Below are 121,896 nucleotides of genomic sequence, written 5' to 3'. Positions count from 1 at the left end.
GCAGTTTTTGTAAGCTTTGAAAAGACATGGATCATGTGAGCAAGAACCTACTAATGTGGAAATTCTAAAACAGAATCCAAAAAAGATGCAGGCCCGAGGAGGCAGTTGTCTAGGCTGACTGCTAAACATTTCAGAGGCAGGAGGTCTGGTGAGGTCAGATATATGTGTATTCAAAAGCTGATGAAGCAGACTGAGACCACCAGAGTTATCTATTGATATAACTCTATTAATGAGTCTCCTCTGAGCCCTCTGTCAGGTAGAGAAAGGGGGCCTATATCCCTACTTCTATACGCTGACTAATGTTCCTCCTAGACAACTCTGATTTGTTGATGGTCTATATCTTCAAAAATTCGAGGTATACTGTGCTGGAGACACAGTAACTTCTTAACACGCTGTAAAGGAAGCTACCCCTTTGCCAACATCTACTCAGATGACTGCATTAATAGTTCTAATGTGAGGATCTTTGCTAAAGATTTAGGAGGTAACATCTATACTGAGAGTACATATAATCTCGGCTTTTTGTGAGTTTGAAATGCTATAATATAGAAACATGGAGATTTTTATTTGTCTTGGCAACCTCAATTAAAAATTGGAAAATATTGAGAGTTCCCTGGCTGTCTAGTGGTTAGGATTCTAGACTTTCACTGCCATGGCCTGGATTCAATCCCTGGTCGAGGAACTGAAAGAAGGCATGGCTCTCTCCTCAAGAAAGTAAAATGCTAAAGATTTCTTAGAGGAAAATTAGTTCAGTTATGAATACTGACTGGAGAAGGAAATGTCAACCCACTCCAGTACTCTTGTCTGGAAAATCCCATAGCCGGAGGAGCGTGGTAGGCTACAGTCCATGGGGTCGCAAAGAGTCGGACACGACTGAGCGACTTCACTTCACTTCACTTCATGAATACTGAATCCTACTCTAAAGGCAGAATTTTGAAGCTAAAGAAAAATGCCAAGAAACATGATTTTAAGAATCTAGAAGGACATATTCAAAAACAACAATCTACCATTACAGGGAAATTTTGGCCATCTCAGAACTCTCATACATAGCAACGGATTTTGGTGTCCCCAAGATGACCATTTGGTGGCACCTAAGTCATTCTCCAGAACTCTGATGCTTTCATCATGTACAGGAAAGCATTTACAACGGCAAGGACGAATTCCTCCAAACTCTCAAAGTTATTATTAGGAATACCTACCAATAAGCTCTTTGGGTAGCTGAATCTTTTCTATCTGTATTTATCATACCTCGCCTTCCAAAAAAAGAAAAAAAAAACAAAAAACTGAAGTTATGGCAAGGCTTCAGTCCTTTATCTCAAAAACTGTTTGGATATTTACAAATAAATTTCATTCCGTTGTCCACATTTAAAAAAAATTAAATATGTTTCATATTTCACTTCATCAGGTAAAAAGGGCAGAACTTATTTAACACAATAAGAACTCTATATAGATATGAAGCTTATATTATAATTTAAAAGTTACTCAGGAACAATGAGTTAAAGAAACGCATACAAAATATAAAAACGGAAGGAGGGAGCGGGGAAAGAAGGGGAGGCTGTAATGGGGAAAGAGTGGTAGGGGAAAAGAAAGGAAAGCTTTCCTTCCTCTCAACAAACCTATTCCTTGACCCAGAAACCGCCCAGAAAACGAAGGGATCTAAAGAAAATTTCCTGTGGACTTCACATTCGCTCTTATTTTTTTCTGCTTTCTGTGTTTCTTGCTCTTAGATGATACTGCGAAATGTAACTATTGTAATTGGACTTGTTAATTTGGTACCTCGCTTGTTTTTCGGTTTCCGCAGTCCTAAGCGACTTGGTACTCCCTCAGCCTCTTTAATCATGTCTTTTGCCAGCTGACTCAGCTACCCACTGTGGTTAAGGCCCTAGGGCAAAAATGGGTCCATATTAAAAACAAAACAGTTCTTGTTTTTTGTGTGACTTAAAAGACCTGAAAGAGAACGAAAGAACCAGAAAAGAGGGCAGGCGGTGGACGTTCTTAGCAAACGAGGATGCGTCTAGTGCTGTTACAGCCCAAAGCTAACTCCACACCTCTCGAGAAAACTGGAGGTGCCGGGGATTGAACCCGGGGCCTCGTGCATGCTAAGCACGCGCTCTACCACTGAGCTACACCCCCTCCCGCTCAGTTCCTCTCAGAATTATTCCTATGACCTGTCAATACATCTTCCGCAAAAGAAACTTTTACCTCACGAAATTCAATCTTTGAACTTTCTCTACTGAATACTGTCTTGTAACTAGGCTATAAGAACGAAAACTAAATACTATACCGAAAGTCCCGTCTGGTCCTGAGCTCTCTCACTACGGGTCACCCTCTCGGACAGCAGCTCGACGGCCACCTGCCTGTGGCGAAGGGGGAGCTCCTGACTGCCCGCCCCCAGGGAGAGGTCTGGGATAAGACTTCTGCTTAAATAGGTTGACAGAAAATCGAAAGTATAATGCCGGAGGATAAAAAGAAACCCTAAACGGCGCCGTGGGGATTTAGGTCCAGGTAGGCGAGAAGACTGGGAGGCAAGTGTGACAGGCCCGCGTCGGTCGCTTCCCTCATTCGGGTAAGCTCGCTCGTCAAGACTGAGTCGGGGACAGGCATGGTGGGTGCGTCTCCCGGGCTCTGAATCTCAGGTCTCGAGAACCACCGAGACGTGCGCGAGGAAGAGGAGAGAAAGAAACAGAGCAGCCTTAGAGCGCCCCCTTTCGAAACTGAACTCTACCCAGAAGGAAGGCGTTTTAAGGCGTAGGCTTGATCCGCAAAATGATTCAACTGTATAAACCCTCCAGGCGCCCGCAGTAGGTAGACCCCTTGCCCTCCGAGGGGCAACCCTCAGGCGCTTCCCGCCGTTCTCTGATTTTGGGTACCAGGGTCAACCCAGAAATGAGTATTGGGAGCAAATCCTAAATCATTTTCCATCTAAGCTTTCTTCTGATTCTCACTCCTGTGGACTCTTGGAGACCTGACATCACCACCTTCCTTTCGGCTCCTCCCCAACTCCGGATCTGGCCGTCCTGGCGGATCCGACCCGGCCGAGCCCCAGAGGACTTGCGGGGGTCATCGGATTTTGGTGTTCAGTCGCTCAGTCGTGTCCGACTCTTTGCGACCCAGTGGACTGCAGCACACCAGGCTTCCCTGTCCTTCACCATCTCCCGGAGCTTGCTCAAATGCCTGTCCATCGAGTCTGTGATGCCATCCAACTATCTCGTCTTCCCCTTCTCCTCCTGCCTTTGGGTATACAATGCCTGGGCCACAGGCGACTCTCAGAGAGGCTAAAGGGACATATGAATGCTTTTTAGACAACACTGGGGGAGGGGGGGGGGCGAGCGGAGGAGGTGATTGTCGGGCGGATCCATAAAGATGGAAAATCACCTGGAGGAACTGAATAAAGCTGTGGATTTCTGGGCCCCACTCTCTAGATGCTGAGTGCTCTCAGAATCTTGGGTTCTTATGTTATTCAACTGAAAAAGGGAACCTCCTATACTGTTGGTGGGAATGTAACTTGGTGCAGCCACTATGGAAAACAGTATGTTGGTTCCTCAAAAACCTAAAACAGAGTTGTCATTGGATCCAGCAATTCCACTTCTGAGCATATACCCAGACAAAACTATGTTTCAAAAAGATACATGCACCCCTAGGTTCATTGCATCCCTATTTACAATAGCCAAGACATGGAAGCATTCTAAATGTCCATGGACAGATGAATGGGTAAAGAAGATATGGTGCATATATACAATGGAATCTCTCTCAGCCATAAAAGAGAAATAAAGAAAGCCATTTGCAGCAGCATGGATGGACCTAGAGGTTATCATGTTAATTGAAGTAAGTAAGAGAGTGAAGGACAAATATCATATGATATCACCTATATATGGAAACTAAAATATGACACACAAACGTATCCATGAAACAGAAACAGACTCACAGAAATAGAGAAGAGACTTATGGGGGAGCGGGGAGGGACTGGGAGTTTGAGATCTGCACATGCAGATTTGAAGAAGAAAATGGCAACCCACTCCAGTATTCTTGCCTGGAAAATTCCATGGACAGATGAGCCTGACTATAGTCCATGGGGTCTCAAGAATCGGACATGGCTTAGCAACTAAACCACCACCACCAGGTGCAGACTATTCTATATAGAATGGGTAAACATCAAGGTCCTACTGTACAGCACAGGAAACTATATTCAGTGTTCTGTAGTAAACCATAATGGAGAAGAATATAAAAAAAGAATGTGTATATATATGTATAAATGAATCATTTTGCTGTACAGGAGAAATTAGCATTGTAAATCAACTGTATACTTCAATAAAGTTTTAAAAATTATAAATGTCCCTCAATTGAATCTGATAAACAAACTTAAACAAACTAGTTTGGGAACAACTGGACCTGAAACTCTAGGAACAGAAACTGACATGAACTAGGATCCTGGAAAAGTTAATACAGGAGGAGGAGAAAAGAAGAAAGGAAAAGAGGGCACCCACTAGCAGGAGACAGAAAGGTGGGAGGAAGACTGCTGAGGAGTGGGTCTTTCAAAGCTATGGTAAACAAAACAGTATGGTAAGGTATTGGCATAAAAAAAGACACACAGGAATCTCCCTGGTGGTCCTCCAGGGAGGACTCCAAGCTTCCTGGGAGGGGAGGGTAGAAGGGAGGGGGAAGGGAGGCATAGCTGGTCAGGGAACTAAAGATTCCTGCTGCAGTGCACCAAAAAGATATAATTCAGTTGCTTTTAATGTTAAGGGCTTCCCTAGCTCAAGGGTAAGGATCTGCCTGCAGTGCAAAAGACCCAGGTTTGATCCCTGGGGGAAGCTCCCTGTAGAAGGGAATGGAGACCCATTCCAGTATTCTTGCCTGGAGAATTCCATGGAGAGAGGAGCCTGGTGGGCTACAGTCCATGAGGTCTCGAAGAGTTGAACAGGACTGAGTGAGTGACACTATGATAAAATATCTAAATTTTAAAAATGAATTAAAGACTTGAACAATGAAGAGAAGGAAGGAATAAAAAGTACCAAAAAAAAAAAGGAACAAAATTGAGTTCGGGAGATCAAATTTTGCTTGCAAATGGAATGGATGCCAAGATGAAAATCCAAGAGATCCACTAAGGAGTTTAGACTTCAAAAGTTTGTTTTCTCCGCTGGAATATAGTCACCTGTTTCCAAAGAGTGCAACTTGTGCAAAACTCGTTTCCAGCTAGCATCAATAGTTTGCCTTTAAATTTCTAAATTTGTTTGTTAGAGAGTATTGAGATTCCTTCAGTCTGTATTTTCACTCTTGGCCAAACGATTATTAATGGAATCACAAACTCTAAATTGCTCTTTTCTTAAAATCATGTCTCAAAATGGTTTTGTTTCTGCAGTATCATCCATAACAGAACTGAAAATGGCATGTCTGTAGCTTGTTGAGCTTTATATCTGCCTCCATTTCTTTTTTTACCTCTCTGAAATGTAAATACTAAGGTTTTAAACTCTAAAGTTCTTTTTATGCAATGCAAATACTGTGATTTCTAAATATGATGAGGGGAAGAAAAATCTGTTAAGCAGTCAAAGTAGTGGAGGCAAAGGAGAGGGACAGAGTTGATTTAGACAGAATGTGTGAAGGTGAAATCTGGAGCAAGTAAGCCTGACCATTACCTAGATCTCTGAAAAAAAAAGATGCATTCCTTCTTCCGCTTCAGTTCAGCTCAATTCAGTCAGTAGAAAGGCCCCCCGCCCACCCCTGTCTACATAACTTTTGTACTTTACGTGAGAAGGGTCTCCCACAGTTGGCCGCGTGGCCTAATGGATAAGGCGTCTGATTCCGGATCAGAAGATTGAGGGTTCGAGTCCCTTCGTGGTCGCTTTTTTCCATTTGCCGGTCTGATTCCCTGCCAGGTTAGAGAGGCTTAAAATCTGATTTGCTTCCTCTCACCTCTTGATGCTGTTGCCCGGTTGTGAGTTCAATCAATTAATCGATCAATTCGTTCTTATTTAACAATTATATACTGGAGGCCTGATGTTTGACGAGTGCTTTACGCATGAACGAAGAGGGAATGGCATGTGTCCTCAAGGAGCTTACTTTCTACTGAACCTGACAAATGAAATAAACAGAAACAAAATAACTGAAACTTTTTTCACGTCCTATGAGAGAAATAATTTAGAGGCTGAAATAAAAAATTAGGGATGGGGGCTTCTTTAGACAGAATTGTATTATTCCTGGCTTAAGGAATAATAGTGCTAACTCGCTGAGAATATGAAGGCACTTGGTCTTTACAAAGTTGAAATACTGAACTTTTGAGGGGGGAGGGATCACTTTAAAAATCAACTAAATGGGGAAATGGTGAGTTAAATTTCTGGAAACAAATATCTGACTAGGATTTCTATCATTGTAGCTCTGAATGGTTTGAAATAGATGTTCTCCAGATTTTCTTTAGCTACCATAAACATAATTGCCTCTACCTCCTCCCTTTAGAAAAGCATAAAGGCAGAAGCCGCCAAAGGCTTTTATTCCAATTGAACTGTCCTCTGGAGCAACTTCTATGTAGTCATGAGACCTTTAGTTTTTAGCAAGAGCGTAAATGCCACAAATGGAACTTAACAGCAGGGAGGGTCTTCAAATAATTTAAAAACAGAACTATGGTATGATCCAGCAAACTCCACTTCTGGGTATATATTCAAAAGATTTGAAAGTAGAGTCTCAAAACAGATATGTGCACCCATGTTCATAGCAGCATTATTCACAATAGCCAAGAGGTAGAATGAACCTAAATATCCTTAGAAGGATAAATGGATGAATAAAATGTAGTATATACCATGGAATATTACTGTCTTAAATAAACAAAAGAAATAGACCTTGAGGACATTATTCAAAGTGAAATAAGCCAGTCGCAAAAAGACAAATATTGTATGATCCCACTGACACAAGTGTTCAGTTCAGTTCAATTCAGTCGCTCAGGTGTGTCCGACTCTTTGCGACCCCATGGACTGCAGCACACCAGGCTTCCCTGTCCATCACCAACTCCCGGAGTTGACTCGAACTCACGTTCATCAAGTTGGTGATGCCATCCAACCATCTCATCCTCTGTCATCCCCTTCTCTTCCCACCTTCAATCTTTCCCAGCATCAGGGTCTTTTCAAATGAGTCAGTTTTTCGCATCAGGTGGTCAAAGTACTGGAGTTTCAGCTTCAGCATCAGTCCTTCCAATGAATATTCAGGACTGATTTCCTTTAGGATAGACTGGTTGGATCTCCTTGCTCCAAGTCTCCAAGTCTCCAAGGGACTCCTAAGAGTCTTCTCCAACACCACAGTTCAAAAGCATCAATTCTTTAGTGCTCAGCTTTCTTTATAGTCCAACTCTCACATCCATACATGACTACTGGGAAAACCATAGCTTTGACCAGATGGACCTTTGTTGGCAAAGTAATGTCTCTGCTTTTTAATAAACTGTCTAGGTTGGTCATAATTTTTCTTCCAAGGAACCAGTGTCTTTTAATTTCATGGCTGCAGTCACCGTCTACAGTGATTTTGGAGCCCCCCAAAATAAAAGGTTGCCACTGTTTCCACTGTTTCTCCATTCTATTTGCCATGAAGTGGTGGGACCGGATGCCATGATCTTAGTTTTCTGAATGTTGAGTTTTAAGCCAACTTTTTCACTCTCCTCTTTCACTTTAACCAAGAGGCTCTTTAGTTTGCCAGAGATACATAGTCCAGATCTATGTGTTTGAAGGAAGCAGCAGGTCTAAGACATTCCTATCTTTGTACAGATGCACATTGTACATTAAAGAGGGCCCTGTCAGACAGGAACTATGTTATGTTCAAATTTTCTTGCAGCCTGAAAAACTTAAATCCTATTCCATCATAGAGTATATGAAATAATCAAATTCATAGAAACAAGTAGAATGGTGATTACCATTTTATGGGAGTGAGGTAAAAATGACAGCTGTTTAATGGGTACAGAATTTCAATTTTGCAAGATAAGGGTTCTAGAGATCTATTCCACAGCAATATGAATATTCCTAAAACTACTGAACAGTACATTTACAATGGTTAAGACTTTTTTTTTGCAATAAATAAATAAATATTCTTTAAAAAACCAGTTGGCTATAAATGTATGGGTTGATTTCTGGATTCTCAATTGCATTATATGTCCATCTTTATGCCACTACCATATTATGTTGGTTACTATCGCTTTATACTGAGTTTTTAATTGAGGAAATCTGAGTTCTCCACCTTTGTTCTTCTTTTTTAAGATTTTTGTTTGTTTGTTCATATTGCAATTTGGTATGAATTTGAAGAATGGCTTTTTCTTTTCTGTAAAAAAAGTTGTTGGAATTTTGATAGAAATGAAATTGAATCTGTAGATCACTTTGGATAGTATTAACATCTTAACAGTATTAAGTCTTCCTATTTAGGAACTTGGAACTTCTTTCCACTTATTTGAGGCTTCTTTAATTTCTGTCAGCAATGTTTTGTAGATTTCGGTGTACAAGTCTTTCATTTCATTGGTTAAATCCATTCGTGGGTATTTTATTCCTTATGTGCTACTATAATTGAAGTTGCTTTCATAATTTTCTTTTCGGTTTGTTCATTGCTGATATAGAAACACAACTGACTTTGTATGCTGATCTTATACTCTGCAACTTTGCTGAATTCATCTATCAGTTGTAGAAGTTTTCTTGTGATCCTGTCATGATATTGCCATCTGTAAATAGAGACAGTATTACTTCTATCTTTTCCATTTGAATGGCTTTGATTATTTTTCTTGTCTAATTCCTTGAGAATGATGTTAGCTGTAGTTTTTTCCATAAACATTCTTTATCATCCTGAAGAAGGGCATGATATTTTAAGTGGTGAAATACAGTTTGCTTCTCACCTCACATTCCATGAAATGGAGATATCTGTAATAAAAATGTATGAAGTTGGGTTAAAATAGGAATACTGTCATTTCAAGTGCTACCTTTTTATATCATTTATAAGAAATTGAAGGATACTAGAGCTGATGAGTTAACTGACTTCTCTAGTAAATTTCATAGAGAAATCAGACTTGTACTATGACATTCCTAGGAACCTCTGACAGTAAACCACAGTTCATCTCATTTACAGTCAGACCTCCATACCTGCAGGTTCTGCAGCCACGGATTATAACAACTCATCAAAAATATTCAGAAAAAATATTCCAGGAAGTTCCAAACAGGAAAACTTGAATTTACCATGCACCACCAACTATTTACATAGCATTTATGCTGTACTAGGTATTTAATCAAGAGATGATTTAAAAGTATACAAGAGAATATGTGTAGGCTATAAGCAAATAACTATGCCATTTTATGGAGACTCAAGTATCCATGGACTTTGGCATCTGCTGGTGGTCCTGGAACATCATGGATACAAAGAGACTGTATATCCACTCATCAATAGGCCTGTGTTGTAGTGGTTATAGTTTGGTCACCTTTGGACCTACTTTCTGTATTGGGTATTCCACATTTTTTTAAAGTATCTTTTTTTTTTTAATTTCAGCTGGAGTTATCTATAATTTAGTTGAACTTTTAACTTCACTTTAAAAATCTTAAACTTGGTTTTATGCTAGTCAATATTGGTTAGGTCAATCATATGAAATCAGTTACTAGGATGAAGTTTATCATTCTAAGTATAGCTTAGTCAAACCTTCACTTATTGATACTTTAACTTTTAATTTCTTGTCAAATTATGGAATGCTTCACAAATTTGCATGTCATCCTTGAGCAAGAGCCATGCTAATCATTTCCAACTTTAGTATGTATGCTGCCAAGGCGAGCACTATTCTGCATTATTTATTCACAGTTTGAATGAACTCTGGGAGTTGGTGATGGACAGGGAGGCCTGGCGTGCTGCGATTCATGGGGTCGCAAAGAGTTAGACACGACTGAGCGACTGAACTGAACTGAACTAAAAGCCGAACAAGTCAGGCACTCATTCCCGATTACCTTGCAAACAATTTTTAGCTAGTACACAATCATGTGTTTTATAAACTTCTTGGATATAACGAGCATCTTTTTCTGAAACAGAAAGCAGGAATCATGAGTAATACAAACAAGTATTTTTATAAGGGAAGTCTCCGAGTAAATTAATACTTCCAATATTTCACCTAAGTTTTCAAAGTTTTCAAATATCTACAGGCTTTAATTTTCAAATAAACCAGCTTTCTTTCACCCGCCTAGTCTCTTACATTTTGACTATTTCAGGATAAAAATCAACGATCAACCAACTAGAGTCATGAGTGGTCATGACAGAAATACATTGCCATGCATATATGAATCTTCATTATCATAGATCTTCATATAGATCATAGTTCATTAGTCTTGGGATCTGGGATATGTATATTCTTCTCCTGAGAGAGAAGGAAATCCTGGAATATGGTGTTCCTGAGGCAGAATCAGTCATTTGGCTGGAATATAAACAACATAGGGTATAAATTTATTTCACTAGTTTAAAAAAAATTAAATTTTAATTTTAATTCTATCCTATTCCATTTTATTCTTATACTTCTACTGCCATGGCTCCAGAACTACATTCCTTGGTACATAAAAAGCACTCATGATATACTCGTTGGAAGAATGGTGATTAAAAATACCCTACATGTCTAGGGGGAAAAAAAGTGGATAAATGAAATAGGATATATCTATCCTGTGGACTGATTTGCCACATTTAATTTCTAAGGAAAAAGATAGTGTTTACACGGAAAGAGCCCAAGATACATTATGTTAAAAAAAAAAAAGTCAGAGAATGGTATACTTTGTATGACTGCATTTCTGTAAAAACAAAATATTTATATATTACATATACATGAATTCAGAGAAAATAGGAGTGTACAAAATATAATAAAATATTGTTGGCGGTTAGATTTGGAGGAGGAAGCTATAACTTTCATGCTTTATTCAGGAGGTAAAACGGCACTCAATTTTGACTAGGAAACAAAACAATAATTATTAGATGCCAGCGAGGGTATGATTTACAAGGAAATGTTTGAGAACTAGTTCATGACTTCTGAACATGGAGAGACCATGTTCAATACAAAATAAATAGATCTATATTAAAATCCATAAATTTATATACATTTATATAAGATTTACAGATCCATAAAATCCATAAATCTATATATCCTTCAATTTCTTATAAATAATATAGATCTATGGATCTATCTATAAAAATCCAATCGACCTATATTAAACATCTATATAAAATATCTTTGCAGACAGCAGTGTGCAGTGGTAAAGAATCGTCCCGCCACCGTAGGAAACTCAAGTGACGCGGATTCCACCCCTGGGCGGGGAAGATCCCCTGGAATAGCAACCAGGGCAGGGCCTCTGTCTGGGAAGAAGCGGAAGAGCAGCCAAGAGAAGCAGGCGGGGCACCGGGCCACGCCCACTTACTCCTGCAGCACCAAGGGAAAGGGGACTATCTGAGTCCCAAAACTCGCTATTTTAACATTTCCTCGCGCTGTTTCAGATAAACCAACCTCTGGTACTCTCCCGTCGTTATCAATCGTTCACCCCAAATCTCGTGACTTCCGAAAATATCGCGATGTTTCAGCTATTACTATTTTCCTTAGCAGTCCCTGTGAGAAATTTTTTAAAGTCCGTTTTTAACACTATGTGTTGGTAAATTGCATATGCATATTGCTCTTCCCAAGATACTTTGTTTTAGAAATTAGGGGGTGGGGAAAAAAGTATGTGTCAGAAGTGGGATTCGAACCCACGCCTCCATACGGAGACCAGAATCCCCAAGGCGGGGAAGCTTCGCTTGAGTCTGGCGCCTTAGACCACTCGGCCATCCTGACACCTCGGGAAAAGCAGAAAGATTTTCCACTAAAATAGATACATAGATCAGCGTCTCTGTGACGTATAGTCTAAGAAGAAGTTAACTTCCGGGTCGAGAATAAAAGGCCACCCGTGGCTTGAAAAGGAAAAAGGTTTATGTTTCTGGAGGGAAGGAAAGAAGAACCGAACGACGCTTAGCCCAAGTCGCTTGGTGGGTTTTCCAACCTCTCATCTTTACCGAAACCTTGAGCGTGGTTTTTGCCCCAGGCTTGTTTATTTTTGAAGACAGTGAGGAACAACAAAAATCCTACAAAAGCCCCAGATTGTATGGCATAGACCATTTTATTGTCTCTTGTTTGATTCCTTTTCGTCCCCAGATCTGTCTTGCCATTGGAGAAGTGTTTGTTTTGGGCTCCGAAAGTGACGGCCGAGGAACAGCCTTGGAAAGTTCTCGTAGGGCGACAGCTCCCGCCGATGCAAGACTTGATGAGACCAGTTTCTACGCAAGAGCTTGACCTGTTTCAGGTCCAGAGAAACTCAGTGACACTCTTGCTTCCCAACCTTCCTGGTCACTCTCAGATATTTCTGACTGAAAGTTTCCATGGCGTCCGTTGCCAGGTAGTAGATAAAATGGCGATTTTTAAGAGGGATGGCTGAGTGAAAATAAGGGGAACGTGCCACACTTCCTGACTCAGACTTTTCCAGCTCTTTCTCAGCTTTGTGCAAAGTAATATGAGCTTTGAGTCTGGAAGGGCACATATTTTAATGAAACCTTGAAGGGTAAACAGTAAGAAATTATTCTTCCAACTAGGCTGAAAGCTAAATATTTTCAGATGGCCATAATTATTACCTTAAATTCTACAAGTGGAATCACTAGATCTTTATCCAGTTTAGTATAGTTGATTTACAATGTTTTGTTAATTTCAGGTGTACAACTTAGTGATTCAGTTACATATATACATATATATATACATATATATATATACATATATAATACATATAGCCATTCTTAAAGTTTGTCCAGTTTTAAAAGCTTTTAATACACGCTGCCCACCTACCTCCCCCAAATTTTGAAGCAACTTAGAGTCATGTCTGACTCTTTGCGACCCCATGGACTGTAGCCCGCCAGGCTCCTCTGTCCATGGTTTTTCAGGCAAGAATACTGAAGTGGGCTGCAATTTCCTTCTCCAGAGGATCTTCTCGACCTAGGGATCGAACCCGAGTCTCCCATATTGCAGAAGATAACCCAAAGATGACCAACAGAATACCATGATTAAACGGTTAACGACAAAACATTTTGCTGGGTGACACAGTTTTATTAGTGAGGTTCAATATTCATGTTTCAAGGATTTTTATATTCTTCTGTAAATTGCTTACCCAACCTTTGAGGTGTTCATCCATCCTTGATTTGTGAAACTTATTTTACAAAAAATAAACTCTTCTGATAGTCTTTATTTACTAAGAAACCAAGAAGAAATTCCTTTTACTAACAACAATCCTATTAAGTCCCTTAAACACTACTTTCCATGTATAGAAACTATAGATATAAAACTCTAGTTTTATAGTGAGCTATAAATTTTACAAGGTTCTCATGTCAATCTTTCAAAACCAAACTGTGGCCCAAATTTAATGTCCTTATAATGTTACCGTGCTAACATTTACTTTTAATCCTGGTCATTTATTAGTTCCATCATTTTCTTCCTTTATGGAATATTAAACTCCTGCTATTTTTATTTTATGCTTTAAATGATTTGAAGTACTTTCTGGAATAGGTGAGGTATAATTAAATATGTAAACAATTTTACAATTTATTAACAATATTTATTGTGCAACATGGAGAAGGCAATGGCAATCCATGGGGTCGCTAAGAGTCAGACACAGCTGAGCGACTTCACTTGCACTTTTCACTTTCATGCATTGGAGAAGGAAATGGCAACCCATTCCAGTGTTCTTGCCTGGAGAATCCCAGGGATGGAGGAGCCTGGTGGGCTGCCATCTATGGGGTCGCACAGAGTCGGACACGACTGAAGTGACTTAGCAGCAGCAGCAGCAGCATTGTGCAACAGTTCCCAGAGGCCAGTGTACATTTTTTGAAAACATCTGCATGAAGGATTTTGAAAGGCCTCAAAATTTAAAAGGGTGGGGCTTCCCTAGTGGTCTAGTAAAGACTGTGCCTCTACTGCGTAGGGCACAGGTTCCATCCCTGACAGGGGAACTAAGATCCCACATGCCTTGGGGCTCAACAACAACAAAAAATTTTTTTAAAGAGTGGAGGGGACTAAAAAAAGATGACTGTGTTTGTTTATACCAATTTAAAAAACAGGATTTAATTTCCAACCTCGAAATTAATCTCTTGACTGTTTTATGTGGAAATGTACTTGAGGCAATACTGTCATATTTAAATACTGTTTACACAATGTGAAATCTAAGCTATTAATGCTTTATTAATATTCTAGTAAAATCAGTTTCCCTAGAATAATCTACACTGGTTTGACTGAACTTTCTCATTATTCTTTGCAAAGACCTCAAAAAGAAATTACTGGGTTAAAGGAGGTGAAAGGGTGTAGTGATTTAATTGCATAATCAAGTCAAAATTTATTGCAGGGCCATGTTAGTTTGTACTAACCTGTCAACCTCAAGAAAAAGTGCACTAAGGAAGAAATGCAGATCTAGACTTTTAGTTTCTCCTGACCACCATGGTCAGCACTGAGGTCTCCTGAAAGCACACAGTGTTTCACTTATCCACAAATGGGTCTTTTGTCTAATCCCACTTATTTCATGTTATTTTTTTCTCTTAATTGACTATTAATTTTTCCAAGGACAGAGTCAGGTTCTCTTGTATTCTCAACAGTCAAGTTCATCTGGGGCACCTAACACTGTTTAACTTTTTTTTTGAATCAGTGAATTGTCGTTATGCGTTTGTGAAGAAGCAACCCACCAATCACTGGTACACTAAGAATCTTTCTAGTTTTATTTTGCTGGGAGATATGTGATTTCCATCCATACTTTGGTTAGGATCACTGATGAAGATGTTAACAAATGGATCTATTTACTATATGCTAGCTCTTGCTCTTACTTAGTGCTTTTAAGTGTTGCCTTTACGGCAACTCTCATCTTGTCAACTGCATATCCTAGATGGCAGTTCCCTTTCATTCTCTGAAACTTTCCCTTCTAGGCCTTGTCTGCTCTTGGGGAAGATGCTCTTCTGTACCCACCACATCAGTATCAGAAAAAACAAGAGCAGCTGAAGACAAACACAATTTTCCTGAGGCAACAAATAAACAAAACAATGAGTGGTTGAAGTACGAAAATGTAATTAACAACTTCAAATGTTCTGAGGAAAGGACCAGAGAGGAGCCAAAAGAACTGGACCCCATGTTTGCCTAAAGGGGTCCATATTGTGACCTGATGAATCCAAATGCTTACCTTTCTGCAGATCATTTGCAGAGTTCATTTAACTTCATTCAAAATGACAGGTTAAAAAAATTTGTTTTTAATACCTCTAAACCCACCACCCATAAGAATCATAAGATAAACAGTATAAAACACGTCAGTTCACACCCTCTTTCTCCACCCTATCCTCCACGTGGCCCACTGGTAACCACAAACCTTTCGTCCATATCATAAAAAGGGTAAAGTATACAGTTTTTTTTAGACTTTTTCCCATTCAGCATTGTTAGTAAGATTCAGTCTTGTAGTATATCCCAGTTCAAATTGGAAGTAGCTTTGCTGAATCCAAAGAGGTTGCTTACCGCTGCTCCAGCTGCTGCTGTTAAAAATTCATTTAGATGCTGCTCCTATTAGCACTGAATCTACTGGAAATAAAGTGGACCCTGTGTGAGACCTTTTGTTAGCCTGGAGACAGCTCCATCAGTCCAGCAGCAAGGATCAGGGAGTCTTTCCTAGGGGCACATTTTCTTGGGACTGGTACCAAGCAAGGTGCCCTCTTTATGGGTTCTTATTCTTCCTCCTTGTCCCAAAGGACTATACTAAGTGAAACTGAAATGCGATTCTGACTGGGTCTCTTCACCCAGTTTTTCAGTTGTGAATTCTTGAATCTAGAGTAGACAGACTTACTGTTAAAGGCAGGTATCCCAGGTCAACAGACTGGCACTCCAAGGCCTCAGCCTCTACCTTTCCATGCAGAAAAGCATAATCCATAGATATTGTGAGGCAGGATATCATGTATGTAGACACGTATTTCACCTCAGTCTAAATCCTGGCCCTGTTGCCTCCTAGCTGTGCACCTTGGATAAACACTACCCCCTCTATGCTTCAATTTTCTTGTGTAAAATAAAGGCAACAGTACCCACTTTATCTTGTAGGGTTGTTAGCATTAAATAAGCCGTTGTACACAAAGCACTTCATACTATGTGCTAAGCACTGCTCTCTGTGTAGTAGTATCTTATATACATAATAATATATATTAGCACATGTATTTATATCTATTGAGACTATTCAGCAAAAGCTAACCTAGCCTCATGGAAGCCCCTCTCTTCAGCTCCTGGTTATTTCTCTTAAAACCTTTTGAATAAATAAATGAATCAAGACATATCACCAATGCATGATCTTCAGCCATGAACCACAATGTTGGGTACAAGACTAAGACCACAAAATCTTGTCGTCTGAGGTCATGTCCAAAAGCAGGAAAGATTGAAAACCTCCTGGGAAAGAGCTGTCCTCTCAGCATATTTTTCCTCCTTAGAATGTGGTGACCTCCATGACCCTAAGGGCTTATGCTGCTGCTTCTGAGGTAGGAAGCAAGCTCTGGGTGCTCTGATCTATACCAAGCATTGCTGCATACCCCACTGTCAGTTATAATAAGGACTTGAGAGAACAGTTTCCCAGAGAAGTGACAGGATTAGCCAATACAAAGCTGTAGGCTGTGGAAGTCCAACACTACTTTCCAAGCACCAGTAGAAAGTAGTGACATGGTATTGTTTTATCATCTAGTTGAAAGTAAAATATTGACCAGAATAAGATTCTCGACCCACAGAGGAAATCAATACCATTAACCATGCCTCTCCTCCTCTAATATCTATGAACCCAATCCTACCAACACCCAGAAAACAACAACAGTGTAAACAACATCCATACTCACTTTATTTTTAAACAGAGGAGCAGGTACCCAAAGAAAGAGAAGACTAAGAACCATCATGGGGGCTTGCACTAAGTGATCTGCCTTGGCCTTCTGACCTCGGAATGCCTCGTGATCCAATGGCCAGAGGGATGGAATAGCCCCTTGATGGTACACACATTGGAAAGGTAAATTCCCCCTTCCCTTGAAATAGAAGGGAGAAATGGAGACAAGTCAATGAATCCCCTGGAATATTGCCCCAGAATCCTTCCAGGGATGGGGTATGACTGACCATCAGTCCACAAATGGAAGTGGAGGGGAGGTAGGAACAATGAGTGGTGCTGAGCAGTAAATAATCCCGGATTATGTGCATCCAGGACCAGGATACACTTTTCATTAGAATGAAGGGAGCTGACAAAGCCCTCAGAAAGACAGAGGCAAAGAGCACATTGATTAGAACATTATCTCATAACAGAGGTGGGGCTATTTCCCACCATTACTGTAAAATAACTGTAACTAATCAAAACACAAACAGGCCTCTTTAATGGAGTTAATAAAACTACAGCAGATTGAGAATCAGGGGTAGAGGTACTAATCCCAGAAGGAAAAACTGGGACAAAGGGATCCATGCTGACAGGACTTTATAGTCCAGCTGTGGGTTCTCAGAAAGAAGCCCTGGTTCAGAAATGACAGCAAATACCCATGATCAGTATATGGGGCTGAGCCCAGGTGTAAATATCTTGAATGGCTCTCCTAACCCAAGATTATCCATATTCTTTATCCCCTCCAGTAATGTGTAAGACCAAGAAGTATGGAACACTGGAGGTGGATATCTGGTTTTTATTTCTGGGCAATCTCGATAACTTATTACATCTCACAATTTTCATGGGAAAGGAGGGGATGGCAGAGAACACAGACATCCTGTCTTGCACTGCAGGGCATGAAAAGTGGTAAGAACATCCAGCTGCGATGGGCAGGAAGTGGCAAGGCAACAAGATGCCTCATGCCTGGGGAGGGAGTACGGCCAGCAGCCCTTCTGGCCCAAGTTCACCTCCTCAAGGGGAGGTCTCCATGGAATGACCATGATTCCCAACATGGCCAGAAAACCCATCGATGCCACTCATGGGGCAGATGATCAGAGGAGCTGCGCTCTTCCCTCCAGAGTAACTCAGACTGAAGTAGGGCCGGACAGGCCCACAGAAGGTAGCATGAGAGAAAGTAAAGGTGTGACACCTCTCTGTCACGTTGTAGAAGGAGACCTCGCCAGCATCATAGTCCAAGAAAATCCCCACCCGTTGGAGAGGGGTCCGCAGGGGGAGGGCAGTCATTGGGGAGGTGAGAGCCCAGTATTCTTTCCCATACCACAAGGACACTGCCCAGAATCCATTCTGGGGGGCCGAGGTTACCCCGCCTTTTCTGCACACCGAGTCTTCACAGACACCTATGGTCCACTTGGCTTTATCGCCCACCTCTACCTCCCAATAGTGTCTCCCAGCGATGAAGCAGGGAGAGCCTAAGACACAGGGAAACAGATTGAACCGCTCAGGGTTGTCGGGCAGGTCCTGCTGGAGGTAACTGTACCGCACTTGCCGCAGGTTATCAGAGAGGATCAGGCTGGGGTAGGCTGTGTCTGGGTCCAGAGTCACATCCACTGCAGAGAAACACAGGGGCAAAGGAGGATTAGCCGAGCACCAGGAGAGCCCACTCTGAACACCCAGCTTTTCTCCTAGCCCTGAGAAGAGAGTAAGAGCTCTCCAGCAAAGACACATTCAATTTTATACATTCAAGTCCACCCTGAAGCTGACATTCCCAAAATTACTGTGTGGATTAGCTAGTTATCTCATTTAGCTAGGATATATTGGAAGTACTGAAATTTTTACTTCCACTTGCTTTTCCACATTTTAAACCACAATATCCATTATAAGCTGAATTTAAGGTTTTCTTATGTGTATGTCCAACCCCTTAATCCGAAAGCCTCAGAGGCCGGAAGTTTCACAGAATACAGTATTTAGATAGGCAGGGTGTGGTGTAGCACTCTACAACCAATATTAACATGCTGTGAAACATACGGATATCCACATTATGTCAGATAAAGACACTAAATAGTGCCACATGCATCTTACAATCAAGTGGTGGTTTCCAGTTTTAAAATCACTGACATATTCTCTCACTTTTCTTCATTTCTTATTCAGAAGGAAGATTCCCTAACATTATCTCTCTGAACCATAGTTCAGGTAGGCTGACTGGCTCCCACAAAAGGCTCATGACAACTGGTGGAGGTGACCAAGAACCTCAGAGGCATGGTTCTTGGTTCAACAATCTGTTCACAACAGTTGCCCATTTATCCCCTCATGTCATGGGTAGACCTCATACCTCCAACCAGACATTTAACTCCAAGGGTAGGGCAGTGCCTTATGCTCTTTGGTTCCCTCTACTGTACCCTGTGCAATATTAGGAAATGCAAGACATAAGCAACATATTCAATCTTGAAAGAATTAAATATGGATCACAACCAGGGGACATTAATAAAAGAAGACCCACTGTTTGTAGAGTCTCTCTGTTCATGATGAAGAAGGAAATAGCAACTTGTTTCAGTATTCTTGCCTGGAGAATCCCGGAAGAGCCCAGCGAGCCCTAGTCCATGGAGTCGCAAAAGAGTCGAACACAACTGAGCAACTAACACACATGTTGTTTGTCCATGAAGAAGATCCCATGAAACAGAAGGTGGTCATGTGAATACAAACCTCAGATGAGTTTTGAGATCATAGATTTACCCAGTCTGTGAACCTCAGGTGAAGGTGATTGTCAAGGGGAGGGAGAGTTTCAACTCTAGATCTGAGACACAGAGAAGGGATGATGCAAGCGTTTTCCTAGACTTTCTCTAGCTCTCAGAATAAGAGGCAAGCTCAATCTTTTCGGAAGGATGCTTTTTGTAAACCACACACTGCCCAAGGCTGGGTGAGCACAGCAGTGGATCAGTGTACTAGCACTGGTAGTGTGCTAATTTTTGGAAACCGTAGTTTCAACTCGATAATCCTTCCTAGCACCTGAATTCAATTTCCTCCTATTTCAAAGGTCCATGGTTTCAGATCTGAGGCATTTTAGGAAGCAAATATTATAAACACATAGAAATAACAAATTTTTTGTGATTATTATCATTTTTTTAAAATAAATGTAACCTAAAGGATTCAAATCAAGGCACTTTCCAAAATCATTCACAATAGTAGTTAGGTTGATAGGGATTTTTACTCCTTTTTCCAAATGGTTTTGTCTCCTATCACCCACCTGAGTATAACTGGGCCTCTCTCAATTCTGAAAAAAACAAAAGAGAAAAGAAGTTATGGAAGTTATCTGAGTATTTCTAGGAAGTACCCAGCAGAAGAAGCTTTAGGAGTCATCATAAAGCCATGGTTTCCATTAGAACCCCTGCTGTCAGTCCTGCATTAATTTCTTCATATAGCGTAAGACTCCATCTTCCAGCCAAGAGCTCAAAGGGAAGAGGGGTTGGGAACTTTGAGCACAAAAATAACACAAGCTCAACACTGGAAGCATATGGCATCAAACTGAGGCAAAATTAAGGATTCCACTCCTCAGTGGGTCAGCTGGCTCTGCAGGGAGAGACATGGTTCTAAGTCCACATGATACCTAACTCTTGGTTTTCATAAGCTACCTGTTCTAGGGGATGTGTGGTTTAAGTGACACCCACTACCAAGCTGGGGCAAACTACACCATTTGCAGCAAAATGCATTTACAGTTGACAAAGCATTTTCACAGGTATGTTCTCAATGGGCTGCTTAAGTGCAGGAGAAGAGCAGGAAAAATAAAGGAGAGACAGATCAAGGAATGTCGTGTCTGAGCTAACCACTTCTGGTATTAAGTGGAGTTTCTCCCTGTTCTGTTTGTGAGCATTCCCTAAATCTATGTTGCCAGACGTGAAAAATGTATGTTACCTGAAAAGATGCCATGCAAATAAAGTTTTAGCACATATAGGAAATTATCAAAATTATGGGGATTTGTAATTTATAATAAATATGAAAAGTGATTATATACATATAAGGGTTTCGATTCTATCAAGCTGCCTAGGAATTTCAGCATTTTGTACACAGCCATATATGCTATGGCTTCCCTGGTGGTTCAGTGGTAAAGAATCCACCTGCAGTGCAGGAGCTGCAGGTTCAATCCCTGGGTGGGGAAGATCCCCGGAGGAGGGCATAGTAACCCACTCTTGTCCTGAGAACCCCAGGGACAGAGGAGCCTGGCGGGCAACAGTCCATCAGATCACAAAGAGTCGGATATGACTGAAGCGACTTAGCACGCACGCATATGTGTTATATGCTTATAAGTTACCACGAGCAGAAGATGTTGTATTTGAAGAGTGCCCCTTAAATACCTAGAACACTTTATTGAATAAATATACATGAAGGCTCCATTCTAGAACACTTCAGAAATTGTAAGTAAACCTCATCCTTACAGCCTTGTGAGGTAAGAGCTATTATCTTCCTCATTTGTAAAATGAGGAAGATACAGTGTAGAATGCTTATCAGGTGGCAGAGGTAGGCCCAGGACCCAGGCAGCCAGACTCCTGAATCCCTGTTCCTACCTAGGTTCTTGCCCTCGAGGTGTTGCCTCAACCAGCGATGTTCAATTCTTCCTCCTCCCGGTCAGTACCAGTGCCCACATGTAGCAGAAACTCAATAAATTATAACTACAAATGGAATATAGCTAGAAGTTTCTCTTGATTCTCCTTCTCAATTAAAAATAATTTTTAAATAATCAAATTAATTCTGCATTAATTGTTGGATTGTATACTTTCCTCCTCCATTAATGTAGATTGAGAAATGAGTGTATTTAGTTAAAAGACTTCAAATTGAAACAAGAGGCTATTAATTGAAAAAACTAACAAAGCCAAAAGAAAGATGTGAAATAATAGGGGAAGCCGGCCACTGAACATCACTCATTTCCCATTTTCCCACACTTTGGTGCAGATGTTTATCTTTCCAGGAAACTGCAACATCAAAAGCCCATTAAGTAGATAAATTTACCTTGGATTTTCTCCATATCTGACTGCATTTTTTCTATGGGGAGAAAAGAAGATATTCAGTTTGCATTCCATTATCTAGCTGGAAAACACTTCCTCTCAAGCAATACAGTTATTCAGAGCATAAACCCTCAGAGATCCCTCTTCTCACATTACCTGTGAACTGCTTCAGACTCTCAGTCAAGAACAGACACTTCTGAGCAAAAATGTGGATCTTCTCTTGCAGATCTGGAGGTGTGATCCAGGGTTCAGGAATCCTGATTCTTTCAGCCCTAAGTTTAAAAAAATCCATGAGTGAATCCCCCACCCCCACCCCCAACTTCTTTCAGGGTCTAGGACAAAGCCTGGGCTAAACTGGCCAGTCAGTGGATTGGTGGACAGTCTTTAATAGCAGCCAGTAGAGCCCTTTTCCTATTCTCTTCCTAGACTGTGATCCTCTGGACCAGAGTAGGGGAGTCATCTTACCTTCATATTCTCCCACAGCATTAGCTTCTGGCTTTTCAAATGGTATATGCCCTCCAAAAGATTCGCTGAATTAAACTGAATATAAGCCTGACTTTGCCAGAAAGCACTAGATTCCATGATCAAGTCCTTGACATTCATGGCGGGCAATGACCCATAACGCTCAGGTTCCCAAATATGGCAAGAATGACATCTTCAGACAGACGGGTACTCTCTGGACAATATCCAGTTACCCACAAACCCCCTCAAAGGGTCTGTGGCAAACACTGACTGCTAATCACACACCCAATATCCCTTCTCTCACCTTCCAAATTTTACTGCATTCATGCCTGCCTGGTCTGAATGTGACCGTGTGACTAAGCTCTGGCCAATGAGAGCTAAGAAGTATCTTGCACTAATTTGAGAAGTCTGCTTAAAAAGGAATGCAATGTGACTGGTTAGCATTCTAGGAGGTTTCTTGGGCTGGAAGAATGAGGACTATAGCTTATGTATGGCAGAAGAGTAAATGGAAAGAAACCTGAGGGTCTGATGATAATCACTGGAGCCACCAAACCAGCCCTGGGCTAGCTATCTGCACATTTCTTTAATGATGGCAAAATGTTTTAGTTATGTTTAAGCCTTAAGTCAAAGATTAAGTCAAAAATTTTTCAGAGTCAAACCCAAACCTTAATGTTCACAAATGCTAGAACCTAAAGGATCTATCTCTCTGTTAGTTCAGAACTAGACTGGCATCAAAAAGTAAAAGCAGCAAGTGAGGGCAGTATTTGTTAGGGCCACTTGGCAGGGACTACTACAAGTTCCAGCTCAATACCATCCCATCTCAGCAGCCCTCAAAAAGCTCAGCTCTATCAACAATTCTATTCACATGGCCCTTCTAGCCCATCTCCTCAAATGCTCTCACACAATCAAGCTGCACTTCCTCTGAAGGGTTTTCACCCTTCAGGGTTTTACTTAGCTTCAAAGTTCAGTTTTCCTCAAAGTCAGGCTTTACCCCAGTAGGCATTCCTACAACAAACATGATATTCCCCAAGGTCTATCCCATCTGTCCTTGCCATCCAACACTGAAAACACAATTTAATCATGGCTTCTTGCCCATTCTGGGCTTTTCCCGCTTGGTCATGTTCCAACTTCCAGGTAGCTCTTCCTCACTGTCCGTCTGATGATACAGTAGAGAAATAATGAAAACAAGAGCCAGAATCCAGGTAACTCATGACTCATTATATAACTCTGAGCTGGTCACACTTTTCTTAGCCTATATTTTCCCCATTACAGAAAAAAGAGAGCCAGAAACAAAGACAGAGATGACAAAAGAGAAAGGATTCTGAAATAAAAACTATCAAATACCCTTGCACTTTGCCCGAGGCCCTGTGAGTCTCCACCCTCTCCATAGAAGTGTCCTCATAAACTACCAGCACCCTCCCCAGTGGGCCCCCCACTTCACTCCTCACCCTCATTATTTGTCAATAACTCCTTAGTTTTACTGAGAAGAGCTGCAGTCCATCTAGTTCTTTGCACAGTAGTGACTCAGTTCGGGGACAGACAGGATATGTGTCAAATTTGTTAAGACGTCCTCAGGCTCTGGGCTCCTTCAAGAGTTTCTAAGTATGAGGGAAAGTCTACTCAGGCTTGATTTTGCACTGGGGAAAGAGAAAACTGTACCTGCTCAATGTGTCCCCGATGTCCTATAAGAGAAAGGAAAATGAAAACCATGAGAAATCATTTATAATGTCAGTTTTCTCTCATAGATGTTTGTTAGAAACTGAACTACAGGCTGGCCCTCCTAGGAGAAGCCACGGAGACAAGGAGCACACTCTGTGTAAAACCTGGGCAGAGCAAACTGGGATACACACTATTTGCTATTCTAGCATCTTCCTGCATTCCCTTCCTGCACACTGGTCAAAGATCTCAAGATTTCAAATTTACTAACTCAAGCATCTCACTCTTGGACCACAACTGCCTACCTGCCTGCCCAGCTTGCTTTCTTTGACCTATTATTGTGTGTGTGTGCGCTAAGTTGCTTCAGTTGTGTCCGACTCTTTGCAACCCTATGGACTGTAGCCTGCCAGGGCCCCTGTCCATGGAATTCTCCATGCAAGAATACTTGAGTGGGTTGCCATTTCCTCCTCCAGGGGATCTTCCCAACCCAGGGATTGAACCCATGTCTCTTGCACAGGCAAGCAGATTCTTTACCGCTGAGCTACCAGGGAAGACCCCAATACTGCCTTAATACAGGCTAATTATTTTAAAAATATCTGTCCACTTGGGTTTCCCAGGTATTGCCCCATGATTAAATTCAAGCTTACATTGTGTATCCTTCTAAAAATAATTGATATTCACTTTCCCTTTATTGGTGGTATGTTATAGCTACTATTTTTCCTTTTATAATTAAAAAGTATCTCAAAGTGACACTTTAGAAATTAATATTCCAGCCCTTATCGAACTCCCCCTCAGATTTAGCATCTGTAGATAATTACTGTCTAAATTACTTTTCACTATGATAGCTGCCCAATGATCATTTTCTTGCCTCAAAATTGCTTGTACATTACTTAGTCAACAGTCTACTGGAAGGAAGAATTTTCCCTTATTTATTATTAGTATGGATCCATCAATTCCTACTTTATTCAATGGGTTATAACTCATCACTATTCTTAATTATTTCGGTGCTCAAAAAATCTGAGACTTGGTCAGAGAATCTGTCACTTTTTTCCTATCTCTTCTCATCCCATTCTCCCCATTATTATCTGGTTTATCATTCCAGTGTTTCCCTTGCAAATACCTGCAGATACATGTATTTTCTAATTATCTCTTCTTTCTTACACAAAAAGCATAATCTGTTTTGCAGTTTGATTTTTTTCACTTCCCAATACATTATAGAAACTCCTCTATATCAGTTATATCATAGGTACCTTCCTTTTCCTTTTTTTATAGTTGCATAACATTCCTCTGTATGTGTGTGTTCATATGTTAAAATACAGTTAGACAACAGTGGCCATCTTGCCCTGTTCCTGACCTTAGTGGGAATGCCCTCATTCTCCACATTAAGATTCAGTTTACTTTTCAAATGACTTCTACCATGACCACTCTCCCCCATGGAGTCCACAACTTGCCCTCTTCTTTCTCTGCTTTTCTTTATCATCCAGTTTTGAATTCATGGTCCATGTGTTCAGAAATATTCTCACAAATACCTTAAAAAAATAAGCAAACCCATGGTTGCCACTGGGTAGAAAAGGATGAGGAGTGACTGTTTAATGGGTACGAGGTCTCCTTCTGAGATGATCAATGTGTTCTGGAACTATACAGCTGTGATGGTTGCATAACATTAAGTTTACTAAATGTACCAAGTAGCACACTTTGAAACAGTTAAAATGGTTAATTTAAGTTATGTATATTTTATCATAATAAAAAAGTCAGAACAGGGGGAGTTCCCTGACCAGTTCAGTGGTTAGGATTTTGTGCTTTCACTGCCATGGGCCCAGGTTCAATCCCTGGTCAAGGAACTTAGATCCTACAAGTAGTGTGGCAAGGCCAAAAACAAAACAAAAAAACCCTCACATCTTGCAAAGCCCTAATCCTGGATGAACCCAACTACCAGCTTTCCCTAGGTCTGGAACCAGAACAGTCACAATCAGAAAAAGCAAAGCCAGGACGGGAAAAAGTCACACAACTGGACAGACAAATTCTGATATAAACTGACATTCACTGACCAAATAACTCGACTACGTCTTGCAAACCAATTTGCTTTCCCATACTCTGAAACAATAATTTCAGAACTTTCCCACAATCCTCAAACTCGTTATTTTCTCCAACCCCTGCTCAATGGCAGCAGATGGTGCCGCTTTCCAACTTCAAAAGAGGACAGAAGCCAAGACGTTTTTGCTACCAAACCTCACAACCTGCTGCATCTACCTGTCCCCACCCTCCTTTCTTCTTATACAACAGAGGATATTTCAAAGCTAAGTCCCACCTACATGCTTCAGTTACCCTTCCTTCTGCCTTTTCAGAAACAGCACATCAGAGATGAGTTCATCCTTAGAGCTTAAGTAAATTTTCTTCACCTGAATCTTTACAACAGACACTCCTCTCCACATTTTTTTAAAAGATATGTTTAACTGGTTTCTTTAAGCATCCTCTCCCCATAAAGCTCCACAATTCTACCTCATCTCCAAGTATTTTCTTTATATCTCTTTCACAGCCTTATTTATTGAAATAGTCATTTACTCTCGCAGCTTCCATTCACCCTGTCACTACAACTTCTCCTCACGTGGCTCCTGCCCAGATTGCCCACTCGGGCAGCTGTACACCAAGTTTATCAAGGATGCTCATGTTTTTAAACCAAATGGACCTCAGCCTTCATATTATTTCCCCTCAACTGCATTAGACTCTGTTGTCCACTCCCTCCTTCCAGAAACATTCTTCCTCCCTGATCACATATTGCCTCTCTGGTAAACTGTTCCCCCTGCAAGCTCTTCCTTCTCTCTCTGGCAATTAAATATTGGTGTTCATTAAGGCTCAAGATTAAGCCTTCTCTTTTTAATCTGAAGTAGGAGTTGATGAACTTTTTCTAAGAAAAAGGCCATACAGTCTCTGGCACAACAGATAATACAAAATAAATAAATGGGCGTGGCTATGTTCCAATAAAAATGCATGGACAATGAAGCTTGAATTTTATGCAATTTCACATATCACAAAATAACAAACATTCTTCTGATTTTTCTTCCCCAACTATTCAAAACTAAAAAGCACAATGAGCTCGCAGGACACACAAACACAGGTGGTGGGCCATAGTTTCTTGACCCTAAACCCATCAGCCCTTTTTTAATGGCAACACTGATGATACTTGTTTGTTCACTTCTTTATCATATGATCTCGACATCAGAATTTAAATTTCAGGAGAGCTTATTTATCCACTTAATTCCAGTGCTTGACGCAGAACAGAAAATTCATATGCACTGAACGAACAAACAACAGACAAATAATCAGATCATTTCCTGTGGTCTTGCTGGGCTGGGTCTACTGCAGCTTTATCACCTGTACAACCAAGATTAAACCCCAAGACTGCTTGGGCTGACCACTTCCTGTGGTACTTGTTACTTTGTGGTTGTCCTGGTGTGCACATACATGTTACAATTATAGGATACTGGGGTGAGGAGAATCTTTAAATGACATGTGGGCCAAATTCCTCATTACATGAGTAACTGAGGCCCAGAGAGGTCAAGAGCCTCGCCTGTGATCAGACCACTTATCAGTGGAGGACAGGCTTGAGTAGGACAGGTCTTCCTTTTGAGCTTTCCACGACATAGTGCAACTGACTGACCCAAGTTGTGCCAACCAGGGCCTCTATTGTACATTTCCCTTCCAACATGCCCTTGCTACAATCAGAGTTTCAACAAGGGAGTAGGGGGCCCTGGACACTGCTTAGCAGAGCAGGAGCTGTCTTGGCAGGGGGCTTTCAGTCTTACCTGCAGGAGCTCCCTGGTGGGTTGCTGCTGTTTCTCTTCCAGCTGGGCGATCAGGTTGCTGAGGTGGGAGATGTTGCAAGAGAACTGAGTGATGGCACCATTGATACTGTTGTAGATGGCCAAGTCTAGTTCCTCGAGACGGGCCAAAAGGCGATACTCATGCTCCTTCAAGGAGTGATACAGCTGCTCAAACTCCCAAACAATCTTCTCCCTCTCCATCTGGGTCAGGCTCTGTGTAGACCACAGGGAAGAGCAGTGAAGAGAGGAAAGGATGCTTCTAGAGCCCTTCACGTTTCTCCCCTGTCTATCTACCCCAAGACCTCATTATTTCATCCCAGTATACCAAAACAAGCATCTTGTTCACTCACTTATTTTTTTCCAGTCTTTATTGACTGGATATACAATGGCAGAGAACTGAATTACCCCAGTGATAATCAAGAGTCTAAAAAAAAAAAAAAAAAAGCCAGTCTCTGCTCTCAAGGAACTCAGTCAAGTGACAGTCAGGTTCATGTGATACATGTCATCATGGCTAGATAAGCAAAAGTAGGGTGACTGCATTCAATAGAAATTGATACAGTTCCCAGAAGCAGTGTTCACAGAGTCTTGTAGGATGAACAGAAGTTCACTTTATGTTCAAAGAACAGGAGAGCTTTCCAGGCAGAAGAAATGCCATGGACCAAGGAGTGGGAAGGCAAATCATGGGGTCTGGCTGGAGCACATGAGTGCTTGTGAAGACGGCAGATAAAGTAAGAGACAAGAAGCCTGGCAGGACTTTACTGCAAGTGGGAGCCATGAAACACTGTCAGAGAAGTCACACGATCAGATGGGTGCCCTGTGCAGGATGGTTTGGAACATACAAGCAAAACTTCTACAACAATCCTCACATAATAACCTTGATTAGTTTCCTTAAACCTTTCACATGTAATCCATACCCTCTATCTGGCCTCCTGTCTCACTGGCTTTGCGCATAATTCTCTACTGGCACAGTTTGTTTGCCAAAGGTTATCTCTCCTTCCTTCTCCACCACTTGTCCCACTGAGGGACTCCATAAAAGCTTGTTTCTGAATAAAAGGTCAGCAAACTCCCGTGTTTTACTCCCTTGGAGTAACATGTTATTGGGAAACAGATCCACTCATTTAAATGTTGTCTTTAGCTGCTTTTCAACTACAACAAGGGAGCTGACTGGTTGTGATAGAGATTTGAGCCACAAAGCCAAAACTATTTACTCTCTAGTCTTTTACAGAAAGCTAAGGGACTACTTTTTCCAGAACCACCACCCTCTCCCCCAAATATCCCTACCACAAAGGCCTTGGGAAACTAGGAGAAGGGAACAAAGAGAAAAGTTCAGAATAGAATCATTGCCAAGAAAAAGAACATTCCAGCAAGAAGCAACAGTTGAGTTATAGAAAGCCACTGTCAGCATCTGTCTGCAGAATGATACAAAAGGCTGCTAACCAATGCCCAAGAATTTCACCTGCATCAACCCTGATCTGCACAAAGCTCGCAGATTAAACTTTTGCTAAGTCAGATCTCCAGGGGTTTTAAAGTCGACTATTCCATCCTTTTCCCCCCAAACGTGGGAATCCCTCGGTTCTCCAGGTGAATTCCCAACTGCCATGTAAGGTTGTTCTACCCGCACATAGAAGTTCTGGGTGATCTGACTGCACAAAGTTAAAGGAAGTTTACAAGTCTTACAATATACGAGAGTGACCAGCAGAACTGATATTATCTGTGAATTCCCAGGAACCTCACCAAGAGTTCAGCTCGCGCCTGCTCTCCTTGTGCCCGTCGCCTCTTCTTTAAGTCTTTCACTCTTTTTAAGTGGTCCAGCTGGTTCTGGATTTGCTCCTGAAAAAGCAAAAACAGGTGTACAGTTCAAGATAAGGCAGGCCTCAGCAGTGTGACTCTTTTGCTTATCATCTGTGCAACCCACATTCGTGATGCCAAGTTCTTGGTGAGAGGCTGTCCTTGGATCACACTGCCATCACCGTGGCACACCTCTCCTTTGGTAGTTTGTATCTTAAATGGTGGGTCACCTACCTGCCTTTGGAAGGATACCGCATGGCTTAGTGGAAAGGTGAATGGACTAGAAGGCTTTAGTTGTCGAGCTTTCAGGGACGTGTATGGAGAAAAGGACTTAACTTTTATTTCCCGCTGGTATGATATGAGCCAACACCACCTTCTCAACCTACTAGAGTGTTATCACCAGTGTGAGTAAAATGATATTTTTGAAAGCACCATAAATGTTCAGTGAATAATTTTGCATGCAAGTACTCACATTTACACATGTACATAATTGTGTGCATGTTCTTGCAGTCCTCAAACACAGATTATGTGCACGCCTTGAATGTTGCCTTACAACTGTTTTATATTTAATACTTTATTTCCATGTTATTGTTGAGCTGTGCCAATCTGTTGGTTCACAAGGGGATCCACACAGTATTTTATTTCACTCAGTCTTCATAAGTCTTATCTCCTATGAGTCTCACAGTGGTTAAACGACTTAGGCAGTAAGGAACTTGTTCTTTTCCGGGAGGTTCTAGAAGAGGACGGAGCACAGGGAAGTGTTGGGGGAAAGGAGAGGTGATGGGCACCTATTTGATGTGAATACAGCCTGGCAACGTTCAAGTGTTTTTTGTCTGAGATCATCTAGGAGCCAAAAGGAATGCGAGCGTCTCTGAAGCTTGTCGCTGCGTATGTGGTTTTACAAATATCTTATATACGGTCAAGAGAGGTCTCCATGGGCCGTCATCTATGATGTGCCCGTGAGAGGGTAAACACAGAGGCACATAAGGCAATGAGGGTGGGGAGACTTCTGGCTTCCTCACCAGCTACAGGTTTTCCTCCCAAATCTGAGTGCCGAGGCTCTGGAGCGGACAGAGGAAATGACGGCTGTGAACCACACGTCCGGCTCAGCCATTTTCTAGGCGGAAAAAAGGAAGCCCCTTTGGCTCTCTCCTCCCTTTGTCCGACTGGCGCTCCGGCCCCTCCCCGGCCCGCGCGCCCGGCCCTCACCTTGAAGCCCTCCACCGCCTCCTCGAGCGGCAGCACGCTGTGGCCGCGGTGCTCGCGGGAGCGGTCGCACACCACGCAGATGGGCATCTGGTCCTCCTCGCAGTACAGCTTCAGGGGCTCGCGGTGTTTCTCGCACACGCCCATCTCGCCTCCCGGCCCCGACGGCCGCTCGGTGCGCAACTGCTTCACCAGCTGGGTCACGTTGGCCAGGTGCCGGTTGGGCCGCATGTGCCGCTGCGGGAAGGTCTCCCGGCACTGCGGACACGACACATTGGTCTCCGCCGCGCCCCAGCAGCGGGCGAGGCAGGCGCAACAGATGTTGTGGCCGCAGTCGAGCATCATGGGCTCCACAAAGTACTGCAGGCACACGGGGCAAGTGGTCTCCTGCTGTAAGCACTCGGCCACGCTCCCGGAGGCCATGGCGCGGGCCCGCGGGGGCGAACGGGCATGGGCCCCGGTGCCCAGCCCAGCGCGGAGCCCAACTCGACTGCGCTCCCTCCCGTCCGCTGTTTCTGGGCGGTGCGGAAAGGCCAGCCGGGCTGACTGAGGGCGACGCCTCCCGGGCCGATCCCAGACGCGCCCGCGCGCTGGAACCGCGGGGTGGCCGGGCCGCTCCCTGAGCCGCTGCGCCTGGCGGAGGGAGTATGGGGATACCGCGGGCCCACCGAGCCCAGCGGCTATGCGAACGGACAGCAGGATCGCCGCCGATCGGACTCCCGGAGCCGGGCGCTCAGAACACGCAGGACAACGTGGCCGCGTCCGAGCGGATCCCGGCGGCCGCGCAGACCCCACCCCTGCGCGAGCGGAAGGGGCGGCTCGGGGGCGGGGCTTGGGCCGGACCTTAGGCGTGAGGCTGGAAATCCCGGCCTCAGGCCTGGACGGTTTCTTTCGCTGGGAACCCGGGAGGCCTCGCCGCCAGGGCGGGGGCGGAACGCGCGGGCGGAAGCTCCTTGGGAACGGGTCCTAGAGGCAGGCAGTCTCCGCGGGTGCGGCTGGGCCAGGGTAACCCCTGCCTGCACGCTCCGGGCGACCCCGCCGAGCCTTGGGCCTTGGGCCTGGATCCCGGGTCTTTTGTTGGGTTTCCTCTCTGCTGCCCAGGCCTCTGCCGCGGCGAGAGAAAGCTAGCTTTGTGTTGGTGCGGGAAGAAGAGACATCTGGCTTCCCCGGTAGGCCGGAGGGCTGAGGGTAGCCGACTGAGCCCCACCCAGTCTGCGAGGAACTCTATCAAACAACCCCATTGACTGGCGCTCACAGTTCTGTTTCGTAAAAGAAAGGCTTAATTATTAGATGAAAACATTTCTGTGACAGAAACAGGCAAGCCCAGTTCTGCTACTTCCTACTGTGCCTAAGCAAAGTGATCTACCATTCTGAGCTTCAGTTTCCTCTCTGGTGAAATGGGAGTGATTATACCCCAGGGCAGAGGGAGACTTCCGTACAACTTTTGCTTTTTTAACCCTAAGGAGGTTTACCATTAAAATAATAAAATACCCACTGCCTCGATCTGTACTGAATAGAACTTAAACATGCTTGCTCATTAATAAAATACCTACTGCATAGAGCTGTATTGAGTAGAACCTAAACAGGGTTGCTCCTTCCAAAAGTATAGGGGGAATGATAATCCTGTGGGTAACACAGGCAGTTTTCATTATCCAACAAACTTACAAAATTTTCACGTTGTTCGCCCGTCCCTACTTTGGTGTTTCCTGTTTTCCTTTGCTATTTTCTCGATATTGTCCTTCATCCTCTAAATTTTATTGAATTTGGACAGCCTTGCCTGTGTTTATTTTAATTTCCATTATTGTATTTTGAACTAAGTGATTTCAACAATGTCAGTTTACAAATCTTTTTTACATGAGTTAGTAACTGATTGAATGTGACCTATTCCACCAGTTTCCCTGTTTATACTTCTTTTTCTCTAACCTATTTACACAATGCTTCAAAGAAACTGAGATCAGATACCTCAGTAACTCTGTGAGGACAAAGACGTCTCTCCAGACCTCCTGGATTGCTGTTATGCCCTGTATATAATTATAATGAGAGGATTTCAATATTTATTGGATTATAGACTAAAAATTAACTTAATGATTCCAGGGTCACATTCTATGCATACTTCTTAACGTTATCACAGTTGTTCAGTTGCTAAGTCATGGACTTAGTTCAATGCCATGGACTTCAGCACACCTGGTTTCCCTTTCCTTCAGTATTTCCTGGAGTTTGCTCAAATTCATGTCCATTGAGTCGGTGATGCCATTCAATCATCTCATCCTCTGTTGCCCCCTTCTCTTGCCCTCAATCTTGCCCAGCATCAGGTCTCTTCCAGTGAGTCAGCTCTTCGAATCAAATGGCCGAAGTATTGGAGCTTCACCTTCACCATCAGTCTTTCCAATGAATATTCAGGATTGATTTCCTTTAGGACTGACTGGTTTGATCTCCTTGCTGTCCAAGGGACTCTCAAGAGTCTTCCCCAGCACCACAGTTCAAAAGCATCAGTTCTTCCTGTAGTTCAGTTCAGTTCAGTTCAGTTGCTCAGTCGTGTGTGACTCTTTGCGACCCCATGGACTGCAGCACACCAGGCCTCCCTTTTCATCACCAACTCCCAGAGTTTACTCAAACTCATGTCCATTGAGTCGGTAAGAGCATTAATAAGTAAACTATTGGGATGGTATTGGCAAACTGTAAGAGAATCTGATTTGGAATGTTTAGGAGTGAATACATGGAAGAAAATTTGGACGGACAGTACTGATAATTTTGGTTAGATAAAGTCATGAAAACAAAACAATGGTGATAAAATTGCTTGTGGAGGACAGACTCTGTGTCTGGGAGGAGGGAGGAGGTTCCATTGATGCTTTGCGAACACAGGAGTGACAAATTGATGGTGCAGGTCATAGTAAGGCAATACCAACTAGGCGGACCCATCTAGAGACTAATGCAATAGTGACACAAGAGGACATTAGTAGAATAAGAGCTGATAGGAACAGAGGAATGGGCAGGTGGGCTAGAAAAGAATCAGGATACGCAGTGCCATTCTCCTGTTATTTCTAAGGAAAATGAAGGTGAAACAGGCAAGGAGGAGAGAGGCATCTTAAGACAGAGCAATAAAGAGGTGTGTAGTAGTGAGGTATGCAGGAAACAGAGAGGAGAGTAAGACATTTGATAAAGGAGAGGGATTTGGGGGTAGAGGATGAATTGGAAGATTGGGATTGACATATATACATCATTGATTCTATGTGGAAAATAGATAATTAGTGAGAACCTACTGTATAGCACAGGGAACTCTGCTCAATACTCTGTGGTGACCTAAATGGGAAGGAAATCAAAAAAAGAGAGGATATATGTACATGTACAGCTGATTCACTTTGCTGTACAGTAGAAACTAACACATTCCATGGATGGAGGAGCCTGGTAGGCTGCAGTCCATGGGGTTGCTAAGAGTCGGACACGACTGAGCGACTTCACTTTCACTTTTCACTTTCATGCATTGGAGAAGGCAACGGGCAACCCACTCCAGTGTTCTTGCCTAGAGAATCCCAGGGACGGGGGAGCCTAGTGGGCTGCCGTCTATGGGGGTCACACAGAGTCGAACACGACTGAAGTGACTTAGCAGCAGCAGCAGAAACTAACACGACATTGTAAAGCAACTATACTCCAATAAAAACTTAGAAAAAAAGAAAAAGGGATTTGCTTGCACTTTGGAAAGAGATATAAGTTCTCCTTTTCAACAGGTGTGGCTTTGTGGTTTTCTGACCATCTCGCAGCAACCCCACCAAAAGAGAACCCACAGGGCAACTCTCAGAGTGGACGACTATGGATCTAAAGGAAGACTGAGAAGAGGAAGGGGGGAAAATTCAGGAAATTTTTAAAGAATAATTGATTTGTACCAGTTCTTCCTCTTATTCTTCCAGGTTGATGGGGAAGGAGGGATGAGTTTTTCATTTAATAAGTACCTATTAAGAAGTTATTATATATTGCACTCTGTTCATTAAAGCACAAAATATTTCTAGATCCTGAAAGGTGATGCTAGTATCATGATCTTCATTTTATGGCTGGGAAAATTGTTAACTAAATTGTCTAAAGTCACAGAGTCAGTGAATGATAAAGCCAGGACTGGAATCTGGGTAGACCAGCTCCAGAGAGTAAGTTCTAACCGTTACAATATGTGTCCTCTCTAGCTGTCCCAGGTATCTGCTAGACAATTAAAAAAATAAAAAATCAAATACCAGTATTGCTGTCATTTAGTTCTTTTAACAACATTCCCTAGTGTTAAGTTATGGCTTTTAACAACCAGTGTGAAGGGTCCTAGATTAAAGAGCAATCTAAGACAAGATATAGGATAGGAGAATTCAAAGCATACCCAGGTAATGCTGATACTGAAAAATGTGATTCCTTTATTATTATTATTTTTTTTTTTTGCCATGCCCTGATGTGCAGCTTGTCGGATCTTGTTTCCCAGACCTGGCATTGAAAACATCAAGTCCTAATCACTGGACCACCAGGGAATTCTCTAAATATGATTTCTTTTTAAGTTGGCAATTAGCTTCCCCAAACTTAACTGTCTTCCATTTCCTGAGGATAAAATCTTTGGAGACATTGGGGAAGAAAGCTAATCTGACCCATTTTTTTCAAAGAGCAGGACTTTAGGGGATTTCATTGAACGACTGGTAAATACCCTCTGCTTCCTGCCCTTATTAAGCTCACAGGCCACTGTGGCTAGGTGGGGGCAGGGATGGTTAGCTACCTCCAAGAGGGTCACCATCAGTTTCTTTCCTCTCCATATGCATATGCATAGTGACATTGTATCATTGAGAGGTACAGTTCTATTCTTCTCTTGAATCTGGACTTGCCTAGAATGCTCTGACCGACCCACAGAGTATGGCAGAATGACTCTACATGATGCTGGGCCTGGCCTACAGAGGACTGACATCCTCTGTCTTGGACCCTTAAGGGTCTTCAGCTACCATGGAAGATGTTTGTATTAGTGTGCTCTGGCTTCTGTAACAAAACATCAGCCTGTGTGGTTCAAACAACAGAAATTAATTTTTTCAGTATATTTTCTGGAGAGTGGAAGTCCAAGGTCAAGGTGTGAGCAAGAGCAATTTCTCCTAAGGTCCCTCTCCTTGACTTGCAAGCAGTCACCTTCTTCTGGTTCTCACACAGCCTTTCCTCTGTGCTCACTTTTCTAATGGTGTGTTTTTTTTTTTTTTATTTTTTGATTGGGTTAAGTGGCTTTATTAGAGAAAGCTAGGATTACAAAGGACTTGAGAGTTGGCCTTGGGGCCTTTCTTCTTGCCAAAGGTGGGCACAATATTGACAAAGCTCTGGTTATACTGCATATACCGCTTGGCCCAGCCCATCTTCTTTTGCTCCTGTTTGGCTGCTTTGGGATTCTGACCCAGCATCAGCCAGGGACCATGGACTTCACCTCTAAGCATGTGGCCGGCTACTTGTTGAGTGCTCAGAGCCTCCACCCCACACTGGCCCAGGGTAGTCTCATCCTCTCGGGGGGCATCCCTGCCAGGGGGCACGACTTGAGTGATGTCCTTGAGGGAGGCTACACGAACTTAGATGGGTGACCGTCTCCTGGCCTGCCAATGCACAAGATGCAAATTCTTGCCTGGAAGATCCCATGGACAGAGGAGGCTGGCAGGCTGGTCTATGTGGTCACAAAGAGTCAGATGTGACTTAGAGACTAAACAACCACAACTCCTGGCCTGTCACCTCCAGTGTGTGTAGCTATTGGCTGAGGACAAAGAACTGAGAGTTGGTGACTGAACCGTGACTACTGCTGCTACCATGAAGATGGAGCCAAGAGAGAGCTTTATGAACAAAAGTTTTTAGGTTTGATGGATTCCACTTTATCAACTTTTTTTTTTTTTTCCTTTTTGGTTACTACTTCCTGTTTTTGGTTACTGCTTTCTGAAACTCACATCCATATCCAGTCTTCATGCTCAAGGTCTGTAAAACCCACTCATCTTGCCCCTTTCTGATCTATACTAACTCACCAGTTTTCTCCCCAGGTCTACACAGGCTCCATCCCTACTTCCCTGTTGAATTCCCGGAAGTTCGGTTGGTTTGCCAGGAACCTTCTCGGGAATAGAGCCGGCGCTCTGTGTCCTTTCTGGGAATGAGGAAAGGGAGTTCGCGCTTGTCCAGTCGGGGATCGGTTCCGGGTCATTAGGATCTTTGAGCTTCAGCATCCTGGGGTTACAGGGGAGGGCAGAGGGAAGGAGAGGGAAGAAACGTCAAACCGTTGAGAGGTTCAGTCAAAGTTGCTGACTCTACTGAGAAAGAAGGTTTAGTTAATTTATAAGGATTCCCATTCTTCCGGATAAACCTTAAACTACTAAAGAATTTAACAGCTCGTGAGGAATGCGTGTCCAGCGAATCTGAAGGTTTTATTTGTTTACCGAGAAACATCAACCTGTCAGGATGGCCGAGTGGTCTAAGGCGCCAGACTCAAGCGCGAACAAGCTTCCTCTGATAGAGGTTTCTGGTCCCCGAATGGGGGCGTGGGTTCGAATCCCACTTCTGACAGAACTTTTTTCTCTCCTGATCACGAACACTTTCTCAGCCATTGCATTCTCTTCTTTCTACTTCCCCCCTTTCAGCCCTAACGACGGACGCCTAATGAGGTCCGACCCCTTTCTTTTCCGTTGCTACTTATCATGGATCCTGTTTTCCTCTGTGCTCTGATTTGTCATCAAAGGCGCTTTTCACCGAATGCTCATTAACCTAGGGGCGTCCTGGGAGGAAAAAGAACCTGATGGGAACGAAAGACATGTACACAGACTCGGTGATTACAAACTGTCCTGAGCTCGCCGGCTATTGAGACCGTACTCTCACGCCCCTTCTCACTGGCCGAACGAACCTATCAAAAATTAAAAGTGCAAAAACTGAAAGTAGCTTGGTTCACTCTGTTAAGGGATTGGAATGTGAAAAAGAAAGAAGGTTCCACCGAGATTTGAACTCGGATCGCTGGATTCAGAGTCCAGAGTGCTAACCATTACACCATGGAACCACTCTTACTGTTGACTTGATACATTGTCCATCTGATATCTCTTTCTTTGTGCTCCTTCCCGCCCCCCACCCCCACCCCCCCATTGAGGTATAGTTGATTTATAATGTTGGTTTCAGGTACACAGCATAGTGATCCAAAATTTTTATAGACTGCACTTCATTTAAAATTATTCTATCTTTGTGCTTTTTATTTACTTATTTTTTTTTTTAACCAACAGAGATGTATAAAAAACAATTTAAAATGAAACGTGCCGCTTTAACCGAAAGCTCTGCTCTTCTTCCTAATTGATTTTTTCTTCTTTTTTAATTTACGGGGGCTTTTTTGTTTTTTTTAAAGAGGGATGGAAAATCTTTGCACTTTTAAGGTGAAGGACGATAGAGAAGCCAAACTCAAGGGTGGGAGGTTGTGGGAGGTTGCTGGTTGTTTCCCCTGAGCCTTCTTCCCATAATTCTTTCCCTTGATGTCTGGGGAAGGGCAGGATCTTGATCTGAGAAAATGGTTACCTCTGGCGGTTTTGATTTTTGCCTTTATTTCCAACACATGCAAAAGCAAACTCGATTTCCATCTTGCCTTCAAAAGGGAAAAAAGAAAAATTAACGTACATGTGTTTTTTCCCCACAGCTTCACTTTTCGTTCTAGGATACCTGCAGATGCCTCCAGAGCAACCTCAGTTTCTTGGTGCTTCCTGCTTAGGTGTAATTATGGGTTTGCCATTTTAAAATTTGTCCTTTCGCTTCGAGATGCCTTAAGTACAGAACAGGCTCTCATTTCTCTTTGACACCGGATGGTTCTGGTACATAGTATTAATAGAAACTTAATCTATGGCTTGTTGCTTGCTGCTGCTGCTGTTGCTAAGTCACTTCAGTCGTGTCCGACTCTGTGTGACCCTATAGACGGCAGCCCACCAGGTTCCTCTGTCCCTGGGATTCTCTAGGCAAGAATACTGGAGTGGGTTGCCATTTCCTTCTCCAATGCATGCATGCGTGCTAAGTCGCTTCAGCCGTGTCCAATTCTGTGTGACCCTATGGACAGCAGCCCACCAGGCTCCTCCATCCACAGGATTCTCTAGGCAAGAATACTGGAATGGGTTGCCATTTCTTTCTCCGCTTGCTGCATGAACACATAGATTAAAGGATCAATCAATGAATGCATGCATGAATTAAAGAAGGAGTGAATAAATGACCCAGAGTCGGACTTTTTTGGAGGGTTTTCTTTTCCCTTCTCTCCATATGCTAAATCTGACAAGTCTAAAGGACATGATTGTGGCTTTTTGCCAAGTGGAGGGTTCCTTTCCAGGTTCTAGCTCCCAGGTACAACATTCCAGTAGCCATAGGGCCCCACAAACGTTTCCTGGAGTGTGGATGGCCAAGAGAGGACGTCATAGTGCTGGGCATGGTCACTTATTTCTCTAAATTTTCATTTTATTGAGATAACATGATTATTTATCTAGTAATTATTAAGAACAACATATAATAAAGAGATCATATATGTAGCATCCCTGGAAAAAATACTCAGTATAAATTACTACTTTAGTCAGTCTAAATATTAATTACTGACCCTACATTCTTCATGGACCTCTGGTAGTCTACCAAGGATGAATTGCTTACGAATTCCTGAATCATTTTTCTGCCATTCATTCTTTTGCCGGCTTTACAACTGAGCAAGGTGCCTGTCACAAAACAGGTGCTCAGTAAATTTGGATTGAAGTGAATATATCTTTGGAGAGGTAGAGAGGGCAACAGTGAAATTCAAAGACTTTGCCCAGGTCACTATACAGTTCTCCTAAGTTCTTCCCTCCATGCGTATCAACTCTCTATTCTATTATATCCATTGGTTTTAAAATTAAACCAGGACCTCAAAAGCCACTCTTCAGCAATAGCCTTTAAATTGTTTTCTGAGGCTAGACAAGGCAAAAAGGGGGCATAAATCAATGTTTTTTCAACCTTAGCACATTTTTTATCTCAGGGAAGGATAGTGGTTATGGAGCTGAAAGATAGGGCATCTGGCCATGCTGCTGCTGCTAAGTCGCTTCAGTCGTGTCCAACTCTGTGCGACCCCAGAGATGGCAGCCCACCAGGCTCCCCCATCCCTGGGATTCTCCAGGCAAGAACACTGGAGTGGGTTGCCATTTCTTTCTCCAATACATGAAAGTGAAAAGTGAAAGTGAAGTCGCTCATTCCTGTCCGACTCTTAGCGACCCCATGGACTGCCTACCAGGCTACCAGGCCAGCCTACCAGGCTCCTCCATCCATGGGATTTTCCAGGCAAGAGTACTGGAGAGGGGTGCCATCGCCTTCTCCAATCTGGCCATGGGTTGGTTTACTTATTCTTGAGTTTGGAGTTCAGAAGATTGCTCCTTTCCCTTGGAATTATCCATGGTTGGGTCACAAGGTGAATGTGAACCTTATATCGCAAGGTGAATGTCAACAAAGACCACTGAGGGGAATGTCGAGGGGAAGAAATGACTGGGTCCAACAATCCAGAAGCAAACTGTTCCCTCATAATCTGAGCAGGAACGGTTTACACTTACCTGGTAGCAGAGCTGAATCCAAAAAGAACAAGTCAGTGTGGCTAAATCAGTGGTCAAGAACCAAGTTCAGCTGGAGTGTCCTGTAGAAATGGGGCTTTAGAACACATGACCCTACCTCAAACTGAAGATCTCAAGGTCTTCCTGGCACCTGAGCTCTATATACCTTACTCACTTCACAAATTAGGAAGATATTCTTTCATGTATTTATTTATTCATTACTACTTACCAGAAATATCTGTTTTGTTTTCATGATGTGGAGAAGTGAGAGAAATACGGTTCTGTACCTGACAAAGTTTATGATGCATAGGGAAAAGCAGACAATTACACAAAATTTTCCACTTCCAAAAGTTATGGTAAATGCTAAAATAAGTGATGGATAGAGTGATAACAGAGCATGGCCAATGCAAAACAACAGGAATACGCCATTAAGGTCAGGTAGCAATGAGGAAAACCTGCCAGAGGAAGGGATGGCTGAGCTGAGGCCTGCTACAAGTTCCCTAGTTTGTTCCATTTCTCCTATGCCATATTTATCAGATTGGGCTTTAAAAAATTTTTAATTTACAGATTTGTGAATTCACCTATTGGACTTATAAAATAAATATCCACTCAGTCTAACAACTCAAACAAGTGTCTAAAGTACAATTTATAACCTCCCTGTCCTCTAACACTGTTACCACTGGAAACAATTTCAACTATGTCCTTCTATACATTGTCCTGACGTAATGTTCTTTATTTTGGTAACTATATATTACAGTGTCATTCATAGTTCCCTTGTTGCATTCTTTACCAGTGGAAACTGTGCCTTCTTGTGGCCATTATGCCTCTACTGCTTGTCTTCTCTCGTAGGCACAAGGGCAGGGACTTCCTTCCTTGTTCCCATCCAGGTGCTCAGGGCCTAATTGTTATTCTGGAGAGAGATCAAGGGAGGCTTCCAGGAGACAGCAACTACCTTGCTGAAGGGTAAGAAACTTTGAGGACAGAGAGAATTGCTTGGAGCAGAGACGGAGGGGCCCAACAGAAGACGCAGGGACACGTGCGGAGTGGGGAAAGCGCCTCTATTTGGTGTGAGGTGAAGGGCAGCTGAGCGTAAGAAGAGCCGCCACACCTCAGATCAACCTAAATAGGATTTAAAATGTGAAATGAAAAAAATAAATAAATAAAATGTGAAATGAGAAGGCAGCAGGGATACTGAGAACTGTGGCCGGGCAGGACCTGTCTCCAATTGCAGATTGGGAGACTGACCGCCGTTCACCAGTCCACCATTTATGGAATAATGCATCCATAATAAGTACTACTGCATTTACAGGGCCTAAGTAAGTACTTAGGAGGTGGTACACAGTAGGAGCTGATTTTTCTTCTTTTTTTTACATAAAAGAATGAATTAAAGAAAGTCTGTCATGTGTTCTATACTGCTGGGTGGTGAAAATACGAGGGAGTAAATACCATGCACAGTAAACGCTCAGTAACTTTTTGTTCATTGGAACAATCAATTGAAGGCTTATCATGAGGTGGACGCTGTTTCGGGGGCAGTGCCTATAGGTGTCATCACTGGTCTCTGGGAAAACAGATGTAGTAGGAGGAGAGGAACCTACCTGAATTTGGAGCCTGTGAGAACTGTTGTGTGCTTTGGACTTGGAATGCCTAGACAAGCTTAAGGTGCAAAAGGACCCTGGCAGCGGTAGGATTCGAACCCACGCCCCCGAAGAGACTGGAGCCTTAATCCAGCGCCTTAGACCGCTCGGCCACGCTACCTCCCACAAATTCTGCTTTTACGTGCATATCATCTGACCCAAACTGTGACCCATTTCGGGTCCTTTTCCTCCCTCCCCCCCGCCCCCACGCCCCCGCCACTCTGCACTGTTCCCCGGGGCCCTTCCTCCAGCGTTCCCCTCCCCACTCCCACCTCAGCCCGAGAACCCCCTGGCCCCTGACACTTTACTTTCTCATGGCTCCCAGGTTCATCTTGAATGGTGACGCCGCAGGTGGCGCGGGAAGAGGCACCTGCCCCATCTGTCACCAATATAGGAAAAAGGAGTCACTCAGACTGAGAGTTCCAGTGGATGCTGTGGGCTCCAGATCCACTTGGAATCCGGAGTAAGCCCCCGGACTGCAGGAGTGAGCAAGTCCGGGAGTTTGGTTTGAGCCTGGAGAAAGGCTGACCAAAAAACGAGGCAAGAATCTCGAGGGTCCCGCCTCTCCCGCCCTCCTTCATCATCTCAAGAGACCAAACTCCTCCACGGAACCTCATGAGGGAGGCAGAGAGTGCAGTCCTTGCTGTTGAAGTCCTGTTTGCTTTTCAGAAGGTAGCGCATCTCCACAGGTCCTGGTTACAGCAAACAGAACTTCTGCGAAGTCCAGATTCAGTTGCCCTCACCGCCCCTAAGTCTTCGCAGGACAGTTTGCAGGGCCAACGAGCTGGACTTGCAGTCGGACCCTTATTTTGTTCTGCATGGCTTTGCCTTCCAAACTGCATATTTTAGACGCGAATTAAACCATAGTTTCATCTTCTTTTGAGGCATTGTGAATCCGAGAATTTTTTTCTTGCTTGGTAGACCTTCTGTTGGGGTGGGCGGTACAGTTGCCTCCTTAGCGCAGTAGGCAGCGCGTCAGTCTCATAATCTGAAGGTCCTGAGTTCGAACCTCAGAGGGGGCAACATACAGTTTTGGTGTTTGTTTGTTTGTTTTCTTCTCCTTCCTCAGGTCTTTAAAAAAAAAAAAAAAAAACGAGGAAATTTGCTTTCATGAAACCGAATGGGTAGTTGTTCTTTTACAGAACCGTGTAATATTCAGACACAAAATAGTAATTTTCAGTAAAATTACTTCAAAATTCTTGTTCCAGTTGTAGACCTTGACTGATAACACAGGGGCTGAGGGATACCACACTGTGTACAACAGAAAATGCTCCTCATCTCATGGAGTTTACTTGCTGTGTTTGAGTGGGACATGACAGACAAGACAAATCTGGATTTTTAACAGCAACCTCAGGAGATCTGATCTGAATGCAATCAGCTGAACAAGTTTTTGGAATCCTTCAGCACGTATCCAGTTACCTCATGTTGACAGTTGTGGAAAAGGTCACTTTGTTCCAACATTCTGTTCACTCAGAGCTTGCCTGCTGCTGATCAGAACCGGTGGCAGAACCTTCAGGTATCCACAAGGCAGATCAAAAGCAGAGCAAACACTCCATGCTTTCCAGAGAATTCGCGAAAGATTCAAAGTGCCCTTTCCTATTCTCTTTTATTTCTGCCTCTCCCAGTAAAGTGCTTATTAGGGCAATGAGTTACAGAGAGAAATGATTTTGACACTTCTTCCTCTCTAGGTCCCAAGGAAGAGTCTGGGCCCAAGTGTTCCCAGTAGTGCCATTCCCCAGCACTGCCACACAGTCAGTCAGCAGGCCAAGTCTATCATCTCTGGTCCCACGCTGCCACGTTCTTTATGTGAAATCAGCATGCTCTATTTGAAATTATCTCTGACCATGTTGTTCCTCCCTGCTTAAAATCCCCAATGACTTTATATTGCTGCAAGAATGAAGTCTATATGATGCATTCCTAGCCATAACCTCTAAGCCTGTCGGTCTGTTTTTTCTCTGTCCTTCTGTTCAACTTGCCCCACTTCTATCAATACCGTCCCAAGAAGAGATCTGCACATAAGTACAACAGGCCTTCATTAAGTTCTCAAAGTGTTCTGTTCTTTGTACTTCCTGGAATGTGGGAGCCACATTTTTGTCTAGTTTATTATTATAAACTTTACAGTACAAAGCCTTTGACTCTCAGTTTAAACATTGTGTTCTGGGAAAATTCTTCTCTGACCGCCTGCAAGAGGTCACCTCCGCTTATAATCCACTGTCTTGGAGATCTGGGGACAGGGGGCACTTTATTGTGCAGACTTTTAATTTTCTACCTCTATCCTTTATCCTAACTTAAGTCTAGTAATGTTTTTCTCTTTATCTTATAACAGTGAAGTTGTGTAAACCACCTCAAATCTATTTTGAATAGTGGCATGAATAAATACATAATTGGAAATGTACCTCCTATTGTTATGTTAAATGCAACTGTTGAGGAAGAAATGTCTGTTGCAGGATTTGAGGGAGGAAAGTGGATGAGAGATTAAGTAATTTGTCTAAGGTAGCATGACCAAACGATTAAATATGATATTCTAATTCATCTAGTTTACAATAAAAGTAATAATGATGATAACACTTACCTTTCGCCGAACCATTAGCAAATGCCAGACACTATTCCAAGAGTTTACTTGTATTGCTTCATTTAATTTGGAAGCTCAGGTCATGAGATTATATGTTTGTTTCCCTACACATCTCAGTAACCTGTACTTTTTCTTAAGCACATTTATCACAGTGACCAAACATTTATTATGTAATTCGTCATTTAAAAGGCTGACTCCCTTCTAAAGAGTGAACTCCACTAGGGCAGAGGTTGTGGCTTTCCACTCTATAAGCCGAGGGCAAAGCTGAGCTGCTTGCTCAAAATACGTTCTTAAAGCCTACTTATTGAGGCCTTTTTTTTGTGCTAGGCATTCGTAAAGGCTAGGGGAAGACTAGGAGCTCAAATTTTGAAGCTGAAGAACAAGATGGTCCAGGTGACATCTCCAGTTATACACAACATTAAGAAGTTGGTTACTATCACTAAGGTATGAGAATTATTTTTTTCTCATGACCTGGGGGCAGTAGTATTGTGAGCCCTATTCAAGGTTGCAAAGATAGATTTAGGAATAAAGAAAAGGAATATGAACAAAATTAAACTTTGTACTTTAAAGTCCGTGTACTTTACTTTTCTTCACGTTAGGATACTTAAGAAACAAGCTATTGCTAAGGGAGCCCGGATAGCTCAGTCGGTAGAGCATCAGACTTTTAATCTGAGGGTCCAGGGTTCAAGTCCCTGTTCGGGCGCATTCCTAGGCTTTTGGTATCCAGCTCTGACTCCACCTCCGCGTGTATTTCCGCGGAGGAAAAGTGTAACTGACTCTTGAGCAAACGCTGAGCTGAATATATGGGATCTCTACATCAGAACGGTCGCAGCTAACGTTTAAGAAGAATCTTAGGAGACTTGGCCTTGTACCAAAACAAAAGAATTTCCTAAAAATGAAGTAAAATTTGGTTGATAATGGGTGGCCGAGAAGGCATTTCGGACTGCAAAACTCCGTAAGGATAAAAAGAATATCTGTCTGATAATGTGGCCCTATTTAGAAAAGTACTAGGATCGGAATACTATTGTTTTGAGGGACTTGGCTTTACTATTTCGGTGGTGAGTGCACTGGACCATCGTTGCCTGATACCATAGTCATTAATATTTTTTACATCCATTACTCTGATTACAGGTGTATAGAGCAATCTTCCAATATTGGCTGCTTTCCACTATAGAGTTTATTTTACATGAAAAAGAATATGCTGATCAAACATCAATATGGCTATAATATGTTCATCCTCTGGCTTGGAATTTCTCTAATATTTGGCTATTGTGATCAGTCCTGCAAGTCTGAAGAAATCTGAGTGAATTAAAAAATAGCTTCTAATTCTATAAAGGAGAGGAACAGATTCAGAATAGTGGTGGCTTCAGTAAGAATCAAGATTCTCTAAGGACCTGCCTAACAGCAAGGCAATCCAGTCCTTTGGTCTCTCTGCAATCCTTAACTGCATTGCTTAACCTGTAGCAGATGTAGGCTCCTGGAATCAAAGACTGAAGCTCAAGAAGACATGGTTAAATGTTCCCCAGTATACACACCTCTTTCATTCTGCACCAGAATGAACTGTTAAAAGAATTGCACTGAAATATAGACTGTCTGAGGTCCAGATAGTTAGCAGGAGAAGCCTAAGTGTTGTGCTCTCTTTTTCCAGCACAGACTAAGCCAGAGAAGTATAACTGTAGGATGAATTTCAGTAGGTAGGACTCCTTGTGGGGATTATTGCAAAAATCCAAATTTGAGGTGTTGATTGCCTGGAGTAATATAGCAGTAGGGAATGTTGGAAATGCTCTTAGGGTCTCAGGAATAAGACACACGATAGAAAATGGCTCGGCAAGGCAATTTACTAGCAAACACACTGAGTGGGAAGTCCACTTGGTTTTTATCCTAAAGACGAAGTTTCCCTCCTTTTGCTCCTCATAGGTTGAGGACCAGAGTTAAAATCCTTCCTGGAGGTCACCTAAGTTTTTATTGGACGATTGGTCTCCATGAGGGCCACGAGTAGCCCTTGTTAAGTTCCTGATTGGAGGATTTATATTAACTACTTTCCCCATTCTTTTAGTGCTCTGCGTATGTCCAGGATAAAGCCGGCAAATTTAGCTTGCCAAAATGTTCTTATGAGGAAGGAGAATCAAGAAGTGAAAAGAACAGAGGATTAGCAACGAGTTACCATTTTAGGAATCTTATTCACAAGCTGGCTATATACCTTTCTGTTCAATTATTCTAAGAATGAATCACTTCCTTATTTTTTATAACTTCTCCTTTGATAGAAAAAAACCTTTCTTACAGGGAATATGGCAAACACACACACACAAAACAAAAACAGTAACATTTAATATGCTAATTAATTCACTCACTGGCTTATTTGACAAGTGTTTATTGCAGAAGGGAAAGGCTACCCACTCCAGTGTTCTGGCCTAGAGAATTCCATGGACTGTACAGTCCATGGGGTTGCAAAGAGTTGAACACAACTGAGCAACTTTCACTTTTCTTGTTTGTCAGATACTGTGCTAGGCACTGGAAATACAAGAGTGGATGAAACACACTTTCCTATAAGGACACCAGCCACTGAATTTAAGGTACTCCCCCCACTCCCCAATCCAGTATGACCTCATGTTAGTTTAATTAATTACATATGCATGCATGTGTGCTAAGTCGCTTCGGTCATGTCCAACTCTGTGCAACCCTATGGATTGTAGCCCGCCAGGCTTCTCTGTATTCTCTCCAGGCAAGATTACTGGAGTGGGTTGCTCTGCCCTCCTCCGGGGAATCTCCCCGACCCAGGGATCCAACCCTCCTTTCTTAGGTCTCTGGCGTTGGCAGGCGGGTTCTCTACCACTAGCTGATTACATCAGGCAAGCCCAATATAACCGCAAAGACTCTAATTTCAATAAAGTCCTTTTCTGAGGTTTTGGGTGGGGATGTTTTTGTGGACCACTATACCGTGGACTTCCCTGGTGGCTCAGTGGTAATGAATCCACCTGCCAAAGTAGGAGAGGCAGGTTGGATTCCTGGGTCAGGGAGATCTCCTGGAGAAGGAAATGGTAACCCAGTCCAGTATTCTTGCCTGGGAAATTCCATGGACAGAGCCTGGCAGGGTACAGGCCATGAGGTCACCAAAGAGTCAGACATGATTTATCTACTAAAGAACAACAACAATTTAGTGTAGTACAGGTGGGAAACCAGTTAGAACCAGATTAGATAGGGAGGCCAGGGCAAGGAGACTGCATGTATATTTGAAGACGAAACAAAAAACTTACTAAGAAAATTGAATATCAGATTTTAATATATCTGTACATTTTTTTTTCCAATATATTAGAGTGCACCAATAAGATACTGCTCCAAGAAGGAATAGTAATCAGAGGAATTTGGATAAGAGGTTGTCCATTTAATTCTAGCAAACAGAATCCAACATATGAAAAAAATCACACATCATGACCAAGTGGGCTTTATCCCAGGAATGCAAGGATTCTTTAATATCTGCAAATCAATCAATATAATACACCACATTAACAAATTGAAAGATAAAAACCATGTGATTATTTCAATAGATGCAGAAAAAGCCTTTGACAAAATTCAACATCCATTTATGATTAAAACTCTCCAGAAAGCAGGAATAGAAGGAACATACCTCAGCATAATAAAAGCTATATATGACAAACCCACAGCAAGCATTACCCTCAATGGTGAAAAATTGAAAGCATTTCCCCTGAAATCAGGAACAAGACAAGGGTGCCCACTCTCACCATTACTATTCAACATAGTTTTGGAAGTTTTGGCCACAGCAAAAAAGAAAAGCAGAAAAAGAAGTAAAAGGAATCCAGATAGGAAAAGAAGAAGTGAAACTCTCGCTGTTTGCAGATGACATGATCCTCTACATAGAAAACCCTAAAGACTCTACCAGAAAGTTACTAGAGCTAATCAACGAATATAGTAAAGTTGCAGGATATAAAATTAACACAGAAATACCTTGCATTCCTATACACTAACAATGAGAAAACAGAAAGAGAAATTAAGGAAACAATACCATTCACCATTGCAACAAAAAGAATAAAATACTTGGGAGTATATCTACCTAAAGAAACAAAAGACCTATACATAGAAAACTATAAAACACTGATGAAAGAAATCAAAGAGGACACAAACAGATGGAGAAATATACCATGTTCATGGATTGGAAGAATCAATATTGTCAAAATGACTATACTACCCAAAGCAATCTATAGATTCAATGCACTCCCTATCAAGCTACCAACGGTATTTTTCACAGAACTAGAACAAATAATTTCACAATTTGTATGGAAATACAAAAAACCTCAAATAGCCAAAGTAATCTTGAGAAAGAAGAATGGAACTGGAGGAATCAACCTGCCTGACTTCAGACTCTACTACAAAGCCACAGTCATCAAGACAGTATGGTACTGGCACAAAGACAGAAATATAGATCAATGGAACAGAATAGAAAGCCCAGAGATAAATCCACGAACCTATGGACACCTTATCTTTGACAAAGGAGGCAAGAATATACAATGGAAAAAGACAACCTCTTTAACAAGTGGTGCTGGGAAAACTGGTCAACCACTTGTAAAAGAATGAAACTAGAACACAAAAATAAACTCCAAATGGATTAAAGATCTAAATGTAAGATCAGAAACTATAAAACTCCTAGAGCAGAACATAGGCAAAACACTCTCTGACATAAACCACAGTAGGATCCTCTATGAACCACCTCCCAGAATATTGGAAATAAAAGCAAAACTAAACAAATGGGACCTAATGAAACTTAAAAGCTTTTGCACAACAAAGGAAACTATAAGTAAGGTGAAAAGACAGCCCTCAGATTGGGAGAAACTAATAGCAAACAAACAACAGACAAAGGGTCAATCTCAAAAATATACAAGCAACTCCTGCAGCTCAACTCCAGAAAAATAAATGACCCAATCAAAAAATGGGCCAAAGAACTAAACAGACATTTCTCCAAAGAAGACATACAGATGGCTAACAAACACATGAAAAGATGCTCAACATCACTCATTATCAGAGAAATGCAAATCAAAACCACAATGAGGTACCATTACACGCCAGTCAGGATGGCTGCTATCCAAAAGTCTACAAGCAATAAATGCTGGAGAGGGTGTGGAGAAAAGGGAACCCTCTTACACTGTTGGTGGGAATGCGAACTAGTACAGCCGCTATGGAGAACAGTGTGGAGATTTCTTAAAAACCTGGAAATAGAACTGCCATATGACCCAGCAATCCCACTTCTGGGCATACACACCGAGGAAACCAGATCTGAAAGAGACACGTGCACCCCAATGTTCATCACAGTGCTGTTTATAATAGCCAGGACATGGAAGCAGCCTAGATGCCCATCAGCAGATGAATGGATAAGGAAGCTGTGGTACATATACACCATGGGATATTACTCAGTCATTAAAAAGAATTCATTTGAATCAGTTCTAATGAGATGGATGAAACTGGAGCCCATTATACAGAGTGAAGTAAGCCAGAAAGATAAAGCCCAATACAGTATACTAACGAATATATATGGAATTTAGAAAGATGGTAATGATAACCCTATATGCAAAACAGAAAAAGAGACACAGATGTACAGAACAGAATTTTGGACTCTGTGGGAGAAGGCGAGGGTGGGATGTTTCGAGAGAACAGCATCGAAACATGTATATTATCTAGGGTGAAACAGATCACCAGCCAAGGTTGGATACATGATACAAGTGCTCGGGCCTGGTGCACTGGGAAGACCCGGAGGGATCGGGTGGAGAGGGAGGTGGGAGGGGGGATTGGGATGGGGAATACACATAAATCCATGGCTGATTCATGTCAATGTATGGCAAAAACCACTACAATATTGTAAAGTAATTAGCCTCCAACTAATAAAAATAAATGGGAAAAAAAAAAAAAAGAGGTTGTCCATTGGAAAGAAATGAAGAAAACAAGTCACTACACATAAAGAGGCATATGTCTGCATATTTTTGTACCTACCAGTTGGGAGGAAGATAAAGTTTAATCCTAACCTCTTCGAGGGCACTTTCAGCTCAATGGCCAGGAGGCAAACTTTGACAACACTGTAACTTTTTGACGCCTGAGTGCAAAAGCTAACTGCCCCCTCTGAGGTTCGAACTCAGGACCTTCAGATTATGAGACTGACGCGCTGCCTACTGCGCTAAGGAGGCAGATGATTACATTTGCTCATTAAATGTATTTAACACTGGATTTTACTTTGCTTAAACTTCGGTCTTCCTCTATATTTCCCTCACTTTAAAATTTGGAAAGGAAAAACTGTCTTGCGCAAGTGCAACAGCTTCTACAACCTGCATCAGATGAGGATTGTCGCTGTTGATCCCGCTCGTTCTGAATTGATGACCTCCACTTCTCACAACCTAAGGAAAATTTCCTTAACGTCTTGCCTATAAACCTGCACTAAAGCTACACTGGTGTCCATCCCTGTGGTCTCTAGGGAAAAGGAAAACTGCCCGCTTCCTCTCTCATGATCCCTCTTCCCTTCAATACTTGATTCTTCTGAATCAGTATTTTGAACGCTTTTCAGTGTTTACTGTCTTAAATAACAAAACACTTCCTTTGACTCGGCGTCTCAGTCTCAAGACGTCGCTCTATTTCGTTTGCTCCTTCGCAGGCAAATTTCCCAGAAAGAGGTTTGTCCTCATTTTTAAACACCACCCCCCGTCCCATCAGTTTTTTTAACCGACTACAATCTTCCCCGACGACGGCTTCGTCCGGAGGAAGTCCAGATGGGGTTCCCGGACTATGCGGCACTTGATGGTTCAGAGTAAGGTGTCCTTGCTGCAAACTCGTGGAAATCTGCTGGTGTAAGAGTTGTAGTTACAGAAATAAGAATAGGTGAAAAGCCTGGTTTACCTACTGTCTTGGAGAGGGAAATGGCAACCCACTCGAGTATTCTTGCCTGAGGACAGAGGAGCCTGACGGGTTACAGTCCATGGGGTCGCACAGAGATGGACACGACTGACGACTAACACTTCCACTTGATTTGCAGGGAAAGTCTCGGGAAAGCCCCACCTCCCGGGAACCCTCTTCCCCAGTTGAGAAAAGTCAGTGTTTTCGGGGTTCAGAGATGGGCTACGGACGGTTGGGGAAAGTACAAAAAATCCTATGACAACTTTATCTCCCCGGGGTTCCCCACCCTGGAAGACTCAAAGGAACACTGATTTACCGTCAAACGGATGCGGCATATCTTTTTCAGCCCTTGCAGTTGCAGTCGCTCTTTCCCCCTGGACGCTGATAAGGGCAATCGTAATTTCTGGTTCGCAACAATGGGCGGTCCAGTGTTGCATCCCTCTGAGTGCTGTGGCTTAAATATACGAAATAAATTGTCCGTAGTCGTGGGCGTCAACAGTTTGGCTGTGCCTGTAGAATAACTGTTGTGCTTTTTGTCCAAATAGTGTTGGCTTTATGTTTAACACTGTGGATATTATGACCATATTTTCTAAGAGTCTAGATAATGAAAGTGGGAACAAACGAACTTCCGTGGGAATTCCAGCATGACCCAGATCACTGAAAAAGTCTAAATGACAGATTGAAGAACACATATAACTGGTTTAGGGAGGTAAATTACCGAAGCAACTACACAGTATGTAGAAAAGGATTTGGATTTGGGCATGGTGAAAAAGGAGATGTGAAAGTACATGGGGATACTGAATCTCCCAAATCTGGGTTTAGACGGACGGGAACTTTCCAATCAGGTTTTCTTAGTCTCCAAATGACACCAGTGCTCATTCAAAAATAGAACTGGGTATAACACTTGAAAAGTCCTGATTCAGAGGTTGCAACCGGGAGGCAAACAAAAAGGTAAATTTCAATACCATGTATTGGTCTCTTGCAAGGTGGAGCTGATTCTGTCTGATGACCTTGCTGTCTACAATATAACAACCTCAAGTGATGTGTCAAAATTTTGCAACCAAAAAATATTTCCCTAGCTCCTACACTTTCACTTGAAACATGGTGTCGAAAATCGCCTTCTTGATTTGTGTGTAGATTTAACAAAACCGCTACATACTTAAATGATTGTTGATATCTTGTGTAACTACAAACTAGGCCTTGTTCATCTATCTGCACAATTTGCAGAGGTGCAAATGTGAATTTTGGCAAATTCTGTTTAACCTTACCAAAGAATATGAAAAGGTCTTATCTGCTAAATGTCTTGCACTCCATGTACAAATAGCATTGCTTTAAAAGATTGTGGCTTGCTTACTCATGATGTTGAGGCTTTCATGGTTTATTGAAGTTTATAGTCTTATTTTCTTCAAAATGTGCAGAAGCACTTACTGAGATTTTTAACCTCATACAAATGTAATGAGATAAACTCTTTGGGCCTCCAAGGTGGCTGTCATTGTTGCTGGCCATAGAAAATACATTGAGTATTGGCATGCTGTAAAATCTTTATTTTCAAATAATGGGATAAGAAGAATGTACTTCTCTAATTTGGAAATGCTTTGAGGATGGGAATGGAAAAAAGTACTATAGTAAAACAGAAATGTATATGCTCTTTCTCCAGTATTGTTTGATGTTATGTTGATCATGACAAAAACTCATACACTGAAAAAATGATTTATTTTGTGGGAAATACGACTACTTAAGAATGAAATAATAATAATAATACCAGAAAGGGGCAGCCAAATAGCAAGAAAAACAGAATTTTCTTATTTGCTAAAAGTACAATATAACTTATTTGGAATCTAAGTTTTATTTCACACATTTTAATTGCTGCTATGATTATTTATCAAGATTAAGAGAACTGGAGAAGTAGCAGGTTTGGGGATGGGTAGGAAATCAAGAAAGGAAAGGCTATCCACTCCAGTATTCTGGCCTGGAAAACTCCATGGACTATATAGTCCCTGGGCTCACAGGTGTCAGACTTGACTCACAAAGGAAGTCAAGAGACCTTTGAACATACCGAGTTTATGACGCCTTTTGAACATTCAGTGGAAATATCAGTCATGTAAATGGACCTGCTTAATGGAGAGGCAGGGTTGAAAATTAAAGTTTGGGAATCATCAGGGTGTAGGTGGTGTTTAAAGTCAGGTGATCAGGTGAGCTCATGAAGGGAGAAGATAAATGAGGACTCAGGTAGGGACCTTAGAGAACTCCACAATTTAGAGACTGGGAATAGGAGGAAATAGAGAAGGAACTTTGAGGTAAAGTTCAAGTCTGTGGCATTGAAGATAAGGCTCACAGTGTGTCCTCATTTTCTACTAATATGTAACACAAACAAAACACAGTGGCTTGTGGTATGCAGAATAACGGCCATTCTAAAGGCGTTCTCTAATCCCTGGAACCTGTGAATGTTACCTTCTATGGTAAGAGGTACTTTTCAGATGTGATTAAGGACCATGAGATGGGGAGATGATCCTAATCACGAGTCCTTAAAAGTGGGGTGGGGGAGCAGAAGAGTAGGTATAGAGATATGATTTTGAGAAGGACTCAATCCATCATTCATGAATTTGAAGAGCCAAGGAATGTAGCAGCCTTTAGAAGCTGGAAGTGTCCATTAGCTTATAGCCAGCAGACAACAGAGACTTCAGTCCTACCACTGCAAAGAAACAAACTCTGTGAAGTAGGAAACAGATTCTCCCCTTGAGCCTCCAGAAGAGAATGCAGGCTGCCAATACCCTGCCCTCAGCATGGTGAGACCAGGTGCATCACTTCTCCTTCTTTTTAAATTGCTTTATTTTATTATTGGACACACAGCATGTGGCATCTTAGTCCCCCAACCAGGTATTGAATCCATGCTCCCTCCATTGGGAGCTCAGAGTCTTAACCACTGGATCACCAGTGAAGTCCCCAAATGTATCACTTCTGACCTGCAAAATTCTAAGATAATAAATTTGTGTTGTTTCAAGCCACTACGTTTGCTGTGATAGCAGTAGAAAACCACTTTATTATCTCTCTTGATTCTGTTGGTTGACTGGGCTCATCTGGGCAACTCTGCTCCATTGATGCAGCAGGATCTTCAATCCTCTGAAGACTTGGTTGGGCTGAGTTGTTCAAGATGGACAGCTCATATGACGGGTGTTGGCAGTTGGTGTTTGTGATCTTCTAGGAGTTTCGTTGAGACTGTTGCCCAGAATGCCTGACTGTGGCCTTTCCATGTGGTTGGGTTCTGAAAGGGAGCTTCTCAGGTTGAGCATTTCAAGAAACCCTGTCAGAAGCTGCTGGGGTTCTTATGACTCAGATGGGCCTGGAATGGGCAAAATGTCATTTTAATGAAATTCTACCAGGTCAGCCAAGAGTCACTGTGAAAATGTGCTACACAAAGGTGTGATTACTGAGAGACCTGCTACATTGGGGTCAGTTTTTCGAGACTAACTACCACACAAGCTAACTCTTTTTTCATCTGCAACATCATCTTAATCTTATTCTCTGGCCTGTGCATTGTTGATGCTCTGCTCAGGTCTACTTGAACTTGGAACTAGGGATTTTGACACCTTTTCAGCTTTGTACCTGTCCGACTCTTTGCGAGCCCATGGACTATCCAGTCCATGGAATTTTCCAGGCCAGAATACTGACCTGTATAGTCCATGGGGTTGCAAAGAGTCGGACATGACAGAGCAGTTTTCATCATTTCATCATCAGCTTTGTACCTGTTGATGCTTCATGGAAAGAATCTTTCCATGCCCTATGGATCTGACATAATTTCAACATGTGTGATATTCCACCACATCACCAAGCAGTTCTTTATACCAGCTGGGTGTCCTACAATTTAACTCAGTTCTAACACTATCTACCCAGAGAGAGCGTCAGATTTTACTAATTAAGGGCTGGGTTCCACAAGACTGCCCTCCACTTCAGATGCCAATCATGAGTCCAGGTTGTCAGCTGTGCATATGATCAGCTGATTATAGATGGGAGTTTTAAAAAATTCCTCTGAGTTTGATTAATTTGCTAGATAAAAGAACTCAGAGAAACATGTTATGTATGAGTTTCAGTTCGGTTGCTCAGTTGTGTCTGACTCTTTGTGACCCCATGGACTGCAGAATGCCAGGCCTCCCTGTCCATCACCAACTACCAGAGTTTACTCAAACTCATGTCCATTGAGTCGGTAATGCCATCCAGCCATCTCATCCTCTGTCGTCCCCTTCTCTTTCCACCTTTAATCTTTCCCAGCATCAGGGTCTTTTCAAATGAGTCTTAACATCAGGCTGCCAAAGTATTGGAGTTTCAGCTTCAGCATCAGTCCTTCCAATGAATATTCAGGACTGATTTCCTTTAAGATGGACTGGTTGGATCTCCTTGCAGTCCAAGGGACTCTCAAGAGTCTTCTCCAACACCACAGTTCAAAAGCATCAGTTCTTCAGTGCTCAGCTTTCTTTATAGTCCAACTCTTACATCCATACATGACTGCTGGGAAAACCGTAGCTTTGACCAGACAGACCTTTGTTGGCAAAGTAATGTCTCTGCTTTTTAATATGCTGTCTAGGGTGGTCTAACTTTTCTTTAATTTCATGGCTGCAGTCACCATCTGCAGTGATTATGGAGCCCCCCAAAATAAAGTCTGTCACTGTTTCCACTGTTTCCTCATCTGTCTGCCAAGAAATGATGGAACCAGATGCCATGATCTTAGTTTTCTGAATGTTGAGCTTGTATGAGTTTACTGGCTTATTATGAGGCTATCACTCTGGAACAATTAGATGGGAGAGTTGCAAAGGGCAAGGTATGGGTAAAGGGAACATGGAACTTCCATGCCTTCTCTGAGCTGGTCACAGTCCTCACATTTCCAAATGTTCACCGGCCCCAAACTCTTCAAACCCTGTCCTTTCCCCCCCCCCCCCTTTTTTAATGGATGCTTCATTATATAGGCACTATTATTAAATCATAGGCCATCAGCAATTTAACTGACTCGATGGACATGATTTTGAGCAAGCTCCAGGAGCTGACGATGGACAGGGAAGCCTGGTGTGCTGCAGTCCATGTGCAAACAGTCAGACACGACTGAACTGAACTGAACTAGCCCCTCTCCCCTCCCTGGAGGTGAAGGTGAGACTCAAGAGTTTCAACCCTTCAATCAGAAGATTAGTTTCCTTGGCAATCTGACCCCTCCAAGTGAGTTGTTCCAAAATCCCCTCATTAACATAACAAAAGGCACCTTTATGGCTCTCATCAATTAGGAAAGTCGTAGGGTTTCAGGAACTGTGTGTCCTGTGAGGAAGACCCAATAATATTTATTATAAATCTTGATCACACCTTCCTTACCTGCCTAATCATAGCTCTTCTTTAAGACACATTTCAGCTATCATCTCCTCCAGTAAACCCTCCCCATCTTTAGGTTAGGTGCCTGGATAGATGATGTCCTCTACACAAAACCCTGCCCTTACAACTGTGGAAGAATACAATTTTTAATTCTTGCTGATTTACTTGTTTCCTTTTTTTTTTTTAATCAGGCCATAAGCTCCTCAGAAGAGTGCATTTTGTACTCTCTGATTCCCCAGATGGACAGCACAAAGAGGGGTCTCAGTAAATGTTGGCTGACAGAGCAGTAATTGAACAGTTCTCAACATTTATTATTATCTCTGTAAAGAATCTGCCTGCAATGCAGGAGACCTCGGTTCGATCCCTGGGTCAGGAAGATCCCCCGGGGAAGGAAATGGCAACCAACTCCAATATTCTTGCCTGGAGAATTCCATGGACAGAGGAGCCTGGCAGGCTACAGTCCATGCGGTCGCAGAGTCGGACACGACTAAGCAACTAACACACATACTGCAATTTTTTTTATTACTTACCACAAAGCAGCAAACAAATGCATCCAACATGGTACTGTACATATGTCAAGGTTTCAACCAGGCAAAAAATTATGCATGCAGGAGGGCGGGAACTAAAAAGGGTGCGGGGTGGCGGGTGGTGGGGTGGATGCCTATGATCGTTTGGGAAGGCACAATTGTGGGTATCTTTTATTTTTCTCTATAATGTTCTAATATAAAGCTGTCACTACTAAATAAGAGTGTAGAACCATCAGGTTCCAAAACGTCAACAACTTTGTCATTTGCCGCACGGGCCGCTGATTGGCCACACCTGGGAGTTCCTTAGAAATGAAGAATCTCAGAGCTCACCCCCAGATCCGCAGCATTAGAACCTGCATTTTGGCGAGATCCCCCTGTGATTTTGTACGCGCATTGAAATTTGCGAAGAACGCTCAACGCTCATCCTTTGGTAAATTTACGGCCGTTTATGCAAAGATTCCCAGGACAACAGGATAAAAGAAGCGTATTCACATCTTTGCCCTTGCTTTCTGAGTCTCTTGAGACCCTTCCAGCAATCTTGAGGGGGTAGTGGGCTGGGAACAGGGGAGTCGCCGCGCGGGTCCCGCCGCGCATCACTGCAGGGCCGCCGGCCGCAGCCTCCAGGCCCGCGGCGCCTCGTCTCCCCGCGCCGGGCTCGGTGGCGCGCGCCTGTAATCCCAGCTTCTTGGGAGGCTGAGGTCGGCGGATCGTGGGTGCCCGGGGGTTCGGGACTCCGGCGCTGTGTAGAGCGGGCGTCCGCACTGGGCCCGGCACCAACATGGGGCTTCCGGGGGAGCCCGGGGGTACCAGGTTGTCTAAGGAGGGGGGGACCCGGCCCAGGCCGGACACGGAGCAGGTCAAACTCCCCGTGCTGGGCGGCGGTGGGACCGCGCCTGCGAGCAGTGCCTGCAGTTCTGCCCGGACATCCGACGAGACCCGGTCTCTTTTGTTCACCTTCCCTTTACAGGATTCTCTCTTTAAAAAAAAAAAAAAAAAAAATCATTTTCCCCCAGCATTATTCTCGCACACAGCCAACCACCTGACTTCAGGGCGGTGCGCACAATGCTGTTAAAAGATAAGCTGAGGCATCTTAAATTTTTAAAAAGACTTTATTTGAGCAAACATCGATGCCAATGGAGCAGCATCCAATCTAGCGGATAGGAAGGAGCTCTGAGGAGCTGTATAAAATGGAAGGCTCTAGTAGACAGAAGTGAGCAGGAACAAGGAAGTTATATTAGGGAAAAAAGATGATTAGTTATTGCTAAATTTTTTTCCTTTAGGGGATGTCAGGAGCTAGATTATCTAACTAATACTGATCAGGTAATTCCTGAATGACTGGTTTTACATTGTATTTCCAGGTGGGCAAAAACGCTAATTATGTCTGGGCTTGGTGACAATGAGGCTTAGCGTAAATGACTCCTTTTTGGGCCTGACTTGACTTTTTTTTTTTTAAACACTACCTGTTTGCTTTATCTTTAAATGTTGCACAGAGGGGTAGGGTGGTACAGTCAGGCAAACTGGAAGAAACTCTTCTTAATGACTTATTATCCTGGGGATTTCTCCACTCTGCAATTGGCCTTCCCCAAAACAGTAAGGCTATATTGCATTTTGTAAATAGTGCTTCATTATAGTGCATTACCTGACAAGTGTATAATCCAAGACAGATGTGCAACAGGTCTGAACTTCAAGTTATTTTCAGGAACTTCTCACTCAAAAACCTGTACACAAAAGTTCTTCCTTGACTGGACAGAAAACCTGAAGAGACATTTCACCAAAGCAGATATATAAATAGCAAATACACACAAGAAAAAGTTTTCAACATCAAATTACATCACAATGAGATGTCACTAGATACCTATCAGAAGAGCTACAATAAAACTAGTAACAATGCTAAAGGTTGATGAGGCTATATATGTTGCTGATAGGAATGTAATATGGTGCAACCACTTTGGGAAACACTTTGTCAGTTTCTGTAAAAACTAAATATGCAAGTACCATGCTACCCAGCAGTTGCACTCCTGAACATATATCCCAGAGAAATGATGACTGATGTTTACATAAAAACTATCCTCAAGTGTTTATAGTATATTTACTCATACTAGTAGAAACCTGGAAACAACCCAAATGTCCTTCAATGGAGAATGTTCAAACTGTGGTGAATAATATACAGAATATTATTCAGTAATAAGAAGGAATGAACTGTGAAAGATTCAACAACTTAGATGAATCTCCAGAATATTACAGTGAGTGCAAAAAGCCAGCCCCGATAGATTATATTGTATATATGGTTCTATTTATATAACATTCTCGAAATTGCAAAGTTGTAGAAATGGAAAGTAGATTAGTGGTTGCCAGATGTTAGGGTGGGGGGAGTAAGAGGTCAGCGGCTATAAAAGGGCAACCTGAGGACCCTGATGGTGATGGAAATGTTGTGTACCTTGACTTTATCAATATCAATACCCTGCTCCTGATATTGCATTATAATTTTGCAATGTGTCACCATTGGGGGCAACTCAGTAAAGCATACATGAGATCTTTCTTCATTATTTCTTATAACTGAATGTGAACTTACAATTATCTAAAAGTTAAAAATGAATTTTAAAAAGACAGAGGTCAGAACACTGAGAAGTAGCCATGTCTAAAAAGAGTCCTTAGAAGTGGGGGAGAGGGAAGATGGAAACAGAGCCGCCAGAGAGCACAGAGAAGAGAAGGTCCAAGGAAGACTGTGCCATGAAGGAAGTGTTGTCAATAGTTTGCATTCTGCACAAAATTAAGTTTGGGGGGGGGGGAAAGCCAAAGCATTAGAAACTTGAGTGGCTGATGGTAATGTTTTCTTAGGATTGGAAGGCAGATGTAAGCTGATGAGCAATTAAGGCAAGGAAGCCGAGGCAAATACTGTTCCTGACACAAGTTTGATGGTGAGTGGAAGGAAAGCCTCTGGGGAAGAAGCCTGAGGGCAAAACAGGAGGGCTTGTGTTCGCTTCTTCTTGTCTAAAGATGAGGATTAGGCATTTTGTAGTCTGAAGAGAGGCAGGTAAGAGGAAGAGAGATCAGACACAAGGGTAGAATGGAATTTAGGAGAAGGTTGTCAAAAGCTCAGATGGAGTGTTAATTAACCTTGGAAATGAGGGAAAACTTTCCCTGAGTAGGAAGAGGTTGGAATATGTGAAGAACCAGAAAATTAGGAGATAGGGAAAAAGGAAACCACTGGAGTATCATGACTCTTCTTTCTTTCAACGCTCTGGCTCAGTTTACCAGGCACCCTGCCCCACACTCTCTTTCAGCCAGGAGCCACCTCTTCAGTTCAACTCAGATGACTTCATTTTCTAGGAAACTTTCTTCAGTTCTCCTGCCTTGCCTCTCTCTTTCTCTTCAGAATTGCATAGGAGTCCACTTATTCAATAAATTTTTATTGAAGGAAAATGACGTCGAGAAAAAAATGTAATTGATATTCCTCATATTAAACTTCTCTTTTTCATATCTACCTGGGAGACTGGTGTCCTTTGCATTAGAACCTGGCAGAGAATAAGATTAGGGGGAAAAGGGGAATCATTAAGTAGAAATCAACGGGGGAAAGTGGAGTCCCCTTGATTTTGGCTTACGGTTGCTGGACTAATTCCATGGGAATGAAGAAGGTGTAGGTTTGAAGAAAGAGGAGCATAGCATAAATAGAACAGAATCCGAACCAAGAAAGAAGATACACACTAAATATTACAAAAAAGAAGGGAAAGTGATTTTTCCTTTAGCACATTTGGATCTACTTCCATTTAGTGAAATGTAGAAGTCCGTCCCTAGGTTTCTCCGACTGGAAGAATCGTCTTATTGCACAACACCCTTGTGTCTTCCTTTATGAATTTGAGAAAAAAAAAAAGTCGCCTGTTTCTTTGGTTCTGTGTGTATTTTGTTTACATTAGTACATTCAGTATTTTAATAAACATTAAAATGGTTCGTTCGTTTGCCGAAACCCGGGATCGAACCAGGGACCTTTAGATCTTCAGTCTAACGCTCTCCCAACTGAGCTATTTCGGCTCCGCCCACACGGTCTTAAAATAATGTGTAATGGCTTTATTCTCTGTCCTTTTAGTCACTACTTATTAAGAATTTGTTTGATAAACATCACGATAAGTACTTTGAGGAAGTCAAAGATAAATTTAAAAAGGACTTTCATCTTCTAATGGCCCACCAATTTATAAGCAGAAAGATAAGACAATTACAAATTAATGTTTTAAGAACTGCTGTAATTATTTCGTTAAATCTTCAATTTATTCCCGAGTAAATCCACAGGTCTGGAGCAGGGAAAGAGACTCTATGAATCTACATGCCCCGATTTCTTCTTCGGCGTTGCCACATCTTCCTCTCTTCCATATTTTATTGGCTGGTGCGGACAGGAGGTCCTTGTAAAAGCGAAAGTGATCCTGTTGCAGTGCCACTTCGTACCTACGAAGCATTAGCCTCGTAGGTTTTTCTTGAGAGCGTTCTAGCACCTTCCCTGGTGGTCTAGTGGTTAGGATTCGGCGCTCTCACCGCCGCGGCCCGGGTTCGATTCCCGGTCAGGGAATAGGTAACCTTTTCTTTTTCTTTAAACTACCGGTGTTCCCGCACAGGGGAAACTTTACAAGTGTATACAAGCTAACTTTTAATTTTCATATGAAACATTTTCGGTTTAGAAGCCCTGCAGTGGTTTTGATATTCCAAGCTCAAAATGACAAATGATGTAAATTTCAGTGGTTTACAAAAAAATGAGTAAATGAGTTAGTTACTTCTCATTGATCAAAAAGCTGTCCACTATTCCTAAATGCTTCAAAATTTTAACTTATTCGATTGGATGATCCAGTGAGAGGGAAATTTTGGAGGCGTTTGGTTAGCTTTAGGAGTTGATCGAGATTAGCATAACAAAGAAAAAACAGTTACGAATGAAGATGAAAGAAATCGAGAAGCTATTTTCTGGACGTTTGTCTTCGCTGGTTGTGGACGAGTTTCTGAATCCGGGAGAGCAGCTGGAATTTTGAAAAGCACTCTCTATGGTGGATTTTCTAGTTTCACTGCTTTGGGAGAAGGGAGATCACCCGAGAAATACTGGAAGGGTAATTGAATTTTGGGCCTAGGCGAGCTCCAGACTGCCTGATTTCCCCAGCGCCTCCACCTCTCTTTAGCTATGAATTTACAGTTTGTCTGGGGTTTGCTAAGAAAGAAAACAGAGGAAGGCTAGATCATTAAAGGAAAACTGTCAAAAACTAAGAAACAGGCAAACAAAGTATTGAACATGTTGGAATGCGCCCCTGAGAAATTTACTGAAAACTACTTGAGGAAAGGCGGATCCTGTTATTCTCCTGACTTTTGACAGTTTCATGCCTTTGCAATAACTGCCTTCTGTCTGAGAGTACTGAGGCACGAATCTTTGTTACTTGGTTTGTCTAAATAACATTCACAGGTGTATTGCTTACTATTTCCTTCTCATTTCTTATAGAAGTTCAGTGTGCATTTGAACTCTTCACAAGTTTCCAAATAGAAATTGTGGTGTCCCTGATCTTACTCTACAAACAGATGGTGTTTTTATGATCATGTTAAATTGAAACAGTAGTACTCTTTCTAGCTAACTGCACATTTCCTGCTTTCCCCCAACCCCCAAATATAAATTCCCAAATTTCAAAACCTCTTTGAGCTGGGACACTCCTTTGTTATTTTGCCAATACTCTTATGTTAATACATTTTAACACCTATGTAATATCAATTTATGTAAGAAATTTTATTTTTCTATAAGCATAAAAGTAGTATTTTGTCAAATTTCTCTGTATACAGAAGCTGTTCTGTGTTTTTTTGCTTAATGTTTCACAGGGAATCAACCTATAGGCCTGATGGCAAACACCTCTTGAACAACATCTTTTAATGATGTCATATTTTGTCTCCTCTCTATGTAGCAAGAATCTTTTGCTTCATTTCTTTTTAATATCTGTTTTTTTAGAGAGGAATCTGGGTAGAACCCTTAAATGTGTTTAATGCTTTTCTAAATATAAAAACTTTTCAACACAAACTTAACTAGATTAGAGACAAAGGACTCTTCTTTGAAAGCTACCTGAATTTTCTTCTCCTGCATGGAGATCATTTCTTCTTCACCTCTTTCTCTCTGCTTCCATTTCTCACTCCTTCATGAATCTCCATCTTCCCTCCAGGAGAGGGCCTGTTGGAGGAAAGGGGTTGCAGGTTCAATCTTGAACCTGGCCCCCTCCACCCAAACTTTCCCTGTTACACTTCTCACCAGGCCTGTCTCACTCCAACATGCATTCCTCAGTGCATTCACAATTTCTTCCAACCAGGCCTTTCCAGATCTATGCTAAGTTAGCTCTTCCAACTAAATGTGAACGCAGCCCTCCTGCATTTACAGCCCTGAGTTATAATTACCTGATGAATGTTTGCCTTCCCTGGTAGTTCTGAGGGTGAGGATAGCACTGGTCAAATGTTTCTACTGAATACTCAGTGTACAGCTTAGTGCCCAGGGGCCCAGGAACAATACTTGTTGAATGAATGAGTGGGCTCCTGATGCCCAATCTTTGATATAGTCAGTTTATCTCAATTTATTTCTTCAATTTTCTTTTTTCCCCTTGATAGCTTACCATGTAGGAATGCAAACCCCGGAAAGAGAAAACTGGTCTCTGAATTGATGGCTTTGATGGATCAGGATGACGCTGATGAAGTATTAAACTAGTTAGTACCTAGCAGGAGGATATCATTGCTCTTTGTCTTTGAGGGTTAAAGTTGTCACAAAGTGGTCAGCTTCCATCAAATTATGTCCATATTGCCATCCAGAACTGGTGGGAGTACATATTAATAATACTGATAGTGGAGGGGAGTCTACTGGTGTTGTGAGGGACCGAGAGGGAGAACGAGGGAGAGGCCTCGGAATGACACAGCAGATGAGAAAAGAGGTTCCTAGCTTGGGATATTGGAGAAGGCAATGGCACCCCACTCCAGTACTCTTGCCTGGAAAATCCCATGGACGGAGGAGCCTGGGAGGCTGCAGTCCATGGGGTTGCTAAGAGTCGGACACGACTGAGCGACTTCACTTTCACTTTTCACTTTAATGCACTGGAGAAGGAAATGGCAACCCACTCCAGTGTTCTTGCCTGGAGAATCCCAGGGATGGGGGAGACTGGTGGGCTGCGGTCTCTGGGGTCGCACAGAGTCGGACACGACTGAAGTGACCTAGCAGCAGCAGCAGCAGCTTGGGATATATGGAGAAACTAGGAAAAAAAGCTTTAGGAAGAGTAGGGGGGTGACTATGTTGCTTTTGCTCTATTGAGAATTCTTTTTCTTAGTGATTTTCCTAAGGTAATCTCCTTAGAAAATAACGCCTGGTAATTGCTAAAGTATTGCAGCTAAGGATAATGCATGTATGCATACTAAGTGACCTCAGTCGTGTCTGACTCTTTGCGACACCATGGACTGTAGCCCACCAGGCTACTCCTCTGTCCATGGGATTCTCCAGGCCTGAATACTGGAGTAGGTTGCCATGCCCTTCTCCAGGGGATCTTCCCGTTCCAGGGATGGAACCCGCGTCTGTTTATAGTTTTGATTGAAACCTTGGCGTTTCAAAATGAACCGCCCAATGCTTTTGGTCCTGGGGGCATTTCTGCGGAGACCGCGTTCGTCCTGAGGACTGGGCTCTCTGCTCCTTTCGTCGGCTTGTCTTTCCCCACTAGCGTCCCCTCATCCAAAACCACTCCTGGACTCTCAGCTGTGTCGCGGCTGCGCGGGACATCACCGTCCACCGCGGACCCGCAACCCATACGACCACCTGCAGTTCTTTCCTCCCGGGTTGGTTACAAACAGGCGGGCGGCTCGGATCCCCTGGTTTCCTTCCCCGCTACTCCCAACTGTGGGGAAGTAGGTTATCAGGGATCAGGCTGGGTGGTGGTTGAACGCCAGGCAGAAATTCTATGGTAGTACTGGTGAGGAAAACACCAGGCAGGCGTCCTAAGCGGGGAGACGTGACGGAACCATAAGGGGAAGACTATCACTCTTACGGAAAATGATGAAAAGCTGCAGACCGGAAGAGGTAGCGTGGCCGAGCGGTCTAAGGCGCTGGATTAAGGCTCCAGTCTCTTCGGGGGCGTGGGTTCGAATCCCACCGCTGCCAGGGCGGTTTTCTTTATTGTGTGAGACTGCCTGATAAACGAATTTTCTTCATGCCCGAAGTGGGCAGTTCTAATATCCTACAAAGTTAGTCCTTATCTCCCCCCGTTTTGACTTCTGTTTTCCCAAGGGCCATAGGTAACTACCTCAGAACAATGCTCAACGGAAAACATGCGCTCGAATAATCTATTTGTCTACACGTTGTTGTTCAGTCTATCTATTTGAGCGGCCAGTATATTTTCGGCATCATTCTACGCCCTGAGGATGCAACAATCAATAACATAAACAAAAAGTGCTTTTATGCATACAATCCTTATTACAAACAAATGAATGGATGTCAGCTTCCTGGGAATGCCCTGCAATTCAATATAGATCCTGCCAGTGCCTCCGAGGGAATAATTTATGCTCAAAATAGTCACTATCCTTTCTCCAGCCTCTCTCAGCTCACTTACTTCGTGTCCTCTAATTTGGAAATACTTATAGTATGGGAATGGAGAAAAGTATCAAAATCGTCTTTTTTCGGGGCCTTGTTTGCAAAATCTTTTCTTGACCCGAGGGCATACAAACATTTCCCGAAATTTACAACGATATAGCAGAGTCGAGTCTATCCTAATTTCCCTGGAAGAGAAAATGACAATCCACTCTACAATTCTTGCTTTTCAAATCCCATGGACAGAGGAGCCTGGTGGGCTACAGTTCCTGGGGTCTAAAATGAGTCAGACACAACTGAGTGACTGAGCATTCACCCCTCTTTGCTGCTGCTGCTGCTAAGTCGGTTCAGTCGTGTCCGACTCTGTGCGACCCCATAGACGGCAGCCCGCCAGGCTCCCCCGTCCCTGGGATTCTCCAGGCAAGAACCCTGGAGTGGGTTGCCATTTCCTTCTCGAATGCATTAAAGTGAAAAGTGCAACTGAAGTCCCTCAGTTGTGTCTGACTCTTAGCGACCCCATGGACTGCAGCCTACCAGGCTCTTCCGTCCATGGGATCTTCCAGGCAAGAGTACTGGAGTGGGGTGCCATTGCCTTCTCTGTCACCCCACTTTAGGATTCTTTGAAAATGTATTGACTTTTCCACAGGTAAAGTATCTGAAACTTTTCCAGCGTTTTTTCATCATGTTCATTTTCAGTGTTAAGGGGATATCAAAAGATTCCTGGAGTTTGAGCTAGTAATTTGGGGATTTTTAACTGCAGGACTGGGAGTCAGTTGGGAGTTTTAAAGGCAGCTGTACTCCTGAAGTGAACAAAATATTGTAAATCAACGATACTTCAATAAAAACAAATAAAACCAGGTGTCACGATCATAGGGCTGTTTTAGGGAGACAACGGTCATGTTGAAAATGGATTCATGAGGATGAAGTCTACTCTATTTGGGGTCAATACAGATGTTGCTCAGCTTTCACAATGGGATGTCAGGCTTGCCACCTCCTTCAGTTAACCAGCGTTTGAAAGATACGACTCTGCAGTCAATAACACAAAACAGCAACACTCCAGGATTGTCCAGAATTTAAACTGGAATTGAAACTTTGCCAGATTCTGTTAAAAGATGGACTAAAGAAGCGACATGAAAGGATGCACTTGAGGGTTCTCATGATGGGCTAAGGACTTTTGAGTCCAAAATCTAAATGCACATCATAATTTGCAGGTAAAATAAACATTCTGAACATGTATATACATTTTACAACAGCCTATATGCTGTTGTAATTAACAAAACCTCAGATTTTCTTGAGAACATGACAACATTTTGCCATCAAGCATTAAAGTACAACTACTTGTAGTATGTGTATGCATGAGGGAGAGGGTGTTGGTGAAAAGTTTTCATCATCAAATAAGGGGTCTTCATGATCAAAAAAGACTAGAAAAGCACTATGAACTCTCCAGACACATCCTGAACTCTGTTCTTAAGTCACATTGTATCATCTGAAAGCCACATATAGGGAGTTTCATCTTGCATAGAAACGATTTTAGAGTTAGAGCCTAAATGTTTTCATCTCAAGTTTTCTTCAACTGAGAAATGCCTATATAAGGAATGTCTATATAAGGCACATGCTCTAATATCCTATAGACACTGAACCTAAAGACCAATGTTTAATCTGTCTATTGTGTAATAAGCCATGTAATTCCCTTTGGAATTTGTTACTAGAAAATTGTATATCTTGGACTCTTTGTCCAATTAGATAAGGTGTAACCATTTCCCAAAATGTTTTCTGTGAAACAAGAGGGCATGAAGGTGCTCCTCCAAACAGGATTCTTTTTGTCCTTCCCTTTGGGAAAGCAATGCTTCTTACAGTTCCTTTGTTTAAGATTTAGAAAGGTCATCAGCATATTATAAACCCTGAGAAGTCTTTAAGGGAATAAAAATCCCCACCTAGCCAGCATTTCTTAAACTTGTTATTTTTAAAAAACATTAGCTTGTAAAACACCTTTGACAAATACTGGGTAACCCACTGCTCATCTCTTTCTTGACCAGTCAGGGAACTGAGAACTAAATTTAATTCTCAGTTATGGTCATTGTGTTAACTGACACACACTTGCATCCTCTTGTGGGATTTTCAATTTCTATCTTAGTAGTCATATTGAATGTGGTGGTTTAGTTGCTCAGTGGTGTGTGACACTTGCGATCCCACAGACTGTAGCCCACCAGGCTCCTCTGTCCATGGGATTTTCCAGGCAAGAATACTGGAGTGGGTTGCCATTTCCTTAGCCTTATAGAATGTGTGTATTTAAATTCTGTCTGCAGTAAGAACCTGTAACATTTGAAAGAGAAAGGGTAGATGTTAAGAGACACTGAAAGACTTGAAAAGATATAAATTTATTAATCCTTGTGAAAGAGCATTTCATATGTCATGCAGATAGATAAAACAAATATTTAAGAAATCAACACCTTGAAGACCTTTTAGTACATTTACAACACAGTGGGGCGGGCTTCATGCTCTTTCCATATGTAAACTTTCACTTGAGCTGTGTACATTTGACTTCTCTCTGTGTACTCAGTCACATCCAACTCTGCAACCCCATGGACTCTAGTCTACCAGGCTCCTCGGTCAATGGAATTTTTCAAGCAAGAATACTGGAGTGGGTTGCCATGTTGTGCTCCAGGGGATCTCCCTGACCCAGGAACTAAACCTGCATCTCTTGTCTTCCTTCCTCTGCTGAATCTCAGAAATTCTGAATCTATATAGGAGAGTGCCATTTAAGTTTTAATTTAAAATTTGCTGGAACTTCCCTGGTGGTCCAGTCGTTAAGACTCCTTACTTCCACTTAAGGGCACAGGGTTGGTTCTTGGTCAGGGAACTGAGAACTGTGGCCAAAAAAAAAAAAAAAGAAATAAAAAACTTACTAAAAGTGACAATGTTTATTAATCAAAAAAATGTTCTGTGCTAAACTGAGGTATAGCCGCACATTCAAGAAATGTGGTACAGGATTACAGAAATTGCTCAGAGAAGTCTGAGCATTCAGCAGGCATTTGTTTAGAATTTACCAGTTACAGGATCCATAACAGGTTTCTTAATTTTTTTATGCCTCAATTTCCTCATCCCACAGGGACCTTGTATGGATTAAATGATTTAAAACTGTAAAGAATAGTGCCTGGCATGTGTAGGGTACTAGTATGTAGTATCACAGTACTATTATTGATAGACAAAACCTTGGAACCGAAGAAACACTGAATGGGAAGGTGAAGGACAAAGACTTGGGGGATCTCACAATTAGAGGGGTCAAGGAACCAGGAAGAACCAACACAGGAGACAAGAGGGATCAGTATAAGAAGTAGAAGGAGAAATGAGAAAGTGTAAACACCAGGATCACTGCTTTCAGGTGTTGGTGGTCAAAATATTGATGAATGAAAAGGTCTGAGAACCAGTTACTAGAGAGAGAGATTTCCCAGTCTCCCCAAGTTTGTGGGTTTCCCACACTCTATGTTTTCTTTTCTTATGTCTAGTAAGATTTGAGCTCACTCTGAAAGCTTTTCCACACTCCTCACATACATAAGGTTTCTCTCCAGTATGAACTCGCTTGTGTCCAATCAGGGCCGAGCTCTGACGGAAAGACGTGCCACACTCGTGGCAGGTAAATGGCTTCTCACCCGTGTGGATTCTTTTGTGTTGTCTCAGGACTGAGCTCTGATGAAAGACCTTTCCACACACCTCACACCTGTAAGGCTTCTCTCCGGTGTGGATTCTTTGATGATTGGTCAAGTTTGATTTCCCACTGAAAGCTCGACCACACTCTGAACATTTATAAGGTTTCTCTCCGGTGTGGACTCGTTGATGGATGGTAAGGCAGTGCTGATCTTGGAAAGTTTTCCCACAATCCCCACATCGATGGGGCTTCTCCCCGGTGTGTCCTCGTTCATGAGCCCGGCATTTACAGTTATGATGAAAGGCTTTCCCACACTCCTTACACTTGTAAGGCTTCTCTTCGATGTGGATTCTTCTATGTTTGGTGAGCTCTGCTTCGTTGCTGAAGGCTTTTCCACACTGAGGGCACCCACAATGTTTCTCCTGAGTGTGGAGTCTTCTGTGTTTGCTTAGGTCTGAGCTCCAGCTGAAGGCCCTCCCACACTCATTGCACTCATAAGGTCGCTCCCCAGTGTGGACTCTTGTGTGTTTGATGAGGTCTGAACTCCCACTGAAAGCCTTCCCGCACTCCTCACACGCATAGGGTTTCTCCCCAGTGTGGCTCCTGCCGTGGATGATGAGGGAATGCTTAAACTGAAAGGCCTTCCCACAGTCACTGCATTCATAAGGCTTCTCTCCTGTGTGGATGATCTGATGCATCCTGAGACAGTACTTGGTCTTGAAGGCCTTCCCACAGTCACCGCACGGGTGTGGCTTCTCCCCACTGTGGGTTTTTTTATGTCGGCAAAGAGCGGATCTACTACTGAAGGCCTTCCCACACTGGGTACAGTTAAAGGGTTTCTCCCCTGTGTGGATTATCTGGTGCATGGAAAGTTGATTTTTGGTCTTGAATGCTTTCCCACACTCATTACACACATAGGGTTTCTCGCCAGAATGAATTCGCTCATGGAGAATTAAGTCAGAATGCCAACTGAAGTTTTTGCCACATCGGGTACATTCATGCTGTTTCTTTTCTGTAAGAACTCCATACAGAATATATTCTGAGTTTGGACTGAAGTGTTTTCTAAGTCCCTTCTGGTTCTTTCCTTTGCTGAAAGTCACTTTCTCACAGCTTTCTTTCTTTTCTCTCCGTTTCTCCCTCACAGGCATTTCCCATTGATTCTCTAATTCGACATCTTGTACACAAACTTCTCCAACCTCTGGATCCTGGGAAACAACTTTTAGGAGACTTCTAAATTTCACCCAGCACGCTTCTCCATTTTCAAAAACCTCCTGTTCTGATCTTGCCTTCTCATTCTCAGGCCACGTCTTGGCAGCTGAAACAAGAAAATAAAAATGTCAGATGTTCAGAGGAAAGGAGATAAGTGAGTTGGAACAGGGGAAGCAATGGTAAATTGTTGGAAGAGTAAATGACTTTCTCATGCTTGAAGAATTGCTAACATTATGGCAAAGGTCAAAGGAGGCTGAAACACTGAAAAGTACGAAGATATTCAAAACTGAGTAAACCTGACAAAAATCCTTCCAAAGTCTACTCATGTTCTAGAATCTCCTAGTTTTGCGAATGATAACTTCATACACCTAAGCCCCTAAACAGGAAACTGGAAATCATTTTCAACCCATTCTAATACTCAGTAGCATTTTACAGATGTTACCAGTGAAGTGAGCTGCAGAGGTGGTGCTCAAGTGCCAGTGTAGCCCCCTTTGTGAGGATCTGTCTGCTTTGTTCCTGACAGTGGACCCTGGAGAGCCATATTTCTGTGGTGTACTTCTGCCCACTTGGGTAGGACAGGGTAGATCTGGGGAAGACCTGATCCAAACCAGGCCAGATTCTCTCCTCATGAACTCTGGAATCATGATATGAAAGCAGGTAAGGCCCGGCTCTGAAGACGGCTGGATCTTTAGCACTTAAATTTGAGTGGTGTTGGGATATGGGTGTTGTATAGGGGATGGAAAGCTCTGTCACCAGGACTGACAAGCAGAGATGAATCTGCCAAGAAAGAAGAATGGAGCAGACCCACAGAGTAGCAGAGAAGACAGCTGGAGAGCAGGGCCTGATGGCATTCCAGCCCTTCTTAAGCCTCCTTAAGTTCCATGACACCCTGAATAATAAGTACATTTGTTTTCTTTTGCTTAAGGTAGCTTGAGTTAATTTTTACTATTGGCAACCACAGGCCAAATCTATCTTATTATCTCCTAACTCTATCCCTTTCTTAATCTCTATTTCGAGTGCATTCTCACTAGCTAACTTCAACACCCCTCAAAAGTCCTTTAGTCTGCTTCCTCTCTAATCCATCCTGTACACTGCTTCCAGATTATTCCTTCTAAAAATCAGATCTGATCACATCACTTTTTAGCTTAAAACACTTCAATGGTGCTCCATAGTTAACCAGACATGAAGTAAAATGTACAGTCAAGAGCCCCAGCTCACTGTGCTAGTTCTGACACCTAATAACTGTGCCAACTTGGGAGGATAATGTAACTTCTCTCTCTGATCCATTGTTTTTATCAATAAAATGGGATCTAGGTTACCCATGATAATGAAATGAGTCAATGTATGTAAAGCACCTGCAACACTGAAATAAGTACTTAATCATCTTACCTGTTAGTATAAGAATAAAGTTCATGGTCTGTAGTTTACCAAAAACTCATTCGGTCATGATCTTGCCCTGTCCACTGCTCCTGTAGTGTCTCCACTGGCTACTGCAAGTCCTTTGCTCTGGTCATACTGAACTATTCACAGTTCACATTCTTATTCCCCTCTGCCTAGAAGGACTTTCCCCTCCTTCAACGAAATGACCTTACTTATTCCACATAACTTAGTTCAATTGTTGTTCCTCCTGCAGTCTTTTGGTCTCCAGGTCAGATTTAGGTGTTTTTCCTCTCTGTTTATGTATACCAGATGCTTATCCTTATCTACATATCTCAGTAAGTCCCATGATACTGGACTGTATAATTACTTCTTTACCTATTTGCTTTCCCCACTAGAAAACAAGCTTCTGGAAGTCAGGGCCCATATCTTATCTGACTGTCTATCTCTAGAACCTTATATAATAGCTGGCACATAACAGTTGCCCAATTATGCTTTTTAGATGGCAGGTAGGACCGAAGAGTAGATATCTGGATAGGGAAGCTGGAGTTGCCCTGCAAGCAAAGGACAATTTTTTTGAATGACAAATGTAGAAAATAGTTTAAATGAAGAGCTGGTAATATTTTATGACTGACTACATAAGAGGTTCAGGGAATGTAAAGAAAAGTAAGAAAGAGGTAGAACCAGATATAGAAATAGGGAGAGCTTAATGAAGAGACAGCCTTGGAGGGAGAGATGAGTTTGACTTTAGATATGTTGCTTCCCAGATGACAATGCAATATTCAAATAAAAATCAGGAGTTAGAAACATGAGACTGCTGCCCAGGAAAGAGGTAAAGGTTACCTCTTCAGATGGCAGGCATCCAACTTCACAATAACAGAGAATAGAAAAAGACAAGGGTCAAAGGCTCAGGACTCCGAATGAGGGAAGGTCCTGAAAAAACAAACAAACAAACAAAATCCCCTAAAATCCAGAGGCAGAAAAGCAATGTTCTCTGAGCATTGTAGTAAATGATACACAGAGGGCAGATAAATTGTCAGAGCCTTTTTGCAAGAAATCGCAAAAAGTCTATTAGATATGTTGCAGAGAGCTGATTAGATCATGACAGAATAATTACCCAAATAGTATGTTTTCTCTGCTTTTAAGATTTCCTAAATAGATTTCCTCTGGGCCCCTGAGGATGGATGGCCCACCACTAAGAACATTCTATAACCATTCTGTCACATGGAACACACAAGGGGACAGACAGCTTCTCTGGCACTCACCTCGATAGGAGCAGCTCAGGAACTCCCAGTCCTGTCGATCCTGAACATAGGGCTCTGTACCTTGCTCCAGACAGGAGATCAAACGAGGTTTAGAAAATGAAAATCCTGGTTGTACAGAAGGAAGAAGGAATAAGTATGTAGAGCAACAAAGAACTGTCCTAACATTTACTTTGATCCCTCTGTTTGGATATGAAAATAGGAAAGAAATGTCTATTTGGGCAGAGAAAAGGGTTTATTCAGGGGTCTGGTAACCTGTAAACGAAACAGGTTGAAGGACTTTCTCAGAAGTCAATACTCAGAAAGGCAAAGAAAGAGTTTCTGGAAAACTGTCGTTGGTGATATTTTCCCTGTTCTTTTTAGGAGAATGGGAGTTTGTAAAGGAAGGCTGATCTGCTTTCAGCCGCTAGGAAGGAGTTCATGACTAGGCGATGGATACAAAGCATTTAATGGAAAATGAGAGGCTTGAGAAGGCAAGAATCTAGGGAGAACAGAAGCTAAGGATTTCCGTTCTATTCAGAGAGACTTTCATTTCAGAGAATCAGAAAACAGCAACTAAGTTAGCCAGGAAATTATCTTGCTATGTAAATAGGGACAACTCAAAACTAATCTGGGAGGAAGAAGCTGATGATAAAGAACGAGGGCTCTGATTTTCAATATGAGACCCCATACACATCAACAACAAAGCAATGAAAAGAAAAAGGAAGGGAGAAAGTACTAAGCCAAGTGCAGGGAAAGTTCTTACCAAGTGACACCATGTTCCCATAATTTTCCAACATCACATCTTTATAGAGGTGCCTTTGAGCGTGGGTCAGACACTGCCACTCCTCATGACTGAAGTTCACAGCTACATCCTCAAATGTCACTGACTCCTGAAACAACATGTTCCTGCTATTGTGGGAGGAAATTTCATAGTTCCCTCAGGAAACAGAGGCAGAAGAAAAGAATTTGTAGGGCGAAGGTTTACAGAAGTGAAAGGCTGTTACTGTTTGGTGTATATCTGGGGACGAGGTGAAAGGGAGCTTAGGCTTTCAGTAGCAAAAAATAACGAAAGAACAAACAATCCACAAGTGGTCTGTCATCCAAAAAAGCATTCCTTAGGAGAGGGAGCACCTGGACTTGGGAGTGGCATAGCCAGGTAAGGGAGTGAGGACAAGGACACATTTAGGAGACAGAGATATATTTTCAGGAAGGAAGGAAGGGGCCTTAGCTCACTTGAGGCTGGCTCATCACTGTATGTTTTGCTCCTGGCAGGTTTCCTTGGCTTTCATCTCTGGCTAAGGCAGGGCACTGAGGAAATGGTAGAGCTGAGAGAAGGGAAATAAGCCTAGAGTCAATTCAGCATGGTGTTAATGAAGCCTACTTTCATCCTCTCCTCCCCCAATGTAGAAGCTTACGAAGCTCTGATCTAGGGGGTAAGTCAACTGCATTACAGTATCCTCTTTCTCCATTATTCCTCTGGTCTCAGTTTCCAGTGTGAGGTATCATGACCTGGCCAGCAGCCAAGCCAACTGTAAGTGCACTCTTCTTTTCTCTCACCTACTAAATCCTTTACTTTGTCTCTCTTAACCCTAGAAGATTATCCTAAAAGGCCCAAATCACTGACTACCAGCTTAATATGATAGCTTGGCTTCCTGTATTTGAATGTTGCAGTAATTTTGTCCAGAAAGACTTGGGGTGGAGGTGGAGGGGGAAAAAAGGAGAGGTATGGATCAGAAATATCCACGGAGGGACTTCCCTGGTGGTCCAGACACAAATTTGATCATTGGTCAGGGATCTAAGATCCCACTTGCCACAGAGCAACTAATCCCGGGCACTGCAGCTATCAGGTGAAAGACCCTGCACCCGCAATTAAGACCCAATGCAGCCAAATACGTATTTTTTTTAAAAGGAAATATAAATAAATATAAATAAAAAGGGATAGGTCCAAAGCTTACTTCTTTATGTAACTTACTAGTTGGTCTACCTCCACTTAGTTCACTAGAAAAAGTTTTTCTCTTGTTCTTATTAGAGAAAATCACTTTCCCCCTTTGATTCTGAGTCTTTTTCCTGTTAATTCCCTAGTATTAAGCAATTCTGCTCCCCACCCCCAACTGCCCTCCCAGTATAGTATAATGCACACCACTTTTTAAAATGCAAAAGAAACTTTCTCAGAGTGTACAAATGACCAGGTATGATCCGTATGGATTGGGAAAAAAAGTACAGTTTCTCACTACCGGTTAATGGGGCCCCTGTTTTATTCCTTGAAGGCCAACCTGGCCTTTCTGTAGCTTCCGTGTTTATGGTGGTTTACCTTTCTTAATAGTTATCAACATATTCCCCAGTCCAAGACCATTCCTTTCTGGTCTGAAGTCACCTATCGGTAAGACTCTAGGGGCATCCCTTGGCCTCAGGACCCCAAAAGTATCACTTCAATTTCACGAAAACCTCAATTTAGGAAAAAACTGGCTTCTTTCTTCAGAAATGTGTCAAGAAGATTCTTCTTTGGTCTATGTCACCCTTAGCTTTTGATCAAAACAGGTCTGTGTTCACAATCATTGTGGATTCCATACAGTTTCCCCACTATCTCCTCTGAAAGTCTGTTACTTTATGACTCTTTGTCTCAAAAAGTTGGTTGGTTGGGAAACCAACCCCTTGGAAGACACAGAGCTCACAGCAGACACATGCTTTGTTCCAAAATGTTCCATAACAGTTCTTTTCCTTATAATATCAATAAACTTTAACCTCCCAATTGTTTTTTTTTTTTCAATCACCATTTTATAATGAACATTTTCAAATATACAAAAAAGTTGAAAGAACTATATAGGAAACATCCATATACTTACCACTGATATTCTACTATTAACATTTTGCAATATTTGCTTTATTGCATATCTGTCCATCTAACTATCTATAAATTCATTTTATTTTTTGTTGCATTTCAAAGTAAGTTGAAGACATCAGCATACATGACCCCTAACACTATGACACATATCATTAATTAAAGTTGAATATTTGTTTACATTCTTATTTTTAAAGTAAAATTTATATACAGTCAAATGTATAAGTCTTAAATTTTTGACAAAGCATACCTTTATTTAACTCAAACTTTCCTCCATATGCATCCCAGTTGGATGTTTACCATATCTTCTTCATAAATTACAAAACTTTTGTTACTTTGTAGCGGCTTTTTTTCCCCTAAGTGTTCATTACATTAAAAACTGTTTTTAAATGTGGTAAAAAAAAATATAAAAGGAAATTTACCATTTTAACTATTTCTGAGTATTTCAATAGTGTTAAAATATTCACAGTGGTGGGGGGAGGATTAATATGTGGAACAGAACTTTTAGGGCATCAAAATAGTCTGCATACTACTTTAATAGCAGATACATAGTATTATTCATTTGTAGAAACCTGTATAACTGTATAGCACAAGGCATGAATCCTAATATAAACTGCTGCTGCTGCTGCTGCTGCTAAGTTGCTTCAGTCATGTCTGATTCTGTGCGACCCCATAGACGGCAGCCCACCAGGCTCCTCTGTCTCTGGGATTCTCCAGGCAAGAATACTAGAGTGGGTTGCCATTTCCTTCTCCAATGCATGCATGCATGCTAAGTCGCTTCAGTTGTGTCCGACTCTGTGTGATGCTATGGACAGCAGCCCTCCAGGCTCCTTTGTCCACAGGATTCTCCAGGCAAGAATACTGGAGTGGGTTGCCATTTCCTTCTCCAATATAAACTAGGGAGTTTAGAGTTTAGTTAATAATTATGTGTCAATATTGGCTCATCGCTTGTAACAAATGTACCACACTAAAATCATAACAGATCTCCAGAACTTTTTCATCTTGCAAAACTGAAACTCTATACCCATTAAACAACAAAACAACAACTCTATTCTTCCTTCTCCTCAGCCCCTGGTAACCACAGTAGTGATTTTTTTCCCCAGGAGTTGGTGATGGACAGGGAAGCCTGGCGTGCTGCAGTCCATGGGGTCGCAGACAGTTGGACAGACTGAGCGACTGAACTGAACCGAACTGTGCAGTGTGGCTCGTGGCACCTTAGTTCTCCCATCAGTAATTGAACTTAGGCAACAGCAGCAGTCCTAATGACTGGAGTGCAAGGGAATTCTCTTCACTGTAGTGATTCTTAAACTTTATTTCTTAGTTTCTGAATTTGAAAGGTCAGTTAAAAATGAACTTGGGGGAATTCACACATGGGTGAGAGTGTCCTTTTCTAAGGACATTCATTTCATCATTGGGGTCCCACCTTCATGACTTCATCTAAAATTGATTACTTCCCAAAGCCTCACCCCTAAATGTCATAACACTGGGTTGGGGGGTAGGGCTTCAACATATGAATTTTGAGGGGATACAAACATTCAGCCCATGACAAAACTACTTGTTAAAGCAATGTACAGGTATTATCCAGGATGAGATTAACTCATTTACATATTATGCTAAGTAATTGTAAATGTTATGGCCCTAAAAATCACTTATAGGAAGAGAATTCAATATCTTTTGAGAAAAAGAGGACTGGAATACTCAGGTCAGATATGAACCATAAAATTATATATATTTTTAAACTTTAAAAAAATGAAATAAAATTAACAACCAAGTTAAGCAATATCCATTATTTTCTACCTCTTAAATTTGTGATAAATATGTTCTATAGTATTAATTTTTCCTTTATGATTACTTTACAGTAGAAATTTCAAGATTTCTCTTCTGGAAGTTCCAATAATATGCTTAGAAATTCACTTTACCTTTTTTTTTCTTTGCAGGTAATATGTATCATCCTAAAAGCCTATTTTAGGGGTGTCCAGGTACCTAGTCCTCTGTCTAATAGCCTCTGTCTATACAAACCACTAGCGCCACCTGGCACTGGTGGTAAAGAACCCCCCTGCCAATGCTGGTTAGGTGTAAAAGATGCTGGTTCCATCCCTCGGTGGGGAAGATCCCCTGGAGAAGGGAATGGCAATCCACTTCAGTATTCTTGCCTGGAGAATCCCATGGACAGAGGATCCTGGTGGGCTACAGTTCATAGGGTCGCACAGAGTCAGACATGACTGAAGCGACTTAGCACACAAATCTTATCCACTTTTCTCTTCATATATGCCACCGAAGAGCATTTCTAAAGCACAGTCCCACATTTCCCCTTCTTTATTTTTCCCAAAGTTTCACAACAAAACCTTTGCTCCTTCTTTTGCCATGGCTTTATCTTATTTCTCAGGTATACCTATACTATAATGTAAAAATCTCAGGGCTAACTGATGTACAGAAATAAAATGACATACAATCAATATTTACATGTTGGTAAAACTGTGGTTGGGGAGGCGTTACCAAATTATACTACAAGTTTAACATGTGCAAATATTCATGTACCCATATGTAAGCTACTTGTCATATATATATCCAGTTGAACATATAATAAGTGGATGAATACATTCAAAGCTTCCATAAACTGCTTTGAAGAATCTTTCCTTATGAATTTTTATTTTTTTCCCAAATTTGATTTAAGATGAGGGCAGAAACTGAATAATTTAGTTCCTGTCAATACCAGGCCAAGGCTAATATAGAAAGAATATATTTTTCTATAAATACTCAATAGTGAGCTTATTTCCAGGCCCCAGGAAGCATCTCTCACCTAGTCGTGTCCCTGCCCCATTTTAGCTGCCATAACTCCTGCCACAATACCCTGTGTACATTACCTCTTTCTTGTAGGAACATGGTATCAGGGATGCCAGACTGGTTTGGTGATCCTGGACTCTCATCTGATACCACGATCTACTGCAAGGAAATAGAAAACATTTGGAGAAGTTATGGAGGGACAGAAAATTTATGGTAAGCTGCATATTGGTTGGTTATGCAACCAACTATAAAGTTCTGTTCATGGAAATCAACTCTCCAAACTACCAAAAGGGGTGAGAAAAACAGGGGCTCAGTCTCTTGATATACCTTATGAAAAACAGAAATGGCATCCAATTATTCTACAACTTAAAAACATCACCAGGTAATTCAAAAAAACTATTTTGAAGGAGAAAACTTCCACACAGTCAATCCAAGCCCACCACACTTCCAATGCTTTCCTCCTTTCCTGGACTCACTTCTTCTTTCTTCTTGTGATACACTGCAGATCCTCCTCTTTTTACCGGCTGCATGTTTTCTTTTCCAGTCTTCTAATACTGTCCCAGTTTCTTCTCTGCTGGTTGGATCCGGCTCCTAAAGTCAATCCTGGCTTTGCCCAGATAACCAGTTTTGAAGTGGCTCCAGTGGATACTAGCCTCCTTTCAGGGATGTAAGCCGTGGTGAGACCAGCCAAAGACTTCTCCTGACCCACAGGGCAGCTGCTTTTTGGTTTGATGTATCAATACCGCCCTAGATGTGGGTTTCATCAGCAGTAATAAGCTAGTGGTGATCCCATAGCTTGTTTTCCTGTATATTTGATGAAAAGAAGAAAGAATAGAGGGATGTGACCAAAGTGAAAAGAAGGAATCATTGAGAATCTGGAGTATCTATGAGAGATGAGGGAGAAGAGGCACAAACTGAATATGATGATATATCCAGAATACAACTTCTCCTGCCACCATCTTGGCCCCAGCCACCATTGCCTGCCTTGCCCTGTATTGTGTTAGCCATCAAACTGGGCTCCTACTTCTGTCCTTGTCTTCTACTTGTCTTTTCTCAATATGATAAAGTGGGCCATTTAAAACTTCAGTTGGATTATTTCAGCTCTCTGCTTAAAAGCCCTCAATGCGTCCATCTTACTCAAAATAAGGAGTAGCATATAAGGCCCTAAAGAATCTCACTGCATCGCCTCTGTTCATTCAAAATAAAAGCTAAAGTCCTTACAGGGCCATATGAGTCTACAGGGTTACTATTACCTCTCCTACTATTCTCCCCGCCATTCAACCCCCTTCAGTCCCACAGATCTTTCTCTTCCTTTTTAGGCACGGTTCCATTTTAGGGACTTTGCACTGGCTGTTCCCTCTACCTCAAGCTATCCTCACGATGAATAATCTCGCCTCCTTCAACTGTTTGCTTGCATGTAATCCTCCCTAGGAAACCTACTTTAGGTGCACTAAACTTATTTAAAATTTAAAATTTTAAAATTACAGTCTACCACCTCCTTCCAATCATGACATGCCTTGCTTTCCTATACAGCACTTTCCAACAAGGTGCATAAGTTAATTATATACTTTGCATTGTTTATTGTAGGTCTTCCTTTCACTATAACGTAAGCTTCTAGGTTTTTGAGAGCACGGACTTTTTGTCTATTTTGTTCACTGCTCTATCCCCAACGTTTAAAACAGTGCCTGCACCAGCAGTCGCTCAGCTAGAAATTGGCCGAATAAAAGAACGCACGAATGGATGCTGGGGAGGAAAATAAATGAAAAAAAAAAAAAAAGTAAAGGGCCGCTGAAAGCAATAAGAGCGCGGGGGAGGCGGAGAAAAAACTCCTTGTCCGGCAGGAATCCGCGGCGGACTCCAGATCCCGGGCAACCCGGCCCCAAAGCCCCGCCCCATCCCCGCCCGCCGTTCCGGGCCCCTGGGAGGAGGTGTATTAATATTAAGATTTAAGTGAAGCAGGTGGTGGTGTCGGCCTCCTTCCAGCCGCCACTCGGAGGGTTCGGAGACCCCAGTGGCAGCTTGGGACCCCGTCAGCTACAGTCCCATCCCACGCTGGCTGGAGACACAGACCTTCCTGCCGATATTCTTCTCTAGAAATGACAAAATAAAGGAATCTGTTCTAGCTCCACTTCCTAGTCCTTCAATAATCAGTTCCGGTGACTTTCTAGGAAATCATCAACTCGCTGGTTCAGGAGTTCCCTAGAAACCCTCCGCAACCGCAGCCCCAAACGTGTTATTTCTTGTTTTATGTTCTTCAGAATGCATCTCTTAAAACAGAAGCACAATGTCATTATCCCAACTATCAAAATTAAAATAACTCCCGGGTATCATCTAATACTGAGTCCATATTTTAAATTTCCCAAATAGATAAAATATGCTGCTTTTTTGAATCAAGCTCTAAAGTCTATGTACTTTATTTGGTTATTTGTCTTAAATCTTTTTAAATTTAGATCTAGAATAGTTCCTCCATCTTTCACTTTCTCCCCCATCGAACACATTTGGCCATTTGTCCTGAATATTCCACATGCTGGCTTGGTCTGAGTCCATCCCCATTTAACTTGTTTCTCTAGCCTTGTATTTGTTAACTAGATATTAGCTCTAAAGGTTTAGAGTTTGCTTTACCTTTATAGGTAAGCATTATTTTTACGTGGTGCTACCTACTTCCTTTTGCTTTACATCAGGAGGCATATAATGTTGGATTATTTCACTCTCTGTGATGTTAAGATTCATCAGTGACGCAGCACTTGCTAGTTGGATCCTTCCATGTAAAGTTCATCAACCTTTCATCTGATGGTTTCATCCACTGATGATCTTTGCTTGAATCAAGCATTTTATTGCAAAACCGGGATTTTCTAATTAAAATTTTTTTTTCACACTTATGATTTGGAATTCCTTTTAAAAGAAGGATTTTATCTCCTTAACCTGTCAATTCAGGGTTGTTTGGTTATTCTGAAATGTCAGTTCTAACAGAAAAGACAGAATAAATGTTTACCTTTCTATTTAACTGCCAATTTTCAGGGTAAACAGCCGTGCCCTAAGTGCCATGGCCGCTGTTATTATACATTAACCACTTTTCAAAATAACCATCAATAAGCACTGCCTTCCAGTATTCATACTTTTGTGTAGCTTCTTCCCATATTATACCAGGGTTGGTTTGTGTGACCCATTGAGTATGGCAGAAATGATGTTATGTTACTTTTAATATTAGGTAATAAAAGAAAATGTGGTGTCCATCTTGGTCTCTCTTTTTCTCCCGTAGTCTCAGATCACTCACACTGGGGAAAGCCAGCTGCCATATGTTAAGGAGAGACCCAGGTGGTGAGGAACTAAAGCTTTCTGCCAACAGCCATATGAGTTCAGAAGTGGAACTGTCAGCTCTCTGCCAAGCCTTCAGATGACTGCAGCCTGGGTCAACAAATCGGCTGCAACCTTAAGACAGAACCAGAACCAGAACCATCTCTAAGCTGCTCTTAGGTTCCTGACCTGTAGAAACTGTGAGATAATATTTGCTGTTTGACTCTAAATTTGGGGGTAGTTTATTATGCAGTAATTGGTAACTAATATTTCTTATTGTTTTCTCTTTTTGAACATCATTAACTCACAGATTTTTAAAAAACATTCAAGGAGTTTTTTTTTCTTCAAAGGAGTCTTAATTGCAGTCATTATTATTTTTTCTTTTTGATGTTCAAGTGATTCCATCTTTGGCCAGTGGGAGTCCCTTTATTTTATTTCCTGTGTTCTTTTCGTCTAACTCTGAATCTTTAATAGTTTTTTTTTTCCTTTTTTTTTTAGTTCTGGCAGGACAAGATATTTCAGGATCATTTTCTATATTTCTTGCTCCAGACCTGGAATTAGCCATTTCTTCAAGAAGTCTTGGTTCCTTTCAGTGGGATGAGTGATTGCATAGCTTTGTGAATGGTTATAACTTCTTTTACAGCTTATCAAAATCAAATAAAATTAACTTCATTATGAGATTGAATCCAGACTAAATTACTTGGTAACCAGGTACATGAGAACCTAAGCAAGGTCCATGTTTCCCAAATGAGACAATATGCGGAAATCATTTAAAACATTCAGTTCAGTTCAGTCTTCAGTCCTGTCTGACTCTTTGTGACCCCATGAATCACAGCACGCCAGGCCTCCCTGTCTATCATAAACTCCCCGGAGTTTACTCAAACTCATGCCCATCGAGTTGGTGATGCCATCCAGCCATCTCATCCTCTGTCTGGCATCAAATTTCATGATTCAAATGATAGAACTGCAAGTCTGAAAGAGACCCTAGTTTTGACCAAGTATAATTCATTCATTCACTCTTGAGAAACCTGAGGCCCAAGAGATTAAAATTCTGTCTAAAACTACAAAGGAGGATAAAATTAGAAAAGAAACTAAGGACTCTAGAGTCCCGGATCTCATACTGGGGCTATTTTGATAAAAAGTAGTCTTCCAGACCTATCAGGGCTTCTATTTATTAAAAAATAAAAGAGATTTGAAAGCACTTGGCACATTAGTTATAAAACAGTGTTATACAAAGTTCATCAGTCTTATATTTTGAAGACATGATTCCTGGCTCTACCACTCACTAACTTGATATTTTGGGCAAGTCATTTAACTGCTTTGCATCTCAGTTGCTGCACCTATAAAACTGTAGTAAATTCTTTAATCTCAGCTCATTGTAAGCATAGGGTTTCCCTGGTGGCTCAGTGGTAAAGAATCCACCTACCAATGCAGGAGATGCTGGTTCATACATGGAGAAGGAAATGGCAACCCACTCCAGTATTCTTGCATGGAAAATTCCATGGACAGAGGAACCTGGTGGGCTATAGTCCATGGGGTTGCAAAAGAGTTGAACACAACTTATTGACTAAACAACAACAACATTGTGAGGATGAAAATACAATATATATGAAAGTGCATAGCTCATAATTGCTAAATAATGATCATCATATTAAAAATTTTCTTCAATTCTCCAAATTAATACAAATGTATCCTTTTCCTCTAAAGGAAATTGGGTTTTGATTAGACTGATCCCTAAGTACCTAATTCTGAAATTGAGTTCAGGGAATACTGCACAAAGGCATTGAGCAAGAGGCTGCAGGAAAGATGCAATACATGGTCACTCACTGTCAGGGGACGTTCAACTTTAAGGAATCCACATGTTGTTTTCTTCTTTTGTGTGTTCTTTCTCAAGGGCCCTCTATTCCTTATCAGTTCCTGTAAAATAGGAACAGCAGAGCTGCATGCAGTTCTCAGGACTGAGGTCATGAGACAGATCGCCTGCATGGATTCCCTTCAATGACCTTTTACTTTAATGTAATCTATTCAGCCACCTCCCTATTACTCAGGATATGGATTGTCTTCTGGCCCTGTGATGATTATTATTCGCCTAGCTTTATTTTTGCTCAACTTTATTTTTGCTGCCTAAAGCTTCCTTGTATGGAGATATATAAAGCACACGCTGCTACAAATAAAGTACTGTTGTTTCACTCGAGACTTGGGTCCCCTGTGTCCTTCTTCTCGTGGATTACAGTCCCCAGGTCCCGGTCTATAAAGACCGTGACAAGAGGCGCCCGAACAGGGACCTGGTGAATGCCCTTGGCAAGTGGACAGAGTGACTGTTAGGACCTGGACCTACAGAGGTCGGTAAGTGCGGGGTTATGGGACAAATGGCTGGAAATCCCCATCACTTTTCTACTGTACTTCACCATTTATTTAAGGTTCAAGGACTTTCAGTTTCACGTCAACCTTGTCTCCAAACAGTGGTTGAACATAATCCCTGGTTACCTGATGAAGGTAATTTCGATTTCCATGGACAATGTGGTTTCATGATGTGGCCCGAGATCATGCCAGTTCTAATGCTCGAGCTGGTGCCCCCCCAAAACCAAATTACTTTGAAATGTTAAGGGGTACAGGGCAATTTGATGCGGTGAAAGCTCAAATACAATGCCCTCCTTTGTTGCATGAGCAATTGAAAGAAGTTGCCCTTGAAGCTTGGGATCGAATTACTCCTCAAGGGGAACCTAAAGGTAGCTACACTAAGATATTACAAGGGCCTAATGAAGCCTATGCTGATTTTTTAGCTAGATTGTGTGAGGCTGCGCCATGACAGGCAGCCTAGATTAGGAGTAGGCCTGGTTTTCCAGGGTAACATGATTATCAGGCCACCTGGAGCCAGCCAATCAACATGCGCCTAGCAAGAAAAAGGGAACCTATCAGGGAAAGCTGAAAAAGCCTGCGAACGCCCAAGTTTGAAAAAAGCCAGCGAAGGTTTGGACCAATAAGATTACTTTGCAAACAGGTAACCAATCCGCTTAAGCCAGCCACCAACTGCTTATGCGCACCCTATAAATTTGGATAACCTTTTGGGCCCAGGGCTCTTGGACCCTGCACCACTGCGTTGGTTGCGGCAAGAGCCCTGACTCGAGTCAGCAATAAACTTCCCTTTCTTTGAGTGTTGCATTGTCTTGGAAGCCTTCTCTCTTCCCTCTCGGGGATTCGGACATCGGGCATAACAGATTGGAAGGTGCTATATCCCGTAGTGTAATCGGAGAAGAAGCCAGAAATGACGAGCCTATTTGGACAGAGCAATGGCCCTGTACAAAAGAGAAATGAGAGGCTACTATGAGAAGGCAATGGCGACCCACTCCAGTACTCTTGTCTGGAAAATCCCATGGATGGAGGAGCCTGGTAGGCTGCAGTCCATGGGGTTTCCGAACAGTCAGACACGACTGAGTGACTTCACTTTCACTTTCATGCATTGGAGAAGGAAATGGCAACCCACTCCAGTGTTCTTGCCTGGAGAATCCCAGGGAATGCGGAGCCTGGTGGGCTGCCATCTACGGGGCTGCACAGAGTCGGACACGACTGAAGCGACTTAGCAGCAGCAGCAGTAAGGAACTTATAGATACACAATTGAAATAAAAATATATAGAGGAATCTTATTTCCCTTTGAATTCTCCCATTTTTGTAATAAAAAAAGAAATCTGGCAAATGGCATCTCTTAACAGACCTTAGAAAAGTCAATGCATCTATGAAACCTATGGGTGCATTGCAACCAGGAATTCCATCACCTACCACTATTCCTCAAAACTGGCATATTATTATTATAGATTTACAAGATTGCTTTTTTACTATACCTTTACACCCTCTAGACCAAGAGAGATTTGCTCTCTCTCTTCCTTATCCTAATCATGCCGGGCCTCATAAATGGTATCAATGGACTGTATCACCTCAAGGAATGATGAATTCTCCCACCATGTGTCAATATTATATAGCCAAAGCCCTTGAACCTGTGAGAAAACAATTTCCTAACTTTCTTGTTATTATATAGATGATATGTTGTTTTTGGCTTCATCTGTTTTAGAAACTCAACACATGTTTGACATAGCTCAATGATGCCTAAGAGCTTCTGGATTAATCATTGCCCCTGAAAAGATTCAAACCTCTACACCTTACCATTACTTGGGATTTATTGTTAATAGACAATGTATTGCTCCCCAACTAACACAGATTCCTGTTGATAAATTATCAACCTTGAATGATTTTCAAAAACTTTTAGGTGATATAAATTGGATTAGACCCTCTTTAGGCACTGCAAATTATCAACTGACTAATCTATTTAATACTTTGAAAGGCGATTCCAATTTAAATAGCCCTTATTATGCAAGGTGTTTACTTATAAGGACTTTAAATATACTCCTGTTTATTGGGATAGATGTCAAGCTAAATTAGGGAAATTAATGTTTGTGGCCAGTTACATCATTGTCAATTGGGGATCCCATGGTATGTGGTTATCTAACTGCTCAGATGATATTAACAGCACTATATGTGATTATGCTACTCAAGTAGCATGGAAGGTTACCAAAACTTTGATGGAACATTTCCCTGACAAAGGACTTCTTGGCTGACTTGATGGTGGAATGGCACCTCCTGGCCCTCGAATCGTCCTCAATAAACAGATTGGGCCTGAACAATGGGACATCTAGAAACTTGCTGCGAGCACCAAAGAACTTGGAACTTGGACTGGATATTTCACAGGGACCAGTCGTAGTCATAGTAACTATTCCTTTCATTATAATCATTCATATTTCATACAGGCTTATGTTCCCCTTCCTTTTGTTACAGCCATATGGAACTTACAGTTCAATAAGTTCTGTAACTTGTATAGATTGCAAACTATACACTTGTCTTAACTCCTCTATTTCTATAAAAAACAAATCCCTTTTGATTCTTCGATCTCGATGTAATCTGTGGTTGCCAGTAGATCTCCAACGACTCTGGGAGGAGGGTCCTATGGCAGGCCTTACCTCCCGGTTACTCACTAAATTACTCCGGCGACCTAAACGATTCATTGAATGGCTAATTCTTGGCATTTCTGGATTAATAGCCATTTGCACTACTGCCACTATCGCAGGTATCGCTTTACAAACCTCAATTCAAGCACAAAACTTTATTCAAAATTGGACCAAAGATGCTCATACTATGTGGGCCACTCAGGCTCAGATAGATGAAAAAGTTCAAGATAAAATACAGGAACTGAGACCAACTATCCAATGGGTCAGAGATCAATTAGTAGATTTACAAAAACAAGTATTACTAAAATGTGATTGGAATTCTATCAATTTTGTATTACTCCTATTAGGTTCAACTATAGTGCATGTGATTGGGAACAAATCAAATTTCACTTGCAAGACAAACATGCTAATGCTTCCTTAAATGTACAATTATTAAAAAAAAAATCTTTAGAGCCTTCCCTAAGAGTCTGCCCTCTTCCAACAATTTGGAAACTTTAGCTGAACAGCTAGCTGGTCAATTATCTGGGCTAGACCCTCGAGGATGGTTCCAAAGCATTACTCATAGTATTGGGTCTGGAACTGTAACATTGATAATTGTCCTGGTAATTATATTTGTAATATATTGATGCCTTTTGACTAAAATTGTTCAAACTAAACAAACTCAGTTGGTCAGGGCCTTTTTCACAAAAATAGTGAAAAATGGGGGAATTGTCAGGGGACGTTCAACTTCAAGGAATCCACATGTTATTTTCTTCTTTTGTGTGCTGTTTCTCAAGGGCACTCTGTTCCTTATCAGTTCCTGGAAAACAGCAACAAACAGAGCTGTATGCACTTCTCAGGACTGAGGTCATGAGACAGAGTGCATGCGTGGATTCCCTTCAATGACCTTTTACGTTAAAGTAATCTACTCAGTCACAACCCTATTACTCAGGATATGGATTGTCTTCTGGCCCTGTGATGACTGTTATTCGCCTAGTGTCACAGTCTTTGCAGACCAGGACCTGGGGACTGGGGTTGACGAGAGGAAGAATGCAGGGGATCCAAGTCTTGAGTGAAACAAGGGTGCTTTATTTGCAGAAAAGCATGTTTATATATCTTCATACAAGGCAGCTTTAGGCAGTAAAAAAATTGAGCAAAAACAAAACCAAGCAAATACCAATCTTCAAAGGGCCAGAAAGCATTCCATATCCTGAGTAAGAGCGGCATAACTGAATAGATTACATTTAAGTAAAGTCACTGAAGGGAATCACTGAAGGGAGTCACTGAAAGGAATCCAAGCAGGTGCCCTTTCTCATGATCTCAGTCCTGAGAACTGCATGCAGCTCTGCTTGTTCCTGTTTTCCAGGAACTGATAAGGAATAGAGAATCCTTGAGAAAGGGCACACAAAAGAAAAGAATAACATATTGAATCCCTTAAAGCTGAACGTCCCCTGACAATTCCCCCCTTTTTAATTTTTTCACAATTGTGGGTGACTGTAGATACTTTTGTGAAAAAGGCCCTGACCAATTGAGTTTGTTTAATTTGAACAATTTTAGTTGAAAGGCATTGGTATACTACAAATATTATCACTAGGACCATTATCAACATTATAGTTCCAGATCCAATACTATGCGTAATGCTTTGAAACCATCCTCGAGGGTCCAGCCCAGATAATTGATCAGTTAGCTGTTCACCTAAGGTTTCCAAATTTTGGAAGAGGGTAGACTCTTAGAGAAGGTTTCAAAAATTTCCTTTTGCAATAATTGTACATTTAAGGAAGCATTATTATGTATATCTTGCAGATGAAATTTGATTTGTTCCCAACGGTAAGCACTATGGTTGAATTGAACAAGAGTGATACAAAATTGAGTAGAATTCCAACCACAATGTAATAATACTTCTTTTTGTAAATCTAGTAATTGATCTTCAGCCCACTGGATGGATGTTTCTAATTCCTGAATTTTATCCTGAACTTCTTCATCTATCTGAGCTTGAGTGGCCCACATAGTATGAGTATCTTTAGTCCAATTTTGAATAAAGTTTTGTGTTTGAATTGAAGTTTGTAAAGCAATGCCTGTGACAGCAGCAGTGGTGCAAATGGCTACTAACCCCAAAATGCCAAGAATTAACCACCCAATGAATCGCTTAGATCATCAGAGTAATTCAGTGAGTAACTGAGAGGCAAGCCCTGCCATGGGACCCTCTTTCCAGAGTCCTTGGAGATTTACTGGCAACCACAGATTACATGGAGTTCGAAGAATCAAAAGGGATTCATTTTTTAGAGAAATAGAGGAATTAAGACAAGTATACAATTTGCAATCTATACAAGTCACAGAACATAGAGTCATTAAATTGTAAGTTCCCTATGGCTATAACAAAAGGAAGGGGAACACAAGCTTGTATAAACTATGAATGATTATAATAGAAGGAATAGTTACTATGACTACGACTGGTCCCTGTGAAATATCCAGTCCAAGTTCCAAGTTTTTCAGTACTTGCAGCAAGTTTCCAGATGTCCCATTGTTCAGGCCCAATCTGTTTATTGAGGATGATTTGAGGGCGAGGAGGTGCCATTCCGCCGTCAAGCCAGCCAAGGAGTCCTTTGTCATGGAAGTGCTCCATCGTAGTTTTGGTAACCTTCCATGCTACTTGAGTAACATAACCACACATAGTACTGTTAATATCATCTGAGCAGTTAGATAACCACATACCATAGGGTCCCCAGTCAACAATGGTGTAATTGGCCACAAACATTAATTTCTCTAATTTAGCTTGACATCTATCCCAATAAACAGGAGTATATTTAAAGTCCTTATAAGTAAACACCTTACATTCCAATTTTTGTCCTTTTCCTAGAGTTTTGGTAGTATTGACACGGTTCTTAGAAAGGGACAGGGCAGTAAACAGTCCAAGCAATGTGCGGAAGTTCTTTTTTGGAGGCAGGACGAAAGCCCACATTTGCCAACTAACATTAATACATAATTCTGCTGGGCCCACGCATAAAGGAAGGATTTCATAGCTTAGATGAATGTTAATTAGTCTTCCTTCTTCCTCAGGATGAGAGGGCCCCCCCAAGCTCCAAGGAGGAGGCATATATACTGAGCCATTAGTGGATACGACCAGTCCTATATCTGTCCATTCTACAACCTGCAATAAAGGTGGGTTAGGTATATAAGCCCAATAAGTGTGATTAATCAAGTCAGTCTGAGCGGGGGAAGCAAAAGCAAGCAAAGCAAGCATAGTGACAAAAATATTTTCAGGATTCCGAGGCATTCCCTGTTGAGAAACCAGATTTTCAGCTTGATTAGTAAGGGTTTTTTAATCTGTCCCCAAGTAGGGAGGTCATAAGGTTGATGATGTCGAGTGTGGTGTTTCTTGGAAATTTTTAAAGCCACCATGGCTTGTACTGGAAACTCCTCCTCCTGCGGATTTTGCCATTTCCTCTCTATCTTGAATGCGAGTGACTCCCGGGGGGCAGATCTTCTGAAGAGGGAGCCAACTGATTTCGTTGGATCCATCTGGAGAAATACAAGCATACCCCTTTCCCTGTAAGATTAATTTTCCAGATTTCCATTGTTTAGTCAACCCATCTTGATACCAAATGGGCAGATGAAGGGAGGTGTCCTTCAATGCCTTGAAATGTTTTTCTGCTTTTGTCAAAATATCTCCTTGCAGTAAGTTTAAAAAATTTTAAACAAATAAAGCTGTACTAACAATAGTTAAAGGCTTAAAGAATATATTGCGTTGGAATCTAGTAAAGTCTGCTCTGGATAAGGAAGATAGAAGTGTTCCTGTGTATTCTCCCCTTTTTAATTTTTTTATTTGTAGTTTCAGTGTGTGATGTGCTTGTTCAACTATGCCCTGTACTTGTGGATTACAAGGAATACCTGTAATATGTTGAACAGAAAATGATTGTAAAAATTGTTTGAATTGCCTAGAAATATTGGCAGGGCCATTGTCTGTTTTATAGAACTAGGTGTTCTGCACCTAGTTTTATAGAACTAGGTGTACTGCAAAGCAAGCTAACAGGTGAGTTATAACATCTTGTGTAGTTTCACCTCGGAGAGGTGTGGCCCATATAAAAGAATTTGTATAGATTGAGACATGTAAGAAGGAAGAGGGAGAAAGTTCAGGACAATGAGTTATATCCATTTGCCATAGTTCATTGGGGTGTAATCTTCGAGGATTGATACCTTGTGTAATGGGTGGAAGATTTAGGGGCCTATAAGTAGAGCAATTATTAGTGATTTCTTTAGCATGTTGGTATGGAATTTTCCAAATTTGATGTAGTGAGCCAGCATTATTGTGCAATAGAGCATGTTGTTCTTCAGGAGTAGCAAAAGAGACAAGTTTATCAGCTTGTTCATTGCCATGGGCCATAGGGTCAGGAAGACAAGAATGTGCTTGAATATGGGTAATATAAATGGGGGAAGTGTGGTTCCTAATAAGAGACTGTAGTTCAAAAAAAGTTGTTGGATAATAGATTGATTAGAACTTATGGTAGAAGTTTCTATATTTCTTAGTACAAAAACTGAATATAAGGAGTCAGAAACTATATTAATAGGATAAGAATGTAGTGCATAACCTGAATAAGAGCATATAATTCATTTTGTTGAGCAGAGTGAAATTTAGTATAAAAGACTTTATATTCTTTGAGAGACCAGAATGAGGCTTTGGAGTCTTTAGTCCCATCTGTATAGAAAACATCAGCTTGGTATGCGAGAGATAATAAATTCAGTATTTTTGAAGAAATTCCAAAGTTTGTTACAGGGACAATGAAATGAAATTTCTCCAAAATATTCCAAGGAGGCTATTTGGAAATCGGTAGAAGTTTGTAATGCATTCTCAAATTGAGATTTATTAATAGGTACTACAATTTTATGAGGATCGGAGTCAATTAGAGTCCAGCTCTATTTCTTCCATTGATAATGATTAGAGTGATCAAATCAGGATAGGGTGTAAGTGACCTCGTCCCTCTAAAATGGGTATAGATCCATTCTATTGGGTTTTCTTGTTGGGCAAGAAGTCCTGTGGGAGAATGGAGAGAGGGGAGTATAAATAACTGTAGAGGTAATTCAAGCCTAATACGAGTAAGAAACTGCTTTTGCAATTTATTTTGCACCAAACAGTTCCTCTCGTGCCTCTTGTGAAAATGAACGAGGGCTATTTAAATCGGGATCTCCTTTTAAAGTGTTAAATAAATTAGTCAGTTGATAATTTGCAGTGCCTAAAGAGAGTCTAATCCAATTTATATCACCTAAAAGTTTTTGAAAATTATTCAAGGTTGATAATTTATCAACAGGAATCTGTTAGTTGGGGAGCAATACATTGTCTATTAACAATAAATCTCAAGTAATGGTAAGCTGTAGAGGTTTGAATCTTTTCAGGGTCAATGGTTAATCCAGAAGCTCTTAAGCATTGTTGAGCTATGTCAAACATTTGTTGAGTTTCTAAAACAGATGGAGCCGAAAACAGTACATCATCCACGTAGGGGATAACAAGAAAGTCAGGAAATTGTTTTCTCATAGGTTCAAGGGCTTTGGCTATATAATATTGACATATGGTGGGAGAATTCATCATTCTTTGAGGCAACAAGTCCATTGATATCGTTTATGAGGCCCGACATGATTAGGATAAGGAAGAGAGAGAGCAAATCTCTCTTGGTCTAGAGGGTGTAAAGGTATAGTAAAAAAGCAATCTTGTAAATCTATAATAATAATATGCTAGTTTTGAGGAATAGTCGTAGGTGATGGAATTCCTGGTTGCAATGCACCCATAGGTTTCATAGATGCATTAACTTTTCGAAGATCTGTTAAAAGACGCCATTTGCTAGATTTGTTTTTTATTACAAAAATGGGAGAATCCAAGGGCAACAAGATTCCTCTATATGTTTTAATTCCAATTGTGTATCTGTAAGTCCTTAGCAGCCTCTAATTTCTCTTTTGTAAGGGGCCACTGTTCTGTCCAAATAGGCTGGTCATTTTTCCAAGTTATTTTAATAATTGTATTGTTTATTAAATGGGCAGTGGCCCCTAGGAAAAATGTGGAATATATATTTGAGTTTGCCATTGCATATGTAAATCTCTTCCTATTAAATTAAGGGGTGCACCTATCACATAAAATCGTAATGTTGCACGCTGGCCTTCTGGTCCCTCACATGGATATATTTGGACACTTTGATAAACCTCTTGTACTTTGGTTTGAGAAACTCCTGCAATTTGCCAAGAAATTCTCTGCATATGCCAAGATTTGGGCCATAAATTTTTGGAAATAATAGTAATATCGGATCCAGTATCAAGAAGGTCAGAAAATCTTTTGCCATTAATTTTGACATTTATATTTGGTCATGCATATTCAGATATTATTGATGGCCATAAGGATTGCTTTTGATCTATACTACCAAATCCACCTCTCCGTATACCATTAGAGGAGTTAATAGAAATGCAAGGTAAAAGAAGTAATTGGGCAATTTTGTCCCCAATTGTATCTGAATTTTGTATCTATATTTTGAATTGCCATAGTATCTGAGATGACATCATAATTTGAATCTCTCCTTTATAATCTGAATCAATTATTCCAGGGTGAACAGTAATTCCCTTAGAAGTCAGATTAGATCAGCCAAGTATAAGGCCGAAGGATCGTGGGGGTAGGGGTCCATAAAGTCCGGTAGGTATTCTAGAAGGGACTGCTTGAGGAAAAAAAAGAAAATCATTTAGGGCTAGTATATCGACGGCAGCACTGCCAGATGTTGAGGGTTTGAGGGAAAAGATGGAGTTTGCCCCTGGTTTTTGTTGATGGGGACCTGGGGAGCCCCCTTCTTTGAGTTTCCTGATATAAGATTTCCCTCAACATCATATTTAGATCGACATTCTTTAGCCCAATGTACCCCCCTTATGATAGCGAGGGCAGAGTCCTGGAGGCTTTTTAATAGTTTTCATTTTTTTGTACATTTTTTAGGGAAATCCTTTTTTAAATGGCTCTTACCTCCACAAACAAAACATCCTTCATTTCCCTTTTTAAAGGCAGCAGCCATTGCTTCAGCCAACATTTGCATTTTCTGAGTTTCTGATCCTATGTTGCGACAAGCCTTCAAATAATCAATAACATTCCCGGTCTCACGAATTGGAGCGATGGCTCTTTGACATTCCTGATTTGCATTCTCATATGCAAGCAGTTTTTCTGATTGCACTCTGGCTTCCTCTCTGACAACACTACGGGAGATAGCAACTCCCAGCCTAGCTAAAATATCAGCATAGGCTTCATTAGGCCCTTGTAATATCTTTGTGTAGCTACCTTTAGGTTCCCCTTGAGGAGTAATTAGATCTCAAGCTTCAAGGGCAACTTCTTTCAACTGTTCATGTAACAAAGGAGGGCATTGTATCTGAACTTCCACCGAATCAAATTGCCCTGTACCCCTTAACATTTTAAAAGTAATTCGGTTTTGGGGAGCGCCAGCTCGAGCATTAGAATTGGCATGATCTCAGGCCACATCATGAAACCACATTATCCACTGAAGATATTCTCCTGGTTTAAGAAGAACTTCTATCAAAATTCGCCAATCATAAAGGAATAAAATTTCCAATAGAAGATGCCATAGAGTTTAGAAGTTCTTTAGTGAAAGGAGAATGAGGGCCGTACATAGTTACAGCCTTTTTCATTTGTTGCATGTGAGAAAAATCAATGCCTTCGTATTGAGGTATTAGTTGCCCTTGAGCATTAATATTTCTTAACACAGGAAAGGCAAAAAGATTATCAGCCTCAGAGACTTGAGATTGCAAAGCCAGTAAATCAGAAAGCCTTCGTTGTGAAGGAGAATGAGTGGATTGTCTGTTTTCATAAATGTGAGTGTGTGTTAGGGGTTTATCACCGTCATCAAAAAAAGTATTGTTGGCTTTAGTGTCAAAGAGAGCATCAGAAGAATCATCATCAGATTCATTTTGTCCTCTCATTGAGGGGACCTTTGGTTTCATGCCCATTGAAATGAGGAGGAGGGGCACTTGGGACAGCTGGAGCAGGGATGGTGGGGAAGTTTTGAAACATTTTATGTTGCTCTAATTGGGCCTTTTGTAAAGTCTCATCATCTAATTTATATTCATATAATGAGCATTCTGCTTATTGACAAATATCAGGGGGGCTAGAGTTGCCTTGAAACGTCAAGATCATGGCTTTAATGAGGGCCCATAAAGGCCAGAAATCTATTGGAATATTTTCTCCCCGTCTAGCGGCTCATTCAACATTCCCTTTGACTCGGTTCCAAATTTCTAAATCAAAACTGCCTTCATCAGGGAACCAGGGATTATATTCAACCACTGTTTGGAGACAAGCCTCTATCCATTGATGCGAAACCGAAAGTCCTTGAACCTTAAATAAATGATGAAGTAAAGTAGAAAAGTGGTGGGGCTTTCCAGCCGTTTGTCCCATAACCCCGCACTTACCGACCTCCGTAGGTGCTAACAGTCACTCCGTCCGCTTGCCAAGAGCATTCAGTGAAACAAGGGTGCTTTATTTGCAGAAAAGCATGTTTATATATCTTCATACAAGGCAGCTTTAGGCAGTAAAAAAATTGAGCAAAAACAAAACCAAGCAAATAACCGTCTTCAAAGGGCCAGAAAGCATTCTATATCCTGGGTAAGAAGGGCATAACTGAATAGATTACATTTAAGTAAGGTCACTGAAGGGAGTCACTGAAGGCAGTTACTGAAAGGAATCCAAGCAGGTGCCCTTTCTCATGATCTCAGTCCTGAGAACTGCGTGCAGCTCTGCTTGTTCCTGTTTTCCAGGAACTGATAAGGAATAGAGAATCCTTGAGAAAGGGCACACAAAAGAAAAGAATAACATGTTGGATTCCTTAAAGTTGAACGTCCCCTGACAGCCTAGTTTTGTTTTTGCTCAACTTTATTTTTGCTGCCTAAAGCTTCCTTGTATGGAGATATATAAAGCACACACTGCTACAAATAAAGTATCCTTGTTTCACTCGAGACTTGGGTCCCCTGTGTCCTTCTTTTCATGGACTCCAGTCCCCAGGTCCCGGTCTATAAAGACCGTGACAACTCACCCTCCAGGCTGAGTTGGTACAGTCTTTCTTCCTGATATCAATCTTCTTAACAGTATTAAAGTCCAGTACACATATCACAGGGTACATTTATGAGAGACTTTGCTATAACCTTTGCGGACATGAAGATACCTTCCTTGCACAGCAGACCCTCAGACTACCACTTAAATAATCTACCCCAATTGAGATATAATTCATTTACATTATTCTTGGTTAATGCTAATCTCATAAACTCTCCTAAAATAATTAATGCTGGAATTTTGCCAGGGATTCATGTCAAGCTTTTCAGCCTAATTCCACAGTTCATCTCTCTATTTTTTTTTTTAGTTTTTGAAAATCTGGATATTTGCCAATCTCAGCCAAGAGTCACACTTCTTAAAAATGGCCTTCAGGGGCCCTGTGGTCAATCAACCTGCAATTGGTATTTTGAATACTTATAGCCATTTTATTTGGGTATGAAGACTTGCACTCATTTAAGGCAAGTAGTTATTCTTTCATTATCTCCTTGTATGTCCTGAAATTTTCTTTCCTCATATTAATGTTTGTCCTACCAGTCCCAGTTTGAAGATGGAGAAACAGAAGCCTGACTGGTGTTAAGTAATTCTATAGCCCCTCTTCTGTCTGTTGAAATTACTAAATTCATTTCCAGGGGCTTTTTAAAAAAGACAGCAAATATTTTAGTCTTACAAAGCAATGATATAAGAAACACTTAACATCTATCTTAAGACATAAATATTACAGATATAATTATATCCCCTTGTCTACTCTTCTCCAATTGCTCTCCTCTTTCTTTCAGGTTAGCTACTACCTTGATATTGATGTTGTTATTTCAAAGCATGTTTAAATATTGTTAGTACATATGTGGGTAGCCATACACATTTTATAGTATAATTTACCTGTTTTTCTAATTTTATACATATAGTTTCACTCTGTACACATTTAAGTTTGAAAGGCTTGATTTGATTTAGGTTCAGTATTTTTGGCAAGAATGCTTCATAGGGGTTATTATGGACTTTGTACACACTCAGCTTCATGATTCTGAGATTTATCCTTAGTGAAAAATTTATCTTTAGCTCATTTGTCTTATGTCACAGGTATTTTTCATTTTCCTTCCAATAATCTTATTCATTATTCTGATTATTTTTCCAGTTCAGCTCACAATTCAGCAAGTATTTGTTTTCAGTCTTTGAGTTTATAGATTTCATTTTGTTTATATTGGCTGTCTTTTTGAAATCATTTTCTTGGAGTTTCCCCTTCTAAAACGATTATGTCCCATGACTTTATGCTAGCCAATTCATATTCCAGTGTAAGAAAGGACAATCTAAAAAGTATTTGCCATTTCCTCAAATTTTTAAATATAACTTTTGTGCTTACTTACATATGTTAAATATTTTCTGTTCAAGTTTCTACTGCTAATCATTACACTGAAACATAAAGTAAGGAAAATATAGAAAATATAACATTTTAGAAATATAATATTTTGGAAAATACAGCATATGTTACTTATAATGTATGCTTGTGAGTTTTCATGATCCCTAAATTATAACATATTTCAATGTATGTGACACATAGTTCTCTTTTAAATAAAGCTACCGATAAGAGGCAAATACTTATATTAGTAAATGATGCTTTGCGGCAATAGCTTTTCAGAATCATTTCAATTCATTCATTTAACAAGAATTTCTTCAGCAACTAAGAGCTTGGTTTACATAAATAAACAAATATATCTGCGTGGTAGAGCTTACATTCATGTAATTCTGATTAACTCGGTGCTCCATTTTCTTTCGTTGTTTTCCCTCTTCACACGCTGAAGAAAATCAGTTTCATATTTAAGCTCATCTGTTCTCCACGTGGCATCAGTCCCAATCTAGTAAACAGGGACTGGAACCGTCCAGCTTCTCAGGGTTTGCAGCGTTGGACCAAAGAGAAGAGTCCTCCGAAGGTCCTAGAAGGGCAAGCCGCGCATTACCATAGAGACCGCGGACTGGAAAGGCGCTATCTGCAGTTCCGGGCTCAGCCCCTAGACTCTGAGGTAAGGATGGGGTTTTTTCTGACCTCTTCTGGGTAGGTCCTTGGGCTTCTTCGGCCCCAGTGCGGCGAAGACAGGACCGGCAAGACCCGGGAAGATGCGGAGGTCGTGGGTCAGGTCTGTTAGGCCCTTTCCGGGGTTCTGGCGGGAGCTTCTTTCTGGCCTTCTGTGGCTGGGCCTGCGATTCGAGGTGGGATGGGATGTAGGAGGGCCTGCCTGCTGAAGCCTATTTTATCTTTACCTCTTCTAGTCATGTTTCCACTCCCTCCTCCCCCTGCCCCCGCTCGTCCTTCTTTAGGCCATTCTTTAATATTAGAATTAAAATTTTTTTATTTGGCAAACCGGTTAATAAAGTATTTATTTTGGGTCAGGCTTTGGTTCTAAGTGCAGTATATGCTTTAACTCTACTTCTCAAACAATCCAATGAGGTAAGTATTATCACTCCCCCAGTTTTTAGATAAGCAGCTTGAAACCCAGGCATACTAAAAACTTACCTACAGTCGCATAGCTGCTAAGATGAGGAAAAAAAACCTAAATGATATGGTGCTTTTAACCTCAACACTAGTTTCCTCACGAATTCTGAATCTCTGATTAGAGCTTTAACTTCCTCTTTGCCGTCAGGCTGCTGGGTTCTTTTGTGAGTTTTGTTGATGTGGTACTGCTCCCATTCATGACTTTCTCTCTCTCTCTTTTTTCCCTGCCCTTCTCTTTCAGGCCAGTAACCTAAAATGGAGAGTGGAGCTTCTAAATTTCACTGGTTTCTAAAGCCATATTGCCAATGGACAAAAAATGCAGAGCAGCTCTTGCCCCTTGGCTCAAAATGTCAGTTACTGGGAGAAGGCAGTTATTTTTGATGGGGTTCACAGGGATTTTGCTCCCTTGAGGAGGCCTATCCTGAGCAGCAGGCCCTGGATGTCTTACCTGGAGAGAGACGGTACTGGATATGGTTACGTGATTCACTTAGTAGAGAGATGGTCACAGGAGTGATGGGAGATGGAAAGCCAGATCTGGATGGAGAAGAATGGGTAAGGGAAGGCCAGGGGAGAGAAACAGTGAATGATGTGATTTTCTTAATGGTTAAAGAAAATACTGACAAAATGCCTCATTTGAGATTCTCCCTTTACCGCTTTGTTATTGACTGTATTGATGGTCTTTAAAGTTGCATGCTTTTGTAGGAAAGACTGTGTGTATCGTTTGTCTTTTCCTAAAATGGAATGAAACTTGGGTTTTCCTTTTCACTGTAATCCAGAGAGATTGCTCTTTTGTATCTTTACTGGGATTTTAATTTTAACATGTAAATAATCCTTTAAAAAAAAAAAACACACACAAAAACTATATATTCATTTGCCTGCACCAGGTCTTAGTTGTGGGATATAGGATCTTTGTTGCAGCATGGGAACTTTTAGTTGTGGCATGTGGAATCCTGCTCCTTGACCAGGGATCGAACCTGGACCCCTGCATTACGGGCACAGTGTCTTAGCCACTGGACCACCAGGGAAGTCCCTCCTTTCCTTTTGATGACATTCATACATTTAGGTTCCATCCAGTACTCAAGAAAGGCAGAGTTTGCAATGTGAAATTTTGGCACTGGCTTTTGATTCACTGTTTACTCAACACTGGCCCATAGTCATCCAGCCTGAAAATATCATTCCTTTTTTTTTGAGTCCTGCAAAAGAGGTGGGGAGCTAGCAGTCATCTTTCTGCTTATGAGGTGGATTTTGGTGAAAAAGGAGCCAGAGCATATCTTTAAAATGATGGTACCAAGAGCTGATTTTTAGTTGTTACACATATGACTATTACAAAGAAAAAAAAAAAAAAAAGACCCAAGTGAACACTGGGCTGTACTATACCTGATATATCTATGGGAGGAGAGGCCAACCTTCAGTTTAATAACACCAGCTTTCCCTGTCAGTGCCTTGTACATCTGGGGCAGATGCTAAACAATTCATTCATTTATTCATTTAATTCATGCATTCATTCACACATTTGTTGAGTGTATTTGAAGTGCTATATAATGATTCTGGTACCAAGTATGGTACCTCAAGGTACTTCAGTCTGGTTGGTGAAACAGACTAGAAAATCTGTGATAACAATCCAGTGTGATAAACACTGTGATAGAAGCAGGGACAGGGTTTTGTGGGAGTAGGATCAGAGGTAAAATGGGAATAAAATATTTGGCTTTATGTTTGAGTATATGTATAGGGTATATCAGAGAAAAGGGTTTGAGAAGCATTGTGCTAGACTGAGATTTTTGAGGCAAAAGACTGGAGTCATCCCTAGAACATCATGACATATGATTTGTGTTTAATAAATATTTGTTGTATGAACATTGAAAAAGCCCGTGTATATACTGGTCTCTATTTCAGGTGTTGGTGCTATGTCTGCAGTCTATAGATAGCATCATTGCATAATAGACAGTTGACAATTGAACAGCATAGGTTTGAAATGTGTGGGTACACTTACATGCATTTCTTTTTTTAAAACGTATTGCACGATTTATGGGAGGATATAGAACTTTGAATATGGAGGGTGGACTGTAAAATTACAAGCAGATTTTTTTAAATGACTAAGTAATATCCCATTATATATATGTACCACATCTTCTTTGGCCATTCATCTCTCAATGGACATTTAAGTTGTTTCCATGTCTTGGTTATTATAAATAGTACTAATATGCACATGGGGTGCATATATCTCTTTGAATTATAGTTTTGTCCAGATATACGCCCAGGAGTGGGCTTGCTGGATCACATGGTAATTCTATTTTTCTTTTCTTTTTTTTAGTTTTTTCAGGAACCTCTGTACTGTTTTCCATAGTGGCTGTACTAACTTATATTTCCACCATCAGTATAGAAAGATTCCCTTTTCTCCACACGCTCTCCAGTATTAGTTATTTGCAGACTCTTTAATGATGGTGATTCTGACTGGTGTGAAGTGGTACCTCGTTGTAAATTTTTTTGTTGTCATTTATTTTGACCACATCGTGCAATATATGGGATCTTAGTTGCATATGATCAAACAGGTGTCCCCTGTGTTGGGAACATGGAGTCTTAACCACTGGACCACCAGAGAAGTCCCTACATGTGGATTTTTGACTGAGCAGAGGGTCAGCACCCATAACCCGCATGTTGTTCAACTATACTGTGCTTATATTGGGGCTTCCCAGGTGGTGAAGAACTCGCCTGCCAATGCAGGAGACGCAGAGTCCATCCCTGCGTTGGAAAGATCCCCTGGAGGAGGGCATGGCAGCCCACTCCAGTATTCTTGCCTGGAGAATCCCATGGACAGAGGAGCCTGGAAGGCTATGATCCGTTGGGTTGCAAAGAGTTGGAAATGACTGAAGTGACTTAGTATGCATGTGCTTATATTGAGGATACGGTAAGTCTCCTACAAATGAACAAGTTCCATGAACAAGTTCCGTTCTGAGAGTGTGTTTGTAAGTCCAGTTGTTCATAAGTCCAACAAGTTAGCCTGGGTACACAACTAACTATATACTCAATGAACTGTTTAGTACTGTACAATAATAGGTTTATAATACATTTCACACAAATAATATATAACAAAAAATAAAACATTTAAAATCTTATAGTACAGTACCTTGGAAAGTACAGTGGTACATTATAACAGCTGGCTTACAGGGGCTGGCATCTGTCGAGTCCAGCTTGACAGCACAGGTTCCTGAAAGCGCCACATGACGAAAGAATGAGAAACACTCAAGAAAGTTACAGCAGGGATCAGGGGACCAAGACCACCACGAGGTAAAGGTGCCCAGACTGATCTCAAGCCTGCTTTATTATACTTTTTGAGACTTGCTTGTACATGTTTACATGAGCATAGCAGGCCACGTGGCCTTCAATGATAATCCTGTGCAGTTAACATTTAACATTTTTGTATCCCTGTTTTTCTGCCTCAAAGACAAAGACCCAGTTAATCTTTATGTGCCTCCCAGCCGCCAAAGATAGGAACAGTCTGTTGATGGCTTTCCATCCCCAGGCGTACATCCTGCTTTCAAGATGGTTTTTTGATCCTTCTTTGATCCTTCTTGACTCCTGGATTCCTCCAGGAGTCACATACTGAGTTATGTCCTCTCAGCAAGATTGTTTAATTCTTTTGCCAGGCCTTTTAGTAGGCCTGTCTCCTACAGGCATTGAGTGAACAGGCAAGAACTACTGACTGGAGATGGGAGAGGAGGTGGGAAATGGTAGAGCTGAAGGATTGTCAGCAATAGGAGATAGAGCAAGCTGCAGTTTCACTCACACCTGACATCGATGGCACAGGTTCTGGTTCTGGTTCCTTGCTTTATTCAATTCTGTCTACTTTCTTGAAAAACGATTCCATGATGTCTGGGTCATAGCTTTTTTTCTTGTCATAGATGACATAGTGGCACTGGATTGCATTCTGGATGACTGCTGCAACCTTTGTAAACCATTCTACATTTGTGTCCTATGCCTCAAAAACTACCAGTGCCTCCTCAAAATCCCCTTGCCATTTCCTGTTTTGAATCTCTTCAGTTTTTGAGTTACTTCTTCCTCTTGTCTTTGTCCTTTCTCTGGGCACATTCACATCTTTGAAGATTCACAACTTGAAGGTTTGTATGTAGGGGACTTCCTGTAACTTTATTTTGAATTTTGATGAAGAGATTATTCCTAGAATAGGTAGAATCTATGCCAGAGATTCTACATATTCTTAACATTCTTGTTTGGGAGACAAATATATGACCTAATTAGCTAAGATTTAACAAAATAGTGTATACTAGTACACAGTGAACAGTAATAGAGACAAACTCAGTCCTTATTTGACAAAAGTTGGATTGAGTTAATTGGGAGGTTTCCTATAGAAGGGGTGTTTAGTGACTTATATATAGAGAAGAGGAGTTCAGAGATACACTTTGAAAGAAAATACTGAAAACCTAGCATTCAGAAGAGAATGTATTCAAAGTGAGCTGTGTGACATTAGGCCTGGGCTAAACAGATTCCTTGAGTTGCTCTTGTTCTTGAGCCTCCTTGGTGGGCTCACTGCAAATGTAACCCGTCTTTTAGTCTCATTTTGTTCAGTTTGGAGGGTATTCTGAGGTTATGAACAAAATCCCTCTTTATGTGCTTAAGATTTTCCATTTTATTTTACTACGTATTTTATTTCCTTCTGTTTTCTGTTTCAACTCATTTTCCTTTTCCTTTATCTTTCTTCGATAGCTCTATCCTGGTGTTTCTTAATTTTGTCTGTTGTCATGTCCCTAATATTTAAACAATATTTAGATTTAGAGAATGTCTCACCATAGCTCATTTTTCTTCTTCCATATAATCACCATCCATTTTCCCCCGACCTGAGTGCAATAAACAAGTGACATTTTCTTTTTTTTCTCCCTCTTTTTTTCTTTTCCTCTTTTCTCCTTTCCTCCTTTCTTCTTCTCTCTCTCTTTCTCCTTTAGTGTCCAGTGTTAAGACCAAGATTGGAGGTAGGGAATCAACTGAAAAACTTATCTTTTGAAAATGAGAAGTGACAAAGGGTCATCTTGACAAATTCTCATAAAAATCAAAGTGGAAAATCTACAGAAACATTGAAGGATAAGAATAGACATTATAGGAAGCTGAAAGACAAAGGTAAGAAAATCCTCATTTCAGAACAAAAAGATAAGGATTTAGAGGAAGGCGTGCACATAAGCTCAGAATATGCCAGGTATGAGAAAATTTCAAATGGGGACAGTTTCTTTGAGTGTAGTACAGGTTTTAAAAACTTTTGTCAGTAGTCAGATCTTATTCTGCACGAGAAAATGCATGCCAAAGAGAAACTGAATGTGTTGAATATGGAAAAGCTTTCAGGGTGATTCAGCTCTCACTGTACATAGAAGAATCCACACTGGGGAGAAACCTTGCAGATGTGAAAGTGTGGGGGAACGCTTTCAGCTGAAACTCTGCCCTAATCCAACACTATAAAGAATTCACAGTGGGGAGAAACTGTATGTGTGACTAGTGTTACAAAACCTTTAGTGGGAGCTCAGCTCTATTTTAATAAACACTAGAGAATTCACACTGGAGGAGAACCTGTGAATGTGAGGACTGTGGGAAATCCTTTAAGAAAAGCTCAACCCTATCTAAACACCACTGAATCCATAATGGGGAGAAACCGTTTGAATGTAATAAATGTTGGAAGACCTTCAGTAGCAGGTCAGTCCTTTCTCAGCATAAAAGGATACACAATGGAGGGAAATCCTGAGTGCAGTGACTATGGGAAAGCCCTTAAGACCAGGAGCTGCCTTACCATGCACCAAAAAATCCACTGTGGGGAGAAGTCTTATGAGTGCTCTGACTGGCAATCCCAGTTTAGGCACTGCCTTACAGTGCATCAGAGGATCCACACTGGAGAGAAGCGCTGTGAATGTGCAGAAGTGGGAAGATCTTCATTGGGAGTCCAGACCTTACCAAATGCAAAGGAATCCACATTGGAGAAAGAGAAAAACCCTACCAGTGTGCTGAGTGTGGGAAGTCTTTCAGTTGCAGATCTGACATCAAATATAATTTACTATGGGGAGAAGCCGTATGGTTGTAACCCATGTGGGAAGGCTTTGGTTGGGAAGTCATCTTACTGAACACACAAGAACCCACAGTGGGGAGAAGCCTTATGAGTATCAAGTGTGTGGAAAAGCCTTTAGTTATAGCTTAGGCCTAAGGCACCACAGAAGAGTACATATTGAGGAGAAGCCCTTTGGATGTAGGGTGTAGGAAGGCCTTTGATCTGAGCTCAGAACTTAATGTACACGAATGAGTCCATATAGGAAAGAAACCATATAAATGTGAAAAGGATGAGAAAGCTTTTAGACTGAATACAGATCCCAGTGAACATAAGAGAAGAACACATATTGAAGAGAAACTTTCTGAGTGTGAAAGTAAAAAATTAAGTCCAGTGTTATTTTCTCAGCCACATCCACATTTACCTCCCTGTAACTGACACCAAAGAACCCTTATTATTTTTGGGGGGAACTTAACCTTATTTAATATTGTATCTTGCTTCCTGGTATTCTCAATTGCTTTTATCCTACCCTACTTTTTCCCCATACCTCTTAATAACTTCTAATAATACTTCATTTATAATGTTTTATGATGTGTATTATCCCTTTCCTTGAATATAAACTCCATGAGGACAAAAAACTTAGTCTCTTGTTTACTGATATATTCAAGGTCACTAGAACCTTGTCTGGTAAATGTGGTGTTGGGGAGGCACAGTAAGATATTTTTTGATTGGAATGCTTGGTTTCCATCATATGCTTCTTCAGGGTTGCCTTTCAATGTCTACAACTGTTCCTTTCCTCTGGCTTTTGCTGACTCCTTTTGGTTCCCCTGATCTAAGTTGTGGCTGAGTATCATGGTCTGTTCTTTAGGTAAGCGGTCTTAATTATATCTTCTCCTGATCGTCACTCCAGTCCTGTTAAACTAAATGATGCTCTGCTATCATCTCTATGTCAGCAATATGTTTATATAAACCACACACATGGTATTTCTGTATTCATGGGATAATTTCAAGGCAGATGGTGGAATGGGAAAAATAAATACCTATGTTTATACCACTCTCTTGAAAGTCGTCTTCCTTTTTTTTTTTTTTTTCTCAAGAAGACCTGCAAATCATGTTAATGCTATATTTAAAATATATCCTGAATACATTTCTCACTGTCTCCATTTGGGTCATGTCACACTGGTCACCCTACAGGATAGATGCAGACAGACTACAGAGCAGTCAGTCAGATTATTTGAACATGCAAACCAGGTGCTGTCAAAATTCTCCAGTGGCTTCCCATCACTCCCCACTTTTATAAAACATTTTTGTCATATTTACTTTGCCTGTCTCTGAACCATTTGGAAATGAGTTGAAGATATCATGATACTTATCCCTAAATACTCCAGAATGCTTTCCTGACAATAGTGGCATTCTTTTTCATAGTCACAATACCATTATGATACACAAGAAAATTACTGATTCAATAATACATCTAACATACAGCCCATATTCAAATTTCCCCATTATCCTCCAAAGTCTTATAGCTGTACCATCGATCAGAATTCAATTAAGGTACACACATTGCAGTAGTTGTGTTTCTTTAGTCTAATTTGGAACTATGTGGAAATGGCAACCCACTCCAGTATTCTTACCTGGGAAATCCCATGGAAAGAGGAGCCTGGTAGGCTACAGTCCATGGGGTCACAGAGTCGGACATGACTTAAGTGACTGAAAACAACAACAATGCTGTCTAATGCAATGCTGTCTAATATAGTAGACTCTAGTCACATGTAACTACTGAGCTGAATGCTGTAAATGTGATTGAGATGTGCTGTCAGTTAAAATGCACACCAGTTTTGATTTTGTACAGAAAAAAAGTAAGATATCTCAGTTTTTGTATTGATCACATGTTGAAATAATATTTTAGATATACAAATTAAATGATTAAAATTTCAGCTATTTAAACCTTTTTAAAAATGACTGCAAGAAAACTTAAAATACTTAATATGACTTGGATTTATTGCTTATGTGGTATTTTTGTTGGATATGTGAAACTAGAACAAATCACTCAACTTTTCTTTCATGGCATTGATTGTTTAAATAAAGAGTTGAGGCAATCTGACTTATAGAAAATGGGTCCCCAACCTCTGAGATCTAATGCTTGATGTGAGGTGAAGCTGATTGTGATAATAATAGAAGTAAAGTTCAGAATAGAATGAGCTTGAACCATTGCAATCCCCCTTCTGCACCCTGCCGCCTGCCCCCAAGTCCATGGAAAAGTGGTGTCTTTTATGAAACCTGTCCCTGGTGCCAAAAAGGTTGGGAACAGCTGTTATAGAACCATCCTACATTCTGAATGATCACTTTCAGAATAAGCTTGATAGTATATGAAGTATAAGGCCTCTCAGTTTAGCTCCCCCCACTGTCCCTGTAGAAAGAATCTCCTACAGTTCTACCACTTGTTTTACACTGACTTTCTTGCTCTTTGGCAAGCACGTGAAACATATCTTTTGCAATTCTTGGGAATTCTCTTATATTTTTTTGCAAGACCGACTCCCTTACTTCATTCAGGTCTCTGCTCACATTCACACACTCAGAACTTCCTGACCATCCTTTCTAAATAGCACTTTTCATGATTGTTTCCCCCTCCCTGCTTTGCCTTTCTTTTTTAGATTTCACCTTTATTGAAGTATAAAATTGTAGGATATTTAAAGTGTACATTGTGATTTGATATGTGTATGCATTATGAAAGGATATCACCCTCTTCCCCACCCATCTAGTTAACTAATACACCGTCACCTCACATATTTACTCTTCTTTTAGGGGGAGTGAGAACATTTAAGTTCTCTCAATAAGTTTCAACTATAAAATACAATGTTATCAACTACAGTCACCAGGTTTTACATGAGCTCTTCAGACCTTATTTATCTTATAGTTGAAGTTTGTAACCATTTCCCTCCCCTCCTTTTTGGTCACACCATGTGGCTTGTGGGATCTTATTTCCCCAACCAGGGATTGAACTCAGGTCTGTGACAGTGAAAGCATCGAACCTGACCACTGGACTGGCAAAGAATTCCCCTGGTAACCGTTTATAAATCTTTCTCTATGTCTCCATTCCCTAGCCCCTGTCAACCATTTTTTCTCCTCTTTTTTCTTTTTAATTCCACATATAAGTGATATCATGAAGTATTTGTTTTTCTCTGGCACATTTCACTGAAGGTCCTTCCATATTCTCACAAATAGCAGGATGTCATTCTCATGGCTGAGTAATATTCCATTATATATTCTGCATCATATATACCACATCTTCTTTATCCATTCATACCTGTTGATTGGCATTTATATTGTTTCTATATTGTGGCTACTGTGAATAACACTGCAATGAAAATGGGAGTGCCCATATAATTTTGAGTTCTGTTTTCATTCCTTTGGATATATACCCAGAAGTGGGATTCCTGGGTCATATGGTACTTCTATTTTTAATTTTTTGCAGAACTCATTATACTTTTAAAAACAGTGGTTTATACCAGTTTACATTGCTACTCGTAGTGTACAGAGTTCCCTTTTCTATATATCTTACTAACACATGTTATTTGTGTTGGCTTTTTAATAATAGCCATTCTGACAGGTATGAGGTGATATTTCATTGTGGTTTTAATTTGCATTCTCCTGATGACTAGTGATGTTGGGCCTCTTTTCCTGTACCTTTGGCCATTTGTATGTATTCTTTGGAAAAATATTCAGGTACTCAGTCTATTTTAAAATTGGATAATTGCTTTTTTGCAATTGAGTGTATGAGTTCCTTATAGATTTCATATATTAACCTCTTAGTAGATATATGTTTTACAGAGATTTTCTCCTATTTCATAGGTTGTCTTTGCATTTTTTTTTAAACTGTGCTTTTGGTGTCATATCCAAAAAACCATTTGTTTCCCATAATGTTTTCCTCTAGGAGTTTTTTGGTCAGATCATGAAATTTCAGTCTTTATTTAATCCTTTTCTGAGTAAATTATTGTGAGAGGTGTAATACTTTGAGTTAAATACTGTGAGAGGTCTAGTTTCATTCTTTTGCATGTGGCTGTCTAGTTTTTCCAGCATCATTTATTGAAGAGACTTTCCTTTGGTTATTGCATGGTTTTTGCTCCTTTATTGTAAATTAGGTATCTGTATATGTATGAGCTTATTTCTAGGCTTTCTGTACTTGTTCCATTGATCTATGTGTCTGTTTTTATTACAATATCATACAGTTTTGATTACTGTGGATTTGTAGTATAGTTTGATATCAGGAAGTGTTATGCTTTCTAGTTTGTTCTTTCAAAATTGGTTTGGCTGTTTAGGTTCTTTATGGTCCCACACAAATGTTGGATTGTTTCTTCTATTTCTGTGAAAACTGCCATTGGAATTTTGATAGGGTTTGTATTGAATCTGTAGATTACCTTGGGCAGTAGTATGGGTATTTTAACAATATTAGTTCTTATGTTCTATCCTTGAGAATATTCATGGGTGTTTGAGAAGAATATGTGTTCTGCTATTCTTGGATGGAATGTTTTGTCCATCTGGTTTAGTGCATAGTTTAAGTCCAGTTTACACACAGAGAGTTGAGGGTGAGGTTTGAGGTACTTTTAGATTTTTTTTTTCTTTTTGCTAATGAATTCAGAAAAGACTAAGTCCATCCCTGTCAATTGCTTCTGATACTCTTCCCATATGAGATTCTTAATAGACTTATATAAAAGAAATAATAGTCAAACAGAACTAATTACAGTAGTTACTATTTATTGAGAACTTTAACTACAGACTATACTGAACACTGGGTGAAATATTTTTCTTAATCTTCTGTGTGGCAATGAATAGAACTACTCAAAAGTGATCCTGAGATCTCACTCTAGGTTGCCTAGGAAAGGAGCTAGCTGGAACTGGCGTTTCCCCCTCTTCCTGGCGGGAAGGACTGCACTTAAACTCAGTTTTCCATTGGACCAGTGCCTTACACTCCCTAACAGGATAGGCTCCAACTTTCCAGGTATCCATGGTCTTCAGGTGCCAGGCAGCTGATCTTCCTCAAACAGTTGGCATCTAAACCTAGACTGTCTGGCAACCAAGTAGTCTTGATGTCTCACTAAGAAATGGAATTCAAGTTTACCTTTTGAGAAGGTACAGCAGTTGTGTCAGGACTAGAACAGCTTGACCTTGGTGCTGATTCTCCTCTCCCTGAGATTATGAGAGGGTGGAAGTACTTTGCCTCTTGTTCCTGACTCTTGGTTTCCTGTCTTTCCCCAATAAATCTTGTTCTTTGGTTTTCACTGTGTGATGTTGCAGTATTTATCCTAATGCCTGCTGCACCACATTCTTGCAGCAAATTTATGAATTAGAGATGCTGGGGATATCGAGAGGATGTGGGTAGAGTTTGCCATCTTCTTGGGAAAGAGTGTAAGTAATTATAAAAGTGTGTGTGTGTGTGTGTGTGTGTGTGTGTGTGTGTGTCTGGAGAGCTGGGTGTAGATTGGAGGATTGGTTGATGAAGGAAAAATTGTCCGACCCTATGAAGATGGGGATCCAGAATGAAAAAGAGAGCAAAGTGATCCAGGCCTCAAGAACCTCATGCCGAAGCAAATTCGGCCAGAGTTAATGGGCTGCACGTCCTCTGATGAAGATGGGTGAATTTCAAACTGGAAAATCTGGAAACAAAAATCTGCCACTAAGGGAGACTGAAGGCCGGGCTCAATGGTACAGAATTGTTATGAAAAAGCAAAGGGGAGAGTCAGTTTCCTTATAAGAACCAATGTGACCTCCTTAGCTCTTTTTGATTTTTATTTTACTTTACAATATTGTATGGCCAAACCTCCTTAGCTCTTACTAGAATGTCAGTGCTTATATCTTGAAGGACCGTTTTTCATACACCACCTTGTGGCCGTAAGCCGAAATGGCAGTAGTGAACTTAGCTACCAGTCCTTTCCTGGTCGGGTATGCGAACGGATATAAACTCATTTTTGGAATTTCAGGTTTGGAGATCGTTCTGGGGGGAAGGCCGCGCAAAATGGAGACAACGTTCTGTTAACATTGCAATTGGGGGCTGATGAATAAACTGCAAAATAATGACAATAAAGAAAAGCAATGGGCCATATTTAAGTTCATGAAATGTTTCTTACCAGCAGGACAGCAAGGATGGAAACTTTTCTTTTGATATTTTGGTTGGCGCACAAGAACTTAAAACCCATCATTTTCATGTGGCTACTGTGAATGTGCACTTAAAATATTAGATAAACATACATTAAAGTTATGTTATTCTTTGATGTTATTTCCTTTGATGATACTACTGTATCTTAAAAAAATTATAAATTCTCTTGAATCCTCAACTCCAAAGAAAAACCTGTATTTTTCTAGACTAGTGGTAATAATTAGTGTCTTCTTCAAGAAGTATCTGCTGTTTCTGAAAAATGTCAAATAGCTAATATTATTCTCTCTCAGAAAGGAATTGTTTTTCCTAACAAAGGTTTGCTTTTGTTTAACAGAACTGAAAGTACAGGTGAGAAATAGCCTAATGTCAGTTTTTCCCAAATATTTGATACTTCAGGCAGATGGTGGATTCATTTGCACTTGAAATGACATAGCAGTGGCACTGTGGATGTGAAGACTGTGTCATTTGCAGAGATGATTTTCAGTCTCTGGAATGATCAACTTGTAGAGAAGTTTAATTTATTCTCCAGCATAGAGATCCCCAGATTTTGAATGTATTTACCAATAAAATAAAATAAAAATGGGATTAAACATATGATTATTAAATTTTTGTTTTGTCAAGTAAGAGCATCAAAACCTTTCCTCCAAATTACTGTCTACTACCACTATAATTCAAGAAAAGAAAGAACATTATAAAGTGAAAGTGCAAGCAGGTAGTGTTAAATAAGGAATAACCTTTTATATTGACTTCATTACAAATGGTCAACTTGTAGTTGTTGTTTATTTGTTATGTTGTGTCTGACTCTTTGTGACCCCATGGACTTGTAGCCCAGCAGATTCTGAGGCAAGACTCCTGGAGTGGGTTGCCATTTCATTCTCCATGGGATCTTCCCAACCCAGGAATCCAACCTGTGTCTCCTGCATTGGCAGGCGGATTCTTTCCCACTGAGCCACCAGGGAAGCCCCAGCTTCTGCTCAGTTAATACTTGAGGCAGATGGTGGAATGGGTATTTGTGAGCTGTTAGTCTCCACCACAATGTCTCCTTTGGCAGAATCAGGTGAATGAAAGACTGTTATTTCTAATAAAAGTGATACGTCTGGGAAGAAAAAAGTCAGTACAATTTTATTTTAGAATAGATGCTTATGATAAATAATTTCTCAATATTTTGTATGTTGTTGTTACCACATTTCATATTATTTATTTATCTGTAGTCCCTGATTAATCTTGAAGCTTTTGAATGCATGAATTACATTTTATTTATGTATATTTATTTATCTGTCTCCTTATCATTTATCCCTACATCCTATTTATTTACAGAGTCAGTACCTAGTGCAATTCTTGGTATGTGGTAAACACCCTAGAAATACTCTTTGAATAAATGATTTGATTCATCTTCTGTTGGGCAAGGTCAATATTATATCTTTAGCTCTCTACACTCTGATTTTTCCATCTAATTCATGACTTTGCTGGCCATTTTTTTATCCACAATATTCTCTTTATTGCACTCTTTACATCTTTGTTTCTCAAAGTGTATATCAGAGGGTTAAGACTGGGTGTGACAATTGTGTAAAAGAGAGTAAGGAACTTCCCCTCATTTTGTGAGGTGCTAGTTTGTGGCTTCATGTACATATAAATTACTGTTCCATAAAACAGAGATACTACTGTGAGATGGGAACCACATGTATTAAGGATCTTTCGCCACCTTGCTGCTGACTTGATTCTCATGACAGCTTTAGTGATAACTCCATATGAGATAAGAATTAGTGACAGAGGTACCAGAAGAAATACCACTCCAAGAGAAAAGACAACAACTTCAATTACTTTTGAATAGACACAAGCCATCTTGATCAGTGCTGGCATCTCACAGAAAAAATTATCCACCTCCCGATGCCCACATCTTGGCAACTTCAAAGTCAAAGAGCAAAGAATTAAGGCACTGCCAAGACCACCTAACCAGGCAATCAGCACCATCTTCTGGCAAAGCTCAGGGTGCATTATTACTGTGTAGTGAAGAGGTTGACAGATAGCAGCATAGCGGTCATAAGCCATCACAGCCAAGAGAAGGCATTCTGTGGCTCCCAAGTCAAGGGCAAAGAAGAATTGGAGCACACACCCTCCGTATGTAATAGACTTTTTTGGACCCCACAGATTTACCAGCATCTGGGGGATAATGCTAGTTGTGTAACAGAGGTCCAAAAAAGACAAATTGGATAAGAAGAAATACATGGGCGTATGGAGCTGGGTGTCTAGGTAAGATACAAGAATGATAGTTGTGTTTCCTACCAGTGTTATAATATAGAAGATGAAGGCAACCACAGAGATGATGTGTTCCAGTTGGGGCCGATCAGAAAAGCCCAGAAGGATGAAATCTGTTCTGGAACTTCCATTGCTGGTTCCCATTGCTCCTTTTGCAAAACTAGGAGGCTGTACCATGGTAAGAAAAAAATAGTGTCAGCCTTAGGTAGAACTAAAAACCTCTGAAGTTTGTCATGAATATCCAAAGGCCACTTATTTGCATGCTTTCTCCCATTTTGGAACACCTCTTAACATATCTGCTGTGTTCATCTCCCCAAATCTCTACATATTTAATCATATCAAGTGTAGTTTTATTTTATTTTTTTTATTTGCCATGCCATGTGGCTCCTAGGATCTTAGTTCCTTGACCAGGGATTGAGCCTGGCACCCCCAACAGTTAAAACATGGATCCTAACCACTGGATTGCTAGGGAATTCCCCTGAATGCTTCTAAAAATAATTTTTGACCACTGAGTCACACAGATATTTTTCTTACAAAGCTGTTGAGCTTAAGGTAAAAGTTAAATGACATTTTCCTGTGGTAAGCTCTACGTTTTGCTAAGAGAATCACTTTCTATATTCACTTTCAAACGTCTACATCTCAACCATTATAATTGTAATCATAATTATCATCACAACCAGCATCCTCCTCTTTTCCCCCCTCTTCAACATTACACTGTTGTTCTTGTATTAATTTTGATGTTCTTTACTATCCTGCCCTTTTTTTTGTGCATGTGTTTTTGATGCCGGATAAAAGTCCTTATTAGTACTATTAACTTTTATTCACATGTACAGAGGCTGTATAATTCTTTGAACACCTTTTATAAATGTTATTACACCATCTACGTAGTCTTATTGATTTGTTGCAGAGTTAAAAGTTGAAATAATTCCAAAAGGTTTTGGTCCCCACATACACATGGCAGCAATCTGTGTTAGCTCCTATTTACCTGGCCATTCAGCAAAATTAACCAGGCAGTTAATTGAAACAAAAAGCATTTTATTAAACAATCAATGAGTTATTTTTCCCCATGGAATTTACTAATTGCATGAGTTTATCCTTTAGCTGCTTTGGAACTCTATAGGTAAAACTATCACCTAATTTCATCTCTAAAAGAATATAGATAAGAGATACAATTATATCAGTCTTACTATGAATAGATACAGTATCATATCTTTATTTTTTATTTATGAATTTTTTAATGTATATAATCTTTGACCATAAACTTCAGTCCTAAATGTATACTTTGCACTTATAGTGTCTTTGGGGCCAAGGAATAATTACCTATTAGTTGCAGTTACAGTGAGTTAAAGTAAAGATAAATTACCTACAGTGTACCATTGTTATAAGCATTTTAGTTAGAAATTACACGTTATAATCATGAAGAAAGAACTGTTATTACTAAGTAGTATGAGATAGAGATGCAGTTTTTCTCAATATAAAATGGAAATTTAATTATGAGTGTCCAGTTTTTATAGAGTAGATGTCAGACTAAGTTAAGTACATTGCTTAAGAGCACCAGTTCTTGACTCAGAGTGGTTGGGATCAAATTCCAGCTTCACCACTTGGAAGCAATGTGTCCTTGGGCAATTTATTTAACCTGTCTGTATACTAGGTTCTCTATGTGTTATGTGAAGGGAGATTGTGAAGGTTAATATTTGTGAAGTCACTTGGTAGTGAATCCTTCTGTGGAAAGATTTCCTATGCAGGGCAGAAATCCTTTGTTCACGATTAATTCTAAAAATGAAAAGCTATATTCACCTACCCCCAAATCATTGTTACTCTATCTATCCCTCATTTCCTTTGTCTTTCACGCTGATGATTCACCATGTGGTCTATAACTAAAGTGGAATGCTTAAGTACTTTTTTTGGCATGATTTTTTAAGTGCCCAAGCATATTTATATACACAAAATTACTTTCAAACACAGTGTACAGATTGAACCAATAAGCTTCAAAAGGAGGAGAGGACTTGGTTTCCAAGATGACTTGATTACAGAATGCACTTGGCTTGTGTTGACCACTTCAGGTTGGGATAGTGTTGGGAATTAAAAGGCCACAGAATTTTAGAGTTGAAATGAACCTCGGGCACCATGAATCCAGCCTTCTATCCTGCACAGGAAATCCTTCCACAGGAGGATTCACTTCCACTCCTGCTGTCATAAATTCAGTGACAGGAAAGTCATTTGCACATGAAGCAGCCTCTTTCCTTTAATCAGTGTCACTTACTTATGTAGAACTCAAAGATGCCTCTGTAACATCCAGGTACTGGCTCTTTTTCTTTTTTCTGGAAATAAATACAGAATAAGTCAATTTGACATGGTTTTATAAAGGTAGTTTTATTATAAAATAAAACATATGTACAGAAAGAAAAATAAAAGCTTGGTGAGCTAAGGTGAATATTTTTGTCATTGACACCCAGGTCAAGAAACAGAATGCTGCCAGCCACCCCAGGAGCTTCTCTTTGTGCCTCATTCCAATCATAAACCCTTCTCTGTCCTTGAAAGTATCCACTATCCTGATGTTTATAGTAACCACCTCCTTGTATTTTACTAGTTTAATTAATCAAATGTGCATCTGTAGACACTATTGTTTAATTTGGTTCATTAAGAATTTCTATATGTCTTTTAAGTCTCTTTTAATATTAGAATCTATTGTTAAATATACAGTTACATTTATGTTCCCAGACCAAGTGCATAAGTCACTGAACAATCTTTAGCTACTATGCTCTTCTGGCTGCTGTCCATTGGATGCACCATGGTTTATCAAATGCCTCAGAATAGTGAGTTGAGAAGTAAACACAGTGCACCAGGAGTGCTACACTGTTGAAGAGAATGGTGACAGTCTATGATTTACACAAGCTTTCTAAAATGTACCCAGTTTTAGCAGGTGGAAAACATTGCAGTCTTAATTTAAGCTTTGGATTATATAAGGCCCCTTGTTAGAAGTGCTGTCAAGACAAGGATTATACTTTATGTAATTTACTCTTGTGAACCCAAATATAAGACTTCATTTTATGCTTTTTAGTATTTTGGTTTAAGCCTTGAAGTCTCAAAATTTAGATATCATTTTAAATTTAAAAGTCAATATGATATAAAAAAGAGAACATGAGTTGAAGAAATAGATGTTAAAAAGAGGCATGTTATATTTAATTAAAACTCACTTTCATTTTTCATAGTATGAACTTCAGTTTCTAATAATGTAGCATAACTTTACATTTTCCTTTCTTCAGTGAAATCTAAGACAAATGAACCAGACATATTTAAACATAACTTGAGTGTACACAATGATATGGAGATAAAACTAGATACATAAAATTTCATAGTTGTCTAAAATTTTATAAAAAACAAAAAGATATTAAATGGATCTTTTGTAACTGTAAAGTAAGATGTACATTGCTGTAACCATACAAAACCAAAGCAGAAAAATACAATGTAAAAGTAGTTAAGACTCTGGACTCTAGATTCAGACCATCAGTGATGGTATTAGAACACCCTTCAACTACTTTCTCACTGTGTGAACTGAAGCAGCTAATTATTGTCTTTAAGCCTGAGTTTCCTCATCTGTAAAATAGTTATTCTAGAGCACCTGCTATTGGAGAAGGAAATGGCAACTCACTCCAGTGTTCTTGCCTGGAGAATCCCAGGGACCGGGGAATATGGTGGGCTGCTGTCTATGGGGTCCCACAGAGTTGGACACGACTGAAGCGACTTAGCAGCAGCAGCAGCAGCAGAGCACCTGCTTCATGGAATGGTTTGTGAGGATAATTAAATGATATATTGCATATAAACTGTTTAGTAAGATGCTCAGCATAGAGAGCATTTACTAAGTTAAAATATTCGCTTACTGCTCTTGTTGAAATTTAATATAATCTTCACTCCTGAGAGGGAATTAGTATATTAGGGTTTATTTTTATCTCACATATCTGTCACATATTTGCTTTCATGTTAGACTGAGATCTAACATCTGTGCTACCTAGGATCTGTTTTCTACTCCATGTCTTCTGTTGGAGATAGCAGGGCATACTTACCAGAAGAAAAAAATATTAGAATGTAATTATACTTTCATGAGGGTAGAATTCACAGTTGTCATGCTCTTATGTAGTCCATATATACTTCTGTGCGCACTTTGATGATCCTTCATTTCATTGATAATTCAGAAAAATTGTGTGGCAAGTCACTGAGTCTATGAAATATTGGAATAGCCACCAGTTTCTTATACTATTAATAACATGACAATCACATTCATATTTAAATACAAAAGCTGAACTGAGATTAAATAGATGTCTCCATCTAATGTGGATTTTGGAGAAAAGCTAGATGCAGGACTGGTTGAAGAGTTGATGAATTAGGTTTTGTTAAATTTTTGATAGTGTTTTTGTAGTCTTTTAGTGTATACTTTTGTTAAATGCATTTGTAGATAGATTTTTGCCTAATTAAACAAAGAGAGTGCTATGTTGGTCTATGTATACTACAAGAATCATAATGATGTAGCAGGGAAATATTTGTGTGTAATTTTAAAGGCTACTATGTGGATGTGATTTAGACCTTGGGGACTGGTGCCCCACAGAGGTGATTAACAAAAGTTTGACTATGGTCAGAATCTTATCCAAACAACAATTTTATGAAAAGTTCCCTTAAGACTTTGGGGTCTATCCATTTTCTATTTAGATTTCTTCCATGGAAATTAATTTCAGAGGTAAATTTATATATTGCACTAAAGTTACTATTGAATATTATAAATATAAACCATATTTATTAAAATAACACATTTAATTGAAATATGATTTATTCAACAGGTAAGATATCAAGTTGGAGAAATATGGGCAATTATCTAGATACTGTGTCCATAGGAAATAAAATATTTGATTGAAAAATCATGGAATAATTAAAAATCTAGGTTCATGAGCCAAATAATAATTGTTTAATTTTCAATGAATTAAAGATAATACTGTGAACACCTGTCAGCCTGCCATTCTGTTCAAGAGCTGAAAATTTACTAATAGCTTAGAGCTGGCTATATGGCTTTACACTGTTCAGTCTGTCTTCCTGCCTGACCCCCAGGGCAATCATGGTCTTGAATTCTGTGTTCATCAAATACTTACATTAGGATTAATTTATACATTAATACACTCCCATACATATATGTGGAATGTCTAAATAGCATATATTCTTTTGCATGTGCAACTTTGCAGAATTTGTCTATCAGTTCTTAGAGTTTTTTTTTTTTAATTAGGTCTTTAAGATTTTCTGTATCAAAGATCATGTCATTTGCAGAGACAATTTTACTTCTCACTTTCTGATTTAGATGCTTTTCATTTCTTTTCCTTTTCTAGGACTTCCCAGCTATATTAAATAGAAGTGACAAGAGTGGTCATCATTGTCTTGCTCTTGATATTAGAGGAAAAGTTTACAACCTTGTACTATTGAGTATGGTGTTTGCTGTGGGCTTGTCATATATGATTCAATCTCTTTTCTAGTAACTGGTCTGTTTAGATTTTTTACCAGTCAGATCAGTTCCGTTCAGTTGCTCAGTCATATCTCACTCTTTGCGACCCCATGGACTGCAGCATGCCAGGCTTCCCTGTCTATCACCAGCTCCCAGAGCCTGCTCAAACTCATGTCCGAGTCGGTGATACCATTTCTTTCTAATTCAGTCTTAGTAGGTTTTAGTTTTTAAGGAATTAACCATTTCTTCTAAGTATTCTGATTTATTGGTACCGTCTTTTTTGATCCTTTGTATTTTGTGTGGTAGCAGTTGTAATGTCTTTTTCATAATTTTATTTATTTTTGTCCTCTATCTTTTTTGCTGATGGAGCCTGCAATGCATTTAGTAGGAACTGCATCTTTTTTTTGCCCTCTAAGAGCCCAAGCTGCTGGTTTTTCAGGCTCTTCCTTCCTCATGGTCACCACTCCCCACGAGTCTTGCCGCACATCTCAGCATACTGAATACCGTGAGAAAGAAGTCGGTTTGTTTGTCAGTGTCTTTGTTGCACAGCTAGGGAAGCCGGTTGCTCACTCAGGTATTCTCACGTTCTCCCAGTGGAGAAATCACAGGCTAAAGATGTCTCCTTTGGCGCTAAGCTGTGACACCTTGGGAGAGAGGTGGTAGTTAGTAAAGTAAAACTGTTCTTCTTAACCTCATCAGTGTGTCCATCTTGTATTTGTCTCTGCTCCAATGATGTGCTGGTACTTCTCATTGGACTCCCAGAGTTTCAGAAAGGCAGTGTTGTCTGTTGGTGATTGCACAGATCATCCTGAATATGCAGGAACCTTAGGCTATGGCTTGCTTTTCTAATCCCTTAGTGGTGTCCTTGGAAGAGACAAAGCTTTAATTTTAAAAAGTTCAACACATGAATTTTTCTTCTATGGTTAGTCTTTACCTACTCAAAGCTTATGAAGATATTTCTGTATATTTTATTCTAGAAGCTTTGTAATTTTAGCTTTTATTTTTAGTGATTCATTTCAAGTTAAAATTTTCTTATGGTGTGAGGTAGAAGTTGAACTTCAGTATTTTCCATAGAATATCCAGTAATTTCAACACCATTCATTAAAAGATTGTATTTTTCTTATTAAATTTTGACACCTTTGCAAAAAGTCAGTTGACCCTATACATAAATTTCTGAGCTCTCTATTGACCTATTTGTCTATGCTTAGGCCAATACTGCACTGTCCTGATTGCTGCAGTTTTATAGTAAATCTAGGAATCAGGTGATGTCATTCCTCCAGTTTTGTTCTTCTAAGAAGATTTGGGGATAGTGTAGGTTTTTGCATTTCCATGTCAGTTTTACAATCAGCTGGTGAATTTCTTAAAAAAAATTGGTTGATGTATTGTTTTCCTATTGCTGCTGTTACGAACTACCAAAAACTTAGTGGCTTTAAAGAACACAAATTTATTATCTTACATTTTTGGAGATTGAAAGTTTAAAATGGGTATCTCTGAGAAAATCACCAGGTGTTGGTAGGGTTGCATTATTTTCTGGAGGCTCTAGGAAGAATTCATTTTCTTGCATTTTCCAGTTTCTAGGGGCTGCCATGGTCATTGGTGTATCGATCCTTCCCTCTTTAAGCTAGGAATGGCCAGTCTAGCCTTTCTCACATTGACCACTCTGACATTGACTCTTCTGCATCCTTTTTCCTTCATTTAAGGATGCCTGTGGTTGTATTGGGTCCATCCATATAGTTCAGAACACTTTCCCTATTTTAAGGTTTCTGATTAGCAGCTGTAATTCCATCTGAAACTTTAACTCTTTCTTACTGCATCACATAATATATTCACAAGTTCAAAGGGATAGAATGAGGACCTCTCTGGGGGAGCCATTATTCTTCCTACTTAGTTGGAGATGTTTTCAATCTGGAGATCAGTTTGGGGAAAATTGACATTATGACAATATTATGTCTTCCAATCCATGAACATGGTCTAGCTCCATATTTATTTAGGCCTTCTCTGAGTTCTCTTAGTGATGTTTAGTAGTTTTCAAAGTAGAGGTCTTGTACATCATTCATTTAAATTTATTCTGTTTAAAATGCTATTGTAACTGCCATTATTTTACACTTTCAACTTTCAATTGTTTATTGCTCATATAGAAATAGAATTCGGTTTAAATTTTCACCATGCATCGAGCCACCATTCAACTTCACTTATTAATTCTTGTTACAGTCTCTACTACAGTTTTAAATTGAATGTGTGTTTACCTTGTTCCTGAATTCAGGAGGAAAATATTCATTATTTCATTATTAAACATAGTGTTAGTTCAAGCTTTTTTTGTAACTAGTCTTTACTAAATTAATTAAGGACACTGAAACAGAAAATCTGGCTGATACTTCCATCCAATCTGCATCTTGACAACCATTAATCTAGAGATGAAATACTGGCATCTGTACATCTTCTCTTTCTAGAAAAGAACACTGCAGAAAATGGTCTCTACCTTTAGATTCTTACATGAATATATATAATTGTCCTCACTTTCTTGCTCTTATAGTCCAAAAACCAGATAGAGGGCAGCTAAAATGGGTTCTGAGTATCAATCAATAATATATTTAGCACACTATTAACAATTCTTTCTTTAGTCTGTTGGTTCTGGGTTATTTGGCATTTTCATTGATCTTTTTCTTGGCTTCATTAATTCTGAAAAATTTAAGAAATTACATGAATTGTCTACTATCTGAGATGTTTCATATCAGAAAAACTTATGTTTCATTCACATATAAAACACAATTTGTTTGGATATAGAATTATTTGCTAGTGAATTTTTCCACTGGAAACTTTCAGTGGGCATCTCAAGGACCATACTTAAAATGTCTTTTTTTACTTCCAACATCTTTACTTCCATCACAGTTACTATATCTGTTTCTTTCTTTTCATCTTCAATTTTGTCACTACACTACAAAATGTTAACCCTAGCAAAAACTAGAGTACATGAAGTGATGGACTGACTCAAATTTCTGAACATCTATCTTGGCTGAGCACTAGCCTTTTGGCAAATATAATTCATTGCTTTGGGAGGTGGCATAGCCATGTGGCTTATAAAATCCTATAGATGATTCCATTATATGTCATCTTTTATTTTAAAAATTATTTTATTTATTATAATTAGAGGC

General features: G+C 40.8%; 3 protein-coding genes, 2 long non-coding RNA genes, 12 other non-coding genes and 1 pseudogene across 34 annotated transcripts; 8 read left to right on the top strand and 10 right to left on the bottom strand.

Annotated features, from left to right (window-relative positions):
* Positions 1-2,058: 2,058 nt before the first annotated feature.
* Positions 2,059-2,130, bottom strand: TRNAA-AGC (transfer RNA alanine (anticodon AGC)). Its single transcript has one exon. It is a non-coding gene; the product is annotated as a tRNA-Ala (tRNA).
* A 3,633-nt stretch (positions 2,131-5,763) lies between these two features.
* On the top strand, positions 5,764-5,836 carry TRNAR-CCG (transfer RNA arginine (anticodon CCG)). The gene has a single exon. It is a non-coding gene; the product is annotated as a tRNA-Arg (tRNA).
* Positions 5,837-9,675: 3,839 nt separating this feature from the next.
* On the bottom strand, positions 9,676-9,772 carry LOC133060041 (U6 spliceosomal RNA; annotated as a pseudogene).
* Positions 9,773-11,685: 1,913 nt separating this feature from the next.
* On the bottom strand, positions 11,686-11,791 carry TRNAL-CAA (transfer RNA leucine (anticodon CAA)). Its single transcript has 2 exons — positions 11,754-11,791; positions 11,686-11,731 (listed from the first exon to the last, which is right to left on the bottom strand). It is a non-coding gene; the product is annotated as a tRNA-Leu (tRNA).
* A 79-nt stretch (positions 11,792-11,870) lies between these two features.
* Positions 11,871-16,823, top strand: LOC133059753 (uncharacterized). Its single transcript, XR_009693622.1, has 3 exons — positions 11,871-11,982; positions 12,149-12,389; positions 14,947-16,823. It is a non-coding gene; the product is annotated as an uncharacterized LOC133059753 (long non-coding RNA).
* A 29-nt stretch (positions 16,824-16,852) lies between these two features.
* On the bottom strand, positions 16,853-31,619 carry TRIM27 (tripartite motif containing 27). Its single transcript, XM_061147301.1, has 8 exons — positions 30,823-31,619; positions 29,560-29,655; positions 27,808-28,038; positions 24,008-24,030; positions 22,043-22,158; positions 21,891-21,923; positions 20,134-20,160; positions 16,853-18,499 (listed from the first exon to the last, which is right to left on the bottom strand). Exons 1-8 carry the CDS (start codon positions 31,240-31,242, stop codon positions 17,904-17,906), a joined length of 1,542 nt encoding a protein of 513 aa, XP_061003284.1. The 5' UTR covers positions 31,243-31,619; the 3' UTR covers positions 16,853-17,903.
* A 5,623-nt stretch (positions 31,620-37,242) lies between these two features.
* On the top strand, positions 37,243-37,353 carry TRNAL-CAA (transfer RNA leucine (anticodon CAA)). Its single transcript has 2 exons — positions 37,243-37,280; positions 37,308-37,353. It is a non-coding gene; the product is annotated as a tRNA-Leu (tRNA).
* A 412-nt stretch (positions 37,354-37,765) lies between these two features.
* TRNAQ-CUG (transfer RNA glutamine (anticodon CUG)) lies at positions 37,766-37,837 on the bottom strand. The gene has a single exon. It is a non-coding gene; the product is annotated as a tRNA-Gln (tRNA).
* A 4,200-nt stretch (positions 37,838-42,037) lies between these two features.
* TRNAL-AAG (transfer RNA leucine (anticodon AAG)) lies at positions 42,038-42,119 on the bottom strand. Its single transcript has one exon. It is a non-coding gene; the product is annotated as a tRNA-Leu (tRNA).
* Positions 42,120-42,947: 828 nt separating this feature from the next.
* On the top strand, positions 42,948-43,020 carry TRNAM-CAU (transfer RNA methionine (anticodon CAU)). Its single transcript has one exon. It is a non-coding gene; the product is annotated as a tRNA-Met (tRNA).
* A 2,180-nt stretch (positions 43,021-45,200) lies between these two features.
* On the top strand, positions 45,201-45,273 carry TRNAK-UUU (transfer RNA lysine (anticodon UUU)). The gene has a single exon. It is a non-coding gene; the product is annotated as a tRNA-Lys (tRNA).
* A 5,412-nt stretch (positions 45,274-50,685) lies between these two features.
* On the bottom strand, positions 50,686-50,758 carry TRNAM-CAU (transfer RNA methionine (anticodon CAU)). Its single transcript has one exon. It is a non-coding gene; the product is annotated as a tRNA-Met (tRNA).
* A 10,532-nt stretch (positions 50,759-61,290) lies between these two features.
* TRNAF-GAA (transfer RNA phenylalanine (anticodon GAA)) lies at positions 61,291-61,363 on the bottom strand. Its single transcript has one exon. It is a non-coding gene; the product is annotated as a tRNA-Phe (tRNA).
* Positions 61,364-61,820: 457 nt separating this feature from the next.
* Positions 61,821-61,892, top strand: TRNAE-CUC (transfer RNA glutamic acid (anticodon CUC)). The gene has a single exon. It is a non-coding gene; the product is annotated as a tRNA-Glu (tRNA).
* A 3,494-nt stretch (positions 61,893-65,386) lies between these two features.
* Positions 65,387-65,468, top strand: TRNAL-AAG (transfer RNA leucine (anticodon AAG)). The gene has a single exon. It is a non-coding gene; the product is annotated as a tRNA-Leu (tRNA).
* Positions 65,469-68,253: 2,785 nt separating this feature from the next.
* ZNF311 (zinc finger protein 311) lies at positions 68,254-98,199 on the bottom strand. 17 transcript variants are annotated; one of them, XM_061147311.1, is made up of 8 exons: positions 98,062-98,176; positions 84,115-84,204; positions 79,470-79,797; positions 79,074-79,149; positions 74,604-74,695; positions 74,134-74,260; positions 73,392-73,496; positions 68,254-70,855 (listed from the first exon to the last, which is right to left on the bottom strand). In XM_061147311.1, exons 3-8 carry the CDS (start codon positions 79,521-79,523, stop codon positions 69,273-69,275), a joined length of 2,037 nt encoding a protein of 678 aa, XP_061003294.1. In that variant the 5' UTR covers positions 79,524-79,797; positions 84,115-84,204; positions 98,062-98,176; the 3' UTR covers positions 68,254-69,272. The 17 variants fall into 17 exon arrangements, with proteins under 17 accessions (XP_061003294.1, XP_061003300.1, XP_061003292.1 ...); XM_061147317.1 differs by lacking the exon at positions 98,062-98,176 and adding an exon at positions 95,700-95,829 and having other exon boundaries at positions 79,074-79,152; XM_061147309.1 differs by lacking the exon at positions 98,062-98,176 and adding an exon at positions 95,700-95,829.
* A 17-nt stretch (positions 98,200-98,216) lies between these two features.
* On the top strand, positions 98,217-99,524 carry LOC133059807 (uncharacterized). 2 transcript variants are annotated; one of them, XR_009693625.1, is made up of 2 exons: positions 98,217-98,348; positions 99,060-99,524. It is a non-coding gene; the product is annotated as an uncharacterized LOC133059807 (long non-coding RNA). The 2 variants fall into 2 exon arrangements; XR_009693626.1 differs by having other exon boundaries at positions 98,342-98,462.
* Positions 99,525-112,461: 12,937 nt separating this feature from the next.
* On the bottom strand, positions 112,462-113,406 carry LOC133059301 (putative olfactory receptor 2W6). Its single transcript, XM_061146288.1, has one exon. The coding sequence runs from the start codon at positions 113,404-113,406 to the stop codon at positions 112,462-112,464; it is 945 nt and encodes a 314-aa protein (XP_061002271.1).
* Between the last annotated feature and the right edge of the window lie 8,490 nt (positions 113,407-121,896).

Source organism: Dama dama, chromosome 7 (genome assembly GCF_033118175.1).
Source record: "Dama dama isolate Ldn47 chromosome 7, ASM3311817v1, whole genome shotgun sequence".
NCBI lineage: Eukaryota > Metazoa > Chordata > Mammalia > Artiodactyla > Cervidae > Dama > Dama dama.
The sequence above is the reverse complement of the archived record's forward strand: the minus strand, read 5'-3'. Positions and strand labels throughout refer to the sequence as shown.

Coding starts and splice junctions, on each gene's coding strand:
- TRIM27 (XM_061147301.1), bottom strand. CDS start 31,242: ATGGCCTCCGGGAGCGTGGCCGAGTGCTTACAGCAGGAGACCACTTGC. Junction 29,656..30,822: donor AGGCGGTGGAGGGCTTCAAG/GTGAGGGCCGGG, acceptor TTGCTTTTTCAG/GAGCAAATCCAGAACCAGCT. Junction 22,159..24,007: donor ATCGGGGACACATTGAGCAG/GTACAGTTTTCT, acceptor TTTTAAACTTAG/GGCTGAAAGAATCAGGATTC.
- ZNF311 (XM_061147311.1), bottom strand. CDS start 79,523: ATGCAGCCGGTAAAAAGAGGAGGATCTGCAGTGTATCACAAGAAGAAA. Junction 79,150..79,469: donor ATCACAAGAAGAAAGAAGAA/GTGAGTCCAGGA, acceptor TCCTTGCAGTAG/ATCGTGGTATCAGATGAGAG. Junction 73,497..74,133: donor TGGGAACATGGTGTCACTTG/GTAAGAACTTTC, acceptor CTGTACAACCAG/GATTTTCATTTTCTAAACCT.
- LOC133059301 (XM_061146288.1), bottom strand. CDS start 113,406: ATGGGAACCAGCAATGGAAGTTCCAGAACAGATTTCATCCTTCTGGGC.